The sequence below is a fragment of the Oncorhynchus clarkii genome, chromosome 17, assembly GCF_045791955.1.
Source record: "Oncorhynchus clarkii lewisi isolate Uvic-CL-2024 chromosome 17, UVic_Ocla_1.0, whole genome shotgun sequence".
NCBI classification, from domain to species: Eukaryota; Metazoa; Chordata; class Actinopteri; order Salmoniformes; family Salmonidae; genus Oncorhynchus; species Oncorhynchus clarkii.
Genome location: NC_092163.1, coordinates 72,837,645 through 72,981,823, shown reverse-complemented (window position 1 = coordinate 72,981,823; position 144,179 = coordinate 72,837,645). Strand labels below are relative to the sequence as shown.

At 43.3% G+C, this 144,179-nt stretch overlaps 5 protein-coding genes across 9 annotated transcripts; 3 read left to right on the top strand and 2 right to left on the bottom strand.

Annotated features, from left to right (window-relative positions):
* The first annotated feature begins 10,731 nt into the window (after positions 1–10,731).
* LOC139371393 (protein ILRUN-like) lies at positions 10,732–19,793 on the top strand. The gene is made up of 5 exons (XM_071111780.1): positions 10,732–11,040; positions 11,729–11,883; positions 12,037–12,234; positions 14,349–14,656; positions 17,354–19,793. The coding sequence occupies exons 1-5, from the start codon at positions 10,883–10,885 to the stop codon at positions 17,387–17,389; spliced, it is 855 nt and encodes a 284-aa protein (XP_070967881.1). The 5' UTR covers positions 10,732–10,882; the 3' UTR covers positions 17,390–19,793.
* Positions 19,794–42,117: 22,324 nt separating this feature from the next.
* On the top strand, positions 42,118–63,550 carry LOC139369921 (SAM pointed domain-containing Ets transcription factor-like). The gene is made up of 6 exons (XM_071109204.1): positions 42,118–42,333; positions 54,900–55,365; positions 60,885–61,082; positions 62,550–62,597; positions 62,804–62,938; positions 63,136–63,550. Exons 2-6 carry the CDS (start codon positions 54,912–54,914, stop codon positions 63,312–63,314), a joined length of 1,014 nt encoding a protein of 337 aa, XP_070965305.1. The 5' UTR covers positions 42,118–42,333; positions 54,900–54,911; the 3' UTR covers positions 63,315–63,550.
* A 10,849-nt stretch (positions 63,551–74,399) lies between these two features.
* On the bottom strand, positions 74,400–120,023 carry LOC139371392 (protein kinase C and casein kinase substrate in neurons protein 1-like). 5 transcript variants are annotated; one of them, XM_071111778.1, is made up of 12 exons: positions 119,877–120,023; positions 116,538–116,611; positions 89,952–90,081; positions 88,300–88,456; positions 83,221–83,456; positions 82,903–83,058; positions 80,249–80,424; positions 80,027–80,147; positions 79,698–79,864; positions 78,338–78,588; positions 77,912–77,971; positions 76,317–77,486 (listed from the first exon to the last, which is right to left on the bottom strand). In XM_071111778.1, the coding sequence occupies exons 3-11, from the start codon at positions 90,009–90,011 to the stop codon at positions 77,958–77,960; spliced, it is 1,338 nt and encodes a 445-aa protein (XP_070967879.1). In that variant the 5' UTR covers positions 90,012–90,081; positions 116,538–116,611; positions 119,877–120,023; the 3' UTR covers positions 76,317–77,486; positions 77,912–77,957. The 5 variants fall into 5 exon arrangements, with proteins under 5 accessions (XP_070967876.1, XP_070967880.1, XP_070967877.1 ...); XM_071111775.1 differs by lacking the exon at positions 77,912–77,971 and having other exon boundaries at positions 74,400–77,486; XM_071111779.1 differs by lacking the exons at positions 116,538–116,611; positions 119,877–120,023 and adding an exon at positions 101,285–101,393 and having other exon boundaries at positions 74,400–77,486.
* A 1,217-nt stretch (positions 120,024–121,240) lies between these two features.
* On the top strand, positions 121,241–124,527 carry LOC139371391 (small ribosomal subunit protein eS10-like). The gene is made up of 6 exons (XM_071111774.1): positions 121,241–121,302; positions 121,990–122,139; positions 122,531–122,705; positions 123,168–123,254; positions 123,832–123,887; positions 124,440–124,527. The coding sequence occupies exons 2-6, from the start codon at positions 121,990–121,992 to the stop codon at positions 124,485–124,487; spliced, it is 516 nt and encodes a 171-aa protein (XP_070967875.1). The 5' UTR covers positions 121,241–121,302; the 3' UTR covers positions 124,488–124,527.
* Positions 124,528–124,760: 233 nt separating this feature from the next.
* On the bottom strand, positions 124,761–141,460 carry LOC139371390 (diphosphoinositol polyphosphate phosphohydrolase 1-like). The gene is made up of 5 exons (XM_071111772.1): positions 140,977–141,460; positions 139,485–139,595; positions 129,254–129,298; positions 129,065–129,149; positions 124,761–128,943 (listed from the first exon to the last, which is right to left on the bottom strand). The coding sequence occupies exons 1-5, from the start codon at positions 141,073–141,075 to the stop codon at positions 128,747–128,749; spliced, it is 537 nt and encodes a 178-aa protein (XP_070967873.1). The 5' UTR covers positions 141,076–141,460; the 3' UTR covers positions 124,761–128,746.
* Positions 141,461–144,179: the final 2,719 nt, after the last annotated feature.

Genomic DNA, 144,179 nt, shown 5'->3' with positions numbered 1-144,179 from the left:
AAATGATTGAAGACCAACATACATGTTCAAGTCTACTAATGTTATTTATTGAAAAAAATAAAAGTCTGTGGGTCTAAAAAAAAGCCCATTTTACATTGGAATAACAAAACCCAAGGGATAAGAGGTGTTTGCATGTGCCAACCTTGAATAGATGTCACTAATCCACTGCAAGAGGATGTTTTTCCTCGCTGCGGAGGTAGGAATGTTGTACAGCCTTCTGTGACGCGCAGAAGTAACATGCTTACTAGGGAGAACTAACAGCAAAGAAATTGAGTTTCATTCTAGGTCGACCCATGGAATTTCTTGAAGTACCTTTAGACCAGTGCCTTTGTAATTTGGAACATGGCCATAAGAAATGCGTAAGGGTGCATGTATCAGTTTTACATTTAAGATACTGAGGAGAGGAGAAAAGGTTAAAAGCATGTCTGTGATTTGGAGATATATGCAATGTGTGTATTATTCATAATTGGATTGCTCTAATGCGATTACAGATAGATATTGTTTTTGCATATCTCCAAATGTCCTCCCACATCTCCTCAACAATAGTAACAGACAGTTCATTCTCCCACACTCGCTTGACCCCCTGTGTGTCTACAGTAGAAAAGGACCTTAAAGTGTCATAAAATAAACTTACAGACATTTTGCGTTGTGAAGAAAACAAGCATTCTGTCAATGACATACATCAGGGTTGTCAACCAATTGTTGGTTGAAAACGTGTCTGACTTGTAGAAAGCGGGAAAAGTCCTGCTTTGGGAGCCGATATTTCTCAACCATCTGCTCAAATGACATTAGAATCTTGTCAGCATATAAATAATTTAGTCTGCCTATGCCTTTATTAATCCAAAGGTTAAAGCCAACATCCACCGATTTTGGTACAAAATCTGTGCTTATATATATATTTTTTATTTTATTTTAAAGAGAGTACTTTAAAAACATTTTTTTAATGGGATTATGGCTCCCTCTAATGTTCCACTTACATAAACACAGTCTGTAATCTGTCATTGCACCAATTAATATAGTCAAAGTGAGATGCAGTGCCTTAGGCCGCTGCACCACTCGGGAGCCCTACAGGGGTGGTGGTTTTGGTCGAGTTCTTAGTAGTTCTGCCGGGCATGTTGTCAGAAACTTTTGACACAAACAAGCTTTGTCAACCATAAACTAAAACAACAGCTATCATGCTTGTAAACAAATTATAGTGTTCAAAAACAATATCAATAGATTGCTTTTTATAAATAATGTTTTGTTGTTGCATTTAACTGCTGAAATTGTTATCAAGGGTCATTTATTTAGTAGTGATCAGAGTTCAGCATGTAAGAGAAGTCAGAGCTCAGGGATCCCACTAGTAATTATGAGCTGGAGGGGCGTTTCATGCCCAGTCTCATGCTCATTTTTACAATAGTAGGAGATGTTATGAACGCTGCAAAAGCTCAGTCCCCAGTATAGGGCCGACATTATGGGCGGACCTTAGGGGGCCTGGCCCTCCGTACCGTACCTCCTTGCCCATCCAAATAAAACATTTAAATATTGATAATTTATTTGACCGAGACGCAAGCCGAAATAATGACGCATCAATCCTAGATTTAAGCATCTGAACGAGAAAAACAGTGCCCCTCTGTCTCAGTATGTGTAGCCCATTAATCTGATGCTGTCTGGCCAAAAAGAGTAAGGCATGTCATACACTTTTTTTGCCAGACAGCATCAGATACATGGGCCACACATAGTAAGACAGAGGGACGCTGTTTCGCTCGCTTGATTACTTTCTCCAGTGAAATTGTTTCAGCCACTTACAAATTCAAGGAAAGTTGGCGGGTGCACAGTGCACTGTTCGGATGCTGGAATTATTTTGGATGAACGTGCGAAGTTAACCTACTTTTTGAAGATGTTTTTTTGACAAGCCGATAAAAACATAACGAACTAGGGAACCAGTGAACGGACTCGGCGGGATCTTCCCCGATTGGAAGGCATCCGCTGAGGAGGAAAACACAAGGCAACATGTTAACTTATTGTAGCGACCCAACACCTAAACAAACAACACCTAGGGATAAGGTGTTGGGTTGACAGTGGCAGGAACCTGATTTGAGTCCCGGTCGGGGCTACCACTGAGGCCATCGGAGAGGCGTTTGTTAATGTGAAGGTCTTGGCATAAAGAAGCATGAGGACTCAAAGGAAGGAGGTAGTGTCGCGACCTTAAAAGAGGTTGGGCTCTCTGCGCTTGATGATTAGTGCGTAAGGGCTAAGGTGTTGGGCTGACAGTTGCTGGACTGGAGTTCAAATCCTGGTCAGGGCTACCCCTGAATTCTCTACATTATTCACACTATATTATTATTATGGGTGTGTGGGGCTTGTGAATGTTTTGTATCTGCACAAGCTGTTGCTTATAAACAAAACAATTCTTCAGGAAATGGGTGTGGCTTCACATTGTTTCCAGATTTGAAGAAAATGGCGGAAAATATGCAGTCAAAGTCAAAACAAGAGCAGATACCAATTCATTTTGTTAGCTACGCTGTCCTTACGAACCACATAGCGTATCATTACTGGTATGTTGTTAGTTAGCTACCTAACGTTAGTTGGCTACTTATACATCAAACTTGACAGTACATTAAATATAGGCTAACTAACTACCCAATGTTTATTGACTTGATTATTCCCGTCATTCTTAGCTTAGCTAAATAGTATAGTCATTGTGCGTTCTATCTACTCTGATTTCAGAGCACTTTCACTGCAGAATAATGAATTTACCAGCGCTCAACACCTGTTGAATATGGCCGGTGTCAGTAAACCTCTAATCAAATTGTTGCCAGCAGCACAGTTGCAGTCACCAATGCTCTGGGTAACATGAAAACTGCCTAACCAGCTCTGCTAGGGCGAGTAAAATGGTCAGAGTGGTCTCATTTGTGTCTGTAAGTAGCTAGCAAGCTAGCCAATGTTAGCTTGGGTGCTTGACTGCCGTTGTAAGGTCAGAATGCTCAAACCAACCCTACTCCTAGGCCTGAGCGTCCAGTGTGCACTCCGAGAGTGAAACGCTCTGAATTTACAAATGGACAATCTGACAATGTTCTGAATCTACGAGCGCACTCTGGCACTCCAGATTGAATTTAAGAAGTGCCTTGGTCCTCCTTTGTTTTTGATGACCAATTCACCACTTTTACCAAAGAGCATCTTCTGTCAACCAAAATGTACTATTGTGTACCTTAGTAGCGCTTCCCTTCCTCCTCTTTCTAACACACCCAAATGTCTAACTAGTAATTTGTTATGCTAACTAGCTAGCAAGAGGTTGCATAGCAACAGCATCAACTTCCGGTAGACAGCTGAAGAGCTAGTATGCTCAACTGAAAGCATACTGTTTGTTTATATTAAATAAAATTAACTAATTGTATATAGTATGTAGTATATACTCATTAAGTATGTTGTATACAGTATGTTAGTACGGGTATTCGAACATAGCTCAGGAATAGGCTTTTGTAGGCTACAGTCCAAGCTCTGTCTTCCAATGGTGCGACTGCTGTCGGCATCCAAAGAATAAATAAATAAATAAAGAATTGGCGGTACGAATGACAGCAGTGTTGTAGTCTACGGCACTACGGATATAACTTATTATTGATATCTACATAGCGCATTGATGTGAATCACACTGCTGCTCTCTCATTTAGTTATTTGCGCCTTACGGATTGTGGTTGTTGTGGATGGCTGTTCACAAATCTGTATTTGAACCCAATAATGGTTGAATTCAAGAAGTTTAAGCTGCCTATCAATCATTGTTTTTCAAACCAGTGGACAGCCAGTAAAAAATGGGTTCTGGCAACAGCTGCATAGTGCGGATCCCAGCCTATCGAATAAAAGTGGGGGTTTTATTGCTCAATCTAATTCATGCTGATTAAATAAATAAATCCATAGGCCTAATGGACACGTGCTCAAACTGGAAACACTTTTGATAGACTTACAGAGGCAATCTGTAGTTGTCCCTGTTTGGACTTTTAAATTATATTTATTAATGTAAAGATATCATTTAATTGTATAAAATGTAATAGAAAGCGATGGGTTAGAAGAAGCCTACGTAAAAAAACAAAGTAATATGTAACATACATATATGCCAAGCTATGTTAACTTTAACATTGATTTATCCTGCAATAATGTTGTTCAATTGGTAACATACATTTTTGTCTTCTTCTAATGCCTTTTAAAGGGAACGTAATCTAAAATAAACTAAATGTAATCGGATTAAGTTACTGAGTTTGGGTAATCCAAAAGTTACATTACTGATAACAATTTTGGACAGGTAACTAGTAACGGATTACATTTAAAAAGTAACCTATCCAACCCTGCCTGTTTTATCGATGAGGCTCTGTGCCTTCTCCTCCATCCATTTCTGGTAGTAGTCTTTCACATTCTCTTTATGTTTTCATGAGCTGCAGTGGGTCTTTCTCACCGATGTTGGACCCCAGGTTGACCTTGGCAATGGAGGAAAAGGGATTACCTTGACTATTTCAATGACGATCAAAGAGCACAACCAAGGCTAGACAGAGGGGTGGTTATAGTCAAGAGCAACCCACTGAAGGATTTTAATGAAATTCATTTCTGTAACCGTTTCGGTATGTACAAAGAAAATGTAGTTGACATTTGTTTGCTTGAGCCAAGGCTTTAATCTGACTCTCTTCTGGGAAGATCCATCACTCCTACCATTCAAGTACTGATCACCTTTTTTTGGCATCTGGAACCTTCCATTGTGAAACAGGAGATTTGTGTGGTGTAAGTGAACAGACTGTATGCAGAATACTCCACAAAGTCTGCAATGCTATATGTGAACTGAAATACAATTACATAAAGGTCCCTGATGCTGCTGCCCAAGCCACCTATAAGGTTCTATGAATACGGGAATGCCATATTCCCATCAACTGTACCGCTACAGCAGATGCTGAGGAGTACAGGAATCTTAAAAACTGGTTCTCAATAAATGTACAAAGTGTGTACACTCCCAGTGTGCAATTCTCCAACATTGAGGCAAGTTGTAAAGGTACAACTCACGACACAAGGATTTTCCAAAACTTCTCTTTGTATGCTCAGCTTGAAGGAGGACAACATAGGGGAATCCTACTTGGTGACAGTGGGTATGCACAGACCAACTTCTTGCTCACCCGCTATCTTCATGCAATAGGACCTGAGCAACAATGGTACAACCAAGCTCATATCCGCACCAGAGGTGTAGTGGAGTGCATGTTTGGTGTATGGAGGAGTCGTTTCCAGGGTCTCAGAAACACATTGCGCTTTCAACAAAGAAATTGCTGAATTGTCACGATTGCAACAGCAGTGTGTCTCAATGACCTCAAACAGCATGGCTGCCCAGATCCTTGCATTGAAGATGAGGATGACCCAGATGATCCCATGGTTGAGGCAGACAATGACAGAAATTGACTAGCCCGCTGAGATGCTTTGGCTATGCAGCACTTCTCACAACAAAGATAGCTCAAACAATAGCCCTGGATTGGTAACAAAACATGCCATTGAATTTCATGGGCGCAAACTAAAGTATTTAAAAGAAGAGCATGATATGAAGATGCACATCCTTCATGTTGAATTGTCTATGTTGGAGGAGGAGAGAAACATGAAGCAGCAGCAGTACCAATGTTCTTCTCGAACCAGCACCAGATCGGGGTCCCGATAATTCACAAATGGAATGTCATTGCGACAGCTGTTGATAGACGTAGCTGGTAAATTCTCTCTGGCTATCTACCTAGATTTCAGAGCAATCTTGCCTGAGTGTGCCCGAGCACAGAATAACTTACGAACGCTCAGCACCCGTTGAATATGGCCGGTGTCAGTTAACGTTGGCAAAAAATAATAAATTGTTGCCAGCAGCACAGTTTCAGTCACCAATGCCCTGGATAACATAAAAACAGCCTAACCAGATCTGCTAGGGCGAATAAAATGGTCAGAGTGAGCTGTTCTCTCATTTGTGTCTGGAAGTAGCTAGCATGTTAGCTTGAGTGCTTGGCTGCTGTTGTTAGGACAGAATGCTCAGATCAACCCTTAAACAGATGGGTGGGGCTAAAGCTTAAGAGGATGCGAACGATGCTGAATGTGTGTAGACAAAGAAGAGCTCTCCAGTAGGTCTACCAAAACATTCAAAGGCCATTTTCTCAAAAGTGAGCTTACCAGTTTATCAACTTTCAAAGCAGAATGACTTTCTCATTGTTCCTCAACTGTAGTGATATACTATTTTCTAGCTTTAAATCTCTACTTTTATCCAATGTAAAAAAACACAATGTTGCTACATAAGATCGAATCGATCCGGTCAGTCACATACAAGGCATTTATGTCTGTGTTATGAATGACCAAAGGTGTCTAAATCAAATCAAATCAAATCAAATTTTATTTGTCACATACACATGGTTAGCAGATGTTAATGCGAGTGTAGCGAAATGCTTGTGCTTCTAGTTCCGACAATGCAGTAATAACAAGTAATCTAACTAACAATTCCAAAACTACTGTCTTGTACACAGTGTAAGGGGATAAAGAATATGTACATAAGGATATATGAATGAGTGATGGTACAGAGCAGCATAGGCAAGATACAGTAGATGGTATCGGGTACAGTATGTACAAATGAGATGAGTATGTAAACAAAGTGGCATAGTATAGTATAAAGTGGCTAGTGATACATGTATTACATAAGGATACCGTCGATGATATAGAGTACAGTATATACGTATGCATATGAGATGAATAATGTAGGGTAAGTAACATTTATATAAGGTAGCATTGTTTAAAGTGGCTAGTGATATATTTACATCATTTCCCATCAATTCCCATTATTAAAGTGGCTGGAGTTGAGTCAGTGTCAGTGTGTTGGCAGCAGCCACTCAGTGTTAGTGGTGGCTGTTTAACAGTCTGATGGCCTTGAGATAGAAGCTGTTTTTCAGTCTCTCGGTCCCAGCTTTGATGCACCTGTACTGACCTCGCCTTCTGGATGATAGCGGGGTGAACAGGCAGTGGCTCGGGTGGTTGATGTCCTTGATGATCTTTATGGCCTTCCTGTGACATCGGGTGGTGTAGGTGTCCTGGAGGGCAGGTAGTTTGCCCCCGGTGATGCGTTGTGCAGACCTCACTACCCTCTGGAGAGCCTTACGGTTGAGGGCGGTGCAGTTGCCATACCAGGCGGTGATACAGCCCGCCAGGATGCTCTCGATTGTGCATCTGTAGAAGTTTGTGAGTGCTTTTGGTGACAAGCCGAATTTCTTCAGCCTCCTGAGGTTGAAGAGGCGCTGCTGCGCCTTCTTCACGATGCTGTCTGTGTGAGTGGACCAATTCAGTTTGTCTGTGATGTGTATGCCGAGGAACTTAAAACTTGCTACCCTCTCCACTACTGTTCCATCGATGTGGATAGGGGGGTGTTCCCTCTGCTGTTTCCTGAAGTCCACAATCATCTCCTTAGTTTTGTTGACGTTGAGTGTGAGGTTGTTTTCCTGACACCACACTCCGAGGGCCCTCACCTCCTCCCTGTAGGCCGTCTCATCGTTGTTGGTAATCAAGCCTACCACTGTTGTGTCGTCCGCAAACTTGATGATTGAGTTGGAGGCGTGCGTGGCCACGCAGTCGTGGGTGAACAGGGAGTACAGGAGAGGGCTCAGAACGCAACCTTGTGGGGCCCCAGTGTTGAGGATCAGCGGGGAGGAGATGTTGTTGCCTACCCTCACCACCTGGGGGCGGCCCGTCAGGAAGTCCAGTACCCAGTTGCACAGGGCGGGGTCGAGACCCAGGGTCTCGAGCTTGATGACGAGCTTGGAGGGTACTATGGTGTTGAATGCCGAGCTGTAGTCGATGAACAGCATTCTCACATAGGTATTCCTCTTGTCCAGATGGGTTAGGGCAGTGTGCAGTGTGGTTGAGATTGCATCGTCTGTGGACCTATTTGGGCGGTAAGCAAATTGGAGTGGGTCTAGGGTGTCAGGTAGGGTGGAGGTGATATGGTCCTTGACTAGTCTCTCAAAGCACTTCATGATGACGGATGTGAGTGCTACGGGGCGGTAGTCATTTAGCTCAGTTACCTTAGCTTTCTTGGGAACAGGAACAATGGTGGCCCTCTTGAAGCATGTGGGAACAGCAGACTGGTATAGGGATTGATTGAATATGTCCGTAAACACACCGGCCAGCTGGTCTGCGCATGCTCTGAGGGCGCGGCTGGGGATGCCATCTGGGCCTGCAGCCTTGCGAGGGTTAACACGTTTAAATGTCTTACTCACCTCGGCTGCAGTGAAGGAGAGACCGCATGTTTTCGTTGCAGGCCGTGTCAGTGGCACTGTATTGTCCTCAAAGCGGGCAAAAAAGTTATTTAGTCTGCCTGGGAGCAAGACATCCTGGTCCGTGACTGGGCTGGGTTTCTTCCTGTAGTCCGTGATTGACTGTAGACCCTGCCACATGCCTCTTGTGTCTGAGCCGTTGAATTGAGATTCTACTTTGTCTCTGTACTGGCGCTTAGCTTGTTTGATAGCCTTGCGGAGGGAATAGCTGCACTGTTTGTATTCGGTCATGTTACCAGACACCTTGCCCTGATTAAAAGCAGTGGTTCGCGCTTTCAGTTTCACACGAATGCTGCCATCAATCCACGGTTTCTGGTTAGGGAATGTTTTAATCGTTGCTATGGGAACGACATCTTCAACGCACGTTCTAATGAACTCGCACACCGAATCAGCGTATTCGTCAATGTTGTTATCTGACGCAATACGAAACATCTCCCAGTCCACGTGATGGAAGCAGTCTTGGAGTGTGGAGTCAGCTTGGTCGGACCAGCGTTGGACAGACCTCAGCGTGGGAGCCTCTTGTTTTAGTTTCTGTCTGTAGGCAGGGATCAACAAAATGGAGTCGTGGTCAGCTTTTCCGAAAGGGGGGCGGGGCAGGGCCTTATATGCGTCGCGGAAGTTAGAGTAACAATGGTCCAAGGTCTTTCCTCCCCTGGTTGCGCAATCGATATGCTGATAAAATTTGGGGAGTCTTGTTTTCAGATTAGCCTTGTTAAAATCCCCAGCTACAATGAATGCAGCCTCCGGATAAATTGTTTCCAGTTTGCAGAGAGTTAAATAAAGTTCGTTCAGAGCCATCGATGTGTCTGCTTGGGGGGGGATATATACGGCTGTGATTATAATCGAAGAGAATTCTCTTGGTAGATAATGCGGTCTACATTTGATTGTGAGGAATTCTAAATCAGGTGAACAGAAGGATTTGAGTTCCTGTATGTTTCTTTCATCGCACCATGTCACGTTAGTCATAAGGCATACGCCCCCGCCCCTCTTTTTACCAGAAAGATGTTTTTTCCTGTCTGCGCGATGCGTGGAGAAACCTGTTGGCTGCACCGCTTCGGATAGCGTCTCTCCAGTAAGCCACGTTTCCGTGAAGCAAAGAACGTTACAGTCTCTGATGTCCCTCTGGAATGCTACCCTTGCTCGGATTTCATCAACCTTGTTGTCAAGAGACTGGACATTGGCAAGAAGAATGCTAGGGAGTGGTGCGCGCTGTGCCCGTCTCCGGAGTCTGACCAGAAGACCGCCTCGTTTCCCTCTCTTTCGGAGTCGTTTTTTTGGGTCGCTGCATAGGATCCACTCCGTTGTCCTGTTTGTAAGGCAGAACACAGGATCCGCGTCGCGAAAAACATATTCTTGGTCGTACTGATGGTGAGTTGATGCTGATCTTATATTCAGTAGTTCTTCTCGACTGTATGTAATGAAACCTAAGATGACCTGGGGTACTAATGTAAGAAATAACACGTAAAAAAACAAAAAACTGCATAGTTTCCTAGGAACGCGAAGCGAGGCGGCCATCTCTGTCGGCGCCGGAAGTATCTGACTTCATACTAAATACAGCGTCATATGATACAAGGCATTTATGTATGCGTTATAAATTACCAAAGGGGTATAACTTTAAATTAAATACAGAGTCATGCGATATGGACTAAGTATTACAGGATACTACATAAAGTGTGAATAAATAGGTTATTAACGTTCTGCGGATTTATGAAGGTTCTCTCATGACCTACAGGTTACTGTAGGGTATGAGGTATTTAAATAGGTTGATGGACCTCCAAAGTTTGTGTGTGTGTGTGTCAAAACCTGAAAATGAAAGGCTGGCGAGTCATGTGTAAGGTACGTATCACCCGTAAGGTTGCTTGCATAGCTTTTTTTGTATCTGTGGGATACAGAAAAGCAGGTTAACCAAGTTACTGAAATCCAAATATATAGCTGTGCATTGGACCAGAGCTAACAATACTGAAAAATATATATAAACGCAACATGTAAAGTGTTTCATGAGCTGAAATAAAAGATCCCAGAGGAGGAGTATTTCTGTCTGAAATAAATCCCTTTTGTGGTGAAAAACTGACTTGGTTTGGCTCCCAAGTGGCTGGGGCTAAGCCCTCCCATGGCTGTGCCACTGCCCAGTCATGTGAAATCCATAAATTACGGCCTAATGAATTTATTTCAATTGACTGATTTCATTCTATGAACTGTAACTCAGTCAAATCTTTGAAATGGTTGCATGTTGCGTTTATATTTTGTTTAGTAACTACAAAAAGACGGATGAATAGCATTAATTGAATGACCTAATCTGTTTTATCATTAACGAAAGAAAAGCCAATGAAAATAATAATTCGAATAGCAACAGATGACGTAAACAAAAGTCCACACATAGAGATCCTATTAAATTAATTATTTTAATTTCTAATTCTAGTCCATACACCGTGACGAAAGGTGACGTTCGATTGCACCGACGTCCAACGTTGTCCCTCCCGCAGCCATGCGTATTACGCTTGTTGTTGTTGAACTGGTTGTTATGACTGGACAAGGCCTCGGACTAAATTAGGAGAGAACCCCTCGTCGCTGCCACGGGAGACCTGCCAATGGAGGGCATGGACATAGACCTGGACCCGGAGTTCGTTCAGAAATTCAACTGCATGGGCACCACTGACAAGGACGTCCTCATCTCAGAGTTCCAAAGACTGCTGGGGTTCCAGGTCAACCCGGCAGGATGCGCTTTCTTCCTTGACATGAGCAACTGGTGAGTTCGGGGATGTGGGGCCTAGCTTGTATAGTAGCTAGCTAGGTACATTTTGAGTAGTCCCCGAGGCTCTCTTTTTCTCTTGCATGTATAGCTTCTTGTGTCGATATTTTGCACGGACTGTCATTGCTGCTAAGACATAGCTATGTGAAACTGTAGCTAACGCCAGATAGTTAGTCACTGGTCATCTGTTACAAATTAAGTCTAGCTACCTTTTGCTAAAAACAAAAGGACGTATTGCAACATAAATATTCACCATAACTAACCTGACCAGATTTGTTAATTGTGTAACGTTAGCTAGCTAACACTAGTTGTAAGCGTTTGAACTAGTTGTGGTCTAGATATACCGCTAATGTTAAAGCTTGCGCCAAGAGGCTCTAGGCGTACATTTTATATCACCTAACAAGTGTTTGTGATATGATGACGTAATTTAATCGGTAGTGAGCTAATCTAGGCTAGTGATCAAGACTTTATCACTGAACAAAATAAAACAATCCTGATAAATGACCTCGACTCATTCTTGCAAGGGAAAATCATTATCAGCAAGATATACTTTTACATTTTTTTCCTTCTTTTAAATGTTCTTGTTGTGAAGTAGTTTCAGGAACTGGATCAGGTTTGAATACTTGCTAATTAAACATGGCATTGACTCACCCACTCTTCTAAATGCCTTTTGCCATTAAAATAGGAATCTACAGGCAGCCATCGGTGCCTATTATGATGTTGAGAGTCCCAGCATCAACACACCATCCATGTCCTTTGTGGAGGATGTGACGATTGGTGAGGGAGAGTCTGTTCCCCCCGACACACCATTCACAAAGACCTGGAGGATACAGAACACAGGTGTGGTTACCTTTCAGACATCTACATCATATCGCCATACCTATGATTCGTCAATGTAATGTCACACAAGAAGAAAAACCTTCACTGCAATGTAAGACCCGGAAACCACTGGCCTGTAAACGTGTGTAATCTCTTTGTCTGTCTCTTTCACAGGTGCAGATTCCTGGCCACCTGGGGTATGTCTGAAGTACATTGGAGGGGACCAGTTTGGCCACGTCAACATAGTGATGGTGCGCTGTCTGGAACCCCAGGAGATCTCAGACGTCAGTGTGCAGATGCGTAGCCCCGCAGCGCCCGGCATGTACCAGGGCCAATGGAGGATGTGCACACCCACAGGGCTGTTTTACGGAGGTAGGTCTTTGGGTGCAGGCACACTGTTTTGTGGACAACATGTTTTATAAGTGTGTAACCAAGTCTAGAAATTATCCACACATGTTAACCTTTGCATGTTTGTGGCAGGTTAGCGTTTATCGACATGGATCTTGTTCTGGAGGCAGCTCTGCTGAGTGGTCAGTAGCTGGCACTGCCACAAAGTCATAAAATCTGATTTTATCCCTAACCTAAACCACACTGCTAACCATAATGCCTAACCTTTTAATTAAGACCAAAAAGCTCATTGTTTGTTTTCATGAATTTTTACAATATAGCCAATTTTGACTTTGCTGCTGGCCCATCTAGCAGAAACCGCTCAGTTCTGCCTAAAGGGCAAGACTCATGACATTAAACGTCAACCTGCATGTTTGTGTGCTGACTACAGGTCTTCACGGTTTCAACAGACCTGAAATTCTGAGATCCGACACAGGACCGTAGCGGGTCTGGGTCCTAAATTCAGACTTTTGTCTCAGATATTGGTCAGGTCTGATATAATTGCCACGTGTCTTGGGTATGTGCAATTAAAATGCCTTTACTGACTGGACCCAATTGGACCTGTCCTAATTTTGTGTTTGTGTGATGAGAACTGCGAGCTTGTTATCTGTGTCAGCTAATTGCAACTCAATAATACGTACAGCTTTTGTCCAGCTGAAACTGGTTCCGGCTGCTACCCTCACACACATATATATATATATATATATATATATATATGAGAGAAAATAAATAAATAAATAAAATAAAATAACAACCTTGGCCTAGGCTACAGTTGATTGCTAAGAGTCCTTCATTGATGTGAAAGAGTAGAGTGAAAAGAAGCCGACAAGGGGAATGTCCCCAGGGACAAGTTTTAATATTGTAGTGGACAAAGATAAGAAAGCTGGCGTGGCCAAATGGACTGTGTGCATCTCGCTATTTAGGTTTGATGCATTTTGTATTTATCAATTGTTTAGTCATTATTGTTATTGTAGGCCTATTTAATCATCTTAATCAGTTCTTTAAATAACCTATGCAAAAAGTGTTTTGTTTCATTTTGTTGATACATTTTTGTTGGCTAAATTAAATTCTAACCGTCTTTAATTTTGTCCTCCCTATTTAGTTCAAGGTTTAAAGTAGGCATGTTGTAAAATAAATAGCATTAGCGTATTGATGTCATTCGCTGGATTGTCCTACGGTAGACAATCGACTTTTGTTGGTCATTAATTTCATCCATTTATATAATAACCTGTTCGTATTTCCCCTATAAACAATGACTTGACTTACTTTTGATATTACCCTATTAAAGTTAAGCAACTTTTGTGAAGGTTTTGTGGCGTATGGCTATTATTAGGCTTACTGCAGGCATATGAAGGCAGTGCACTCCGGCATTCCAACTGACTTCGACAGTTGAATTTGAGGTGAGGAAGAAGGTTTTAGGCCAACCAGACTTACTCCTTTAATCTAACAATATAATTTAGGCCTGTATGCATGCAATTCCCTGATGCATTTATCGCTCAAATCTCCGACAGCTGAACTGTGACATAGACAAATATTTTTTTATGAAAGTAAAAACTAATAAAGTAATAAATAGATTCTAATGTTTTGAATATGCTGCACATCGAAACACAACAAAATATTTTTTTAAGAATGTGCCTGTGGATCATTTGGCCAATATGGCTTGTTTATTGATGGCGCTGGCAGCGCCCAGTTGGAGGTTTCTTTCTCTCTCTTTCTACTCTCGGATCTGAACCAGCACGGGTCTGTTTTCCACTGTCCTTTTCGGAACGGGACTGACTGTCCTCTGGTCTATTCGGAACATGTCTCAGTGAGGAAAAAAATAAATATATATATATATATATATTGGGTCGGGTGGGAAAGCCACGGATCCATTTCGGACCCATGAAACATTTTTAGTGTGAAGTACTTTTTCAAGACATTGAGTAGTCAATCAATGTCTTGAAATTGGTCAACTTGACCAAAATGTAAAGTAAACTTTTTTCTAATTGACTACTGAGCATTTTGGGTGTTTAACTCCTATCACTACCACCAGTGCTGTCTCCTGGACAGAACAAGTCACCCTTAATGCCTGGTGTGTGTCACTTTCTCTGTCCACACAGACGTCATCTGGGTGATCCTCAGCGTGGAGGTGGGTGGTCTTTTGGGCGTGACACAGCAGCTTTCCTGCTTCGAGACAGAGTTCAACACCCAGCCGCACCGCAACGTAGAGGGAGACTTCAACCCTTTTGCCTCGCCACAGAAGAGCAAACACGACGCCGGAGACGACAACAACTTCAAAGAGCCTGGAGGAGCCTGGGAGGGCAGGCAGGACGCCATCCAGCAAGATGAAAACGGACTGTCTCACAATGCTGTAAATAGAGCATCGAATGGGCTACAAAACAATCTGTCAGTAGTGACTTACAGTCAGGTATGTATGAATGAATGAATGAATGAACCAAGGTTAGCTTGCCTCGAAACAAGCTGATGTCCACTCCTCACTGTTTTTTGCTTAACATTGTGGGAGCACAAGTTCAATTTCTGTGCCACATTTGGATGTGTGTAAAAAGTGCTCTATTCATGGCTGGCTTTGAAACGTCCGATTCAAAATAAAACATGTTGTTGTCACAAAAGAGTACCGTGTTCAGTTCACAACCATATACTGGTGCAATTGCCCTCAGGTTTTCCAGATGATGCCACTACTGTACCTTTACAGTATGTGTGGAAAAATCACAATAGATCTCTGCTCTGAATTGTGGCACAGATAAATTGTTTTCCATCAGTATTGTTAATCAGTAATCTATGAAAAGCATTGTTGTGATTTCGACACAATGTTATACATTTTTCCAGTGTTTACTGCACCCTCACCTGGCTCAAAAGTAAGCCTACCTGTCACCTTAGTGACCAGACACAACAGACAGACCTTCTAAAAATTCCGCCATTCTCCTATGCACCCCTGCTCTAAAGGTCAACTGGGTTTCCCAGACCCATATTAAGCCTAATCCTGGACTAAAAAGCATTCTTAACTGATATTCGCCATTGAAAGCACCTTGTAGTCCTAATCTGTTTCTGAGAAACTGGTCCTACGTGTCAGTTGGTGGTTTTCACTGAGCAATAACATCCACCATCTGCCCAGTTTATTCCCCTTTTATTAATTTACCTGTTTATGCGATAATAACCCTTTGTCAGTTCACAACCATATACTGGTGCAATAGCCCTCAGAGCTGTGTGTGCCTGCTCTAAATCACCTCCTACTTCTGTCAGAGCAATCCATTTTATTCCAGCATTGTTAACTTACTGCCACTCTTGGCTGGGTAAACTAGTCTGTTCAGAAACACTTGCTTCTGTTGCTCATTCACAGATTTTATTGAGCCAGTAATAGACTGAGTTACTTTCTTACATACGGCTGAGCTTATCTTTCTGAGAAATACAGCTGTGCTGTATGTAGGGGCCTGCCCTGTTCAGAATGGCCCAGCATCGTCCGGGTTAGGGGAGGGTTTGGCCGGCTGGATTGTCCTTGTCCCATCTCGCTCTAGCGACTCCTTGTGGCGGGCCGGGTGCATGCAAGCTGACTCCGGTCGCCAGCTGTACAGTGTTTCCTCCGACAAATTGGTGCGGCTGGCTTCAGTGTTAAGCGGGCAGTGTGTCAAGAAGAAGTGTGGCTTGGCAGGGTCGTGTTTCGGGGGGCGCATGGCTCTCGACCTTCGCCTCTGCCGAGTCCGTACAGGTGTTGCAGTGATGGGACAAGACTGTAACTACAAGTTGGATATCACGAAATTGGGGAGAAAGGGGATGATCAATGGAAACAGGATGTACCTGAGCTCAATTTCAAGTCTCATAGCAAAGGGTCTGAATACTTATGCAAATAAGTATTTTTATAAAGTTGCAAAAATATCTTAACCTGTTTTCGCTTCGTCATTATTGTGTGTAGATTGAGGACATTTTTTAGAATCCATTTTAGAATAAGGCTGTAACGTAACAAAATGGGGGGAAAGTGAAGGACTCTGAATACTTTGCGAATGCACTGTATATAGTCTAGTGAGTGTGCGTAGGGTCAGTGAAGATATGTTGGGCACCCTTAATGGACTATTTAGCTGTCTTATGGCTTGGGGGTAGAAGCGGGCTCGGAGCCTGTTGGCCATGTCTCCGATATTGATTGCCGGACGGTAGCAGAGTGAACAGCCTTGCTTGGGTGGGTGGAGTCTTTTGCCATTTTTTTCAGGCCTTCCTCTGACACTGCCTGATATAGAGGTCCTGGATGGCAGGGAGCTCGGCCCCCAGTGAAGTACTGCGCTGTCCGCACCACCCTCCAGCGCTTTGCGGTCAAGCTGTGATGCAGCCAGTCAAGGTGCTCTCGATGGTGCAGCTGTCAAACTTTTGGAGGATCCGAGGGCCCATACCAAATATTTTCTGCCTCCTGAGGGGGAATAGGCGCTACCGTGCCCTCTTCACAATTGTGCAGGTGTGTGTGGACCTTGTTAGGTCCTTAGTGATGTGGACACCAAGGAACTTGAAGCTCTTGACCTGCTCCACAACAGCCCTGTGGATGGGGACGTGCTCTCCCGTCTTTTAACTATAGTCCACAAAGCTCCTTGGTCGTACTGGCGTTGAGGGAGAGGTTGTTGTCCTGGCACCACACTGCTAAGTCGCTGATCTCCTTCCTGTAGGCTGACTCATCTCCATCAGTCCCAGGGTCCCTAGCTTGGTGATGAGCCTGGAGGGGACTATGGTGTTGAACGCTGACCTGAAGTCTGAGTTATTTCCCCTCTTATCCAGGTGGGAGAGGGCAATGTGAAGTACAATTGAGATAACGTCATCTGTGGATCTGTTGAAGCAGTATGAGAATTGGAGTGGATCTATGGTGTCTGAGATGATGGTGTTGATGTCTGTCATGACCAGCCTTTCAAAGTACTTCATAATTACAGATGTGAATGCTACAGGGCGATCACTGAACTTCTATCATGCAAATCAAACTAATAATAAAAATATATATATTTGCCACATGCTTCGTAAACAACAAGTATAGACTAACAGTGAAATACTTCCCAACAATGCAGAGAGAAAAATAACAGAAAGATTATAACTCGTAGAATACATTGTGTTGACTGTGTTCTGTCTCTCCCCTCAGGGTGTTCATGGACCCTATCCGTTAGGCCAGAGTTAGACAGATGGAGACCCAGGCCAGGTGGTGCTGAACAGACCTGGGCATGCTGATGCTGACCTGCGGCAGGGGCACTGGAGAGGGGAGGGACACATATTTCATACAGACTCTAGACAACTCTCTCCCTTGGGCCCTACCCCATTCCACCAAAACACAAGCTACAGTGAGAACAAGGAGGCACCTATCCCAGTGAACACCCTACCAGCATCATCAGCACCCCCCCCAAGATCAGCATGAGTGAATGCTACATAAAGAGTGCTATAAATCCTAAATTCTACTACATACATGTTTTGTTATTATTTTGTAGCTGTCAACACACCTCATTAGTGTAGGGTAGGCACTGCTGGTTGAGCTTAGCAAAAGGATGGATGTGTGTGTGAGCTTGAGCAAATGAAATGTGTGAGAAAAAGCCATCTAAAACTATTTTGCCTGTTGAGCTATTATTGTAGGATTTGAATCCTTGTCTGTGTTTTCTGAATTGTGCATGTGTATAGTTTCCTTTTGGATGTTACTGAACACAGTGGTGGATACAACTTGGGTAAAGAAGTTGTGGTGACCTATGTATGTAGGCCAGGTAGGTTATGTAGGTTATGTATCTAAATAGATTAAACAAAATAATACTAATAAAAAATATATAATTCTCCACAGGTGTTTCAGAAATTAGGATACAGGCCTGTGAATGAGTTGCCCCGTAAACAAGCCTTTGCTGTACTGTACTTACGACACATATGTGGTAAAGCTTGTTCTTTAGAGCCAGCAGATGGTGCTATTAACTAAACAACCAAACCAAATGGTCTCTGACACATCACGCCAGACATTGAAAAATAGACTTCCCTTTCCCATCATAGGGAGAGGTATTTACATTCTGGGTTTGTGACTGCTCAAGCCATTGACAATATCAGCACCGTTTGTTTTGTTTCTGCAGTTTGCACGATGTCACTTCAGATGTTTACAAGTGGTGATTTGATTTAGTTTCTGTATGCTGTCTGGATCTAGATATTATTGTCTGTTGTAATAGTATATATTCTCCGTGTTTTAATTTTCTTCCACATTTAACAACGTTGAGTCCCGTTTTGATTGTCAAATTAAGTCGAGTGGGTACATACGCTCAAAAGGACAGGTTCAACCCTGGGATTCATTCATTCCTCTGCGTCAGAGTGGAATGCTCTATTACGAGATGTAGTCATATTAATTATTGTTTACAATTACATGGTATCAACCAAGTTAACATCATGTTATGCAATTTGTTTCCCATTTGGAATGTTATTTTAATTTATTTTATTTACCTTCACGTTCTTCAAGCAATCAAGATTTCTCTGCTTCCAATGTTTCACAATTTCCACAAGGTTATGAGTAAATGAAAAACAAGGAAATTGATGACAATTGTTATTCATAGACTAAAGATCTTGTAGATGCTCATACAAGAGGCTTATCTTTCTTTCTTCTGATGAAAAGTCCCTGTTTTCTTGTGGCTGTTGTGCTTTCACACCAGCCTTTCATATTTATGTATTTGTCAAGGGCATTATGTTAGTCCTCTGTGTTCACTGTTCTGCATTTTACTCTGAAACCAGAGAGTGTTTAATTCTTAGCTTTATTCCGTTTTTTTATTTTGGTGGGAGGGTGCAGTTTTAAGCAAGATGGCATGGAGAGTGGCGCGTTTGCATAGTCTTATGATAGAACATTCATGAGAAGAGAAAATGTCAAATTAAAGCCTTTTTCCTATATGTATAAATGAACATTTGTACGATTAAATTAACACTGAAACAGAAAATGTGGCACCAGGTTTATTTTTTGACTCAGTTTTGACTTATGTAACACACTGTTTGAAACATTGGTTAGCAGGTGACGGGAATGATTCCTTGGAATCGGCCCCGTTTGGCAAGGAGACAACAGCACAGTTGTATGTTCTCTTTTGACAGGATTTAAAAAATAAAAAAAATTACTAGTTAAGAACAAATTCTTATTTTCAATGATGGCCTAGGAACAGTGGGTTAACTGCCTTGTTCAGGGGCAGAACGACAGATTTTTTTACTTTGTCAGCTCAGGGATATTGATCTTGCAACCTTTCGGTTACTAGTCCAACACTCTAACCACTAGGATGAGGCTGCAGTTCCCAAATGACAGAACAATGAGGTATTGGGTCCCCGAGAAAAACATTACTGTGGCAATACAAACAACTGCAAGTCTATTGGTGAGAAGTAAGCAGTAGTGGTGACAGAGGGGTTGCTTCCCACATTTATGGTGTGGCCGTTGGTTTATGGGACAGGTATGATGTTTCCTCACAGTGGGCTCTTCTATCCAGGGTTCAGTGTAGGCCATCTCACTTCTTCATCTTACTGTACACTGACTTAAGTGGGGTTATCACAATGACTAAAGTTCAGACATGCTCAAAAGCAATAAAAAAAAATGGAATGGAAAAAGTCCCACAGCATCCCCCAAATGAACACGTTTACCTTTCGTGAACCTTCACTTGCACTTTTGTACTACTCGCACTGACTTTGCTGTTAGCTGCACCTTAAATCACATTGTATGTCATGAAGAGCGGAAAATAAACGATATACAGTGCATACACATGTAAAAAAAATATAAATAAATTACAGTTGGACAATGGTAGAAAAATTGACATTCATTAAACAACCCATAACTTTTGTGGCAGACTGACAATATGAACATAATGATGTTAAATGTAAATGTATAGTGCCTGAAAAGGAGAAACAACTTGTTTATTCTGAAACAACCCCACTTAATGTTGGAGAAGAGAATACATTGGATTTTTTAGGGACTAAAGTCTGTAGCCTGAAAGGACCAGACTTGAGTGTGTAGGGGGGAGGGGCTACTGGAAAGGGGAGAAATCAATGTCCTCATTGAGATAGGTGGTGCGTTTGAGCGTATGGATTCAGTATGTCAGTGCTGTAAAGTACTTAAGTAAAAATACTTTAAAGTACAACTTAAGTAGTTTTTTGGGAGTATCTGTAATTTACTATTTAAATGTTGGACAATGTTTACCACACTACATTCCAAAAGAAAAGTATGTACTTTTTACTCCATACATTATTCCTGACACCCATAAGTACTCGTTGCATTTTTAATGCTCATCAGGACAGGAAAATGGTCCAATTCACACACTTATCAAGATAACATCCCTGGTCATGCCTACTGCCTCTGATCTGGTGGACTCACTAAACACACATGCTTAGTTTCTAAACAATGTATGAATGTTAGAGGTGTGCCCCTAGCTCTCTGTAAAAATAAATTAAAATGGTGCAACCTGTTTTACTTAATATAAGGAATTTAAAATTATTACATTTACTTTTGATATATTGATATATTTATAACCAAATACTTTCAGACTGGGTGTAATTTACTGGGTGACTTTTACTTGAGTCATTTTCTATTAAGGTACAGTTGAAGTCGGAAGTCGGAACATACACCTTATAGGCTGACCACACCGCTCACCTCGCGTGCGAGAGCATTGCAAAATACATTTAGAAATCTATGTAATTCAATTATTGCACCCACACTGCTCGCGCGCATCAACGAGCATCTCCGTTGCCAAGGGCTAAAATAGAACTCCTTTCTAGATCACGCTGCAAGTCCTGCCTCTCCTATCTCCTCATTGGTTTATAGAAGCAGGTACCCACGTGCCATCTCCTCATTGGTTTTACCCACGTGGGTGATTGAAAGACGAACTGTGTTGTCGGTCGGTGTAGTAATATTATGAACGTTTAAATGCCAATCACCATATAAGTTCAAAGATGAAAAAACCTGGAATGAGGAAAGATGATTAGAAACAATTCGGTTGAGGGTTTTATGTGTGTATTAATTGGCGGAGTAGAGGACCTTGTGGATTTCAGGTAAAGTAACAACTCAATGTTTATATCCCAGGACAAATTGGCTAGCAACAGCAAGTTAACTAAATGGGACAAATTAGCTAGCAAGTGGTAGCTAACTAGCTAAATTGCCATAAATGTGTAATTCTTTTCGACCTGTTCCCAAATTAATGTAGTTGTTTCAGAGCTTGCTTTGATATGTTAACCTGCGTGTCGTGATCGCATTTGGTGTAGGAGGACAAAATACATTTATGCACGATGGCGCACGCGTGCAGCCAGTTTGGGTTCGGTGTTAGCCAAATACATTTAACTCAGTTTTTTACAATTCCTGACATTTAGTCCTAGTAAGAATTCCCTGTCTTAGGTCAGTTAGGATCACCACTTTATTTTAAGAATGTGAAATGTCAGAATAATAATGGAGAGAATTATTTATTTCAGCTTTTATTTCTTTCATCACATTCCCAGTGGTTCAGAAGTTTACACACACTCAATTAGTTTTTGGTAGCATTGCCTTTAAATTGTTTAACTTGGGTCAAATATTTTGGGTAGCCTTCCACAAGCTACCCACAATAAGTTGGGTGAATTTTGGCCCATTCCTCCTGACAGAGCTGGTGTAACTGAGTCAGGTTTGAAGGCCTCCTTGCTCATACACACTTTTTCAGTTCTGCCCACAAATATTCTATGGGATTGAGGTCAGGGCTTTGTGATGGCCACTCCAATACCTTGACTTTGTTGTCCTTAAGCCATTTTGCCACACCTTTGGAAGTATGCTTGGGGTCATTGTCCATTTGGAAGACCCATTTGCGACCAAGCTTTAACTTCCTGACTGATGTCTTGAGATGTTGCTTCAATATATCCACATAATGTTCCTCCCTCATGCTGTCATCTATTTTGTGAAGTGCACCAGTCCCTCCTGTAGCAAAGCACCCCTACTACATGCTGCTGCCATCCCCGTACTTCACGGTTGGGATGGTGTTCTTCGGCTTGCAAGCCTCCCCCTTTTTCCTCCAAACATAACGATGGTCATTATGGCCAAACAGTTCTGTTTTTGTTTCAACAGACCAGAGGGCATTTCTCCAAAAAGTGCGATCTTTGTCCCCATGTGAAGTTGCAAACCGTAGTCTGGCTTTTTTATGGCGGTTTTGGAGCAGTGTCTTCTTCCTTGCCGCTGTGCAGCCTTTCAGGTTATGTCGATATAGGACTCGTTTTACTGTGGATATAGATACTTTTGTACCTGTTTCCTCCAGCATCTTCACAAGGTCCTTTGCTGTTGTTCTGGGATTGATTTGCACTTTTCGCACCAAAGTACGTTCATCTCTAGGAGACAGAACATGTCTCCTTCCTGAGCGGTATGACGGCTGTGTGGTCCCATGGTGTTTATACTTGCGTACTATTGTTTGTACAGATGAACGTGGTACCTTCAGGTGTTTGGAAATTGCTCCCAAGGATGAACCAGACTTGTGGAGGTCTACAAAAAAATGGTGTCATGCAAAGAGGCACTGAGTTTGAAGGTAGGCCTTGAAATACATCCACAGGTACACCTCCAATTGACTCAAATGATGTCAATTAGCCTATCAGAAGCATCTAAAGCCATGACATCATTTTCTGGACTTTTCCATGTTGTTTAAAGGCACAGTCAACTTAGTGTATGTAAAATTCTGACCCACTGGAATTGTGAAACAGTGAATTACAAGTTAAATAATCTGTCTGTAAACAATTGTTGTAAAAATGACTTGTGTCATGCACAAAGTAGATATCCTAACCGACATTGGTTGAAAAACAAGTTTTAATGACTCCAACCTAAGTGTTTGTAAACTTCCGACATCAACTGTGTCTTTACTTTTACTGAAGTATGACAATTGGGTACTTTTTCCACCACTGCAGTATGTCTCCCTTAGCTTGAGGCGCTTGTCTGTCACCAGCCCATCTGAACAAATAACCTCAGGAATTCCAATGTTTGGCTTCCAGGTAGTGTTTAGCATTGGGATAATTACCTGTGCGTGTGGCATAGCTGTGTTTTTCTTTTAGCTCAATAGCAAGTTCCCATAATAGTTCTTACAAAAGTTATTGAGACAGTTAATGTTGTTATGGTGATAGGTAACGTCTTCTTTGGAATTCTGATGCACACGGATTCAACCACCTAAAAGGCTAGTTTTGACCAAGGCAGATTGAGGTCGAAAAAACTTAAAGAAGAATAAACTATATTACTAAACTGCATGTGTAACAGCTAGTTTAATAAACTAAACTGTACAACTACAGTGGCAAGAAAAAGTATGTGAACCCTTTGGAAATACCTGGATTTCTGCATAAATTGGTCATGACATTTGATCTGATCTTCATCTAGGTCACAACAATAGACAAACACAGTCTGCTTAAACCAATAACACAAACAATTATACGTATTCATGTCTTTATTGAACACACCGTGTAAACATTCATAGTGCAGGGTGGAAAAAGTATGTGAACCCTTGGATTTAATAACTGTTTGACCCTCCTTTTGCAGCAATAACCTCGACCAAACATTTTCTGTAGTTGGGGATCAGACCTGCACAGCTGTCAGGAGGAATTTTGGATCACTTCTCTTTACAAAACTGTTTCAGTTCAGCAATATTCTTGGGATGCTTGGTGTGAACTGCTCTATTGAGGTAATGCCACAGCATCTCAATTGGGTTGATGTCAGGACTCTGACTGGGCCACTCTAGAAGGCGTATTTTCTTCTGTTGAAGCCATTCTGTTGTTAATTTACTTTGTTTTGGGTTGTTATCCTGTTGCATCACCCAACTTCTTTTGAGCTTCAGTTGTCGGACAGATAGCCTAACATTCTCCTGCTAAATACCTTGATAAACTTTGGAATTCATTTTTACGTCGATGATAGCAAAGCAGCACCAAACCATGATGCTTCCTCCACCATACTTTACAGTTGGGATGAGGTTTTGATGGTGTGCTGTGCCTTTTTTTTCTCCACACATAGTGTTGTGTGTTCCTTCCAAACAACTAAACAACTAACTAGGGTTTTTCTTTATTTTTAGTATTTTCTACCTTGTACATAGATAACACAAATGGAATCTTGTAGTAACCAAAAAAGTGTTAAACAAATCAAAATATATTTTATATTTGAGATTCTTCAAATATCCAACCTTTGCCTTGATGACAGCGTTGCACACTCTTGCCATTCTCTCAACCAGCTTCACCTGGAATGCTTTTCCAACAGTCTTGAAGGAGTTCCCACATATGCTGAGCACTTATTGGCTGCTTTTCCTTCACTCTGTAGTCCGACTCATCCCAAACCATCTCAACTTGTTTGAGGCCGGGGGATTGTGTAGGCCAGGTCATCTGATGCATTACTCCATCACTTTCCATCTTGGTAAAATAGCCCTTACACAGCCTGGAGGTGTGTTGGGTCGTTGTCCTGTTGAAAAACAAATGATAGTCCCACTACGCCCAAACCAGATATGATGGTGTATCACAGCAGAATGCTTCGGTAGCGATGCTGGTTAAGTGTGCTTTGAATTCGAAATAAATCACAGACATTGTCACCAGCAAAGCACCCCCACACCACAACACCTCCTCCTCCATGCTTTACGGTGGGAAATACACAATCAGAGATAAGATCATCCGTTCACCCAGTCTCACAAAGACGCCGCGGTTGGAACCAAAATTCTCCAATTTGGACTCCAGACCAAAGGACACATTTCCACCGGTTAATGTCCACTGCTCGTATTTCTTGGACCAAGCAAGTATGTTCTTCTTATTTGTGTCCTTTAGTCGTGGTTTCCTTGCAGCAATTCGACCATGAAGGCCTGATTCAAACATTCTCTTCTAAACAGTTAATGTTGAGATGTGTCTGTTACTTGAACTCTGTGAAGCATTTATTTGGGCTGCAATCTGAGATGCAGTTTAACTCTAATGAACTTATCCTCTGCAGCAGAGGCAACTCTGGGTCTTCCATTCCTGTGGCGGTCCTCATGAGACCCAGTTTCATCATACAGCTTGATGGTTTTTGCGACTGCACTTGAAAAAACTTAACAAGTTCTTGAAATGTTCCGTATTGACTGACCTTCATGTCTTAAAGTAATGATGGACTGTCGTTTATTTTTGCTATTTGACCTCTTCTTGCCACAATATGGACTTGGTCTTTTACCAAATAGGGCTATCTTCTGTATACCACCCCTACCTTGTCACAACACAAATGATTGTAAAAAATAAAGAAAAACCCTTGAATGAGTAGTTGTCCAAACTTTTGACTGGTACTGTATATATACTAAGTTATTAAACATTAGCATCACCTTCCTAATATTGAGTTTCAGTTTGTCATTATGGGGTATTGTGTGTAGGTGGGTGTGAAATAATATTTTTAAAATCAATTTTTTGAATTCAGACACTAACAACAAAATGTGGATTAAGTCAAGGGGTATGAACACTTTCTGAGGACACTTAACATAACACAAACCTTACTGTATACAAAAACATTGGAATGGTCTCTGACTATATGATGGACAGGTACCATGATGGTTTTTGAATAAAATAATATGTGTGTATGGTGATTATTTGAGTGGGACTGTGCAGACATGGTGTCAACAGAACAAATGAAGACAAATATTGACTTTGACTCTCTGCAGTACATTGGCAACTTGAATAAGGAAGACATGGCAAACCGCTGCTTATCATATCTGGGATCTGCAAGTGCATTTAAATCAACCCAATTATTATATATGAAGGAAAACACATTGCCTGGTTATGACGGAATGGACAAATGGCCACCACGGCTGCCAGAGGGCGTTTTTGCGATGGCTCCATCTCTTTATTTCACGACAATATTTTTTTTAAAATGAGGTGAAAGTTTGGATCCATCTCTGAAAATGTTCATTGCCCCAAACTGTATAAATGTTTTATTCTTTTATGAAAAAGTTAACATTATTTTCACCTATCTTGCTTGACTTTCTTGACATAAAGGACCGATTCACCCATTTTGAATGTTATATTGTTTTCATGCATCTCTGAGCGATGTTCTATCAATTCCCAGGGGTAATTTTATGTTTTATGTGTATCTGAGCTGTAGTCCGGCACAGTGGTTGCATCATAATACCCATAAATCCTAGCGGTACATTTTAAATGTACATTTTAGTAAATGAGCAGATGCTCTTATTCAGAGTGACTTACACGAGCCATTGGGGTTAAGTGCCTTACTCAAGTGCACATCAGATTCTTCACATAGTTGGCCTGGGGATTCAAACTAGCGACCTTTCGGTTACTGGACAAATGCTCTAAATCCCAGTAATGGTTCCAATAGTTTTTTCATCATTAACTATTGTGTCTGGGATTTTAGAACTACTTCAGGTAAGGTCTGTATTTTGTGTAGGCTTACCCTGGCATTATGTTTTGATAACCGCGTAATTCTCTTTTGGACAAGGTGAGTTTTATCAATTTACTCCCCCAAAATGTAAATGCTAATTAGCAACAGAGAAGACCTCGGCAAGACTACAAATTCCTTCAGGAAGCTCATGCACGTAATTTCTGTCCGACACTTTCAGCTACCTTTCACCAGTTTGATCAGAGACCTTCTGTGCCCAATCCAGGAACTTCTTATGTCCCCTTTCTCGGTCTTAGCTAGCTACTTACCACACTTTACCTAGCTAGTTAGCAGAGCAGTAGATCAAAAATAGTGACATGTATAATTGTTTGTACTGCATGTTGACTTGTGTCCATTTTAGATCTTATGGCATTTTTCAAGTATGAGCACTAAAAGGGGAGAAGACCACTAGAAGTCTGGCCATGTAGAGAAGTGCAGCTATAGTGAGGGGCAATTTACCGGTTTGGTCAGGGCCAGCATGAGGGATGAAGTTTATCCTGTCTACGTCAATGTAGCTATTAAGTTAAATTTGAAAATCTTAGCAATACAACATGTTCTATACTGCCACCAACATTCTACAAGGAAAGAGCCATTTAATCATTAACCAGATTAGCCCGATTACGTTTTAAGGTATGACCCAGGTGCAGACAGTGTTGAAGGAACGAAAGTGTATTCATTAAACAGGAGCAGGCAAACAACGGGTCAAGGCAGGCAGGGGTCGGTAATCCAGAGAGGGTGTAAGGCACCGGAACAGCAGGCGGACTCAGGTCAGGCAGGGGTCGGTAATCCAGAGAGGGTGTAAGGCAGCGGAACAGCAGGCGGACTCAGGTCAGGCAGGGGTCGGTAATCCAGAGAGGGTGTAAGGCACCGGAACAGCAGGCGGACTCAGGTCAGGCAGGGGTCGGTAATCCAGAGAGGGTGTAAGGCAGCGGAACAGCAGGCGGACTCAGGTCAGGCAGGGGTCGGTAATCCAGAGAGGGTGTAAGGCAGCGGAACAGCAGGCGGACTCAGGTCAGGCAGGGGTCGGTAATCCAGAGAGGGTGTAAGGCACCGGAACAGCAGGCGGACTCAGGTCAGGCAGGGGTAGGTAATCCAGAGAGGGTGTAAGGCACCGGAACAGCAGGCGGACTCAGGTCAGGCAGGGGTCGGTAATCCAGAGAGGGTGTAAGGCACCGGAACAGCAGGCGGACTCAGGTCAGGCAGGGGTCGGTAATCCAGAGAGGGTGTAAGGCAGCGGAACAGCAGGCGGACTCAGGTCAGGCAGGGGTCGGTAATCCAGAGAGGGTGTAAGGCACCGGAACAGCAGGCGGACTCAGGTCAGGCAGGGGTCGGTAATCCAGAGAGGGTGTAAGGCACCGGAACAGCAGGTGGACTCAGGTCAGGCAGGGGTCGGTAATCCAGAGAGGGTGTAAGGCACCGGAACAGCAGGCGGACTCAGGTCAGGCAGGGGTCGGTAATCCAGAGAGGGTGTAAGGCACCGGAACAGCAGGCGGACTCAGGTCAGGCAGGGGTCGGTAATCCAGTGTAGAGGCAAAAGTACAGGACGGCAGGCAGGTTCAGGGCAGGTAGGAAAGGTCCAAACCAGGAAACTAGAAAACAGGGACTATGGCAAGGACAGGAGCGAGGGAAACCACTAGTAGGTTTGAACGAACAAAACAAATTCGCACAGACAGAAAACACAGGTATAAGTACCCATGGGATAATGGGAAGATGGTCGACACCTGGAGGGAGGTGGAGACAAGCACAAGGACAGGTGAAACAGATCAGGGAGTGACATCCCCGGATACCAGACTTCGATGAGTGATAACTCAGTTCAAGAATGTTGATGAGAATAAATTTAAAAATCAATTGACATTCAGAATTGACTTTGTTTTGACATCCAGCCTGTATTGTAGTTTCATGACCAGAGACAAATCTTCAAAGGCACAGTATTTATTTATCCAGAGTGGTACATGCATTCACAGTTTTGATTTGTAGGATTCTTCCAACTATACGATTGATATGTAAAGTGATAAAATCTCCAATTATCAATTACAGGTTTATGGAAAAACTGCACTTGTCCTCATGTGAAAATCACAGTTTATTAAATATTCTACAGTTGTAATGTCATCAATCAAATAAAAATGTATTTATATAGCACATTTCTTACAACAAATATATTTCAAGGTGTTCACAGTCATGCATTGGAAGACATGGGCAATTGTCAAAGACCCCAGCCACCCCAGTCATAGACTGCTCTCTCTACTACCTCACGGCAAGCGATACCGGAGTCCCAGGTCTAGGATCAAAAGGCTTCTCAACAGCTTTTACCCCCAAGCCACAAGACTCCTGAACAGGTAATCAAATGGCTACCTGGAATATTTGCATTGTGGCTCCCCCCAACCCCTCTTTTTACGCTGCTGCTACTCTCTGTTTATCATATATGCATAGTCACTTTAACTATACATTCATGTACATACTACCTCAATTAGCCCGACTAACCGGTGCCCTCAGATTGGCTACCCAGACTATCTTTATTGTGTCCCACCACCCACCACCCCCTCTTTTACACTACTGCTACTCTCTGTTTATCATATATGCATAGTCACTTCAACCATACCTACATGTACATACTACCTCAATTAGCCCGACTAACTGGTGCCTGTATATAGCCTTGCTACTGTTATAGCCTCACTACTATAAATAGCCTCGCTACTGTCATTTTTCACTGTCTTTTTACTGTTGTTTCTTATTTCTTTCTTATCTATTGTTCACAATTGGTTGGTTAGGGCCTGTAAGTAAGTACTTCACTGTAAACTTTGATTTGATTTAACCTCCTTCCTCTTGGCAGATCTCTATAGGTGACCAGGGGATTCTCTCTACCACATGTGAATGCCTCCGTGGAGCTAGCCATGCATGCAGCCATGCAGCCTATTTTGGCGGTTCATAATATCGTCCGTACTGATGTGGAATGCGAGTGGAGGAAGCCAGCCATGGCCCAACCAGTTGCAGTCAGTGGGGGATCTGTACCTGGCCGAAGACTTGAACCCTCTGTCCCAAGAGCCCACAGAGGACGATCTTCAGTGGCTAAGGTACCGTCTCTGCGGCAGGTTCAGTGGAATGGCATGGCTCCTTGAACCTGAGCCAGAACAACCGCTACCCTCCCTGTCATCCCAGTCTGTACCAGACATTGTTAAAAAAACAGGGGCACCTGGGGCATGCAGGCATCCTGGCTGGCATGGCGCTGTCGGTGGTGGAGCAGGGGGCTATATGGCAGGCAACAGTTGAACAGCACACCAACCCTGACTGGCACACCATGAGGAGAGGGAGGTTGACAGCCAGCAATTGTGGAGCAATGAACAGGAACAAATGCGTTACTCTGTCGCTGCGAATAGTCGCTGGATGGGGTGTTGTCTGTAAAGTGGGGGACAGAGGATGAAGAAGATGGCATCAAGGCATTCAAATGGCTACAGGGATGGATGTGCAGGAGTCAGGGCTTTTTGTCACAAGGTTCTGGTTAACAATCCACTCAACAACAGTGCAGAGGTAAGAGCCCAACAAACAAGGGTTGGGTCTCAGCCTTTATAGGAAAATACACCCTCTGTCTACGTGGCAGTTTAGCAGGTGTGTGAGATCATGGTGGGAACATAGCACACAAACAACTGATAATGCCAGTTTTGTCATTGTTTCTCATCATTCACCATTATTCCTTACATTTTCTTGTCTGCCCTTCTCTGCTTCTCTTTCCCACTTCCTAAAATCATCCCCAGTCTATTCTACTTGCCTTTCTTGGTTTATCTCTCAAAGTCCTGTAACCTCTTTGTACATTCTGCTAACAAAACTTTGCTTAATGTGCCTTTCAAGAGAAAGTTTGGTACCTGTTCAGGAATGTCCCTACCCCACTTATCCACCATTACCTTACCAGTCCAGTCAGCAGGTTCAGGGTACAGGGTTCTCCCCTTCTGCTCTTGGCTCCCATTGTAAAACACCATCTATACACACACACACACACACACACAGACAAACAAAAGCAAAACAAACAGTATTTAGTTAGGGACGTCTTCCTTTCTTAAAATGAATTATGGGTTAATGCAAAAATAAATGGATCATGAGTTAATTCAAAAGGGGGCATTTCTTTTCCATCAACATATGTTTTAATTTCATTATGTAGTTTAGAATTCTGTACCCATACAGTATTTCCCCCTATACAAAATGTTGTGCGCAGTGCACACTGACACGTTCGCCAGCTGTACTGTATTTCCTCCGACACATTGGTGCAGCTGGCTTCCGGGTTAAGTGGGAAATGTGTCAAAAAGCTGTATTGCTTGGTTGGGATGTGTTTCGGAGGACGCACAAAAACTCAAACGTTGCCTCTCCCGAGTCCGTACAGGAGTTGCAGTGATGAGACAAGATTGTAACTACCAATTGGATACCATGAAAATGGGCAAAAACATTTATTTTTTTTTACAAAAAAAAAAATTGTTGTGGAAATTCTAATCAAAGGGAAGAGAAACTGCAGATTCTTCAGAAAAACTACTTTTTATTTTAAGATTTGCACATTTGGAGCTGGTTAACAATCCACTCAACAACAGTGCTGAGTTAATAACCTTTTAATAAGGATCCAATTTTCACCTAAAATTACACACCCAAATCTAACTGCCTGTAGCTCAAGACCTGAAGCAAGGATATGCATATTCTTGATACCATTTGAAAGGAAACACAGAAGTTTGTGGAAATGTTAAATTCATGTAGAAGAATATAACACATTAGATCTGGTAAAAGATAATACATAGAAAAAACGTGATTTTTAATATTTTTTTTGTACCATCATCTATGAAATGCAAGACAAATGCCATTATGTATTATGCCAGCACAGGCGCAATTTAGATTTTGGCCACTAGATGGCAGCAGTGTCTTTGCTATGTTTTAGACTGGTCCAATGAATCATTTAATTTCTGTTAAAACTTTCATATCAAGACTGCCCAAATGTGCCTAATTGGTTTATTAATAAATGTTCTAGTTCTCCTTAAACAATATTATTTCACTGTAATAGCTCATGTAAATTAGACAGTGCAGTTAGATTGACAAGAATTTAAGCTTTCTGCCAATATAAGATATGTCTATGTCCCGGGAAATGTTCTTGATACTTACAACCTCATGCTAATCACATTGGCCTACGTTTGCTCAACCGTCCCGCGGGGGACCCACCGATCCTGTAGAGGTTTTTAAGAGCCTAACAAAAAGGAGTTTTGTCTCAGCCTTTATAGAAAAATACAACCTCTGTCTACATGGCAGTTTAGCAGGTGTGTGAGATCTTGGTGGGAACATAGCGCACAAACAAGTGATCACGTCAGTTTTGTTACTTCTTTTTGCTGATAGAATTGTCGCTGTTGCTTAAGCTAGTCTCTGTTCTCTTCATATCTCCACACAGCTGTGCCCTTGAAAGATATACAAAAAGAACAGGATGGACCAAAAACTGTGTTGTCATTCTCAGAGGCTCTTTGTCTTTGGCCGCGTGACCAAGTTGCTCAGAAACAAGAGGGGAAAAAACACTGGCTTCTTCTTACATGAGAGAAACAGACAGTGGAAATGTACAGGTTAAGGCTCATACAACGCATGTGCAAAACAAAGTTTGTAATTTTGCCACCATACTCTTATTGCTCCTCCTGTCAGTACCTCTTTTCAGGGAAGACAATACACACACACACACACACACACACACACACGCGCGCAAGGCTCCCAGAATAGGTTATATTACATAAAAGTTTTACTCAAAAAGCAATTCACATTGCATTTTTATCTTGGGCACAGTGGGAATATATATCTGTGATGTTTAAATGATGCCTTACCCCCAGAGTGAGAGAGTACATCACTTCCAGCAGATCACGTAGCTGAGGGTGGCGTTGATCGTGCACTGCCTGAAGGATTCACTCCTGTTGTCCTTGAAAACAAAAAGACATTTGATCAGCAGTGGGTCTTTTTCAATGCGGTATCATAATCTTTATCAGGACAGAAAACTCATAGTTTATAATAACACAAATACACCTTGGACAATGTGACAACTGGTCCCTCAACTCCCAATCCTCATGACTCGCTATTTGTTCTTGTTTCCCAATCAACAGTCTGGATCTTCCTCTTCTGCCATGGTGGATGAGCTACCTTTTCTGGTAAGTATAGGGCCCTTTCTCTTTCCCACCGGAAAATGGCAGCTACAGACCCAAGTGTTGGCACTGGGCTTCCGGTCCATCTGAAAGACAAAAATAAAAAGGTTACTAGCTAGCTCGGTTGATTACTAAAATGGTAACATCTACACTACCGTTCAAATGTTTGGGGTCACTTAGAAATGTTCTTGTTTTTTAAAAAAAGCACATTTTATATCTATTAAAATGTTAATGTTGTAAGTTACTTTTGTAGCCGGAAACAGCAGATTTTTTATGGAATATCTACATAGGTGTAGAGAGGCCCATCATCACCAAACATCACTCCTGTGTTCCAATGGCACGTTGTGTTAGCTAATCCAAGTTTAAAGTTTTAAAAAGCTAAATGATCATTAGAAAACCCTTTTTCAATTATGTTAGCATAGCTGAAAACTGTTGTTCTGATTAAAGAAGCAATAAAACTGTCCTTCTTTAGACTAGTTGAGTATCTGGAGCATCAGCCTTTGTGGGTTTGATTACAGGCTCAAAATGGCCACAAACAAAAACCTTTCTTCTGAAACTCGTCAGTCTATTCTTGTTCTGAGAAATTAAGGCTATTCCATGCGAGAAATTGCCAAGAAAATGAAGATATTGTACAACGCTGTGTACTACTCCCTTCACAGAACAGCGCAAACTGGCTCTAACCAGAATAGAAAGAGGAGTGGGAGGCCCCGGTGCACAACTGAGCAAGACGACAAGTACATTAGAGTGTCTAGTTTGAGAAACAGACACCTCACAAGTGGTCAACAGGCAGCTTCATTAAATAGTACCCGCAAAACACCAGTCTCAATGTCAACAGTGAAGAGGCGACTCCAGGATGCTGGACTTCTTGGCAGATTCCTCTCTCCAGTGTCTGTGTTCTTTAGCCCATCGTAATCTTTTCTTTTTATTGGCCAGTCTGAGATATGGCTTTTTCTTTGCAACTATAAGGCTCTACCTCAGTGTTCGACCTCACTAATGCTCTTGTGGCTGAATGGAAGCAGGTCTCCACAGAAATGTTCCAAAATCTAGTGAAAACTGTTATAGCAGCAAAGGGGAGACCAACTTCATATTAATGCCCATGATTTTGGAATGAAATGTTCGACGAGCAGGTGTCCACATACTTTTGTTCATGTAGTGTAGCATTGCGATAAAGCCGCTCCCACTACACTGGAAATTAATTGGAAAACAACTTTAAGATTGCAATAATGTCTATCATACATTATCATCAATACATACACATGTCCAGTGGCGATTTTAGCATGTAAATCTTGGTGGGGCAAAACATTTAATAATGTGGGATGGATGCCAGCAAAGCCACTACACTACACTACACCACACTAAACAATACATTAATTGTACTCTAACGGTGACAAACGGTGCCCACAGACTGTTAGCACCTACATAAAGCTGTCCCAACACCTTACCACCGCTACACATGGCTATCAGCGGAGCCTTGTCTGGCAGCGAAACAGTTTTTCATCCTCATTTACTGCCTGTTAAAAAACATAGCTTTTATGGCTGACTTGCTTAAACAGATGTGGTTTCTACTGACAAATGAGGTGTACAAACTATTGCATACGAGGACGACAAGCAGATAAGAGGTAATCCGTAATTTCGATTAAGATATTAATGAGCGAGCTAAGACGGATGTAGTCAACATAACTATTTCTTCAGCAGGGGGCATATCAACAGATAATGAAAGCTCTTACATTATTTGAAGATTACATTTCTCTAAAATAGGTTATAGGCTACATGTGCACCACCAAGTCAGAATATTTGGTGAAATTAAGAGGTGAAAATATACCAAATTATTAGGGTCACCTTGTTGTGCTGTGCTCACTTGAACAGGAAGGTGGCGGGGAGTTCCTTTTTGGGCGAAATTTGTCATCAAATTCTGTCATTCTCTGAATTTATGGTGCTTTCAGTGATATTCATGTAGAAAGAGGCCCGAGTTCCCGATTTACAATTCCGAGTTGGATGACTGTACAAAACGTATTTTGCCAGTTGGAGCTTGTTTTTTCTGAGTTCCCAGTTGTCTTGAACTCACTGAAGTCAGACTTCTCAGTTCCGAGTTAAGTTGTTTTGAGCACGGCATAAATCATGCTTCATTGACAGCATAGCCAATGTTGAATTTTTATCATTTTCAACTATTTTAAACTTTCTGGGACCACACAGGCACTCCATTGAATAGCAGGCTAATGAATGCTTTGCGGTGCTTGCAGTTAGAAAATGATTAATTCCAAACCACTCCATGGTCTGATATTGACTTTGGTATTATTGTGTGTAGCTAGCTTTGATTTGCTAGCTAGCTGGCCAGGCAGCCGGTAGAAAGAGCATTGCGAGTTTAGTAGTCAACTTGAACTGCAACAGGTTTCCATAACGATTTGACGTTGCTACCAACCTTATTATAATTAAACATTTGTTCACATAAAAACACAAGATAAAAACTGCTGATGCACAACCACATTTCTAAATTGCACCTATTCTACTATTCTAACTTGCAACAGTAAGTTGAGACCCCAAATGAGTTCCTAAATGATTTATTTATAGATTGTTTAATTGATCTGAGGGCCTTCAAAAGGAAGGCCGCCAGTTGCCTTTTGGTCATTCCATTTTGCTTCCTCTCTGTACAGAAACCTGAAAACAAGATTTCATAAGAACATATTTTGTTGGAGTGTTTTGCACCATTATGCCTAGTTGACAACCACATCAATTAAATATTGATTACCTTGATTATTTGGTAGGGTTTTATCCCTAGCACAGATTGTTGAAATGTAATTAACCCCAACAATGTATTTACCATGAAGATTCCCCAAATTACGTTTTCATTATTGTCAACACAGTTTAATTTGCAAATGTGTCGCATCACATTTAGTCAAAGTAATTTGAGGACATAATCCCCATTCATTGCTACTCTATCTACTGATCTGTATATTAATTTGATCAGGCAGTTAAAGATTGTCACTGCCTACGAACATAAAATAAGTCAAGAACCCAGAACAGTTAATCAACCCATAACTGAATACATCATTCATGCCAGAAACACCTGCTCCAACCCTGAAAGTCACTGAGGAAGGTTGCAGTGGGGTTAATAACACCAAGGTACACAATTGACAGTTGCCTGGCCCAAACGCCTGCTCAAGATCACGTCTATTACAATAGCTGCAATTGTTTAGACACAGTTGTAAATTTGAACTGTGACATGATTATTTAACTCTCTCAAATCCTATCTCAACCATGTGAATGTTATTCTAAAGCAATGTTTTCTAAAGGTTAAAAGAGCGAAGTATTTCTTCCCACATCTCAAGTAACTGCCATGCAAATTTCTTCAGACAGATGGGATGTCGGCAAAGGCAAAAACAAACAGAAGAGAGTGAGAAGAAGGAGCTCTGTGCCGTTGAGCTCAACTGAGATGATTCATTTTTACGCCATTTGACTCATTGTGGTAATGCTGAATGAATGCGGATAGAATTATTTTCCAATTAAAAGTGTCGCTCCATTGCAAGATATGTCTTCAATTTTGCAGACAAATTCAGTCTGGATGTATAGTATTACAATACCAGCCTTTCACACAATATGAAATGCTTCATAATGCAGTAGGCTACAAAAAACGTTCCCAACACACACACACACACACACACACACACACACACACACACACACACACACACACACACACACACACACACACACACACACACACACACACACACACACACACACACACACACACACACACACACACACACACTCTCAATCTTGGAACTATTATAACAGTCCGTCTGTCATGGTTCATGTGATTATTGCAGGTGTAAAAGAGCAGGGCTAGTGTGGGTGTGTCTGTTTAACAGTACAAACACACACCAGGCTGTCTCTCTAAAGGCCCCATGCTAGCAGCACTCCCTCTCCCTATCTCACAATTACTCTATTCACACACTGCATGCGTAATGATATCTAACTTACGCTCTTGGTAATAGAAAAGTAAAATAGAAGAATGGCACTCTTAGGGATTAAAAGACACAGTTGATTAGAGGTAAATCATTAGATGTGTTCTATTGAGCCACTGATCACCTGTGTTGGTGTACAGAAAGAGAATGGATACAAGCTTCAAACTCCTTTCTCATAAGTACTTTCACACATGAAACCTAATAATGTTATTTTATCCTATTATCATTTAAACTCAACTCCTCCATAGCTAAGAGAGCAGCATCGAGGTCCGGTCATCCTGATAGCAATTAAATAATGTTTTACAGTGCAAGTACAAAGTAATTAATGGGGGAAAGAAATTAAACTACTGTCATATAGGGGGAGCATGCATCTTTTATTGCTAAAAAGCGAGTACTTCTACATTACGTTCTTTAGATTCTAATTGACGGGACATTAAGGCCACATGCTTTTTTCTTATCAGGTCATAAAGCTTCTTGTAGTAGGAGTGCGGATCTAGGAGCAATGTGTGTGTCCTTGTAATCTTGATCCTTATGATCTAAAAGACGAAACTGATCCTAGATCAGCAACAGCCCTAATCAGCACTCCTACTCTGAGAAGCTTTATGAATACGGCTCCAGGTCCCATGAAAGGAAGAAAATCATATTTGGTACCGTTACACACTAGTGTGTAATGTGCGTGCTTAGTCCCCTCTGTAGTCTCTGTTCACCCACAACTGCATGGCCAAGCACGATTCCCAACACCATCATTCAGTTTGCCAACAAAACAACAGTGGTAGGTCTTATCACCGACAACGATGAGACATCACCGACAATGATGAGACAGCCATTAGAAAGGATTAGAAAGCAAATTACGGACTCCTCTTTAAATCTGCGTATTCCTCCAAAGCTCAGGTGTCCTGAGTCTGCACAACTCTGCCAGGACCTAGGATCAAGGGAGACACTCAAGTGTTTTAGTACTATAACTCTTGACACAATGATGAAAATAATCATGGCCTCTAAACCTTCAAGCTGCATACTGGACCCTATTCCAACTAAACTACTGAAAGAGCTGCTTCCTGTGCTTGGCCCTCCTATGTTGAACATAATAAACAGCTCTCTATCCTCTGGATGTGTACCAAACTCACTAAAAGTGGCAGTAATAAAGACTCTTGAAAAAGCCAAACCTTGACCCAGAAAATATTTTAAAAATATCAGCCTATATCGAATCTCCCATTCCTCTCAAAACTTTTTGAAAAAGCTTTTTGCAACTCACTGCCTTCCTGAAGACAAACAATGTATACGAAACGCTTCAGTCTGGTTTTAGACCCCATCATAGCACTGAGACTGCACTTGTGTTGGTGGTAAGGACCTTTTAATGGCGTCAGACAGAGGCTCTGCATCTGTCCTCGTGCTCCTAGACCTTAGTGCCTCTTTTGATACCATCAATCACCACATTCTTTTGGAGAGATTGGAAACCCAAATTGGTCTACACGGACAAGTTCTGGTTTAGATCTTATTTGTCGGAAAGATATCAGTTTGTCTCTGTGGATGGTTTGTCCTGACAAATCAACTGTACATTTTGGTGTTCCTCAAGGTTCTGTTTTAGGACCACTATTGGTTTCACTATATACAGTGGGGAGAACAAGTATTTGATACACTGCCGATTTTGCAGGTTTTCCTACAAAGCATGTAGACGTCTGTATTTTTTATCACACCTCAACTGTGAGAGACGGAAAATCCAGAAAATCACATTGTATGATTTTTAAGTAATTAATTTGCATTTTATTGCATGACATAAGTATTTATGTCACATAAGTGTACCTATGATAAAAATTATAGACCTCTACATGCTTTGTAAGTAGGAAAACCTGCAAAATCGGCAGTGTATCAGATACTTGTTCTCCCCACTGTATTTTACCTCTTGGTGATGTCATTCGAAAACATAATGTTAACTTTCCCTGCTATGCGGATGACACACAGCTGTACATGTCGATGAAACATGGTGAAGCCCAAAATTGCCCTAGCTGGAAGCCTGTGTTTCAGACATAAGGAAGTGGATGGCTGCAAATGTTTTACTTTTAAACTCGGACCAAACAGAGATGCTTGTCCCAAGAAACAAAGAGATCTTCTGTTGAATCTGACAACTAATCTTTATGGTTGTACAGTCGTCTCAAATAAAACTGTGAAGGACCTCGGCATTACTCTGGACCCTGATCTCTCTTTTGACAAACGTATCAAGACTGTTTCAAGGACAGCTTTTTCCATTTACGTAACATTGCAAAAATCAGAAACTTTCTGTCCAAAAATGATGCAGAAAAATTCATGCATGCTTTTGTTACTTCTAGGCTAGACTACTGCAATGCTCTACTCTCCGGCTACCCGGGTAAAACACTAAATAAACTTCAGTTAGTGCTAAACACGGCAGCTAGAATCTTGACTAGAACTAAAAAATTTGATCATATTCCCCCAGTGCTTGCCTCTCTACACTGGCTTCCTGTTAAGGCAAGGGCTGATTTCAAGGTTTTACTGCTAACCTACAAAGAATTACATGGGCTTGCTCCTACCTATCTTTCTGATTCGGTCCTGCCGTACATACCTACACGTACGCTACAGTCACAAGATGCAGGCCTAGAATTTCTAAGCAAACAGCTGGAGGCAGGGCTTTCTCCTATAGAGCTCAATTTTTATGGTCTGCCTACCCATGTGAAAGATGCAGACTCGGTCTCAACCTTTAAGTCTTTATTGAAGACTCATCTCTTCAGTAGGTCCTATGATTGAGTGTAGTCTGGCCCAGGAGTGTGAAGGTGAACGGAAAGGCACTGGAGCAATGAACTGCCCTTGCTGTCTCTGCCTGGCCGGTTCCCGTCTCTCTCCACTGAGATTCTCTGCCTCTAACCCTATTACAGGGGCTGACTCACTGGCTTACTGGTGCTCTTCCATGCCATCCATAGGAGGGGTGCGTCACTTGAGTGGGTTGAGTCACTGACCTGATTTTCCTGTCTGGGTTTGCGCCCCCCCTTGGGTTGTGCCGTGGCGGCGATCTTTGTGGGCTATTCTCTGCCTTGTCTCAGGATGGTAAGTTGGTGGTTGAAAATATCCCTCTAGTGGTGTGGGGGCTGTGGTTTGGCAAAGTGGGTGGGGTTATATCCTGCCTGTTTGCCCCTGTCCGTGGGTATTGTCGGATGGGGCCACAGTGTCTCCAGACCCCTCCTGTCTTAGCATCCAGTATTTATGCTGCAGTAGTTTATGTGTCAGGGGGCTAGGGTCAGTTTGTTAAATCTGGAATATTTATCCTGTCTTATCCGGTGTCCTGTGTGAATTTAAGTATTCTCTCTCTAATTCTTTCTTTCTCTCTCTCGGAGGACCTAAACCCTAGGACCGTGCCTCAGGACTACCTGGCCTGATGACTCCTTGCGGCTATGGAACCTTGACCTGTTCACCGGACGTGCTACCTGTCTCAGACCTGCTGTTTTCCACTCTCTAGAGACAGCAGGAGCGGTAGAGATACTCTGAATGATCGGCTAATAAAGGTCAACTGACATTTTCTCCTGAGGTGCTGACCTGTTGCACCCTCAACAACCACTGTGATTATTATTATTTGACCATGCTGGTCATCTATGAACATTTGAACATCTTGGCCATGTTTTGTTATAATCTCCACCCGGCACAGCCAGAAGAGGACTGGCCACCCCTCATAGCCTGGTTCCTCTCTAGGTTTCTTCCTAGGTTCTGGCCTTTCTAGGGAGTTTTTCCTAGCCAACGTGCTTCTACACCTGCATTGCCTGCCATTTGGGGTTTTAGGCTGGGTTTCTGTACAGCACTTTGAGATATCCGCTGATGTCAGTAGGGCTTTATAAATACATTTTATTTTATTTGATTTAGGGATGAAGTCAGAGACCTGGCAGTGTGGGTTCAGGACACAACCTCTCCCTCAATGTGAGCAAGACAAAAGAGCTGATCGTGGACTACAGGAACAGGAGGGGCAAGCACTCCCCGATTCACATTGATGAGGCTGTAGTGGAGCGTGTCGAGAGCTTCAAGTTCCTTGGTGTCCACATCACTAACCAACCATCATGGTGCAAACACAACAAGACAGTCGTGATGAGGGTACCTAGTGTTTAGAGTGATGGGCCAGTAACCGAAAGGTTGCTACATCGAATCCCTTAGCTGACAAGGTAAAAATCTGTCCTTCTGCCCCTGAACAAGGCAGTTAACCCACTATTCCTAGGCTGTCATTGTAAATTAGAATTTGTTCTTAACCGACTTGCCTAGTTAAATAAATATTTAAAAAAAGAGGGCATGACAATGTCTATTACCCCTCTCAGGAGACTGAAAAGATTTGGCATCGGTTCTCAGATCCTCAAAAAGGTCTACACTTTTACCATTGAGAGCATCACCGCATGGCATAGCAACTGCTCGGCAAGGCGCTACAGAGGGTAATGCGTATGGCCCAGTACATCACTGGGGCCAAGCTTCCTGCCACACCTCTATACCAGGCGGTGTCAGAGGAAGGACCTAAAAATTGTCAAGGACTCCAGCCATCATAGACTGCTTTCTCTGCTACCACATGGCAAGCGGTACCGGAGCACCATGTCTAGGACCAAAAGGCTCCTTAACAGCTTCTACCCCTAAGTTATAAAACTACTAAACGGTACCACTATCCCCTGTATATAGCCTTGTTATTGTTATTTTACTGTGGTACTTTTTTTAGCAAATATGTTCTTACTTTAAAAATAATTCTGCATTGTTGGTTTAATGGCTTGTTAGTAAGCATTTCATGGTAAGGTCTACAGCTGCAGTATTCAGCACATGTGACAAATCAAATGTTATTTGATTTAACCGTTGTTAAGGTGCTGCCTAACTACATTCAAGTAAAGAAGACAACTAGATTTTTTAAATGTCAAAATAACTGTCTTTTCAAGTACAATTTACAAAGCAACCTACTGTCTATTTCCCAATGATTTTTCAGTTTACCTTTGCAGAATCTACCAGATTAAATGAGAAGTTGTCATGGACACTCAGACCCCCATTTACTTTGAACTAAGCTCAGACGCTGTTGTACTAACAGAGTTCTGAAGGGGCTTAGGCATTATTTTGGGAGGAGTGGGCTGGGGTGGCAACAAGGCCCTCTGACAGGGGTCAGCTCACACACACACACACACACACACACACACACACACACACACACTGTGTGCATAGGTAACAAGGCTGCCCTAGTATAAATATGACCTGCAGCCAATGGAACTGAAATTCCTTCACACGCTCTTGCTCTCCCTCTGTCACACCCACAGTAGGTATAGTGTCACCAATAGCGTAAGTTAGCCTTGGTGAGCTTTTAGGCTGCACCTTTCAAGTCTTTTGAGTGATCTAGTAGAGTCTAGGAGACAGCCTCAGCCCTCAGGTCCCAATGCAGATGATTCTTCATCAGTCTTCTGGGTGACATAGAGGCCTGCCTGCCTGCCCTACCTGGTACCTGCTTGCCTTCCTGCCTGGTGCCTCTCCTGGCCCATCAGAAAACACCAGACACCTGCAGGCTAACAGAAGAGGAGTCTGGGCTAACTGGACCAGACGTCATCATCACCACTAGTCTACATTACATCTGTTGCTGTCCTGTCCTGTCTACACTCAGCAATAGTCTCATCCTTGCCAGAGACCACCCAGAGACCAGCACACCTTGGCCCAGGTAAGGAGTTGGACAGGAAGTCGGCATTCTGTGGGGTCTGTGTGTAAGAAAAAAGAAACAGAACTGGCTCCAGGGTTCTTATGGCTGATTTATCAGGTGCTGTTCACTCTGTGTTGGTCTTATTTTATGTTTTCGGAAAGAAAATGACTTTGCAGTTACCGTGCCTTCAGAAAGTATTCACACTCCTTTACTTTTTTCCACATTTGTTGTGTTACAGCCTGAATTTAAAATGGATAAAAAAATAATTTTATTTTGTCACTGGTCTAAATACAATACCCCCTACAATAAGGTCAAAGTGGATTTATGTCCAATTTTTTTTTAAATTTAAATGAAAAGCTGAAATGTCTTGAGTCAATAAGACTTCAACCCATTTGTTATGGCAAGCCTAAATAAGTTCAGTAGTAAACATTTTCTGAACAAGTCACATAATAAGATACATGGACTCACTCTGTGTGAAATAGTGGTGTTTAACATGATTTTGAATGACTACCTCATCTCTGTACCCCACACATACGATTGTCTGTAAGTGAAATCAAACACAGATTCAACCACAAAAACCAGGGAGGTTTTCAAATTTCCTGCACCTATTGGTTATTGGGTCAAATACAATAAAGCAGACATTAAATATCCCTTTGAGCATGGTGAAGTTATTAATTGCACTTTTGATGGTGTATCAATACACCCAGTCACTACAAAGATAGGGGCGTCCTTCACATTTTCTTTGTCACATGTGCCGAATACAACAGGTATACCTTACCGTGAAATACTTATAAGCCCTTAACCAACAATGGAGTTTTAAGAAAACTAAATGTAAAAAAAAAAAAAATCACTAAATGAACTAAAGTAATAAATAAAAGAGCAACAATAAAATAATAACGAGGCTATGTACAGGGAGTACCGGCACCGAGTCAATGTGCGGGGGTACAGGTTAGTCGAGGTAATGTGTACATGTAGGTAAGGGTAAAATGACTATGCATAGATAACAGATAATAAACAATCAGTAGCAGCGTAAAAAAAATGCAAATAGTCCGGGTAGCCTTTTGATTAGCTGTTCAGCAGCCTTATGGCTTGGGGGTAGAAGCTGTTAAGAAGCCTTTTGATTAGCTGTTCAGCAGCCTTATGGCTTGGGGGTAGAAGCTGTTAAGAAGCCTTTTGGACCTAGAGTTGGAGCTCCGGTACTGCTTGCCGTGCGGTAGCAGAGAGAACAGTCTATGACTAGGGTGGCTGTAGTCTTTGGCAATTTTTAGGGCCTTCCTCTGACACCACCTGGTAAAGAGGTCCTGGATGGCAGGAAGCTTGGCCCTAGTGATGTACTGGGCCGTACGCATTACCCTCTGTAGTGCCTTGGGGTCGGTGGCTGAACAGTTGCCATACCAAGCTGTGATGCAACCAGTCAGGATGCTCTCAATGGTGCAGCTGTAAAACATTTTGAGGATCTGAGGACCCATGCCAAATCTTTTCAGTCTCCTGAGGGGGAATAGGCGTTGTTGTGCCCTCTTCACAACTTTCGTGGTGTGTTTTTGCACCATGATAGTTTGTTGGTGATGTGGACACCAAGGAACTTGAAACTCTCAACCTGCTCCACTACAGCCCCGTCGATGAGAATGGGGCCATGCTCGGCCCTCCTTTTCCTGTAGTACACGATCATCTCCTTTATCTTGATCATGTTGAAGGGGAGGTTGTTGTCCTGGAACCACACTTCAAGGTGACTGTCCTATAGGCTGTCCCGCTGTTGTTGGTGAACAGGCAAACTTAATGATGGTGTTGTAGTCGTGCTTGACCAAGCAGTCTTGGGTGAATGGGGAGTATAGGAGGGGACTAAGCACGCACCCCAAAGGGGCCCCCGAGTTGAGGATTAGTGTAGCAGATGTGTTGTTGTCTACCCTTACCACTTGGGGACAGCCCGTCAGGAAGTCCAGGATCCAGTTGTAGAGGGAGGTGTATAGTCCCAGGGTCCTTAGCTTAGTGATGAGCTTTGAGGGCACTATGGTGTTGAATGCTGAGCTGTAGTCAATGAACAGCATTCTCACATAGGTGTTTATTTTGCCCAGGTGGGAAAGTGCAGTGTTGCGTGCAATAGAGATTGCGTGATCTGTGGATCTGTTGGGGCGGTATGCAAATTGGAGTGGGTCTAGGGTTTCTGGGATGATGGTGTTGTTGTGAGCCAAGACCAGCCTTTCAAAACTTAAGGAAGGAAATTGCTCAGGGATTTCACCATGAGGCTTAAACAGTTACAGAGTTTAATGGCTGTGATAGGACATAACTGAGGATCGATTAACAACATTTTAGTTACTCCACAATACTAACCTAACTGACAGAGTGAAAAGAAGGAAGCCTGTACAGAAAAAAAACTATTCTGTAATACTGCAAAAAATGTTGCGAAGCAATTAACATTTTGTCCTGAATACAAAGTGTTATGTTTGGGCCAAATCCAATGCAACACATTACTGAGTACCACTCTCCATATTTTCAAGCATTTTCGAGGAATTCTTGGTTCTGTCTGCTTTCCAACAGACACTGGGAGATGAATTCCCCTTTCAGCAGGACAATAACCTAAAACACAAGGCCAAAAACACTGGAGTTGCTTACTAAGACGACATTGAATGTCCCTGAGTGGCCAGGTTTGACTTAAATCTACTTTAAAATCTATGGCAAGACCTGAAAATGGTTGTCTAGCAATGATCAACAACCAATTTGACAGAGCTTTAAGAATTTTGAGAAGAATAATGGGCAAATTTCAGCCGTTGAAAGCTCTTATACACTTACCCAGAAAAACTCACAGCTGTAATCACTGCCAAAGGTGCTTCTAAAACGTATTTTTTTAAAAATCCTCTTAAATCATGTTTTCACTTTGTTATTAGGGGGTATTGTGTGTAGAATATATTTTGAAGTCAGGCTGTAGCACAATAAAATGTGGAATAAGTCAAGGGGTATGAACACTTTATGAAGGCAAAGGTCTTATGGGGTAAAGGTCTATGGGGTCATGTTTTATGAAGGCACTGTGTCTTATGGGGTAAAGGTCTATGGGGTCATGTTTTATGAAGGCACTGTGTCTTATGGGGTAAAGGTCTATGGGGTCATGTTTTATGAAGGCACTGTGTCTTATGGGGTAAAGGTCTATGGGGTCATGTTTTATGAAGGCACTGTGTCTTATGGGGTAAAGGTCTATGGGGTCATGTTTTATGAAGGCACTGTGTCTTATGGGGTAAAGGTCTATGGGGTCATGTTTTATGAAGGCACTGTGTCTTATGGGGTAAAGGTCTATGGGGTCATGTTTTATGAAGGCACTGTGTCTTATGGGGTAAAGGTCTATGGGGTCATGTTTTATGAAGGCACTGTGTCTTATGGGGTAAAGGTCTATGGGGTCATGTTTTATGAAGGCACTGTGTCTTATGGGGTAAAGGTCTATGGGGTCATGTTTTATGAAGGCACTGTGTCTTATGGGGTAAAGGTCTATGGGGTCATGTTTTATGAAGGCACTGTGTCTTATGGGGTAAAGGTCTATGGGGTCATGTTTTATGAAGGCACTGTGTCTTATGGGGTAAAGGTCTATGGGGTCATGTTTTATGAAGGCACTGTGTCTTATGGGGTAAAGGTCTATGGGGTCATGTTTTATGAAGGCACTGTGTCTTATGGGGTAAAGGTCTATGGGGTCATGTTTTATGAAGGCACTGTGTCTTATGGGGTAAAGGTCTATGGGGTCATGTTTTATGAAGGCACTGTGTCTTATGGGGTAAAGGTCTATGGGGTCATGTTTTATGAAGGCACTGTGTCTTATGTAAAGGTCTATGGGGTCATGTTTTATGAAGGCACTGTGTCTTATGGGGTAAAGGCACTGTGTCTTATGGGGTAAAGGTCTATGGGGTCATGTTTTATGAAGGCACTGTGTCTTATGGGGTAAAGGTCTATGGGGTTATGTTTTATGAAGGCACTGTGTTTATGGGGTAAAGGCACTGTGTCTTATGGGGTAAAGGTCTATGGGGTCATGTTTTATGAAGGCACTGTGTCTTATGGGGTAAAGGCACTGTGTGTGTCTTATGGGGTAAAGGTCTATGGGGTTATGTTTTATGAAGGCACTGTGTCTTATGGGGTAAAGGTCTATGGGGTCATGTTTTATGAAGGCACTGTGTCTTATGGGGTAAAGGTCTATGGGGTCATGTTTTATGAAGGCACTGTGTCTTATGGGGTAAAGGTCTATGGGGTTATGTTTTATGAAGGCACTGTGTCTTATGGGGTAAAGGTCTATGGGGTCATGTTTTATGAAGGCACTGTGTCTTATGGGGTAAAGGTCTATGGGGTCATGTTTTATGAAGGCACTGTGTCTTATGGGGTAAAGGTCTATGGGGTCATGTTTTATGAAGAGAGATCAAGCACCATCAGGCAAGCTACTCCAAAAATATAGTTTGCCATGCTACCAATTACTTCACACTGGAAGAAGTTTAGCTACACTAAAACCACCCTTAAGAAAAATATATTTGACTAAAGTTACTTTGACAAAGAAAACTGACCAAAAATATGAACTCAACATGTAAAGTGTCGGTCCCATGTTTCATGAGCTGAAATAGAAGATCCCAGAAATGTTCCATACGGTATACACAGAAAGCATGTTTCTCAAAAATGTTGTGAACAAATGTGTTCACATCACTGATGTCAACGTTGTGAACAGAGTGCACCATGGTGGCGGGGAGTTATGCTATGGGCAGGCATAAGCTAGGGACAACGAACACAATTGCATTTTATCGATGACCATTTGAATGAACAGAGATGCCGTGACGAGATCCTCAGGCCCATTGTCATGCCATTCATCCGCCACCATCACCTCATGTTTCAGCATGATAATGCACGGCCACATATCGGAAGGATCTGTACACAATTCCTGGAAGCTGAAAATGGCCCAGTTCTTCCATGGCCTGCATACTCACCAGACATGTCACCCACTGAGCACGTTTGGGATCCTTTGCATCTTTGCACAGCCATTGAAGAGGAGTGGGACAACATTCCACAGGCCACAATCAACAGCCTGATCAACTCCATGAGAAGGAGATGTGTCGCGCTGCATGAGGCAAATGGTGGTCACACCAGATACTGACTGGTTTTCAATTCCATGTCCCTACTTAAAAAAATAATTGCTATCTGTGACCAACAGATGCTTATCTGGGGCCTAATGAATGTATTTCAGTTGACTGATTTCTTTATATGAACTGTAACTCAGTAAAATCTTTGAAATTATTGAAATTATTGCATGTTGCAGTATAGGTCACTACATCCAAAATACTTAATAAATACTTATTATATGTTAATCTGAATAATCTGAAATATTCTAATTTCCTGAGTCATACCACACAATTTGGTATTTTAGTTTATTGAATTGTATTCAACATTAAGATACTACAGAATCTGTGCTATTGCATCCATCTGTGCATTTTGGATGTTTGTCAATCAATATAGTAATCTCCATTCAATCACAAATGTGGCCACAAACCGATTTATCTGGCATATTATACAAAGTATCTTTCCAATAGGAGATACTGGAGGATCCCAACAGTAATACAAATTAGACCAGAAAATTATAGGCACCTGATGGTTTTAGGTTGTACAGAAAAGTAGCTGTTTTGGTTTGGCTGCTACCCAACCCATAACACCAAAGCACATGAATATGTCTCAAAATAAATAACAAAGTGCATTTCGCCCACATCATTTTCAGAGATAGAAAGGGTGCGGGTGCTCAAGAGCTCTCCACACTCAAAACATCCAATTCAGAGTAATAAATCAGCAATGAAATATTTAGAAAATATAAAAAAGTAACTGTAGCCATCCCTCTCTGAAGATCCTGGCCTGGTGCCATTGCAGGTGGAAATGGTCCTGTCACAAGAATTGCAAAATAGCGTGACACAGAAAGAAACCATTCACTCTAGTTCATACCAATCCCTTCTAAGCAAGGAAATAAAAACCAACATCCCTCATTCAAATCCAGTCATGTAGATTCAATTCCACTATTGTTCATTGATTGATTTATACCAGAGGGCATTGTTACCCTGGAAAGGGTAAGGGGATACTGGGCTTCCATAACATGTCTGGATATGTAGGGATATGTCACAATTAATATATTAGAGATACTTTACATGGTGATGAAATGCTTCTTGATTCTTGCTTACCTTTCTGGGGTCTTTCCAGGTGTCCATAAAGACAGAGAGGAATAACTCAAGAGACTTCATTGGAAAGTAGTCAATAGGAAATATGTCCAGAAGTGTGTCCCAGGGACATGCTTTCTCATGCTTCACATGCAAATATACAGTATATGTGAATGCTCCTGGGTGATACAGTCATCATGGTTGATTAATATTAATTAGACAGTGAGTCAAGAAGTTATGAAGCAGCTTTTTTTCAGCTTTTACTGTTTTCTGCAATTACAGTATGTTTCTGTGTTATTGGTCATGCCCCAAAATATTTATGTCCACAAAAAAATGTCTAGACTAATTATTATTATTATTATTATTATTATTTTCACCCTTATTTAACCAGGTAGGCAAGTTGAGAACAAGTTCTTATTTACAACTGCGACCTGGCCAAGATAAAGAAAAGCAGTTCGACACAAACGACAACACAGAGTTACACATGGAGTAAAACAAACATACAATCAATAATACAGTAGAAAAAGTCTATATACATTGTGTGCAGGTAATCAAATGGCTACCCGGACTATTTGCATTGTGTGCCCCCCAACCCCTCTTTTCAGGCTGCTACTCTCTGTTTATCATATATGCTTAGTCACTTTAACTATACATTCATGTACATACTACTGCAATTGGGCCGACCAACCAGTGCTCCCGCACATTGGCTAACCGGGCTATCTGCATTGTGTCCCGCCACCCACCAACCCCTCTTTTACGCTGCTGCTACTCTGTGTTCATCAAATATTCATAGTCACTTTAACCATATCTACATGTACATACTACCTCAATCAGCCTGACTAACCGGTGTCTTTATGTAGCCTCGCTACTTTTATAGCCTCGCTACTGTATACAGCCTGTCTTTTTACTGTTGTTTTATTTCTTTACCTACCTATTGTTCACCTAATGCATTTTTTTGTACTATTGGCTAGAGCCTGTAAGTAAGCATTTCACTGTAAGGTCTACTACACCTGTTGTATTTGGTGGACGTGTCAAATAAACTTTGATTTGATTTGCAAATGAGGTAGGATAAGGGAGGTAAAGGCAATAAATAGGCCATGGTGGCTAAGTAATTACAATATAGCAATTAAACACTGGAATGGTAGATGTGCAGAAGATGAATGTCAAGTAGAGATACTGTGGTGCAAAGGAGCAAAATAAATAAATACAGTATGGGGATGAGGTAGTTGGATGGGCAATTTACAGATGAGCTATGTACAGGTGCAGTGTGAGCTGATCTGTGAGCTGCTCTGACAGCTGGTGCTTAAGGCTAGTGAGGGAGATATGAGTCTCCAGCTTCAGTGATTTTTGCAGTTCGTTCCAGTCATTGGCAGCAGAGAACTGGAAGGAAAGGCGGCCAAAGGAAGATTTGGCTTTGGGGGTGACCTGCTGGAGCATGTGCTACGGGTGGGTGCTGCTATGGTGACCAGTGAGCTGAGATAAGGCGGGGCTTTACCTAGCAGAGACTTGTAGATGACCTGGAGCCAGTGGGTTTGGCGGCGAGTATGAAGCGAGGGCCAGCCAACGAGAGGGTACAGGTCGCAGTGGTGGGTAGTATATGGGGCTTTGGTGACAAAACGGATGGCACTGTGATAGACTGCATCCAATTTGTTGAGTACAGTGTTGGAGGCTATTTGGTAAATTACATCGCCAAAGTCGAGGATCGGTAGGATTGTCAGTTTTACGAGGGTATGTTTGGCAGCATGAGTGAAGGATGCTTTGTTTGCGAAATAGGAAGCCAATTCTATATTTAATTTTGGATTGGAGATGCTTAATGTGTGTCTGGAAGGAGAGTTTACAGTCTAACCAGACCCCTAGGTATTTGTAGTTGTCCACATATTCTAAGTCAGAACCATTCAGAGTAGTGATGCTGGACTGGCGGGCAGGTGCGGGCAGCGATCGGTTGATTAGCATGCATTTAGTTTTACTTGCATGTAAGAGCAGTTGGAGGCCATGGAAGGAGTGGTGTACGGCATTGAAGCCCGTCTGGAGGTTAGTTAACACAATGTCCAAAGAAGGGCCAGAGGTATACAGATATTTTACTCATTCCAAGACTTCCCCATTTGAAGTTTAATAGTGTGAGGTATATGCCCTCAGATGGGAAGAGAGCTAGGGGACAGAACATGATTGTGTCATTGTTATAAAGATTTCAATTGTTACTGAATGACTGATCTTAATAATGACACATTGATCTATTATGAACTCTCACCACGAATATTTAAAATTAGTTCCATTCATTGTACTTTTCTCTGCACACATATTGTATTTTTTTTTATGTGTTTTCAATATCTCTTCATTATTGACACAAGCTTCTTGGGTCTTTACTTTTTGAACAGACCTCATATAAAACACCTGGTTATCAGTGTGTTAAAGATTTCCTCTGATCTCAATTGGAGTTCCTGGTTAAATAAAGGTTAAATAAAACATTATGACATGGTGTAAGGAGAGTCAAATGGCTGTATTAGGTTATATTTCTCTCAGAAAAGACTATTTCCTGGGAACAGCAGACTTTGCTGGGTATATGTAGCTTCCCAGCATTCTCTTGTTGCGGTAGGAGCCTGCCGTAGAGCGCAATCATTATCTTTTCTTTTCTTTCGTCTCGGACCTGTTCTTTCATTCGTCCGTTCCAAGTTTCCCGTGAGAAACAATGACAACGAATCCCTGTGGCTCCAGATTTCTCTTTAAACCGTACACATTTACACACACAGCAAACATGCCTGACTGTATATACTTCTTTAACCCCAAAATCAAACAGGGGAGCCCTTTGGAGGAGCACAGGGAGAGGACTTAACAAGGGAAATGTGGTGACTGTTGCATTTCCCTATATCTAGTACTTATGCCAACTTTTGTCTCAAAGAATAATTTTAAACCAGACACAACAGTCTTGTAAAAGACCAAGCAGTCAGGGTATTTGACTCCTGTTCCTGAGAAAGTCACTAGTCACTAGCATCCTAACATTGAAATTGAAAGAAAGTTTTGCCTTAATGAGCTTCTCATAGGGATAGGACCCAAAACAATAAGTGTTACTTAACCTGACCACCCATCCTACATACTTCATGTCTCCATAGAGGACCTGTCATAGTAAAGCTGGTTAGGAACCACAGAGACTCTAGCTGAACATCAAGCTGAGATGCAAAGTAAGCCAAGAAAGAAAAGAAAGAGGAATGAATTTAGTTACCAGGGAGGATGGCTGCCTTCACGGCTATAGTCCCTCTGACTGTGTGTCTAAGGCCTGCCCTGAATGGTTACCAGGGATGATGGCTGCCTTCACGGCTATAATGTCCCTGCCCTGAATGGTTACCAGGGATGATGGCTGCCTTCACGGATAATGTCCCTCTGACTGTGTGTCTAAGGCCTGCCCTGATTGGTTACCAGGGATGATGGCTGCCTCCACGGATATAGTCCCTCTGACTGTGTGTCTAAGGCCTGCACTGGATGGTTACCAGGGATGATGGCTGCCTTCACATCTATAGTCCTTCTGACTGTGTGTCTGACCTGTCCAGCAAATGGAGCAGATCCTAATTCTCCTGAAATGAATATCACCGTCTTGACCAAACTCATTTAGAGATCAGGCAGGCCCTTAATCCTTCCCCTGGGGAGCATGTTTGCGCCTCTTTCTCCCATCCCCTCTCCGTTTGGAAAAAGCTAACATGGCTACATTTGCCAGGCTAATGGGCTTAGCGCAAGCTGTTACAGAGGAGAGTGGACACACAGCAGGCTAGCCGGGACACTGCCTGGCGCTTTTTTAATCTGACCCCTGATGAAGGGAAAACTCAGTGGGTTATCCCTAGACCCTTAGCGGGACATTGGGAGATAAAAGGAGGAATGGGGGAGGGGGTAGACTGGGGGTTGGAGACACAGAGAATAGAGAAATAGAGAGAGAAAGAGGAGAGAGTAAACTATTTTGGGGAGGATAACTTCATTTCCTTTAGGGTGGTTAAAGCTCTGGGACTGATACAAAGTTGTTGTAGGTCGGTCAAGTGTGTTCCTGCAAGGATTATTGGGTAAAGCTAAACAAGCCCTTTTCCCACCCCAGGGAATATTCTATGACAAGTTTCTTCGTTTCTTTGATAAAACAACAATATAACAAGTGGAAAAATGGATCAACTTAAATCTATTGTCCTTATTGATGGCTTCGGTGGCTGTTGCTGGGTGTGGCACGGTAGTGTTATAGCGGTTTTATTAATACCTTGGCTCACAGTCTCTTTGGACAAACAAAACATGTCACTCTTTGAGCATGTGCTATGTGAGAGCAAGCATCTTTTAACATAATAGCACAACTACTGATAACCCTGTCTGTATGACACCTATGCTCCTTCCCTTCTACAACCTGTGGCAGCAGGTAGCCAGGTACACTTAACCATAGTGAGGTCATCCTGTGATTACACTGGCATCCTCTTGATGTTGACTTAGGATGGAAATTTAAAGCTAGTAGAAATGCACCTGTGAAGAAAATGTTCCAAAGGTTTTTCCTGTTCAGGTCACGTGTTGAGAAATACCTCTGGGACATTTTACATGAGGCAGGGAAAACTACTGAAACCAACATGTAGGTAAACAGAGTGAATTGACACAAGGGTGCTCTGGAGTCACACCTGCCCCGCAGTCCATCTGGAGGACTCACACCCACAATCCCCTGAAGGACTCACACCTACAATCCCCTGGAGGACTCACACCCACAATCCCCTGGAGGACTCACACCCACAATCCCCTGGAGGACTCACACCCACAATCCCCTGGAGGACTCACACCCTCAATCCCCTTGAGGACTCACACCTAAAATCCCCTGAAGGACTGACACCCACAATCCCCTGGAGGACTCACACCTACAATCCCCTGGAGGACTCACACCCACAATCCCCTGGAGGACTCATACCCACAATCCCCTGGAGGACTCACACCCACAATCCCCTGGAGGACTAACACCCGCAATCCCCTTGAGGGCTAACACCCACAATCCCCTTGAGGACTCACACCCACAATCCCCTGGAGGACTCACACCCAAAATCCCCTGGAGGACTAACACCCGCAATCCCCTGGAGGGCTAACACCCACAATCCCTTGGAGGACTCACACCTACAATCCCCTGGAGGACTCACACCCACAATCCCCTGGAGGACTCACACCTACAATCCTCTTGAGGACTCACACCCACAATCCCCTGGAGGACTCACACCCACAATCCCCTGGAGGACTCACACCCACAATCCCCTGGAGGACTAACACCCGCAATCCCCTTGAGGGCTAACACCCACAATCCCCTGGAGGACTCACACCTACAATCCCCTGGAGGACTCACACCCACAATCCCCTGGAGGACTCACACCCACAATCCCCTTGAGGACTCACACCCACAATCCCCTGGAGGACTGACACCCACAATCCCCTGGAGGACTCATACCCACAATCCCCTGGAGGACTAACACCCACAATCCCCTTGAGGGCTAACACCCACAATCCCCTTGAGGACTCACACTCACAATCCCCTGGAGGACTCACACCCACAATCCCCTGGAGGACTAACACCCGCAATCCCCTTAAGGGCTAACACCCACAATCCCCTGGAGGACTCACACCTACAATCCCCTGGAGGACTCACACCCACAATCCCCTGGAGGACTCACACCCACAATCCCCTTGAGGACTCACACCCACAATCCCCTGGAGGACTCACACCCACAATCCCCTGGAGGACTCACACCCACAATCCCCTGGAGGACTCACACCCACAATCCCCTGGAGGACTCACACCCACAATCCCCTGGAGGACTCACACCCACAGTCCCTCTGATGGACTTTCTTACAGTTTTGTAACTGATGCATGTTTAGCAGCCGGAGCTTTGGGCACGGATAGTTTCTCGAAGGTACTGTGATTTTGATTTACTGCAGGAGTAACACCTACTGCATAAAATTATATGTTCATAATACCTTGTTTTGGAATTTCAATCATTTCAATAATTCCAAAACGTTATTACAATTTGGCTATCAGGAAGCTCGTTTAGGTCACTGGCAACATCTTCTTTACATAGTTTTCAGTGAAAGAGTCTTTTATGTTTTCCTGTCCGACATTGAACTGATTTGAATATGAAATAAGAGAGCTAGTGCGTGCTATTGCTCATTCCCACTTAAATAAAGAAACACTTGTTTACTTTCGGTCAACAAGTAGGCTATGTGAAAGTGTCAGAGAATTATCCGCATAGCACTCAGCTGAAATGGTGTTGCAGGATCAAACACCATTTGATGACAAACCGTTGTTATTCATTATTTCATTATCAAACTTTACGAATGTGGCCAATCACCTACAGTATATAAACATATCAAATATGAAATACTGATGGACTACTTTGACCTTTGACCTATAAATATGAATGACTATTGTAAACTATATTTCCATTCCAGGAGGCAGCAGCCATGTCGAGTCCGGGGGAGAGTCTATCATCAGAGGGCAGCAGCTCATTGTTACCGCCCTGCCTAGGTCTGTCCGAGAGAAACATGGGACACAGGGCCGGGGCTGCCTGGGAGATGGAGGACACCAAGCCCTGCATGGAGGCTCTGGAGCATTGTGGGTTTCCAGGCCTCTACCTGTCCTGCTTCGACATGCTCTTTACCGAGGACTCCACCTGGCTGGTGAAGGTGTCCGAGGCCTCCCCGGGTCTGGCCTGCGCCGTGCCTGTCCCTGTACCCAGGACGGCGCACGGAGAGGAGCCAGAGCAGTGCCCCGTCATCGACAGCCAGGCCCTGGGGCTCTCCCCGGGGCTAGAGGGCCAGGAGGAGGAGCGATCCCTGGAGCAGGTCCAGAGCATGGTGGTCGGAGAGGTTCTGAAGGACATCGAGACGGCCTGCAAGCTGCTCAACATCACCCCAGGTAGGTACTGGTACTGTAGTAAGCTGCCACTCTCATTCTAGAAATATTATTATTAGAGTTTATGGATATTTCTGTTTGAAGCTATGTTCTGTGGTGGATACTCATTCCATGTCCAATGTACAATTAATTGATGGTTGTTACTAAAGGTCGACCGATTAATCGGAATGGCTGATTAGTTAGGGCCGATTTCAAGTTTTCATAACAATCGGAAATCGGTAATTTTGGACGCCGATTTTACCGATTTTTTTATTTCTGTATTATTATTATTTATTTTTTACACCTTTATTTAATCTGTATTTAACTCGGCAAGTCAGCTAAGAACACATTCTTATTTTCAATGACGGACTAGGAATGGTGGGTTAACTGCCTTGTTCAGGGGCAGAACGACAGATTTTTACCTTGTCAGCTCAGGGATTCAATCTTGCAACCTTACGGTTAACTAGTCCAACGCTCTAACCACCTGCCTCACGAGGAGCCCGTCTGTTACAGGAATGCAGTAAGAAGCCAAGGTAAGTTGCTAGCTAACATTAAACATAATCAATCATAATCACTAGTTATAACTACACATGGGTGATGATATTACTAGTTTATCTAGAGTGTCCTGCGTTGCATATAATCAATGCAGTGTGCATTCGTGAAAAAGGACTGTCGTTGCTCCAACGTGTACCTAACCATAAACACCAATGCCTTTCTGAAAATCAATACACAGAAGTATATATTTTTAAACCTGCATATTTAGCTAAAAGAAATCCAGGTTATCAGGCAATATAACCAGGTGACATTGTGTCACTTCTCTTGCGTTCATTGCACGCAGAGTCAGGGTATATGCAACAGTTTGGGTCGCCTGGCTCATTGCGAACTAATTTGCCAGAATTTTACGTAATGATGACATAACATTGAAGGTTGTGCAATGTAACAGGAATATTTAGACTGATGGATGCCACCCGTTAGATAAAATACGGAACGATTCCGTATTTCACTGGAAGAATAAACGTTTTGTTTTCGAGATTAAAGTTTCCGGGTTTGACCATATTAATGACCTAAGGCTCGTATTTCTGTGTGTTATTATATTATAATTAAGTCTATGATTTGATAGAGCAGTCTGACTGAGCGATGGTAGGCACCAGCAGGCTATTAAGCACTCATTCAAACAGATGTAACGGTGTTCGTAAGGCTGGTGATTACGTTCTTTATTAATCTGTGTGTTATTATCCTGTGACAACACACACACAGTGACAGGAACAATCACCCACAAACAAACAGTGAAACCCAGGCTTAAGTCTATGATTTGCCTCTGATAGAGCAGTCTGACAAACATAGAGCGCCCTGACCATACTAAATAAATACAAAAAACAAAGGAAATAGGCACCAGCAGGTGCGGACTAAAACCTTGACCTATAGGGGAGGGTCTGGGTGGGCGTCTGTCCGCGGTGGCGGCTCTGGCGCGGGACGCGGACCCCACTCATTCAAACAGCCCACCCCTCTCAATGACCCCACTGGACAGAGGGGTTGCTTGGGACAGAGGGGCAGCTGCTCGGGACAGAGGGGCAGCTGCTCGGGACAGAGGGGCAGCTGCTCGGGACAGAGGGGCAGCTGCTCGGGACAGAGGAACAGCTGCTCGGGACAGAGGGGCGGCAGCTGCTCGGGATGCTCGGGACACTTTTGTGCACTGGCGGCACTGGCGGCCCCTGGTTGACTGGCGGCACTGGCGGCCCCTGGCTGACTGGCGGCACTGGCGGCCCCTGGTTGACTGGCGGCACTGGCGGCCCCTGGCTGACTGGCGGCACTGGCGGCCCCTGGCTGACGGGCGGCACTGGCGGCCCCTGGCTGACTGGCGGCACTGGCGGCCCCTGGCTGACTGGCGGCACTGGCGGCCCCTGGTTGACTGGCGGCACTGGCGGCCCCTGGCTGACTGGCGGCACTGGCGGCCCCTGGTTGACTGGCGGCACTGGCGGCCCCTGGCTGACTGGCGGCACTGGCGGCCCCTGGCTGACGGGCGGCACTGGCGGCCCCTGGCTGACTGGCACTGGCGGCCCCTGCTCTGGCGGCACTGGCGGCCCCTGGCTGACGGGCGGCACTGGCGGCCCCTGGCTGACGGGCGGCACTGTGGCGGCTCCTGGCTGACGGGCGGCATTTCCTGGCATGGCGGCGCTGGGCAGACGGGCGGCACTGGCGGCGCTGGGCAGACGGGCGGCACTTGGGCAGACGGGCGGCACTGGCGGCGCTGGGCAGACGGGCGGCACTGGCGGCGCTGGGCAGACGGGCGGCACTGGCGGCGCTGGGTAGACGGGCGGCACTGGCGGCGCTGGGCAGACGGACGGCTCAGATGGCGCTGGGCAGACGGGCGGCGCTGGCGGCGCTGGGCTGAGTAGCTAGCGCTGGAGAGGAGGAAGGCTCAATGCGTGGTGCTCCCGAGCTCACGGTCGCCCTGCCATGCGGCGTGGTGGAATAGGCTGGTGTAACAATGCACAGGGAGTCTGCCCAGGTCTCCTACCTGGCGTAATACAGCATGCCTTTGTGCCTGCTTCGCCAAGCATGGTTGTGGTGGGTGATTCTGTAACGGTGTTCGTCTATAGGAGGAGAAGAAGCGGACCAAAGCGCAGCGTGGTGATTACTCATGTTCTTTAATTAATGGAAACTGAACGATACATGAAATAACTTAACTCTACAAAACAACAAACGGAACGTGAAAACCTATACAGCCTATCCTGTGACTAGCCCCAAAACATAGAAAAACAAACATACGCCCTGACCATACTAAATAAATACAAAAAACAAAGGAAATAGAGGTCAGAACGTGACACAGCACTTTTGTGCATTTTGCTAGCAGCTCTGCTGTTTATGACTTAGCTGGTGTAACAATGTGATGTGAAATGGCTAGCTAGTTAGCGGGGTGCGCGCTAATAGCGTTTCAAATGTCACTCGCTCTGAGACTTGGAGTAGTTGTTCCCCTTGCTCTGCATGGGTAACGCTGCTTCGAGGGTGGCTGTTGTCTTTGTGTTCCTGCTTAGAGCCCAGGTAGGAGCGAGGAGAGGTACGGAAGCTATACTGTTACACTGGCAATACTAAAGTGCCTATAAGAACATCCAAAGGTATATGAGATACAAATGGTATAGAGAGACATAGTCCTATATAATCCCTTAATAACTACAACCTAAAACTTCTTACCTGGGAATATTGAAGACTCATGTTAAAAGGAACCACCAGCTTTCATATGTTCTGAGCAAGGAACTTAAATGTTAGCTTTCTTACATGGCACATATTGCACTTTTACTTTCTTCTCCAACACTTTGTTTTTGCATTATTTAAACCAAATGTAATATGTTTCATTATATATTTGAGGCTAAATTGATTTTATTGATGTATTATATTAAGTTAATATAAGTGTTCATTCAGTATTGTTGTAATTGTCATTATTACAAATACATTTTAAAAATTGGCCGATTAATCGGGAATCGGCTTTTTTTTGGTCCTCCAATAATCGGTATCGGTATCGGCTTTGAAAAATCATAATCGGTCGACCTCTAGTAGTTACATCAGCATTCTGTGCATTTCATATTTGATGTGGGCTACAAACCATAGTCCATGCACTTTCTCCTAATTGTTATTCTATGGCTGCCATCGCTGTATGATCCTGTCTCCTTTTCAAGAGCATTAAAGGAAGGTCGACTGACTGAAAGCTCAGCCATAATTAAAGAAATCAAATGACAAATCGAATCAAACTTTATTTGTCACATGCTCCAAATACAACAGGTGAAATGCTTACTTACTACAAGCCCTTTTAACGAACAATGCAGTTCAAGAAATAGAGTTAAGAAAATATTTACTAAATAAACTAAAGTAAAAAAAAAATATTAAATGAAAAGTTACACAAGAAAATATCAACAACGAGGCATAAGAGACCGTAGCAGCAACATTATGTACAAAATAAGTTACAAACAATGCGACATAACTAACAAAATAGCATATAATGTGCATCTGACTTGAAGTGTGCAGAGACCTTTTCCGGTTTCTCCAGTTTTGCCTTTTGCCTCCAGCACCTTCACTAATCAGCTGTGGGTGTGCGGTAGATTCAGCACCTTCACTAATCAGCTGTGGGTGTGCGGTAGATTCAGCACCTTCACTAATCAGCTGTGGGTGTGCGGTAGATTCAGCACCTTCACTAATCAGCTGTGGGTGTGCGGTAGATTCAGCACCTTCACTAATCAGCTGTGGGTGTGCGGTAGATTCAGCACCTTCACTAATCAGCTGTGGGTGTGCGGTAGATTCAGCACCTTCACTAATCAGCTGTGGGTGTGCGGTAGATTCAGCACCTTCACTAATCAGCTGTGGGTGTGCGGTAGATTCAGCACCTTCACTAATCAGCTGTGGGTGTGCGGTAGATTCAGCACCTTCACTAATCAGCTGTGGGTGTGCGGTAGATTCAGCACCTTCACTAATCAGCTGTGGGTGTGCGGTAGATTCTTCTTATTATCTAATAGCATTAAGAACACCATGGCCGATCATTCTAGCGTATTCATGCATTACTGTCCAGGTATTGACAGAGGTATTGATGTATTGATTCAGAGCAGACAAGTCTCCCTGAGACAAAAGATACTCCTGCTGCTAGATGATAATGGCTGGATGACAGCTCGATGAAGAATGATATCTCTCTGACGCAAGTCATGTTTGTCTGCTCCAGGATCTGTATAATCCCAACCTTTGCATGCATTTAACACATACCCAACAGGACTTTATGGGAATGACGTTGTTGCTCGCCTGCCAGCCGTGTACACAGTACTTGGGTGAGGTCTGTTCAACTGGCAAAGCAAACAGCAGGTTGAAGGAATACAGTACTGTGTGTGTACTGTAAGATGACTTCAGTCAGTCACACCCTGACATTTCAGAGTCCCTCGTCCTGCTGCTGCTGCTGTTGTATCGAAAATGTGGTGTCATGGTGCGTTTCAACTGATGAAAACGATTGTAGAATACACAACAGAACAGTACAGGACCTTATGCAAACCACCATTCTCCCCAGCTCATGCCTGTGATTAGAGTTTACCCAGAGTGAACCTCACAGAGAAAATACTAGTAAAATAAACTGCTTGAGATGAAGACAGTGATAGGCCTCTGACTGATAGCATTTGTGTTTGTATACGTCTGCATACATACATAGATACATATAGGGAGGGATCTATTCAGGGTAGTTAAAGAGGGTTACCAAAACAACGATGAACACAGTAGAGATGCTAGATGTGTGTGTGGTCCCTATACCACAGTGTCACTTGATCTTTGATCTCACACACACACACACACACACACACACACACACACACACACACACGCACACGCACACGCACACATTTTTTTTTAACCCTGAAAAGATCCTTCCCTATTGAAGGTCAACAGACATGCAGTTGACAGTTATCGTAAATGTTACTGCTAGTTAATAGTACCGCTAGCTAATAGTTTCTATAGATGTATAAGGGACTAACTCCCCCAAAAGTTATATTTTTATTGTTTTTATCTGTTATCCCCAGACCCCATGGAGTGGAGCTCGGGGAACGTTCAGAAGTGGTTGCTGTGGACAGAGCATCTGTACAGACTGCCTCAGGCTGGAAAGACCTTCCAGGAGCAGACTGGGAAAGACCTGTGTGCCATGAGTGAAGAGGACTTCAGGCAGAGGGTCCCTCAGTGTGGAGACACTCTGCACGCCCACCTGGACATCTGGAAGTCAGGTGTGTTATAATAACTGTATGACTGGTGTGGACAGTCAGGTATGCTATAATACACGCAACATGTAAAGTGTTGGTCCCATATTTCATGAGGGAAGCTTACCTGCGTACTCGTCGTCCTCACCAGGGTCTTGACCTGACTGCAGTTCATGGAGCAACCGACTTGAATGGGAAAATGCTCACCTTCGATGGCCGCTTGCACGCTGGAGAAGTGTGTACCAGGCAGATTGCAGACATTGTGTATGGCGTTGTGTGGGCGAGCAGTTTGCTGTCAACATTGCGAATAGAGTGCCCCGTGGTGGTGGTGGGGTTATGGTATGGCATATGGCTGCCCATTATATTAATGCTAATTTGAATGCACAGAGATACTGTTACGAGATCCTGAGGCCATTTTCATCCACCCCCATCACCTCATGTTTCAACATGATAATGCACAGCCCCATGTCGCAAGGATCTGTACGCAATTCCTGGAAGCTAAAAATGTTCCAGTTCTTCCACGGCCTGCATACTCACCAGACATGTCACACATTTAGCATGTTTGGGATGTTCTGGATCGATATGTACGACAGCGTGTTCTAATTTACGCCAACATTCCACAGGCCACAATCAACAGCCTTATCAACTCTATGCGAAGGAAATGTGTAGCACTGTATAACGCAAATGGTGTGGTTTTCTGATCCACACCCCTATTTTTTAAAGTGTATCTGTGACCAACAGATGCATATCTGTATTCCCAGTCCATAGAATAGGGCCTAATTAATTCATTTTGATTTACCTATTTCCTTACATGAACTGGAACTCAGTAAAATCTTTGACATTGTTCCATGTTGCGTTTATATTTTTTCCTCTGTGTAGCTGTATGACTGTCATAGACATTCAACTGTATTATAATATTGTAGCTGTATGACTGGCGTAAACATTCAGCTGTGTTATAATACTGTGGCTGTATGACTAGCGTAGACAGTCAGCTGTGTTATAATACTGTGGCTGTATGACTAGCGCAGACAGTCAGCTGTGTTATAATACAGTGGCTGTATGACTGGTGTAGACAGTCAGCTGTGTTATAATACAGTGGCTGTATGACTAGCGCAGACATTCAACTGTATTATAATATTGTAGCTGTATGACTGGCGTAGATATTCAGCTGTGTTATAATACTGTGGCTGTATGACTAGCGCAGACAGTCAGCTGTGTTATAATACAGTGGCTGTATGACTGGCGTAGACATTCAGCTGTGTTATAATACTGTAGCTGTATGACTGGTGCAGACAGTCAGCTGTGTTATAATACTGTAGCTGTATGACTGGTGCAGACAGTCAGCTGTGTTATAATACTGTAGCTGTATGACTAGCGTAGACAGTGTGCACATATTGTGCTACTGTTTTCTATAGTGAAGCTTGTATTATTCTGTTCAAACAATGCAACAATTAATCTCTCTCTTTTCGTATCCCCTTCTTTCTCTCCGCACAGCTGCCTGGATGAAAGAGAGGTGTTCAGTTGGAGACAGCAAAATCACAGGTAGATTTAGCCTATTAGCTTTGTTAGGACAGAAAGTGACATGAATCTCGTTTCTCCAGGACCAGAGTGTTGTTGGCCCTTGGGAAGGAGTAGTGGCAGTTGTGTTCATAGCTCCTAGGTAGAAGAGCAGAGGGTCATGTATAGTGCAGTCTTGTTGGCAAATATGTGTGTGTGTGTGTGTGCTCATCCCTCCCCCCTCTGTGCAGGCGGAGAAGAGCTGTGGTTGGAGGCAGACTTGTCGTGCTCAGGCCAGCCCATCCACCTGTGGCAGTTCCTCAGAGAGCTGCTCCTCAAGCCCCACAACTACGGACGCTGCATCCGCTGGCTCAACAAGGAGAAAGGTGAGCCAGGCAGGCTGTGTGACCGCCAAGAACTGGGATGGGATAAGTTCAGAAGTATTTTCAACTCTGCAATAATCCATCCTTTTCTCTCTTCTAATGTTTATTATAATTGACTAATTTCATCAAAAAGACAGAAAATGACAATTGAATGGAGTGACAATGTATTCCATATCTAATCCCACTCTGCTGTATGCCAGGTATTTTCAAAATCGAGGACTCTGCTCATGTGGCAAGACTCTGGGGACGGAGGAAGAACCGACCAGCGATGAACTATGACAAGCTGAGCCGCTCCATACGGCAGTATTACAAGAAGGGCATAATCCGTAAGCCTGACGTCTCCCAGAGACTGGTCTACCAGTTTGTCCACCCAGTATAAGGGGAAGGAGGAGGACAAAGGCCTACAAAGAAAGGACCACACGATCACACCTTGGTCTTGAACATTACACAACCAAGCTGAAAAGGGGTAAAACACATGCACTGGCCAATCCCTGTCAGTACACATACCCTTTGCCAGTACGGAAGTGTCAGCTGCCAAAGCTGGCAAATGAAGATTTTATTTTTTTAACGCAGAGAAGAAATTTGAGACAAAAATGTTAAGTGATCTTTCTGGACTGCCCCCCCCCCCCCCCCTGACATTTGAACTGCCTTTTTAATCTGCATGATCTGCCTGTCCTTGTTTTCCTATTGTGTAATTTAACCAATAATCAGTATCTTAAAACAACACTGTAGAATGAAGAACAGTTTGTTGTTTGTTAATTTATCAGATCTGGTCCCCGTCCTTCGTCTGGGAATTTATTTAGAAGTTTTGCTTCAGTAGCATTTAGTTCTGGCTGTTATCCAGAGGAACAAACAGCTCCCTCTTTTTTTACTCATCACATGGCACACTTCGGAATTCTCCCGAAAGGCATTTACAATAGAGAATTAGAGCAGTTCACTGAACCTGAATGGGAGTGCATCAACAACTCCTTGACAGCAAACTCATACAGCCACCACAGTCATCCGACCCTCTCCTATATGCATGCTCCATTAACTTACAGTGGCAAGAAAAAGTATGTGAACCCTTTGGAATTACCTGGATTTCTGAATAAATTGGTCATAAAATTTGACAAACATAGTCTACACACAAACAACAAACAATTATACGTTTTCATGTCTTTATTGAACACAACATGTACACATTCACATTGAGGGTGTAAAAAGTATGTGAACCCTTGCATTTAATAACTGGTTGACCCTCCTTTGGCAGCAATAAACTCAACCAAATATTTTCTGTAGTTGCGGATCAGACCTGCACAACGGTCAGGAGATATGTTGGACCATTCCTCTTTACAAAACTGTTTCAGTTCAACAATATTCTTAAGATGTCTGGTGTGAACCGTTCTCGAGGTCATGCCACAGCATTTTAAATCGGGATGAGGTCAGGACTCTGACTGGGCCACTCCAGGCGCATTTTCTTCTGTTGAAGCCATTCTGTTGTTGATTTACTTCTGTGTTTTGGGTCGTTGTCCTGTTGCATCACCCAACTTCTGTTGAGCTTCAATTGGCGGACAGATAGCCTTACATTCCCCGGTAAAATGTCTTGATAAACTTGGGAATTCATTTTTCCGTAGATGATAGCAAGCTGTCCAGGCCCTGAGCCCCAAACCATGATGCTCCCTCCACCATACTTTACAGTTGGGATGAGACTTTGATGTTGGTGTGCTGTGCCTTTTTTTCTCCACATATAGTGTTGTGTGTTCCTTCCTTCCAAACAACTCAACTTTAGTTTAATCTGTCCACAGAATATTTTGCCAGTAGCGCTGTGGAACATCCAGGTGCTCTTTTGCGAACTTCAGACGTGCAGCAATGGTTTTTTTTGGACAGCAGTGGCTTCTTCCGTGGTGTCTTCCCATGAACACCATTATTGCTTAGTGTTTAACGTATGGTAAACTCGTCAACAGAGATGTTAGCATGTTCCAGAGATTTCTGTAAGTCTTTATCTGACACTCTAGGATTCTTCTTAACCACATTGAGCATTCTGCACTGTGCTCTTGCAGTCATCTTTGCAGAACGGCCATTGCTAGGGAGAGTAGCAACAGTGCTGAACTTTCTACATTTATAGACAATTTGTCTTACTGTGGACGGATGAACATCAAGGCTTTTAGAGATACTTTTGTAACCCTTTCCAGCTTAATGCAAATCAACAATTCTTAATCTTAGGAGATCTTCTGAGATCTCTTTTGTTCGAGGAATGGTTCACATCAGGCAATGCTTGTGAGTGTTTTTATAGGGCAAGGCAGCTCTAACCAACATCTCCAATCTTGTCTCATTGGACTCCAGGTTAGCTGACTCTTGACTCCAATTAGCTTTTGGAAAAGTCATTAGCCTAGGGGTTCACATACTTATTCCAACCTACACTGGGAATGTTTTAATTATGTATTCAATATAGACAAGAAAAAACAAACACACTGTGTTTGTCTATTGTTGTGACTAAGATGAAGATCAGATCAAATTTTCTGACTAATTTATGCAGAAATCCAGGTAAATCCAGGTAATTCCAAAGCGTTCACATACTTTTTCTTGCCACTGTATCTGGCCGGTACAGTCTGATGTATCATTGCAGTGTAACTCACAAAGCCGTTGGATGTTCACACTGCTTTAGGAAACACCTACAGTAGAAAACACCACACCACTGGGAATTACCATATTACAGTTGAAGTCGGAAGTCTACATACACCTTAACCTTAACCAAATACATTTAAACTCAGTTTTTCACAATTCCTGACATTTAATCCTAGAAGAAATTCCCTGTTTTAGCTCAGTTAGGATCACCAATTTATTTTAAGAACGTGAAATGTCAAAATAATAGTAGCGAGAACAATTTATTTCAGCTTTTTTTTCTTTCATCACATTCCCAGTGGGTCAGAAGTTTACATACACTCAATTAGTTTTTGGTAGCATTACCTAAAAATTTATTAACTTGGGTCAAACAAGCTTCCCAGAATAAGTTGGGTGAATTTTGGCCCATTCCTCCTGACAGAGCTGGTGTAGGCCTCCTTGCTCGCACATACCTTTTCAGTTCTGCCCACAAATGTTCTATGGGATTGAGGTCAAGGCGTTGGCCACTCCAATACCTTGACTTTTTTGTTGTTGTCTTTAAGCCATTTTGCCACACCTTGGAGTCATTGTCCATTTGGAAGACCCATTTGCCACCAAGATTTTTATATATATATATATTTATATATATATACACAGTTGAAGTTGGAAGTTTACATACACTCATATACACTTGAAGTCGGACGTTTACATACACTTAGGTTGGAGTCATTAAAACTCGTTTTTCAACCACCATAAATTTCTTGTTAACAAATTATAGTTTTGGCAAGTCGGTTAGGACATCTACTTTGTGCATGACACAAGTAATTTTTCCAACAATTGTTTACAGACGGATTATTTCACTTGTAATTCACTGTATCACAATTCCAGTGGGTCAGAAGTTTGCATACACTAAGTTGACTGTGCCTTTAAACAGCTGGGAAAATTCCAGAAAATTATGTCATGGCTTTAGAAGCTTCTGATAGGCTAATTGACATCATTTGAGTCAATTGGAGGTATACCTGTGGATGTATTTCTAGGCCTACCTTCAAACTTAGTGCCTCATGGGAAAATCAAAAGAAATCAGCCAAGACCTCAGAAAAAAATGTGTAGACCTCCACAAGTCTGGTTCATCCTTGGGAGCAATTTCCAAACACCTGAAGGTACCACTTTAATCTGTACAAACAATAGTACGCAAGTATTAACACCATGGGACCACACAGCCATCATACCGCTCAGGAAGTAGAAGCTTTCTGTCTCCTAGAGATGAATGTACTTTGGTACGAAAAGTGCAAATCAATCCCAGAACAACAGCAAAGGACCTTGTGAAGATGCTGGAGGAAACAGGTACAAAAGTATCTATATCCACAGTAAAATGAGTCCTATATCGACATAACCTGAAAGGCTGCCCAGCAAGGAAGAAGCCACTGTTCCAAAACCGCCATAAAAAGCTGGGTTAGAGGAAGGGGAGTCAAATAGATGGGATAAGAATTCCGGTGATTGGGTTTGGAGAGTGAGCTGGAAAGTGGGCTGCATTCCGGGGATCTAAGTGTTTGGGAGTGTGAATTGGAAGCAGATGTTACAATAGTAAATAAAGGCTACATCTCAAAAAGTTTAAACTGTCAAGAGGAGTAAAACAAGGTTGTCCACTATCGACATGTCTATTTATTATTGCCATTGAAATGTTAGTTCTTAACATTTGATCCAATAATAATATTATGGGATTAAACATCTGTGGCTTAAAAACAAAGGTGTCATTGTACGCTGATGATTCATGTTTTCTTTAAAAAACACTATTAGAATACCTTCACAGCCTCATAGCCTCATAGAGGATCTAGATGCTTTTGCTAACCTTTCTGGATTAAAACCAAATTTTGATATTACGTATTGGATCACTAAAAAATTTAACTTTTACATTACCGTGTAGTTTTCCAATGAAATGGTCTGACAGGGATGTGGACATACTCGGTATACAAATCCCGAAAGAACTAAATGATCTCACTCCAATAAATGTTTATAGAAAGTTAGCAAAAATAGATAAGATCTTGCTACCATGGAAAGGAAAATACCTGCCTACTTGTGGAAAAATCACCCTGATTAACTCTTTAGTCATATCACAGTTTACCTATTTGCTTAAGGTTTTGCCTACACCTAGTGACCTTCTTTTTAAATTATACGAACAAAAAATATTCACATTTATTTGGAATGGCAAGCCAGACATAATTAAAGGGCCTATTTATATAACGAATATGAATTCGGATGGCAGAAATTATTAAATATTAAAGCATTAGAGCCTCTCACTAAAGGCATTAGTCATACAAAAGTTACACTTACATCCGAAATTGTTCTGTAGTAAATTGGTAAGAATGTCTCACCCCATGCCCTTTCCCCTTTATTCAGATTACAACTGCTCACTTTCGGTTATTATATAACGAAATAATCTCCCAAAGTACGTTATTTTTTAAACAAGCCTTGTTAAATTGGTTGCAATTTCAGTTTAATCCACCTGAAAAGACAGAACAATTAATACAACAAATATTGTGGTTAAACTCAAATATACTAAATTAAAAACGTATTTTTCATTAAAAAAATGTTTAAAAGGTATAATTGTTGTAAATGACATCATAACTAGGACTGGTGGAGTTATGTCAGACATGAAGCTAACACAGACACATGGAAATGTCTGCTCTACCCAAAATTACAACCAACTAATTGCAGCATTACCACAAAAATGGAAGAGGCAAGTAGAATGAGAATGGGGAAAAAGTAAGGAACTTGTCTGTTGGCCCTGCATTAAAACTTTATTCTAGAGCTGGCTGAATATGTGTTGACGTACAACTATTTCAGGTTTGATGATGAATACTACCTCCAAATGAATGGAACATCGATGGGCTCCACATTCGCTCCAAGCTATGCTAACCTTTATGTGGGTCTTTTTGGAGAACTCTTTGTTAATAATGAAAACGAAAATCCATTTTTGAATAAAGTCCTGAAGTGGTATCGATATATTGACGACATGTTTTGCATATGGGAAGGAACTTAAAAAGAGCTGTCAGACTTTATGACACTACTGAATGACATTGACCCCAATCTCAAATTCACTATTGAATGTGACACGCAACGTGTTCATTACCTCGGTATGTGGATTGAGAAATCAAAAGGAACCCTGTTAACAACTCTGTATAGAAAATAAACAGAAATACTCTATTAAAGGGGGACAGCTTCCATCCTGAGCCATTAAAAAGAGGACTTCCAAGAAGCCAGTTTTTCAGACTGCGCCGTATATGCCACTCCACAGAGGATTTTCTAGAAGATGCGCACTAGGTTTTTAAGAAGAGGCTATTGGCCACAATTTGTGGATGAAGCTCTTAATTTGGCATTGGGAAAAACACGAGATGAACTGCTACAAAAAAAGACCCGCTAAAGCTAAAGGACACTCCGTAATGTTCACAACCACATATACTTTGAACTCGCGAAAAGTGGGAAATGCGGTCAAGAAACACTGGCAAATTTTATCATCGGACCCAGTTTTCCTGGCTGAATTTCAAAATCCACCACTTATTGTGTATAAGAGAGGTCGCAATTTAGGTGATAAATTGGTTCATGCCAACTGCCAGTCACAAAAGACAATCAGCCAGGCTCTTTCACGCCCTCTACCAAATGGTAGCTATAAATGCAGAGGATGCGCACACTGCAACAATATGGTGAAGTGTGAATATTTCTGCCACCCACATACAGGAAAACGGTTCCAAATAACTGAAATTATTACGTGTTCCACCACCCATGTTATTAACATTATTAAATGTCCATGTGGGCTGTGCTATGTAGGTAAAACCTCTCGTTCTCTCAAACAGAGAATCAGTGAACATAAAAGTTAAATCAGGACATATGACAGGGATTATCCAGTCACAGTACATTTTAATGACATAAAGCATGACATTTCTTAATTTTAGATTTTATGGTATAGAGAAAGTTAAGATATCAGACATGGGGAGGTGATATCAAATAATACTCTGAGTAAAAGATAATGTTTTGGGATTTTCACCCTCCAGACATTATTTCCTAAAGGTCTTAATGATGAAATTTCCATGTATGTTATGTTGTGAATTTGAACATGAATTATGCTCCTATTTAAGATCACTCTGATGTTTTTCGTACGATGTACCCAATGATTAATGAGAACTTGCTTGGTAGGTCTATGTCCTCATTGTGGTTTTACAGACGTGTTTAATACGTCTTATTTACACACTTTATTGTAATATTTATGAAATGTATGTTGTTATATTTGGTAGCACTTATTTGTTTTTCCTTCGCCTCAACCCCTTTCGATGAGTGGAACGGATGTGGGTGGGGCTAGGTCTACATAAGGGTGCAACATTTTGTTTAATCACAAAAGCTCTGACGAAGGCTGTGAGGCCGATACGTAAGCTTATTAAAGATCAGTGATTCTATCCAGAGCAGTGTGCGTTTTCCTTTTTCCTTCATCTTGTTCAACTGTAATTATGTACCTTCAATAAGATTGCTCAGATGTACAAGTGCTTTTTACATTTTGGCCCTGCATTAATAAAGACCATAAATGGTTAAAGAAAATTGTGATTAATAAAAACATATACCAATTTCATTTAAATTGACAGCTGTGCCATATAAATTGCAAAATAGTTGTGAAGAAATTATCGATGTACCTATTCCATGGCACATGGTTTATGAACTGTCAAGCAAAACAACGCCGGATTCAAAACTTCACATTTTTTTATTTTAAATTCTTGCAACCAAGCAGATAGCAACACTGGGCGATTTGAAAAGTCATAGTCAATCAATCAATAATATAATAATTATTTGAGCAATTTTTTTAATCTTTAATTTACAAGCTATGACAATAGAAATGTTCAGTACTTTTGTGAAGTTTCACAGCACAGGTAAAAAATACATGGCAAAGAGAAATCCAAAATGGATGGTGTTAAGAAATAGATGGGAGGGGTTGAATGGAGCTGAAGGGTGGGACTAATAACAACAAGATAACCAATGTAAAATATACGGGGCCTGTAAAATGTATATACTGTAGGTTCAGACATTTTGTGAAATAGCACAGTTACAAATAGAAATCAGAAATAGAGGAAGGACTAAAAACAAACAAAATATAACTATTGTAAAATAGATTGTGCCTGTAAAATGTGTATATGTATAAACTGAAGGTAGAAGCCTAAATATTATTGTTTATTAGTTTACTCCAATTGGGGGAGGGATGGTATGGTTTGCAGGGAATAATAAAGGTATATTCTAAAAAAAGTATGTGTGTATGTATATAAACTCAGCAAAAAAAGAAACGCCCCTTTTTCAGGTCTTACTAATACTTATTTTCCACCATAATTTACAAATAAATTCATAAAAAATCCTACAATGTTATTTTCTGGATTTTTTTTTCTCGTTTTGTCTGTCATAGTTGAAGTGTACCTATGATAAATTACAGGCCTCTCTCATCTTTTTAAGTGGGAGAACTTGCACAATTGGTGGCTGACTAAATACTTTTTTGCCCCACTGTATGTGTACAGACCTATACCTATCCTACCCTGCCTTTCTAAGGTCTTCGAAAGCCAAGTCAACAAACAGATTACCGACCAATTCAAATCCCACAGCACCTTCTCTGCTATGCAATCTGGTTTCAGAGCTGGTCATGGGTGCACCTCAGCCACGCTCCAGGTCCTAAACGATATCTTAACCACCATCGATAAGAAACAATACTGTGCAGCCGTATTCATTGACCTGGCCAAGGCTTTCAACTCGGTCAGTCACCACATCCTCATCGGCAGACTCGATAGCCTTGGTTTCTCATAAGATTGCCTCGTCTGGTTCACCAACTACTTCTCTGATAGAGTTCCATGTGTCAATTGGGAGGGCCTGTTTTCCGGGCCTCTGGCAGTCTCTTGGGGGTGCCACAGGGTTCAATTCTTGGACCGACTCTCTTCTCTGTATACATCAATGATGTCGCTCTTGCTGCTCCTTCTTTGGGCACTGTGTTAACAACCCTCCAGACGAGCTTCAATGCCATACAACTCTCCTTCCTTGGCCTCCAACTGCTCTTAAATACAAGTAAAACTAAATGCATGCTCTTCAACCGATTGCTGCCTGAACCTGCCCGCCCGTCCAGCATCACTACTCTGGACAGTTCTGACTTAGAATATGTGGACAACTACAAATACCTAGGTGTCTGGTTAGACTGTAAACTTCCAGACTCACATCAAACATCTCCAATCGAAAGTTAAATCTAGAATTGGCTTCCTATTTCACAACAAAGAATCCTTCACTCATGCTGCCAAACATACCCTCTTAAAACTTCGGCGATGTAATTCACAAAATAGCCTCCAATACCCTACTCAATAAATTGGATGCAGTCTATCACAGTGCCATCCGTTTTGTCACCAAAGCCCAATATACTTGTAACAGTTGTCTGACGAGGAGGAGTAGTATGAAGGATCGGAGGACCAATGCGCAGCATGGTAAGTGTTCATGATATTTATTATAACTCAGAACACTAAAGAACAAAACAATAAAGCGACAACGAACGAAACGAAACAGTCCTGTATGGTGAATACACAAAACACAGAACAGAAAATAATCACCCACAACTCAAAGGTGAAACCAGGCTACCTAAGTATGGTTCTCAATCAGGGACAACGATTTACAGCTGCCTCTGATTGAGAACCATACCAGGCCAAACACAGAAATCCCAAATTATAGAAAAAAGAACATAGACTGCCCACCCCAACTCACGCCCTGACCATACTAAAAAAAAGACAAAACAAAGGAACTAAGGTCAGAACGTGGCAATACTACCCACCACTGCGACCTGTACCCTCTCGTTGGCTGGCCCTCGCTTCATACTCATCGCCAAACCCACTGGCTCCAGGACATCTACAATACCCTGCTAGGTAAAGTCCCCCCTTATCTCAGCTCGCTGGTCACCATAGCAGCACCCACCTGTAGCACGCGCTCAAGCAGGTACAGTGCCTTGCGAAAGTATTCGGCCCCCTTGAACTTTGCGACCTTTTGCCACATTTCAGGCTTCAAACATAAAGATATACAACTGTATTTTTTTGTGAAGAATCAACAACAAGTGGGACACAATCATGAAGTGGAACGACATTTATTGGATATTTCAAACTTTTTTAACAAATCAAAAAGAGGTCGCAAAGTTCAAGGGGGCCGAATACTTTCGCAAGGCACTGTATATCCATGTAATTCTATGATTTCCAAATTTGTGGCTATTGATGATATCTTCATTTTCTGTGAAAAAGAAGGTGAGAATCTCTCACTTGTTCTTTGAATGTAAATTTGTCTCAGAATTTTTGGAAAACCTTGCAAAGTACTTATTTACTATTATGAACACTGTCTATATTATTGACATTAAAGATATAATATGTTACTATTGCAATGATAACAAAACCACTGAAATTATTGTTAATTTTTTGTATTCTTGTTGCCAAATACTTTATACACAAACACATTTTTTATACGATCTTATTAAAACATTAACCCTAGTGAATAACTACAAGAATAACATCTTCATGAATCATTATAATAAGATCTTTTCAGAGTGAATATAATTGCACTTAAATTGTTTATTTTTTGTATTATTTTATTGATATTTTTTGTATGTTTGAGTATTGTTAAAATGTATTTGGCTGTGTTTGGTTTGTTACACATGTTTGATGTAAGCTGATTTTTGTATTATGAATTATTATTTTTTTATTTAAAAAATATAAAAAAAATAAAAAAACATAACAGTGGCCGCACTCCCTCTCATGCTCTTGGTCCTCATCTTTGTAAGTCACCTTGATTTGGCACCTGTGCGTTTTATCCGTAAAAAAAAAAAAAGAAAACATTTAGCGAATTCCATGACAGTAGCTAAAGCAAGGGACTATTAGCAGCACACTAGTAGACTACAAATGCATGCTGGAGCGGCATGCCCTGAGCTCGTGGAGTGAGTGCTACTGGAGCAAAATTGGAGCTGGCGAGAAGGCCAACGCTCCAGCCTTTGGGAATCTTGCTCCAAATTCCAATCAAATTGAACAAGCTCCGGTTCCAGGTCCGCACGACTCACATACTCTGGTAGGAGCTGAAGTTTACTGATGACCTCTAGTGGCGAGCTGGGGAACACTTTACTTACAGCCTGCAGGTATAGCAATGATTAGACTTGTCATAAGACGTTATAAAGGCTCATATATGCTAATGATAAGCTGTAGCGTGCTATATCTCCAGGCTTTATGTAAAGTGATTTAACGTCGGTGCCATATTAAATGGGGTCCTCCACATAGTCTAGAGCCCTCAAACTCAACTCTGGACCTTGCATTTTTTTCATTGCCCCCCTAGGGACTGATTTAGACCTGGGATACCAGGTGTGTGCATTTAATTATCAGGTAGAACAGAAAACCAGCAGGCTCCGGACCTAGTAGGGTAGGCATTGAATACCCAGGGTCTAGCATATACATAAATGGACACTACACTCTTAGAAAATAAATTGCTATCTAGAACAAAAAATGGTTCTTCGACTGTCCCCATCGAATAACCCTTTGAAGAAACTTAGGTAGAATGTTTTGGGTTTCCATGTAGAACCCTTTCCAAAACAGTTCTAACTGGAACCCAAAAGGGTTCTACATGGAACCAAAAAGGGTTCACCTATGGGGACAACCGCATAACCCTTTTTTCTAAGAGTGTACGTTACATGTCCACAGAGTGCATGTTTTTGGAGCATCGTACCAGGGTGCAGATTTACTTTATTGTTTTACGTTATCCTCTTGGATCCAGCACCGGGGAAACATATTTTTATGGATGTATACCTCCCCTCTATCCACAGAATGCATGTACCTATCATCATCACAATAGTCATATCAATGTTTTGATGATACATTTTATTTTGTTGTATGCAGATGAACAGGCACTACAGTTTGTAGAGTAAATAGCTATTATTCTAAACAGACAGACTTCTAGAACACTAGGGCTTTCCCACATGTCCAACCACTGGTTCCCCTACATACAGTACGCAAAACGAGGTAAAACGCAAGGTAAATGCATCGTTAAATATGCATGCTCTCTTTCTCTCCCTGTTAGAGTGTGTGTTGTGAGTAAGAGTGGTGGCTCAGGTAAAGCATTTACGGAGTTAGCTAGGCTTGTGTTTCAGAGCTTGCGCTGCCACAACACTCATTATGAGAGCTGATGGTTAAAGTGTTTTATCCCACAATCGGATGTGTACAGTCCCAAAATGTCCCCCCACAGCCATATATCCCAGATATCCAGAATAAACTTCTAGCAGCAGAAAATGCAGTGTCCTCATCAATATTTCAGTGGAGGCTCCGCTTTCTGCCCTTTTCTGCAGTGCACTTTGTACTGTAGTTTTTTGTCCCCATGTCAGTAAGAGTACACACCTCTTGTGTTGAGAGAGCAGTCAGAGTATTATAGCCTTCACTACCTCCCAGGGTTGCTAAGGAAACGAACACAACAGCTGTGTCATATAACAGTCACACGTATAATCTCTGCTGAAGATTCTGTTGGATTCACCAGCTCAAAATACAAGGATTGAGATTTAACAGGATTTTATGCTGCATAGATTCCAATTCTCCCAATTATTTGGAGATGTTAAAAAACATTGAATATACTGATTTGTCTAAATTTTGCCAGTTAAGAGACCAAAATCATTGGCATCAGTTTTCATAAGATTACGTTTAGGATTCAACAGACAGGATAAAAACATAAACAAAGTTAGGTCAATTTGTACAGTAAGCTCACAGCAGAATTCAATGCTTATTTATGGTGATCGAGCATGCAATGACTGTTAGATCAGAGATAGCAAGGTGGAGACTGAGCCGGGACACAGTAAAGGTGACTTTTCATTCAGAAAAAAGACAGGACATAGAAGTCGTATAATAAACTGAAGCCATGGCAACAAAAACAGTTATGGTTACAGTGTTGAGCCAGAGGAGACAGGATCTAGTATCTCCCATGAGGAAGTGGGGCTCTCGTTGGGTTGTTACTGTAAATGTGATCATCCATACAGCAAATTCCCAGAATTAGCTCATATTCCCACATTTCTTTGGCTCCTTTAATTTGGTCAGGGAAAGTCCATTTCTGATGACAAGCCTATTCCCGTTTCACCATTGATGGAGTAGGGTGGTGTTGGATCAATTTTGTATTTGTGCTGAACCTTTGTGGAGGTCGACGTAGGCTAATTAATGTTTGAACCCTGACCCTTTGAAAAAGCCACTGTTGTAAACATGTAACCAGAAAAAAGCAAGGGGGTGTTGTTCACATGCTCTCACACCTAAACCCAACACATGGTCAGAGGTACTAGAAGTGATGAGTCCAGAAAGCAGTGGGGTCAAGAAATTACACAGGAAATTACAGGCACATGAGGGACATGGTCAGAGGTACTACAAGTACACTCAATGCTGCCTTGGGGAAGGTATGTATTCTATACCAGTGTTTCTCATTCCCAGGATCCATGGTCCGACGGGAACCGGTCCCTGGGACATTGCTGAGTGGTCCATCAGGTGGTTATCTGACTGACACTGTCACGACTCCTACCGAAGGTGGCTCTACTACCTGTTCACCGGTCTACTAGCTGCCGCCGATCCCTTTTCCCTTTTCTGTTGGTTTTGTCTTATTGGTTTCACCTGTTTCTTGTTTAGGTTTTTAGTTGGGCTATTTAAGCTGGTCAGGACCGCCTGCTCTTTGTGTGGGCTTATTTTTCCACTGTGTTTATGTGTGGTAGTGTGTTTCGTTTTGGATTTTTCTCCAGACTAGTTAGGTCCTGTTTTTGGGCCAATCGTGGATGTGCGCCCGGTATTTGGCGCGTACGATTTTCACTGTGCCTAAATAAAAGCACTATTCTGTACCTTCTGCCTCCTGCGCCTGACTCCGCACCCACTACGCCTGAGTACGTCACAGACACTGATTTCATCTGATCTTGAGAGCAGGTTTTCAACATAAACAGGCATCCAAGCTTACCAGTCCCTGGTACAACGGTGTGTAGAGAAACACTGTTGTATACCGTTACACTGAACAAGGCTCAACAGTGTAGTACTGCTCTGCTCCGCTCGACAGTGATTTGTCAAGGATCAGCTAAATGTCATTATTGTGATCCAGTAGGACATGCTGCTGCTGTTGCTCAGGGGGACTTCAGGGGGAAAACACCAAACACTGCATAACACTCAACACAGGAGCAACTCACATAGAAAAGATAGAAAAAGAGTGAGAATCTGTTGTACTGTACAGCATATTTAAAACCTTACATGGAATGACAGATGCAAAAAAAACTAAAACAGGACTGTACAGTTTCGCATAGCATCCAGGTTGCAAAAAAAATCTGCTAATATTTACAATGCACAGTGCATAGCTTATTCTGGCTATGCAGGCACCATTGACTATACCGTATCACTAGTGTTACGAGGGAACATACTTCCATACTGCCAGGTACATTTCATCACAACCACAGCACAACATTGGAATAGAACACGGCGGAATATTTTCCTGCGCTCGTAGGACTTGTGGTGTTGTTGGTACACACATACTGCCATGGTTTGACTGTGGTAACAATCCCAGTGTTGTAGCTGATATGTGTTGGTTATGTTGGTGCTGTGTTTCTCTGAAGTGGGTCCTAGGGGAGTGTTTAAATAAAGACTGCTCAGTTAGTGTGTTGGTTGGTCAGGCAGAGAGGGGGAACAGGGAAGCGTTGCTTTGAAGTCTCTGGCAATGTGCAGTATGATTGGACGGTTCAGTCTGGGTGACCCAAGCAACTAGATGGGCTCTACGTAATTAGCAGGATATAAGCCCAACAAAATGGGCTCTACGTAATTAGCAGGATATAAACCCAACTAGATGGGCTCTACGTAATTAGCAGGATATAAACCCAACTTGCCACTGTCCAACAGGCCTTTACACCAGCCCTGCTCATCCTCGTCTTCTAGTTTAGTTAGCTCGTCTCCTGTGAGAAAGGACGGAGCGAGAGATGGAGAGGGAGAGATGGAGCAAGAGAGAGAGGGAGAGCAAGATGGAGAGAGGGAGAGCGAGGTGGAGAGAGAGAGAGAGAGAGGGAGAGTTGGAGAGCGAGGGAGAGAGCGAGGGAGAGAGAGAGAGGGAGAGAGAGCGAGAGGGAGAGAGAGAGCGAGAGATGGAGAGAGGGAGAGGGAGTGAAAGATGGAGATGGAGAGAGAGCGAGAGAGAGGAAGGGAAGGAGAGAGAGAGACATCAGATTGACATACAATTTTGATTGATTTTTGATTATCAACAAACATGAATTCAATTTGAATTCAATTTGAAATCAACCAAACCTTGAAACTCTGTTGTAGATTTTTGGTTGAAATCTGGGTTATATTTGAGGTGTGTGTGTTAACTCTTTGCAAACTGTACCTCAAACTGATGCCAGTTCATATGCATGCCAGGGCCGTGGATGTTGCTATTGTTTGTTTTCTTTTTGGGATGAAAAAGGTAATGAGACAAAAAAACTGATTTTTATGTTTGGAAACCTTTTATCCTACTGCGGGTTAGTTAGATGATTGGTTTTAAATCATATATATCAAAACAAATATAATTGAAAAGTCCAGTGCACAATGTAGTGTCTTTCTTGTGGTACCCAATCAACAGATTTCGTTTCTAAAAGGTTCACAAGTAGTAGTAGTAGTTGTAGTCGTAGTAGTAGCAGCAGTAGTAGCAGCAGTATTAGTAACGTTATTGTCCCAAATGGGAAATAGATTTTTTGACATAACATTTTCAAAAGATACATGACAAACAGAATCACAACCAAATAGAGTTGTTAGTTCTTGTTGGGATGCTCACCTGCTTTAAAGGTGAGTTCATCCTGTTCCTGCCCGTCGTAGTCGTACAGCGCCCTCACCCGCACGCCCTTCGCTGACTCATCCTCAAAGGGGTTGGCTCCACCCCCATTGGTGTCTGAGCCTGAGTTTGGCGCGGCCTGCTCATCGTCTGACCACTCTGCTGACTGGTCCTGGGAGGAGTAGGCCTGGTCCTGGGAGGAGTAGGCCTGGTCCTGGGAGGAGTAGGCCTGGTTCTTATCAGAGCTGCTCACACTGTGGAGGAGGAGACGTTTCAACATCCTAGACCATCATCATCATTGTTCGGTTGCAGAAAAGTTTCACCACAAGCTTCCTCCAGTAACTAGGATCACTATTCATCAACATGGTCATCATGTGACCAGCACAGAGGAGAAAGGGCTGAGTGAATTGGAGACCCAAACTGGATGTTTCACTTTTATGAGCTGATCTCTTTATTCATGTCAACCCAGCACGAGAAAACATGCCCCGCCCCCATTTCTCTTTTCTGCTATAATCACATAATAATACTAAAACAACTGGGTGACATCATCTTCTGGCCACTAAACAGCACTTGTGGAGATATTACCAAACACAACTGTGACATTTCACAATAGGTTATTGGAAAGGGAAAGGAGATACCTTTTTAGTTGAACAACTGAATGCACTCAACCGAAATATTCGGCATTTAACCCCATCAGAGAGGTGCGGGGGGCTGCCCTAATCGACATCGTATTGATACTGTAGTTTGCAATAACATTGCATGCTTTGTATTTCTGAGCGCTTAACTTTATATCAACATTAATCATTGCTGCCACCTCCTGGACATTAGATTAGATAAATGTTCTAGCCCCCAATACAAGAGGAAATAGTCTTGAGCAAACAACTGATATCATCTGTATGAAAACAGATATAACATCTCATACACATAATTAATATATTGCCTATTGCACCTATGGGCTATTCTGGCTCGGACAAGGCATATTTACAATTTAACCCCTTACACATTACACATCGGACAAGGCATATTTACAATTTAACCCCTTACACATTACACATCGGACAAGGCTTACTTACTTACTATTGCACAATGCCTATTACACCCCTGACATCATAAAATTAGATACATTCTGCTGTTAGTATTGATAAAACATGAAAATGGTCTCTGTGATGACACTCACAGTGACTCTACATGTTAGAAAGGCATGTTTGTTCTACTACAGAAGGTAACCGTGGTGGTGGAGAGACCAACCTGCCCCTGTCTGTGAGACCAACCTGCCCCTGTCTGTGAGACCAACCTGCCCCTGTCTGTGAGACCAACCTGCCCCTGTCTGTGAGACCAACCTGCCCCTGTCTGTGAGACCAACCTGCCCCTGTCTCCAGCCGGTGCTGCCACATGGTTCGGTGCTGCCACATGGTTCGGTGCTGCTACATGGTTGGGTGCTGCTGTCACGCTAGTCAGCATTATACCGTCTGCCCCTTTCTTCGACTTCTCTCGTTTGCTGATCATGTGAGTGAGCTCTGGATTGTACTCCTGGGAAGGAAGGAAGGTGGGGAGCAAGCCAGTTACAAGTCAATTCCTAGTTTTTCCCCTTCAGTCAATGGAGGAAGTGAATTGAAATGAATTCCATGAGTTGAAAACGATAAATTAAAACACACGCATTGTTAGGCTAACTGGGAAGAAGTGGTTGTGTACCTCAAACTGGGGCCAGTTCATATGCATACCAGGGCCGTGGTTGTTGCTGAACCACTTCAGGTCATCTTGTGCACTGGCAGAGGTGATGGTGTGTTCCAGGTCTCTGTACACTGTGGCGTAACTGAAGACGGATAGAGAGAAGTTACATCTCTATTCTGACACATTCATCTTGACTCAGTGTATCATAATGGTGGTGCCCAGGTGGTGTGAGTATGGACCTACCTTTGGTTCTCGGTGAGGTTGAGGTGTCGTTTGATGTCCAACAGCACCTCCCTGAGGAAGCTCAGTCTCTTCTCCTCAAACTGCTGACACGTGTCAAACACTGTCTCCATGTTCTCCATGTACTGGGGCGTACACTTCCTCAGCTCATCCAGAGTCTTCTCATACTTCTCCTTAGCCTGCATGGTGAAGATCAGACAGAGAGTATGTTAATAACATGTTAGGGATAAACAACCACACAGGCTGTACAGTTGAGAGCTGAGGGTCCGAGGACCCCAACAAAGCGGGTTATGTGTTTTAATGTTTCAGAGCCCTTTCAGAATGTGTTTTGGTGTTTCAGAGCCCTTTCAGAATGTGTTTTAATGTTTCAGAGCCCTTTCAGAATGTGTTTTAGTGTTTCAGAGCCCTTTCAGAATGTGTTTTGGTGTTTCAGAGCCCTTTCAGAATGTGTTTTAGTGTTTCAGAGCCCTTTCAGAATGTGTTTTAATGTTTCAGAGCCTTTTCAGAATGTGTTTTAATGTTTCAGAGCCCTTTCAGAATGTGTTTTAGTGTTTCAGAGCCCTTTCAGAATGTGTTTTAGTGTTTCAGAGCCCTTTCAGAATGTGTTTTAATGTTTCAGAGCCCTTTCAGAATGTGTTTTGGTGTTTCAGAGCCCTTTCAGAATGTGTTTTAATGTTTCAGAGCCCTTTCAGAATGTGTTTTAGTGTTTCAGAGCCCTTTCAGAATGTGTTTTAGTGTTTCAGAGCCCTTTCAGAATGTGTTTTAGTGTTTCAGAGCCCTTTCAGAATGTGTTTTAGTGTTTCAGAGCCCTTTCAGAATGTGTTTTAGTGTTTCAGAGCCCTTTCAGAATGTGTTTTAGTGTTTCAGAGCCCTTTCAGAATGTGTTTTAATGTTTCAGAGCCCTTTCAGAATGTGTTTTAGTGTTTCAGAGCCCTTTCAGAATGTGTTTTAATGTTTCAGAGCCCTTTCAGAATGTGTTTTGGTGTTTCAGAGCCCTTTCAGAATGTGTTTTAATGTCAACATTTTACACCTTAAAACCTGTTGCGACTCTAAGGGCAGTATTTTCACTTTTGAAAAAAAAGTTTTAAACGGGATATTTTGTCAGGACAAGATGCTAGAATATGCATATAATTGATAGCTTAGGATAGAAAACACTCTAACGTTTCCAAAACTGTAAAGATATTGTCTGTGAGTATAACAGAACTGATGTTGCAGGCGAAAGCCTGAGAAAAATCCAATCCGGAAGTGCCCCATATTTTGAAAGCGCTGCGTTCCAATGAGTCCCTATTGAGCTGTGAATGGGCTATCAACCAGCTTACACTTTCTACGTATTCCCCAAGGTGTCTCGCATTGTGACGTAGTTTTACGCATTTATGTTGAAGAATAGCCAGAATAGCCATCTCCCAGAGAGATTCTCGCGTAAAATACAGAGGTAGCCAATCGGTCCTACTGAAAAACGAATTGTCCCGACGGATATATTATCAAATAGATATTTGAAAAACACCTTGAGGATTGATTATAAACAACGTTTCCCATGTTTCTGTCGATATTATGGAGCTAATTTGGAATATTTTTCTCTGTTTTTCGTGACTGCAATTTCCGGGCGATTTTTCAGCCAAAGGTGAAGAACAAACTGAGCTATTTCGCCTACAAAAATAATATTTTTGGAAAAAATAAACATTGGCTATCTAACTGGGAGTCTGGGCTCAGCAGAGTAAAGTCCACTTTACCAGTGGTTCCCAAACTGTGGGGCGTTCCCTCTGCGTCGGCATGGAGGGGCGCCCCCCCCCCCCCCACACTTATGTCAGTCATCAATCATTGCATACCTTAGAGAGCTATTTACAACTTGTCAGAAATGTCCAGCTCAATTAGCCCATGTCAGCTAACGTTTTTTAGCTAAGTTTTTTTGCCCATCGATTTTGTTTGAGTCACTCAAATATCACATGTATACACATGAGTCATGGCCAAATGTTTCGTTTTGCAGGAAATAAGCCAACAAGAGGGCTGTGAACAGTTTGTGCCATGAATAGTGCTTGTGCCCATAGAAATAGGTGTGGCACGCTCACACAGGTGGCGGAAAGGGATGTTCCCCAATGCTGGAAGGGGGGCCTGAGTGTAAGAGTTTGGGAATCCCTTCACTATACTAGTGAATAGATAATCACTGGGCCAAGATCTTTAACTGGTCAGGACGCATGGTCAAGAAAAACTCCTGGAACTAGTAATGGCAATAGGATGAGAGGCCTCCCTATCATGAAGAGACGGAGGAAGAGGAGGGTGAGCAGTGGAGGGTCTGGGCGGTAGGGGCCTGGGGAGTAGGGGTCTGGGGAGTAGGGGCCTGGGCGTATGGGCCTGGGGAGTAGGGGCCTGGACAGTAGGGTCCTGGACAGTAGGGGCTGGGCGTATGGGCCTGGGGAGTAGGGGCCTGGGGAGTAGGGGCCTGGGCGTATGGGCCTGGGGAGTAGGGACCTGGGGAGTAGGGGCCTGGACAGTAGGGGCCTGGGCGTATGGGCCTGGGGAGTAGGGGCCTGGGGAGTAGGGGCCTGGGCGTGTGGGCATGGGGAGTAGGGGCCTGGGGAGTAGGGGCCTGGGCAGTAGGGGTCTGGATAGTAGGGGTCTGGGCAGTAGGGGTCAGGGGAGTAGGGGTCTGGGGAGCTCACCTTCTGAGAGTCCTGCTTGCACTTGTCCACCTTGTCCAGGAGCTTCTTCTGCTGGTCGGCTGTGACTGAGGTGTCTGCCTTGCTGTTGGCCTCTCTGCTGGATGCCACCTTCTCCTCCTTACACGCCAGGTGGTACGTCTTCTTGGCAGTCTCAAGCTGAGGAGAGAAGATATGGTATATTTTTGAAGGATATTTACACTTTTGGAGGTATCATTTCAATGCAAACTACTTCAAGGTTACAGCAGTGCATGTTCTGATTTGGTCCAGATCTCTACGGCAATGCTCAAGTGTACAGTAGTTCAGGTGGTTGCCCCTCACCTCCTTGAGCTTCTTGGCCCATGGTTTCTGGGCCTTCTTGAAGCCCTCCTCTGCCTCTTTGGTTTCCTTGAAGCCTCCCATCATCTGTTTGTGGTAGGAGTCCTTCTGCCAGTTCTTCACCTTCTCAAAGTCATTGTTGAGCAGTCCGTTCTTCACATCCTGGTGCAGCTCACTCACCTTCTCAGCCTCTGTCATCATTGCCACCCAGGCCCTCTCCACACTGCCGTACTGGGGCCCTGAGGGAGAGGGAGAAGAGGTAGGGTTAGAGGGAGAAGGAGAAGAGGGCCAGGGTTAGAGGGAGAAGGAGAAGAGGGTCAGGGTTAGAGGGAGACGGAGAAGAGGGTCAGAGTTAGAGGGAGAAGGAGAAGAGGGTCAGGGTTAGAGGGAGACGGAGAAGAGGGTCAGAGTTAGAGGGAGAAGGAGAAGAGGGTCAGGGTTAGAGGAAGAAGGAGAAGAGGTAGGGTTAGAGGGAGAAGAGGGTCAGGGTTAGAGGGAGAAGGAGAAGAGGGCCAGGGTTAGAGGGAGAGGGAGAAGAGGGTCAGGGTTAGACGGAGAAGAGGTAGGGTTAGAGGGAGAAGGAGAAGAGGGTCAGGGTTAGAGGGAGAAGGAGAAGAGGGCCAGGGTTAGAGGGAGAAGAGGGTCAGGGTTAGACGGAGAAGAGGTAGGGTTAGAGGGAGAAGGGGAAGAGGGTCAGGGTTAGAGGGAGAAGGAGAAGAGGGCCAGGGTTAGAGGGAGAGGGAGAAGAGGGTCAGGGTTAGACGGAGAAGAGGTAGGGTTAGAGGGAGAAGGAGAAGAGGGTCAGGATTAGAGGGAGAAGAGGTAGGGTTAGAGGGAGAGGGAGAAGAGGGTCAGGGTTAGAGGGAGAGGGAGAAGAGGGTCAGGGTTAGAGGGAGACGGAGAAGAGGGTCAGGGTTAGAGGGAGAAGAGGTAGGGTTAGAGGGAGAAGGGGTAGGGTTAGAGGGAGAGGGAGAAGAGGGTCAGGGTTAGAAGGAGAGGGAGAAGAGGGTCAGGGTTAGAGGGAGAGGGAGAAGAGGGTCAGGGTTAGAGGGAGAAGAGGTAGGGTTAGAGGGATAAGGGGTAGGGTTAGAGGGAGAGGGAGAAGAGGTAGGGTTAGAGGGAGAGGGAGAAGAGGGTCAGGGTTAGAAGGAGAGGGAGAAGAGGGTCAGGGTTAGAGGGAGAGGGAGAAGAGGGTCAGGGTTAGACGGAGAAGAGGTAGGGTTAGAGGGAGAAGGAGAAGAGGGTCAGGATTAGAGGGAGAAGAGGCAGGGTTAGAGGGAGAGGGAGAAGAGGGTCAGGGTTAGAGGGAGAGGGAGAAGAGGGTCAGGGTTAGAGGGAGAGGGAGAAGAGGGTCAGGGTTAGAGGGAGAGGGAGAAGAGGGTCAGGGTTGGAGGGAGAGGGAGAAGAGGGTCAGGATTAGAGGGAGAAGAGGTAGGGTTAGAGGGAGAAGGAGAAGAGGGTCAGGATTAGAGGGAGAAGAGGTAGGGTTAGAGCAGGGGTGTCAAAGTCAAATGGACGGAGGGCCAAATAAAAAAATCAGCTACAAGACGAGGGCCGGACTGTTCGAATGTTCATTGAAAAATTTTTAAATGACGCATATAGTCTAGTGAACCTAATTGAACCTACTGAAAACCTAACAAATATATTACAATATGATCAGATAAATAAAGCAATATTTTCTTATGGCTCTGTCAGTAATCTTTAATTTTCAACAGACACAAAAGACAAATTTCCTTTATATAAATATCCCCATAACATGAACATTAAATGAAAGAAACCGGTATTCAAGGCACCATCAGTAGACTATATTTTCTATTTTAGCAAAAGTGGGCTAAATTTACTTCAAAGAAAAAACAATAATAGCAATTTTCTATCATCCACTCAACTGAAATATTTTTAAAATATAATTGGATTGAAATACAAAAAAATAAAGTGCAAAAATCTATTAATCAAAAACAACACTTTGTTTAAGGAGAAGTAACATGCAGTGAAAACAAATATTAAATTTTAACTTTTAAACTTGAACTGAGTAAAAACTCTAAATATGTGATTGCACAGTAATGTTCACTTGTTTGAGGTTGAGGGTGATACTTGGTGGTGTCCCATCTTTTCCACAAGTTCATCAATGTTCGGGGTAAGGCTCTGAGCTGAAGAAATCCTCAGAATTGAGTGGAGGTGTTCAGCAGTAAGTCGACTTCTGTGTGATGTTTTGTTCAGGTTCATCAAAGAAAACAGTTGTTCACACAGGTATGTGCTGCCAAACATAGACAACGTTTGAGCAGCCTGGATGCGCAGCTGGGGCATTGTGCCGGGGAGGAAACGGGCAAACTCCGCAGCACCCACTGCCGCATATTTTTCCCTCAGTGCATCATTGCATTGGAGGTCAATCAACTCCATTTGGAGGTTTGGTGGTGAGCTTTCCACGTCAACAGCAAATGGGTTACCGAGCAGTTCCAACCTGCTTTTTTGTGCTTCAAAGTCAGCAAATCGGCGTCGAAAGTCAGTGGTAAGCATACCTATTTTATCAGCCAACTGTGTGCTCGGGAACGCACTGGTAGAGAGCTTCTCTTTCATGGTCTGGCAGCTGGGAAAGTGGCTCAAATTTTCTTTCCGCATCTGCGTCTCCCACAGAGTCAGTTTGGTTTTAAATGCCTTCACTGTACTGTACATATCAGAGATGACACGATCCCGACCCTGCAGCTGCAAGTTTATTGCATTCAGATGACTCGTAATGTCACACAGAAAAGCCATTTCACACAGAAACATTTCGTCTCGGAGTTGTGTTGTGTCTTTCCCTTTGCTGTCCAAGAATAGACAAATCTCCTCACGAAGCTCGAAACATCTTTGAAGCACCTTTCCCTGGCTTAGCCATCGCACCTCTGTGTGATAAGGCAAATCACCATGCTCCGTTTCTAACTCCGTCAGAAATGCCTTGAACTGGCGGTGATTCAAACCTTTGGCTCTGATAAAGTTAACTGTGCGCGTGATGATGCTCATTACATGCTCCATTTTCAAGGCTTTACCGCACAACGCTTCCTGGTGTATGATACAATGATAAGCTGTCAGCTCACCTGTCGCGTTTTCCTCTTGCATCTTTTCCCGTATCTTCGCCACCAGTCCGCTCCTGTGTCCACACATCGCAGGTGCTCCGTCGGTTGTCAAACCCACGAGTTTTTCCCAAGGCAGCTCCATCTCATTTACACATCTTGACACCTCTTCATACAAATCATGCCCCGTAGTTGTGCCATGCATAGGACGTAAAGCCAAAAACTCCTCTGTCACGCTTAGGCTGGAGTCCACTCCGCGGATGAAAATTGACAACTGGGCAATGTCAGAAATGTCGGTGCTCTCATCCACAGCCAAGGAATATGCAATAAAATCTTTTCCCTTTTTCACAAGCTGCTCTTTTAGATTGATGGACAACTGGTCTACTCTCTCGGCAATGGTGTTTCTGCTCAGACTCACATTTAAAAAGAGTTGCCTTTTTTCTGGGCAAACTTCGTCACAAACTTTAATCATGCAGTTTTTGATGAAATCCCCCTCCGTAAATGGCCGGGCTGATTTAGCGATCTCTTCTGCCAAAATAAAACTGGCCTTGACAGCAGCCTGGCCTTGTGATTTGGCTTTTTTGAACAGAGCCTGTCGAGATTTGAGGCCTCGTTTTAATTCCTCTGCCTTTTGTAGCCTTTGTTCCATGTCCATATTCTTGTTTTTGTCCGCGTGTTTCGTTTCATAATGTCGTCTCAGATTATACTCTTTCAGTACCGCCACACTTTCTCCACACAGAAGACACACAGGTTTTCCAGCTACCTTCGTGAACATATACTCCGACTCCCACCTTGTTTGAAACCCCCGGTTCTCAGTATCCACCTTCCGTTTTGCCATTTTTGATGGGTATCTGAAAGTTAATTTTACTGTGATGCTGACGACTGCTGTGCCAATAAATATTGAAATGAAGCAGCCTACTGCTCGGTGCGTCACCTTTGCATTGTGGGAAATGTAGTATTGGTGCGTGTAAAAGATCTGCGGGCTGCCGGCTTGCTGCGGGCCGGTTCTAGATCATCCCAGGGGCCGTAAAAAACCTTCTTGCGGGCCGGATGTGGCCCGCGGGCCTTGACTCTGACATATGTGGGTTAGAGGAAGAAGGAGAAGAGGGTCAGGGTTAGAGGGAGAGGGAGAAGAGGGTCAGGGTTAGAGGGAGAAGAGGGTCAGGGTTAGAGGGAGAGGGAGAAGAGGGTCAGGGTTAGAGGGAGAGGGAGAAGAGGGTCAGGGTTAGAGGGAGAAGGAGAAGAGGGTCAGGGTTAGAGGGAGAGGGAGAAGAGGGTCAGGGTTAGAGGGAGAGGGAGAAGAGGGTCAGGGTTAGAGGGAGAGGGAGAAGAGGGTCAGGGTTAGAGGGAGAAGGAGAAGAGGGTCAGGGTTAGAGGGAGAAGGAGAAGAGGGTCAGGGTTAGAGGGAGAGGGAGAAGAGGGTCAGGGTTAGAGGGAGAAGGAGAAGAGGGTCAGGGTTAGAGGGAGAGGGAGAAGAGGGTCAGGGTTAGAGGGAGAGGGAGAAGAGGGTCAGGGTTAGAGGAAGAAGGAGAAGAGGTAGGGTTAGAGGGAGAAGGAGAAGAGGGTCAGGGTTAGAGGGAGAAGGAGAAGAGGGTCAGGGTTAGAGGGAGAGGGAGAAGAGGGTCAGGGTTAGAGGGAGAGGGAGAAGAGGGTCAGGGTTAGAGGGAGAAGGAGAAGAGGGTCAGGGTTAGAGGGAGAGGGAGAAGAGGGTCAGGGTTAGAGGGAGAGGGAGAAGAGGGTCAGGGTTAGAGGGAGAGGGAGAAGAGGGTCAGGGTTAGAGGGAGAAGGAGAAGAGGGTCCGGGTTAGAGGGAGAGGGAGAAGAGGGTCAGGGTTAGAGGGAGGTCCATTAGTATTTTGAGAAACAGATGGTATTACTCTGACTCAATGAATATCCTGCACATTGCATTCGCTGTACTCCCATGACAAAACTAGAAGTAGTTTATTATTTTTTAAAAGCATGCTCCTACAGATGGCAATACAACTCTTCCAATCCACTGTAAGCTGCTGGGTGTGTCTCCCCTTCTCCCCTCGTACCTTTATCCACCAGCTGTCTCCATCTCTTAGACCAGTCGGTCAGCTGCTGGCTGTAGGCCTTCTCGATTTTGGCACGCTCTTGTATACAGTTCATCAGGTCATTGCAGAGCCGGTGGCCATCATCAATCCGCTTCACAGCACGCTTATAGTTTCCCACCTTTCATAGGTACCAGAATGAGAGGCATTTCAATTACATTCAAAACATTCCACCTTAAGAATGTGGCGTTCCACGAACAGTGGTGTCAGTGTCTCCCTACTGAGTGATCATTGTCGCGCCACCTTAAGAACGGTATTGTCAGTGTCTCCCTACTGAGTGATCATTGTCGCGCCACCTTAAGAACGGTATTGTCAGTGTCTCCCTACTGAGTGATCATTGTCGTGCCACCTTAAGAACGGTATTGTCAGTGTCTCCCTACTGAGTGATCATTGTCGCGCCACCTTAAGAACGGTATTGTCAGTGTCTCCCTACTGAGTGATCATTGTCGCGCCACCTTAAGAACGGTATTGTCAGTGTCTCCCTACTGAGTGATCATTGTCGTGCCACCTTAAGAACGGTATTGTCAGTGTCTCCCTACTGAGTGATCATTGTCGCGCCACCTTAAGAACGGTATTGTCAGTGTCTCCCTACTGAGTGATCATTGTCGTGCCACCTTAAGAACGGTATTGTCAGTGTCTCTCTACTGAGTGATCATTGTCGCGCCACCTTAAGAACGGTATTGTCAGTGTCTCCCTACTGAGTGATCATTGTCGCGCCACCTTAAGAACGGTATTGTCAGTGTCTCCCTACTGAGTGATCATTGTCGCGCCACCTTAAGAACGGTATTGTCAGTGTCTCCCTACTGAGTGATCATTGTCGCGCCACCTTAAGAACGGTATTGTCAGTGTCTCCCTACTGAGTGATCATTGTCGTGTCACCTTAAGAACGGTATTGTCAGTGTCTCCCTACTGAGTGATCATTGTCGCGCCACCTTAAGAACGGTATTGTCAGTGTCTCCCTGAGTGATACAGTGAGGAGCAATAAAATACATGAAAACAAGAGACATAGACAGAAAAGGACACAGCTAGACATGGACACTGACACAAAGGACACAGCTAGACATGGACACTGACACAAAGGACACAGCTAGACATGGACACTGACACAAAGGACACAGCTAGACATGGACACTGACACAAAGGACACAGCTAGACATGGACACTGACACAAAGGACACAGCTAGACATGGACACTGACACAAAGGACACAGCTAGACATGGACATACATGAAAACAAGAGACATAGACAGAAAAGGACACAGCTAGACATGGACACTGACACAAAGGACACAGCTAGACATGGACACTGACACAAAGGACACAGCTGACAAGGGGAAAAGACAACAAGGAACACAGCTACTCTATATCTAACAGAAAGCCTTCCTAAAGGGTTTAGGCCATTTTTAAAGGAGCCCAGAGTCTGAGGTTCCTTCATCAGTAGCCCTAGTCAGCGGCCTGTCACACTGCCAGCTCTGCTGCAAAGCCAAAAGAGGGTGACGCAGTGCCAGCAAAGTGTGGACACCTGGAGTTTTTGGTTCAAATCCCAGTTCCGCTGAAAGGGATGCATGTTTGACTACATATTAATTTATCTCCAAACAGGTGTGGTCTGTTCTCACCTCCCAGAAGCTGTCTGTGCCATCCTCCTGGCTGGCCGACTCGTCATAGGCGCCCGACATGATCCTAGATTTGGCAGAGAGGACGTGAGGAGGTTTTGGGAGTCTGCAGCAGAGTCTTGGTCTTCAGGCACTGAGGGAAGGAGAAAGAGGATCATTAATAATAGCAATACAATGTGGTCAGCTGCATTCATCCAAACTACAACAAATACAGCGAAAGGCCATTTCAGAGATTTGCTGTGGGAATTGAAAACGAACTATTAAAGTTGTCCTTCTTTATACATGTAAACATTAGATCCCTTTAATTCATAATGCCATCTAATAACATTCAGCCCAAACAGATGTGAAACAACTGATGACTGAAGAGCAACAGAAGCTACAGCCCTCCCTCCATTATGTTCTGGTACAACAGTCCTCCCTCTGTTCTGTTCTGGTACAACAGTCCTCCCTCCATTCTGTTCTGGTACAACAGTCCTCCCTCCATTCTGTTCTGGTACAACAGTCCTCCCTCCATTCTGTTCTGGTACAACAGTCCTCCCTCCATTCTGTTCTGGTACAACAGTCCTCCCTCTGTTCTGTTGGTACAACAACTCCCTCCATTCTGTTCTGTACAACAGTCCTCCCTCCATTCTGTTCTGGTACAACAGTCCTCCCTCTGTTCTGGTACAACAGTCCTCCCTCCATTCTGTTCTGGTACAACAGTCCTCCCTCTGTTCTGGTCCTGGTACAACAGTCCTCCCTCTGTTCTGGTACAACAGTCCTCCCTCTGTTCTGGTACAACAGTCCTCCCTCTGTTCTGGTCCTGGTACAACAGTCCTCCCTCCGTTCTGTTCTGGTACAACAGTCCTCCCTCCATTCTGTTCTGGTACAACAGTCCTCCCTCCATTCTGTTCTGGTACAACAGTCCTCCCTCTGTTCTGTTCCTGGTACAACAGTCCTCCCTCTGTTCTGGTACAACAGTCCTCCCTCTGTTCTGGTCCTGGTACAACAGTCCTCCCTCTGTTCTGGTCCTGGTACAACAGTCCTCCCTCCGTTCTGTTCCTGGTACAACAGTCCTCCCTCTGTTCTGTTCCTGGTACAACAGTCCTCCCTCTGTTCTGGTACAACAGTCCTCCCTCTGTTCTGTTCCTGGTACAACAGTCCTCCCTCCGTTCTGTTCCTGGTACAACAGTCCTCCCTCGGTTCTGTTCCTGGTACAACAGTCCTCCCTCGGTTCTGTTCCTGGTACAACAGTCCTCCCTCCGTTCTGTTCCTGGTACAACAGTCCTCCCTCCGTTCTGTTCCTGGTAAAACACCCCTCCCTCCATTCTGGTAAAACAGCCCTCCCTCTGTTCTGGTACAGCATCCCTCCCTCCGTTCTGGTACAACAGCCCTCCCTCTGTTCTGGTACTGGTACAGCATCCCTCCCTCCGTTCTGGTACAACAGCCCTCCCTCTGTTCTGGTACTGGTACAGCAACCCTCCCTCCATTCTGGTACTGGTACAGGAACCATCCCTCCGTTCTGGTACTGGTACCCCATTTCTTGTTTTATTATCTTTCTATATTTGTTCAGTTTTTCTCTCTGCATTGTTGGAAAGGGACCGTAAGCAAGGATTTCACTGTTGTTTACACAGCATGTGACCAATATGTCATTAAAAAACACCTCAGACTCCATGAGGAATGATTTGTCCCAGAACAAAATAACAGTCTATCCATGCTCAAACGTTAGTATTTCTAATATTAACCCAGCGCTGAGTAGAAAGGGTAACAGCGCTGAGTAGAAAGGGTAACATGCTAGTATGGAGAATGGTTTCCACTAACAGTGTTGTGGAGTCCTTAATCAAGGCAAATATCATATTCTGTAATGCCTATGGCAGTAGAGCCTACAACTTCCAGATTGTACTCCAAGAGAGTGACCGGATGTCTCTTTCACATACGATACAGCAACCCCTCATCAGCCATGCAATCACCTTGATGGCAGTCTGCTACCAACAATAACAATGTATTTTAATTTGTTAAAATGTAACCTTTTATTTAACTAGGCAAGTCAGTTAAGAACAAATACTTATTTACAATGACAACCTACCCCGGCCAAATCCGAACGATGCTGGGCCAATTGTGCACCGCCCAATGGGACTCCCAATCACAGCCGGATGTGATACAGCCTGGATTTGAACCAGGGACTGCCGTGACACCTCTTGCACTGAGATGCAGTGCCTTAGACCGCTGCGCCCCTTCTGAGCCCAATAACAATAACACATCTTCACCAAACCAAGGATGTCGCATTTACAGCAACGACCTGTAACTATTCCCCAGGTCGTTGCTGTAAATGAGAATGTGTTCTCAGTCAACTTACATGGTAAAATAAGGGCAAAATTAAAACACAAATATTTTAAGCCACTCCCGAGGACGAAGGCCCAGTGACGCTGCCTCGGAGAGACAATAGAGGGCTCTGCTTTAGAGTGGGGGTGGGGGGTGGGGGCACTGCATGGGTATTTGGGTCACCTCAGCCGTCCTAAACTAATGGCTGGGAAAATACTTTTGACAATTGGGAGAAGGAGAGAGGGAAAACGAGAGAGAGAAAGAGAGCGATACAGACTTCAAAATGCAGTTTCTCCCCAGACAAAACGTGAGCAGAACGGCTTTGGTTAAAACACAAAAAGGGCTTCGGCTGCATGGGGAATGTGTGAGAGCTGGGTGTGCACCACAGTTGCATGGGGAATGTGTGAGAGCTGGGTGTGCACCACAGTTGCATGGGGAATGTGTGAGAGCTGGGTGTGCACCACAGTTGCATGGGGAATGTGTGAGAGCTGGGTGTGCACCACAGTTGCATGGGGAATGTGTGAGAGCTGGGTGTGCACCACAGTTGCATGGGGAATGTGTGAGAGCTGGGTGTGCACCACAGTTGCATGGGGAATGTGTGAGAGCTGGGTGTGCACCACAGTTGCATGGGGAATGTGTGAGAGCTGGGTGTGCACCACAGTTGCATGGGGAATGTGTGAGAGCTGGGTGTGCACCACAGTTGCATGGGGAATGTGTGAGAGCTGGGTGTGCACCACAGTTGCATGGGGAATGTGTGAGAGCTGGGTGTGCACCACAGTTGCATGGGGAATGTGTGAGAGCTGGGTGTGCACCACAGTTGCATGGGGAATGTGTGAGAGCTGGGTGTGCACCACAGTTGCATGGGGAATGTGTGAGAGCTGGGTGTGCACCACAGTTGCATGGGGAATGTGTGAGAGCTGGGTGTGCACCACAGTTGCATGGGGAATGTGTGAGAGCTGGGTGTGCACCACAGTTGCATGGGGAATGTGTGAGAGCTGGGTGTGCACCACAGTTGCATGGGGAATGTGTGAGAGCTGGGTGTGCACCACAGTTGCATGGGGAATGTGTGAGAGCTGGGTGTGCACCACAGTTGCATGGGGAATGTGTGAGAGCTGGGTGTGCACCACAGTTGCATGGGGAATGTGTGAGAGCTGGGTGTGCACCACAGTTGCATGGGGAATGTGTGAGAGCTGGGTGTGCACCACAGTTGCATGGGGAATGTGTGAGAGCTGGGTGTGCACCACAGTTGCATGGGGAATGTGTGAGAGCTGGGTGTGCACCACAGTTGCATGGGGAATGTGTGAGAGCTGGGTGTGCACCACAGTTGCATGGGGAATGTGTGAGAGCTGGGTGTGTACCACAGTTGGTTAATCCATCCAGAGGAGGCTTTTGTTCTAGTGTAGGACAGTCCTGTCTGGGAACAAGGCTAGATGGTAGTGTATACACACAAACACCACCTCACGCCTCCTCACCCGTTACTATCTTTCTGGCAGACAGCATATTTCTAAATTCTTCCTGTCCTAAACCATTGTAATATGTACAGAAATCAATACTTGAAATTGATCACAATTCTAATGTATTAAGGCCTACTAGTCTTTTACACAAAATAACACTTCTAGTCAGTCCAGTTAAACATCTAGTCAGTCCAGTTAAACATCTAGTCAGTCCAGTTAAACTCTAACACACCTAAGGTAAAGCAGTAACAAACCATTCTTGCTGTCTCATCAACATCACCATGGAAAGGAACATGAAGTACCCTTTTTGTCCTCTACATACCCCAGCAACACTATGAAGAAGATCACAACACACATATTTCATTAGGGCTCTCCATCTCCACACACATAACCAAATATACACACACACACACACACACACACACTCACACACACACGCACCTCAACTGCAATAACCAGACAGTGAGAAACCACTCTAGGCTATAGCCAAGACAAAGGACCGCAAATGAATGCACCCAAAAAGAGGAGGGACGCAGGCAGACTACCTCCGTCCTTTCCGTCCTAACAACAAAAGCCTTACCCCCAGTCCTCCATTAGCAGAGTGAGACACGACGGCTAGCTACAGATACAGCTCCAGCTCTGAGGCACGTGGGCTCCACTCCTCTCTCTCCTCTCACTCTTCTCTCCTCCCACCCCTTTGTTTTTGTTCAGCTCAGAGCCCCGTTTTCTCAGACAGCTGAGCTCTCGCATCATCACATCATACACCGTCAACAAACATAGAACACTGTCTTATCCAAGAGCACAGACACTTCTGGCCAGGCAACGTGTTGAGTGAAAGCGTGTGTGTGTGTGTGTGTGTGTGTGTGTGTGTGTGTGTGTGTGTGTGTGTGTGTGTGTGTGTGTGTGTGTGTTTCTCAATGGCTGAGTGATAATCCTCTGGTGTTTTGCTTGAATGGTTCAGTCAAGGAGGAAGAGAAAAGAGACTCTCAGAGGGAGACGGGGGAGGAGGAACGAGGGATGAGGAGAAGGGTGGGGGTAGGAGAAACGAGGGATGAGAGGAAGGGTGGGGGGGACGAGGGATGAGGAGAAGGGTAGGGGGAGGAGGAACGAGGGATGAGGAGAAGGGTGGGGGGAGGAGAAATGAGGGATGAGTGGAAGGGTGGGGGGGACGAGGGATGAGGAGAAGGGTGGGGGGAGGAGGAACGAGGGATGAGGAGAAGGGTGGGGGGAGGAGGAACGAGGGATGAGGAGAAGGGTGGGGGGAGGAGAAACGAGGGATGAGTGGAAGGGTGGGGGGGACGAGGGATGAGGAGAAGGGTGTGGGGGTGATGAGGGGGTGTACTAACCATGGCATCATGAGGGCACAGGATTGCATTGATTGATAGGACTAGAGACGATGAGGGTTAAAGGAGAGACATGGAGGTGGGGAAATATAGTGTGAAGAGCCTCTGATGTGTAGCTAGGGAAGAGAGTGAGACACAGTGAGGAGGAAACAGAGAAGCAGACAGAAATGGAGAATACAGGAGTAGAAGGTAGAGGTGATTGAAGATGGAGGGAGAGAGTAAATTGTACAGGTGTGACTTTTACAACAGATGCCTGCCTAAATTGAGACCCAGTCACTGGCCACTTTAATAAATGGATCACTAGTCACTTTAAACAATGCTTCTTATTACATATCTTACATCACTCACATCATATGTATATACTGTATTTTATACCATCTATTGCACCTTTCCTATGCCGCTCGGCCATCGCTCATCCATATATTTATATGTACATATTTTCATTCACCCCTTTTAGATTTCTGTGTATTAGATAGTTGTTGGGGAATTGTTAGATTACATTACTGCACTGTCGGAACTAGAAGCACAATCATTTAGCTACACTCACATTAACATCTGCTAACTATGTGTATGTGACTAATAACATTTTATTTTATTTGAGGTAATAGAGGGAAAAGGCATGTATTATTATAATTATTATTATTATTACACAAGAGGTTGACTCCACTTCAAGAGAAAAATAGAGTGTATTATCAATCTCATCTAATATTCAAAGGCGGATTTGCGAGTTGCCATGCAGACAGAAAGCCAATAATAAAACCCTGATTTGAATATTCATGAAGCCAAGAGAGCAACTCGGTGCTATGATGAGACAGTCATACGTGAGGGTGATCAGCAGCCAGGAAAATCTGGCAGCACATTCCAGAACAAAGGGTAACATGACGATGCTTTTACAACAGCTGATAGACCTGTGTAATATCATGCCATTCCTGTGAATGTAACCAGTAGTGCTTTCCTGTGTAGACCGAGTTGCTAGAGAGGAGGGGATGAGATGAGAGGTGATTAAACGTCACTGGGTAGGGCGCTAGACAGAGTGATGCTGAGCAGGGCAGGACAGGGGAGGGAGTGGGGGAGGTGGGCAGTGGTAAAATAAGGGGGCCAAAGCTACAGCTCCCAGCTAGCCACAGTAAAATTCCACTGCAGTAAAGGACAGGTCCTCAATATCTCAGAACCCAAGGCAGCACCACAGCTATTCATCATAAACACTCAATGTGCTGCCTACACATCTCTCTGACTGCAGGCACTCGAGTACAGGTTGAGGAAATATTCAGGAAACAACCAAACTGCAAACTGATAACAATAACTTTACCTTAGGGCTTTTAAAGTCAAAATGTAGTCCTATTATCTTAAAAAAAGCTATTTTCAAAACAACTGAATGAATTCCTGTTATGTCCAGTTCAAAGGCGTATTTCACTGTACTGCTGACATTTACATAAAACACTCCCTCAATCTATGTGCTTTGGTAATTTCCCTTGAAGGTAACTGTGTAAGTCCCAATTCCACTGGCCATACCAACTAAATCCCAATTCCACTGGGCCATACCAACTAAGTCCCAATTCCACTGGGCCATACCAACTAAGTCCCAATTCCACTTGGCCATACCAACTAAGTCCCAATTCCACTGGGCCATTTTATTTATTTATTTGATTTATTTTACCTTTATTTAACCAGGTAGGCAAGTTGAGAACAAGTTCTCATTTACAATTGCGACCTGGCCAAGATAAAGCAAAGCAGTTCGACAGATACGACACAGAGTTACACATGGAGTAAAACAAACATACAGTCAATAATACAGTATAAACAAGTACAATGTGAGCAAATGAGGTGAGAAGGGAGGTAAAGGCAAAAAAGGCCATGGTGGCAAGGTAAATACAATATAGCAAGTAAAACACTGGAATGGTAGTTTTGCAATGGAAGAATGTGCAAAGTAGAAATAAAAATAATGGGGTGCAAAGGAGCAAAATAAATAAATAAATTAAATACAGTTGGGAAAGAGGTAGTTGTTTGGGCTAAATTATAGGTGGGCTATGTTCAGGTGCAGTAATCTGTGAGCTGCTCTGACAGTTGGTGCTTAAAGCTAGTGAGGGAGATAAGTGTTTCCAGTTTCAGAGATTTTTGTAGTTCGTTCCAGTCATTGGCAGCAGAGAACTGGAAAGAGAGGCGGCCAAAGAAAGAATTGGTTTTGGGGGTGACTAGAGAGATATACCTGCTGGAGCGTGTGCTACAGGTGGAAGATGCTATGGTGACCAGCGAGCTGAGATAAGGGGGGACTTTACCTAGCAGGGTCTTGTAGATGACATGGAGCCAGTGGGTTTGGCGACGAGTATGAAGCGAGGGCCAGCCAACGAGAGCGTACAGGTCGCAATGGTGGGTAGTATATGGGGCTTTGGTGACAAAACGGATTGCACTGTGATAGACTGCATCCAATTTGTTGAGTAGGGTATTGGAGGCTATTTTGTAAATGACATCGCCAAAGTCGAGGATTGGTAGGATGGTCAGTTTTACAAGGGTATGTTTGGCAGCATGAGTGAAGGATGCTTTGTTGCGAAATAGGAAGCCAATTCTAGATTTAACTTTGGATTGGAGATGTTTGATATGGGTCTGGAAGGAGAGTTTACAGTCTAACCAGACACCTAAGTATTTGTAGTTGTCCACGTATTCTAAGTCAGAGCCGTCCAGAGTAGTGATGTTGGACAGGCGGGTAGGTGCAGGTAGCGATCGGTTGAAGAGCATGCATTTAGTTTTACTTGTATTTAAGAGCAATTGGAGGCCACGGAAGGAGAGTTGTATGGCATTGAAGCTTGCCTGGAGGGTTGTTAACACAGTGTCCAAAGAAGGGCCGGAAGTATACAGAATGGTGTCGTCTGCGTAGAGGTGGATCAGAGACTCACCAGCAGCAAGAGCGACCTCATTGATGTATACAGAGAAGAGAGTCGGTCCAAGAATTTAACCCTGTGGCACCCCCATAGAGACTGCCAGAGGTCCGGACAACAGACCCTCCGATTTGACACACTGAACTCTATCAGAGAAGTAGTTGGTGAACCAGGCGAGGCAATCATTTGAGAAACCAAGGCTGTTGAGTCTGCCGATGAGGATGTGGTGATTGACAGAGTCGAAAGCCTTGGCCAGATCAATGAATACGGCTGCACAGTAATGTTTCTTATCGATGGCGGTTAAGATATCGTTTAGGACCTTGAGCGTGGCTGAGGTGCACCCATGACCAGCTCTGAAACCAGATTGCATAGCAGAGAAGGTATGGTGAGATTCGAAATGGTCGGTAATCTGTTTGTTGACTTGGCTTTCGAAGACCTTAGAAAGGCATGGTAGGATAGATATAGGTCTGTAGCAGTTTGGGTCAAGAGTGTCCCCCCCTTTGAAGAGGGGGATGACCGCAGCTGCTTTCCAATCTTTGGGAATCTCAGACGACACGAAAGAGAGGTTGAACAGGCTAGTAATAGGGGTGGCAACAATTTCGGCAGATCATTTTAGAAAGAAAGGGTCCAGATTGTCTAGCCCGGCTGATTTGTAGGGGTCCAGATTTTGCAGCTCTTTCAGAACATCAGCTGAATGGATTTGGGAGAAGGAGAAATGGGGAAGGCTTGGGCGAGTTGCTGTTGGGGGTGCAGTGCTGTTGACAGGGGTAGGAGTAGCCAGGTGGAAAGCATGGCCAGCCGTAGAAAAATGCTTATTGAAATTCTCAATTATGGTGGATTTATCAGTGGTGACAGTGTTTCCTATCTTCAGTGCAGTGGGCAGCTGGGAGGAGGTGTTCTTATTCTCCATGGACTTTACAGTGTCCCAGAACTTTTTTGAGTTAGTGTTGCAAGAAGCAAATTTCTGCTTGAAAAAGCTAGCCTTGGCTTTTCTAACTGCCTGTGTATAATGGTTTCTAGCTTCCCTGAACAGCTGCATATCACGGGGGCTGTCCGATGCTAATGCAGAACGCCATAGGATGTTTTTGTGTTGGTTAAGGGCAGTCAGGTCTGGGGAGAACCAAGGGCTATATCTGTTCCTGGTTCTAAATTTCTTGAATGGGGCATGTTTATTTAAGATGGTTAGGAAGGCATTTTTAAAAAATATCCAGGCATCCTCTACTGACGGGATGAGGTCAATATCCTTCCAGGATACCCCGGCCAGGTCGATTAGAAAAGCCATACCAAATACACAACATTTATTCGAAATGGAAACCTACGAAAATATAGGCCTATTTGAATTTTTAAATCCTCCAGGTAACTTAAGCCAACTGTTAACCTACAGAGTACGAAACATGAATGCAAACATGCTTTCTGCGGTCAGGCTACTAAGGTACCTTGACAAATGATGACATGATGTCTGTGGTTGTACAGTAAATCTAACATGTCCTGGTTTGATTAGATATGAATCATTTGTCATTGTTACCCTGAGACTGCCTTGTGTCTGAATGGTGGCGTAAGCTACAAGAGTATGTCAGAGCAGGCAGGCTCAACACTGATTCACATTCATTAGGCCAGGGGTTTGTGCATTGTATTCCACTTTAAAACAGGTGTAGACTGACCAACCGTCCTTCTGAAGCACTACTGTGAATGGCCGTAAGATGTCATCTGTTGAAATGGCTGTCGTCCATTCTTGACACATTGGACTAGTTCATATACTGTAGCTTTATAACAACGTATAACGTAACATTAATAGTGATACACTCCAAGGTCATGAAGAAACGGAAAGGCATCATACTATCGAAAGTTTCTCCCCTGGCTAAGAAATGAGAGAGAGAAGTTAAATCATTCACTTATTCATTCATGTCACTCTGTAAACCAAACAGAAAGACAACAGACAGAAAACACCACTGTGCTAGCTTTGTCAATACCTGATGTCTTCATCTACATCCGGAGCAGTATACAGTACTCCAATAACAAAGCATCTGGGTGAAAGGCTTCTAAAACAGTGTTCAGCGAAGCGGCACTGCCAGGGAAGACATGAAATATCGTTACAGCGACAGCAACAAGAGGTTTTCAGTCTGACAGAGGAGGTAAGGAAGCTATTTCAAATAGGCCTACCTAACGCACCCAATGGGAGTGGAGACCTAGTAGATCTCCGAAAATGCCCTCACCTAAAGATAACAGACACGCACATACACGCATGAACACGCACGCACACACACTTTCCTCACTGTCTCTGTGTTCCTCCAGTACCCAACTGTTGCTGCCCCTGATACGCCAAAAATCCCACTACACTAGGATCTAGGATCTAGGATCTAGGATCTGACGTTGGTTATATGCAGCACTCGTTTTATTCAGGAGAGACGCTGCATCCTGATGATCTCATCCTGCTCTACATACAGAGACAGTAGACATCATCAATTATTCAGTCGTACTGTGTAAACAGATAGGAGCAATGACCAACTCTACACACCTAGAGGCCTCCGCCAGGGTCCCACAGCTCCAACTCATCCCATATCATTTACCATACAGTACAGACACACTGCCAGTCTCAATCAGGAGTGCTGTCATCTTATCAACTATCACTACCTTAGCATTGTATGCAAATCTAATTTATAAAAGTTAAGATATACAATGAATTGCAGTATTTGGCTTGATTAGAATTGATTTTACAGGCCTTTTCAAATAATTTCTGATATTCTAAGCCAGCAAATATGCTTGCAGATCGCCCTACACAAAATAATAGGTTTTACGCACAGACCAATAGAATGGTATAGTCTGTCACTGTGAGTCAACCAATAGAATGGCATAGTCTGTCACTGTGAGTCAACCAATAGAATGGTATAGTCTGTCACTGTGAGTCAACCAATAGAATGGCATAGTCTGTCACTGTGAGTCAACCAATAGAATGGCATAGTCTGTCACTGTGAGTCAACCAATAGAATGGCATAGTCTGTCACTGTGAGTCAACCAATAGAATGGTATAGTCTGTCACTGTGAGTCAACCAATAGAATGGCATAGTCTGTCACTGTGAGTCAACCAATAGAATGGCATAGTCTGTCACTGTGAGTCAACCAATAGAATGGCATAGTCTGTCACTGTGAGTCAACCAATAGAATGGCATAGTCTGTCACTATGAGCCAGCTGAGTATATGAGTTAGTCAAAAAAAATGTAAAAGGGTTCTGTTCTTCGGCTGTCCCCGATAGGTGAACACTTTATGGTTTCAATCCAGGTATAACCTTTCACACAAATAACCCTTTTAGGTTCTAGATACCAAGTTGTTTTTCTGAGTGTAGTCTTTAGTTCCATTGTTCCACTCACCTTTCTATGCAACGTCTTCCAGTCAGAAGGCTGTAGAGACAGTAGGGACTGTAGAGACATCCAAGAAGACAACAAAACTCCTGTTGCATTTTCCACCCACTCTTTAAACCCTGATCAATAACCAACCACTTCATCTATAACCTCATCTTACATCGGACTCCTCCTTGTGACACACACAGCCTCTCCCTCTCTCTGTACTTTAACACCAGGCCCAAGCAGAAACAGATCAGACACTAACTAACCAGACAACACCTTCCTACAACAAAACACAGCCATTAAAATGCCCTGGCTCACTCGGGTCTCTCCCAACAATGACAGGATACCCTAACCCGTCCCTCCCTGGGAAACTCCCTGGGAAACTATGCTGATGCTCTGCCCAGCCCACTTCACTCCCCAGCTGAACACAGCTGAAGGGAGCTGCAGTGGCCTCACCAGCAATGTCCAATTGATAAAAAAAAGTTAAATTGATAAGAGCAAAGCATGAGTCACTCTAAAGGTGACCTCACAGTTGACTGACAGCGAAGGAGACAGCAAACAGAGCTGCTCCCTACAGATTCCTCCTTGGGACGGGAGTGCTTGGCCAACTCCCCAAAACAAAAGATTGGCACTGGAAGCAACACAGGGCAAAATAAATAATGAGACAGAGAGAGGGGGGGGGGGGGGGGGTAGAGAGAGAGAGAGATAGACAGAGAGAGAGTGAGAGATTAGACCCAACCAAATCATGAGAAAACAAAGAGATAATTACTTGACACATTGGAAAGAATTAACAAAAAAACTGAGCAAACTAGAATGCTATTTGGCCCTACACAGAGAGTACACAGCGGCAGAATACCTGACCACTGTGACTGACCCAAAATTAAGGAAAGCTTTGACTATGTACAGACTCAGTGAGCATAGCCTTGCTATTGAGAAAGGCCGCCGTAGGCAGACATGGCTCTCAAGAGAAGACAGGCTATGTGCTCACTGCCCACAAAATGAGGTGGAAACTGAGCTGTACTTCCTAACCTCCTGCCCAATGTATGACCATATTAGAGAGACATATTTCCCTCAGATTACACAGATCAAAGAATTCGAAAACAAATCCAATTTTGATAAACTCCCATATCTACTGGGTGAAATTCCACAGTGTGCCATCACAGCAGCAAGATTTGTGACCTGTTGCCACGAGAAAAGGGCAACCAGTGAAGAACAAACACCATTATAAATATAACCCATATTTATGCTTATTTATTTTATCTTGTGTCCTTTAACCATTTGTACATTGTTAAAACACTGTATATATATAATATGACATTTGTAATGTCTTTATTGTTTTGAAACTTCTGTATGTGTAATGTTTACTGTTAATTTTGATTGTTTATTTCACTTTATATATTCACTTTATATATTATCTACCTCACTTGCTTTGGCAATGTTAACACATGTTTCCCATGCCAATAAAGCCCTTGAATTGAATTGAATTGAGAGAGTGAGAAAGAAGGAGAGGGAGACAGAGACAGACAGAGCAAGAGAGAGTGAGAGTGACAGAGAGAGGGGAGAGAGAGAGAGAGAGAGAGAGAGAGACCAGCCCCCGGTGTCATGAAAGATCAGAGGGGCTCAATGAGACAATAATAACATGAGAGAAAAGCCTAGAGCATAACAAAGTGCAGTAAACATACACACTTCCCTATTGTGGTGACATCAAATTTACATCAATTATGACATCTATTTGCTTACCAAAACGTGTGTATCCAGGGTATCTGAGAACAACACCCTCTACCACCCACACATTCAGGAGGTTTTGTACAGAACAGCTGAAGTTAAATAACTTTAACCTTTTCTGGAGAAAAAAACAACAATATTTTTTGTCAGATGGATTGGTCACTCAACTTGTTATCCAATGACCTGTTTGCAATGATCTTGTTTTAACCTTTTATTTAACTAGGCAGGTCAGTTTAATTAAGAACAAATTATTTTTTACAATGATGGCCTAGGAACAGCAGGTTAACTGCCTTGTTCAGGGGCAGAACGACATATTTTTACCTCGTCAGCTCAGGGATTCGATTTAGAAACCTTTTGGTTACTGGCTTTTTTTAATACATTTTTTATTTCACCTTTATTTAACCAGGTCGGCTAGTAGAGAACAAGTTCTCATTTACAACTGCAACCTGGCCAAGATAAAGCAAAGCAGTATGACACAGACAACAACAGAGAGGTACACATGAGGCCTCCCGGGTGGCGCCGTGGTTAAGGGCGCTGTACAGCACTGCAGCACCAGCTGTGCCACCAGAGACTCTGGGTTTGCGCCCAGGCTCTGTCGTAACTGGCCGCGACCGGGAGGTCCGTGGGGCGACGCACAATTGGCCTAGCGTCGTCCGGGTTAGGGAGGGTTTGACCGGTAGAGAAATCCTTGTCTCATCGCGCACCAGCGACTCCTGTGGCGGGCCGGGCGCAGTGCACGCTAACCAAGGTTGCCAGGTGCACGGTGTTTCCTCTGACACATTTGTGCGGCTGGCTTCTGGGTTGGATTGCGCTGTCTTAAGAAGCAGTGCGGTTTGTGTATGACACAGTAGAACAAAAATTAATATATAAAATGTCTATATACAGTGTGTGCAAAAGGCAAGTTGCAGTGGTGGGTGGTATAAGGTGATTTAGTAACAAAACGGATGGCACTGTGATAGACTGCATCCAGTTTGCTGAGTAGAGTATTGGAAGCTATTTTGTAGATGACATCGCCGAAGTCTCGGTAGGATAGTCAGTTTTACCAGAGCTTTGTTGCCGTAGGACGCATGTCCAGGGTGGTGATGCTAGTCGGGTGGGCGGGTGAAAACAATTGGATACCAGTGACCTATTGAACTCAAGCGGCTGCACAGTATTGTCTTGTACACAATAAACAAGTCAAGGTGACACGAGAAAAAAATCGGCTCGAATATATAAAATGTACCCTCCATACACGCGGAACTGTGTAGTTGGTGAACCGAGTCTGCCGATAAGAATATGGTACAAAGCCTTGGCCAGGTTGATGAAGACGGCTGCACAGGAGTTGTAGATAGGCAGGGCAGTATGTATATATAGGTCTGTAACAGTTTGGGTCGATGAGACAAGTCTAGTAGGTAGCTACTAAAACAATTGGATACCATGAAATTGGGGGTGGGCAGTCAGGTCTGGAGTGAAGGGGTAAAATTTTTTTGAACAAAAATATATATATATTTAATATCCTTCCAATAAAATATTTTATAAAGGTTTAAGAGGTACACAAGGAGTAAACTATAAACAAGCCAATAACACAATAAATGTTTGAACAAGTCAATGACACAGTAGAAAAAAATGAATATATAAAATGTAATACAGTGTGTGCAAAAGGCATGAGGAGGTAAGTGAAATTTATGAACAAAAAATAGGCCATAGGAGCGAATAAGGGGTGGTCGTTTGATCGCTTACCCATAGCGGATACAGGCAATGAGGCAGTGATTGAGATCCTGATTGAAAATAGCGGAGGTGTATTTGGAGGGCAAGTTGGTCAGGATAATGTCTATGAGGGTGCCCATGTTTACGGATTTAGGGTTTGGTGGGTTCAGATTTGTGTACGATTGAAGGCATTTAGCTTAGATTGTAGGACTGCCGGGGTGTTAACCATCTCCCAGTTTAGGTCACCTAACAGAACGAACTCTGAAGCTAGATGGGGGGCAATCAATTAACAAATGGTGTCCAGGGCACAGCTTTGAGCGGAGGGGGGTCCAGAAGGCTGATATTGCAATGATGTAGTTGGGTATGGAAATCTCAGAATTTTTGGTGGCCTTCCTAATCCAGGATTTAGACAGCAAGGTCATCAGGGTTGGCGGAGTGAGTGAGTAAAGCAAACTTAGGGAGGAGGCTTCTGATGTTGACATGCATGAAACCAAGGCTTTTTTGATCACAGAAGTCAACAAATGAGAGTGCCTGGGGACATGCAGGGCCTGTGAATAACAGAGGAGGAGTAGGATAAGGGTACGGCTAAAGGCTATCAAAACTGGTCGCCTAGAGTGTTGGGGACAAAAAATAAAAGGAGAAGATTTCTGGGCAAGCCATAATGTGCAGGCACTAAGAGTGATGATAAGAGAGGTTGTATCTCTGGACATGCTGGTTATAATGGGTGAGGTCACCGCATGTGTGGGAGGTGGGACAAAGGAGGTATCAGAGGTATGATGAGTGGAACTAGGAGCTCCATTGTAAACTAAAACAATGATAACTAACCTAAACAGCAGTATTCAAGGCATATTGGCATTTGAGAAAGACATACAGCGAGGCATAAAGTAATCACAGGTGTTGAGAAGACTATAGAGTTCAGGTGCATACTTGTCATTTCCGGTCACAACTTGCAGACTTGTTCACGTGCTGCTGTGCGTTTTGTTGCCAACCTTACTTTGCTACCTGACAACTTTACTGTTTTTACTTTTGAATTACGTTTATATTTTTAGTTTTTCCCTCACTCAACTTTTTCACTCCGGACGTTTTATCTGGACATGGTTCGCCAGGACCTTCACCAGCCGAAGCTAAGTAGTAACATTAACATGATACCTTCTAATTGCAGTCGCTGTAGTCATAATATACAGGAGAACATTTGCCTTTCGGCGAGGATAGCTGTGCTGCAAGCCCAGCTTCAGACGCAATTGTTAGGCAAGGGTAATTTCAGTGTAGGAAAGGATGAAACAGCGTCTGTGCCACCAGTAAGTACAGATAGTAACGTTAGTATGAATCCCCTCGCACGGTCCCCGCAGCCAGACAACTTTCTCATGGCTTCTGGAGGGAAATGCTGTAGGAATGCTCAACCGGTGACGCTCATTCAGCCGACAGAAACTTTCAACCGGTTCTCCCCATTAAGCAGCGAGTCGGAGTCAGAGGCCGAGCCTTCTCTGGTCTCTACTCCACCCGTTACGGGGTCTGAGACGCCGAAGGCTCCCACCATTAGCTCTGACAAATTGAAAACCCTAGTCATTGGCGACTCCATTACTCGCAGTATTGGACTTAAAACGAATCATCCAGCGATCATACACTGTTTACCGGGGGGCAGGGCTACCGACGTTAAGGCTAATCTGAAGATGGTGCTGGCTAAAGCAAAAACTGGCGAGTGTAGAGAGTATAGAGATATTGTTATCCACGACGGCACCAACGATGTTAGGATGAAACAGTCAGAGGTCACCAGCTTCAGGGTGTAAATCAGCTAGAAAGATGTGTCGGCATCGAGTAATTGTCTCTGGCCCCGTCCCAGTTAGGGGGAGTGATGAGCTCTACAGCAGAGTCTCACAACTCAATCGCTGGTTGAAAACTGTTTTCTGCACCTCCCAAAAGATAGAATTTGTAGATGATTGGCCCTCTTTCTGGGACTCACCCACAAACAGGACCAAGCCTGGCCTGTTGAGGAGTGACGGACTCCATCCTAGCTGGAGGGGTGCTCTCATCTTATCTACGAACATAAACAGGGCTCTATCACCCCTAGCTCCACAATGAAATAGGGTGCAGAACAGGCAGAAAGCCTGCCAGCTTAGTGGAGTCTGCCACTAGCACAGTCAAGTGTAATCAGCTCAGCTATCCCCATTGAGACCGTGTCTGTGCCTCGACCTAGGTTGGGCAAAACTAAACATGGCGGTGTTCGCTTTAGCAATCTCACTAGAATAAAGACCTCCTCCATTCCTGACATTATTGAAAGAGATTGTGATACCTCCCATCTCAAAATAGGCCTACTTAATGTTAGATCCCTCACTTCAAAGGCAGTTATAGTCAATGAACTAATCACTGATCATAATCTTGATGTGATTGGCCTGAAACATGGCTTAAGCCTGATGAATTTACTGTGTTAAATGAGGCCTCACCTCCTGGTTATACTAGTGACCATATCCCCCGTGTATCCCGCAAAGGCGGAAGTGTTGCTAACATTTACGATAGCAAATGTCAATTTACAACAAACAAAAAACGACGTTGTCGTCTTTTGAGCTTCTAGTCATGATATCTATGCAGCCTACCCAATCACTTTTTATAGCTACTGTTTACAGGCCTCCTGGGCCATAAACAGCATTCCCCACTGAGTTCCCTGAATTCCTATCGGACATTGTAGTCATAGCAGATAATATTCAAATTTTTGGTGACTTTAATATTCACGTGGAAAAGTCCACAGAACCACTCCAAAAGGCTTTCGGAGCCATCATCGACACAGTGGGTTTAGTCCAACATGTCTCTGGACGTACTCACTGCCACAGTCATACTCTGGATCTAGTTTTGTCCCGTGGAATAAATGTTGTGGATCTTAATGTTTTTCCTCATAACCCTGGACTATCGGACCACCATTTTATTACGTTTGCACATGCAACAAATAATCTGCTCAGACCCCAACCAAGGAGCATCAAAAGCCGTGCTATAAATTCTCAGACAACCCAAAGATTCCTTGATGCCCTTCCAGACTCCCTCTGCCTACCCAAGGACGTCAGAGGACAAAAATCAGTTAACCACCTAACTGAGGAACTCAATTTCACCTTGCACAATACCCTAGATGCAGTTGCACCCCTAAAAACTAAAAACATTTGTCATAAGAAACTAGCTCCCTGGTATACAGAAAATACCCAAACCTCTGAAGCAAGTTTCCAGAAAATTGGAACGGAAATGGCGCCACACCAAACTGGAAGTCTTCCGACTTGCTTGGAAAGACAATACCGTGCAGTATCGAAGAGCCCTCACTGCTGCTTGATCATCCTATTTTTCAAACTTAATTGAGGAAAAAAAGAACAATCCGAAATGTATTTTTGATAATGTCGCAAAGCTAACTAAAAAGCAGCATTCCCCAAGAGAGCTTTCACTTCAGCAGTAATACATTAATGAACGTCTTTGAGGAAAAGATCATGATCATTAGAAAGCAAATTACGGACTCCTCTTTAAATCTGCGTATTCCTCCAAAGCTCAGTTGTCCTGAGTCTGCACAACTCTGCCAGGACCTAGGATCAAGGGAGACACTCACGTGTTTTAGTACTATATCTCTTGACACAATGATGAAAATAATCATGGCCTCTAAAACTTCAAGCTGCATACTGGACCCTATTCCAACTAAACTACTGAAAGAGCTGCTTCCTGTGCTTGACCCTCCTATGTTGAACATAATAAACGGCTCTCTATCCTCTGGATGTGTACCAAGCTCACTAAAAGTGGCAGTAATAAAGACTCTCCTGAAAAAGCCAAACCTTGACCCAGAAAATATAAAAAACTATCTAAAATGTTTGAAAAAGCTGTTGCTCAGCAACTCACTGCCTTTCTGAAGACAAACAATGTATATGAAATGTGTCAGTCTGGTTTTAGACCCCATCATAGCACTGAGACTGCACTTGTGAAGGTGGTAAATGACCTTTTAATGGCGTCAGACCGAGGCTCTGCATCTGTCTTCGTGTTCCTAGACCTTAGTGCTGCTTTTGATACCATCGATCACCACATTCTTTTGGAGAGATTGGAATCCCAAATTGGTCTACACGGACAAGTTCTGGCCTGGTTTAGATCTTATCTGCCGGAAAGATATCCGTTTGTCTCTGTGAATGGTTTGTCCTCTGACAAATCAACTGTAAATTTCGGTGTTCCTCAAGGTTCCGTTTTAGGACCACTATTGTTTTCACTATATATTTTACCTCTTGGGGATGTCATTTGGAAACATAATGTTAACTTTCTAGTTAGTTTTTCATAGCCTGCTTCTACACCTGCATTGCTTGCTGTTTGGGGTTTTAGGCTGGGTTTCTGTACAGCACTTTGATATATCAGCTGATGTAAGAAGGGCTATATAAATACATTTGATTAGATTTTGATTTGATTGGGAGAGCTAGCTAAGACAACAACGGGTGAGACAACAACAGCTAATCAGCTAAAACAACAACAACAGGTAAAATGGCTATGACTGGGCAGAGAACATTGGTTAAATACACACAGAGCCTTAGTTCACGGCTGGGGCCGACAGATAGACAAAAAATAAACAGAATGGAGTACCGTGATTAATGGACAGAGTCCAGGGGCAGCAATCGATGGAACAGGGAAGTAGTCGCTACTACGCTAGCACGCGAGCGACACAGCGTTTAAAGTTAGTAGCCCGGGGCTAGTAGAAGCGTCTGCTCCGACGTCAGACGGAGGCTGGTTGAAGGCACAGCAGATGGAGTATTCGTGGCAGACCAGTCATGATGGTGCGGCGGGGCACCGTGTCGACAAAGGATCCAAGCCAGATGGCGAAAGAGGTATTGTAGTTGTAGTAATTTAGTTTGCTAGCCGAGATATGCGCCTGGCTCACGGCTAACTGGTGCTAGCTTCGGGGCAGCCACTATAGCCACTCGGTAGCAGCGGTGATCCGGTGCCAAGGTCCAGAGCTTACGGCAAGGATCCGGTGGAGTAGTGGCTTCTAGCTGTGTCTGGGTGGAGTCCGGGTGAACAACTGAGTAGGCCGGGAGGTGGGCCTCAGGGATAGCTTCGGTACTGGGTAACTCGGTGGGTGCTAGCTAGCTGTGAAAATCAAGAGTAATGGTCCAGGGATTATGGCAGGAATCCGGCGTTGTAGTGGAGAGACAGTCCGATACTGGTAGGCTGGAGAGTATTATCCAGGCTAAAAAAAAGGGCTGGTATCTGTGCAGAAGGTAAAGGCTGCTAGCAGTGGCTAACAATGACTAAATAGCTTTAGCTTTTTAATTAGCTGTTTCGCTTCTGATGGCTAGGTGGTTCTTGCTATAAGGTCTAAAAATTTAAAATAATAGCGGTTCCGTATCACATTGGTTATGGCAGGTTACCGGAAGGTATAAATTAATTAAAATGGAAAAGAGATTGAAAATAAAATTGATATATATACACAAAAAAAGATGAAAAATACAAAAGTACACGAGAGGACGAACAAAACACGTCTGCACTGCATCTTGGATGGTGTAGCACTAGGCTACCTGCCGCTCCACTGTAGTGGAGGAGCAGCTAGCTAATCAGGTAAGAGAAAAATTAAACAACATTGTTCACATTATCGGCAAATCATAAAGTGGGTGGTTCCATCCCAGAATGCTGATTGGCTGACAGCCGTGGTATATCAGACCATATACCATGGGTATGACAAAACATGTATTTTTACTGCTGTAATTACGTTGGTAACCATTTTAGAATAGCGATGAACACCTCGGGGTTTGCTGTATATGGCCAATATACCACGGTTAAGAGCTGTATCCTAAGGGCTTTGCGTCGTGCCTAAGAACAGCCCTTACCCATGGTATATTGGCCAATTACCACACCCCCTCGGGCCTTATTGCTTAAGTATAGGAGTCCTCTAAAGAACCTTGATTTTGCTAACAGTCTAAATTGTGTCATTTCGCCTATGTTGTATAAGTCTGTGAATATTTCTGACAGTATGTATTGATCTCTATTGTTACTTTTAGAATAACATAACAACAGTAATGCGCCTGGTCACTCGGAGCAATCTGTGTCCACCCTTGAGACAGACTCGAGACGGACAGTTTTAGAGGCTACAGGCAACTAGAATAGCTACGCACCTGAAGGAGATGGCACACCCTGTTGTCTAACCACCACCACCACCACACACACACAACACACACACACACACACACACACACACACACACACACACACACACACACACACACACACACACACACACACACACACACACAAACACGCAGACTGAACTTTGCCCCATCCTCCTAAAGACAGGTAAGGCCATCAATAATTAGCCAGCTGCCAGTGAGGGCACTCCCTTCCTGTCCGGCTGACACATTTGTAGGAAGTCTCAAGGAGAACATTTGTCATGGAGAGGAAAAGGACAGGAGAGAAAATGGTTAGGAGAAAAGACAGAGATAAGGGGGAGAGAGGGGAAGGAGGGAAAGAGTAAGGCAGGAAAGTAAGGAAGGTCAGAGAGAGAGAGGAGGGAAGGAGATATGGGGCCACGAGATAAAAAGAGGTAGGGCAGAGGGAGGCAAGAGAGAAGGGGCCAGAAGAGAGAGGGAGACAGGGAAGAAAGGGGGCCAGGAGAGAGAGGGGGCCAGGACAGAGAGGGAGGCAGGGGAGAGGGGGGGGGGGGGCAGGAGAGAAAGGGGGCCAGGAGAGAGATGAAGACAAGAGAGAGGGGGCCAGGAGAGAGAGGGGGCCAGGACAGAGAGGGGGCCAGGGGAGAGGGGGCCAGGAGAGAGAGGGGGGCAGGAGAGAGAAGGGGCCAGGAGAGAGATGAAGACAAGAGAGAGGGGGCCAGGAGAGAAAGGGAGGCAGGGGAGAGAGGGGGCCAGGAGAGAGAGGGAGGCAGGGGAGAGAGGGGGCCAGGAGAGAAAGGGGGCCAGGACAGAGAGGGAGGCAGGGGAGAGAGGGGGCCAGGAGAGAGAGGGGGCCAGGAGAGAAAGGGGGCCAGGAGAGAGATGAAGACAAGAGAGAGGGGGCCAGGAGGGAGAGGGAGGCAGGGGAGAGAGGGGGCCAGGAGAGAGAGGGAGGCAGGGGGGAGAGGGGGCCAGGAGAGAGAGGGAGGCATGGGAGAGAGGGGGTCAGGAGAGAGAGGGGGCTAGGAGATAGAGGGAGGCAGGGGAGAGAGGGGGCCAGGAGAGACAGGGAGGCGGGGGAGAGGGAGGCAAGAGAGAGATAAAGACAAGAAATAAGGGGCCAGGAGAGAGAGGGAGGCATGGGAGAGAGGGGGCCAGGAGAGAGAGGGGACCAGGAGAGAGAGGGAGGCAGGGGAGAGAGGGGGCCAGGAGAGAGAGGGAGGCAGGGGAGAGAGGGGGGCAGGGGAGAGAGGAGGCCAGTAGAGAGAGGGGGCCAGTAGAGAGAGGGGGCCAGGGGAGAGGGGGGGACAGGGGAGAGAGGGGGCCAGGAGAGAGAGGGAGGCAGGGGAGAGAGGGGGCCAGTAGAGAGAGGGGGCCAGTAGAGAGAGAGGGCCAGGGGAGAGGGGGGGACAGGGGAGAGAGGGGGCCAGGAGAGAGGGGGAGAGAGGGGGCCAGGAGAGAGGGGGAGGCAGGGGAGAGAGGGGGCCAGGAGAGAGGGGGCCAGGAGAGAGAGGGAGGCAGGGGAGAGAGGGGGCCAGGAGAGAGAGGGGGCCAGGAGAGACAGGGAGGCAGGGGAGAGGGAGGGAGATAAGGGGCAGGAAGGAAGGAAATAGGTAAAAAACATTATTTAGGTCAGAATCCTGGTGTGTGTGTGTAGAGACTGAGGAGCCTGAGGCGTTTAGTGTCTTTCTTTTGTCTTTATTCTCTATACATGCCTCCCCATCAGCTCGCATGTATCCGTGGCCAAATTCCTGACCATGGTGAGGTGCCTGGAGTAAAATATTTCTCTGTTTATGGCTTCTGTTTGACCCCCTGTTGACCTCCTGCAGGAACTGTACCCGTAGTGGATATAATAACGCCTTGGTGGACATAATAATGCCATGGTGGACATAATAACAACATGGTGGATATAATAACGCCATGGTGGATATAATAATGCCATGGTGGAAATAATAACAACATGGTGGATATAATAACGCCATGGTGGATATAATAATGCCATGGTGGAAATAATAACGCCATGGTGGATATAATAATGCCATGGTGGACATAATAACAACATGGTGGATATAATAACGCCATGGTGGATATAATAATGCCATGGTGGAAATAATAACGCCATGGTGGATATAATAACGCCATGGTGGATATAATAACGCCATGGTGGATATAATAACTCCATGGTGGATATAATAATGCCATGGTGGATATAATAATGCCACGTTGGAAAGAACAACCATGGTGGAAAGAACAACCATGGTGGACAGCATAACTCCATGGTGGATATAGTAACGCCATGGTGGATATAATAACGCCACGGTGGAAAGAACAACCATGGTGGAAAGAACAACCATGGTGGAAAGAACAACCATGGTGGACATCATAACTCCATGGTGGATATAGTAACGCCATGGTGGAAAGAACAACCATGGTGGAAAGAACAACCATGGTGGACATCATTACTCCATGGTGGACATAATAACTCCACTGTGGATATAGTAATGCCATGGTGGACATAATAACTCCATGGTGGACATAATAACTCCATGGTGGACATAATAACTCCATGGTGGACATAATAACTCCATGGTGGACATAATAACTCCATGGTGGACATAATAACGCCATGGTGGATATAATAACGCTGTAGTGGACATAATAATGTCATGGTGGACATCATAACGACGTAGTGGATAAATTAACTCCATGGTGGATATAATAACGCCATAGTGGATATAATAACTCCATGGTGGCCATAATAACTCCATGGTGGACATAATAACTCCATGGTGGACATAATAACTCCATGGTGGACATAATAACTCCATGGTGGACATAATAACGCCATGGTGGATATAATAACGCTGTAGTGGACATAATAATGTCATGGTGGACATCATAACGACGTGGGATAAATTAACTCCATGGTGGATATAATAACGCCATAGTGGATATAATAACTCCATGGTGGCCATAATAACTCCATGGTGGACATAATAACTCCATGGTGGACATAATAACTCCATAGTGGACATAATAACTCCATGGTGGATATAGTAACACCATGGTGGACATCATAACGCCATGGTGGATATAATAACACCATGGTGGATATAATAACACCATGGTGGACATCATAACGGTGGATATAATAACACCATGGTGGATATAATAACACCATGGTGGATATAATAACACCATGGTGGATATAATAACACCATGGTGGACATCATAACGGTGGATATAATAACGCCATGGTGGACATAATAACGGTGGATATAATAACACCATGGTGGATATAATAACGCCATGGTGGACATAATAACGGTGGATATAATAACACCATGGTGGATATAATAATGCCACAATGGATATTTTTTTGTTCTAAACAGTCCTAACAGTCTTAATTGACCACAAGAACACTTAATTTATTGATATAAAATGAGGCATAGGCTACTGACAACATTTGACTGCACTAATAACATTGTACAATGCTACCTTATATAATGTTACTTACCCTACATTATTCATCTCATATGCATACGTATATACTGTACTCTATATCATCGACTGCATCCTTATGTAATACATGTATCACTAGCCACTTTAACTATGCCACTTTGTTTACATACTCACCTCATGTATATACTGTTTACCATCTACGTATCTTGACTATGCTGCTCTGTACCATCACTCATTCATATATCCTTATGTACATATTCTTTATCCCCTTACACTGTGTATAAGACAGTAGTTTTGGAATTGTTAGTTAGATTACTTGTTGGTTATTACTGCATTGTCGGAACTAGAAGCACAAGCATTTCGCTACACTCGCATTAACATCTGCTAACCATGTGTATGTGACAAATAAAATTTGATTTGATTTGATTTGTACTCCAAAATAGCTAACATCTAAATGCAAGCGTTTAGCTATATACACCTTGGTGAGACCAATTATAAAGCCTCTGCAAGGTTAGACTACACATCCAATCAATAGCCTAGAGAGACCACAGAGGATTCCTGTCCTCCAAAAAGTCTCCATTCCAGTTAGCTTTTGATCAATAATGCTTCCCTGGCCCAGTAGTTTATAACCGGGGCAGGACATTCACTCAAGCCCAGGGCTCAGCCACCGGAGAGCCACAATAACACTCAGGAATGCTAAAGAGAGCTCTGCAGAGAGGCACCAATCGTTTCTGAACTTACAATGCCAAGTAGGCGACATGAGACACTCAAATGCACACTGCAGCTGCTCACTGCTGTGATTATCTACACAACAGAGAGGTTCTCTGATGGTGTTTTCATGAATGAGCTCTCGTGTCCTCGTAGTGAGAGGAAAAACTATTCAAGGATGCAGGTAAGCAAAGACCATCTACAATATCCGAGATGCTATCCGAGTCAATGCATAATTAAGACACAGATTAGAGCACATTAACACTGTAAAATTGTCAAACCCTCACAGTGACACTAGAGCAGGGATCATCAACTAGATTCAGTCACGGCTGATTTTTGTCTGAGCGGATGGTCGGCGGCCGAAACATATTAATAATAATTTGTACATTACAAATTGACCACAACTGAGCCGAAAAAGCATTAAAAATTGTGTCATACCTTGATTACATTGACACGATTACACATGTCCGTGTTTGTATTCGTGGGAATAATTGAGAACAGATTTCCTAAATTAAACTCATTTTTAGCTGATTTCCTGGTGATTTTTTTATAAAAAATAATAAAAATGTTATACTAAAAACTTTGGGGGCCAAAAAATATCACTGGTGGGCTAGGTTTTGGACCGCGGGCCACCTGTTGCCAACCCCTGGACTATAGGGTATGTCTGCCAGCTAGACGTGCTAACATGGGGTCAGAGGATTAAATGGTGCCTTGGAACAATCAAACAAGTTCTGCACCCAACGCTTTGACAACATAAAGCCATTTCCTCCCTCCACCGGCCCTTGCTGCCCTCTCCCATAGCTCTACAGCTCTCCATTGAGTGAACACTGTAAATCTGGACTATAGATGAACAGTTAAAACCTGCAGTCAACACCCACACGGGTTTCCATTACGTCTGAATCCCAAAAGGCACCCTATATCCATAGGGCTCATGTCAAAAGTAGTGCACTATATAGGGAATAGCGTTCCATTTGGGACACAGACTAGGTCACAGACAGTACTGGTGGATGGATAGACAGAGCCAAGTCCTTCTCCTAACAAGCTATTCTGTATGGGAGCAGTGGTTACATATATGAGATGCATGTGTGTTCACTGTCGGAAAGGTGATGACTCATGACTGAGACTCATAATGGAAGAATTGATTGCCTTAATCCATCAAGCAAAATTAAGAACAAAACAGAGGATTTCCAAATGTGTTTCAAACCAACCAGTTGGGACACATACAGTATCCATTTCTGCCAAGTCATACGCTGTAGAGGAATTCACCATCTGCTCGTCTCTCATAGGCTCTACAGGCAAACTGCTCAATTACCGCCCAGCATGGTGGTTGGGCTGGGTGCCTGGGCCTGCCTGGTCTGGGCCTGTGGAGAGCCCCTTCCCTGCCACCCTCGCCATCTCTCTACCAGATACTAATGATATGATACGCTCCTCCCCTTCCTTTGCCCCTATCCAATTGTGTTAGATCAGTGAATGACATTTTAAAGGTACAAAGTCTGCATCTATATATAGGGAGCACACTCAACCAGTAGAAAACAGGGAGTTTCTGCTTGTATGTTGAAATGTGAGCCTAATCAGAAATCAGTGAAAACTCTTACCTTCTCAACTGGGCCAATCAGGTTTCCATATATCCCCATGCAGGTTTGGATTGTGTTCCTTAAAATCCCCACCCCTAAAGAAGCACACAAGAAAGAGACAGTTATTACATCAGGAGTAGGATTATGGATGTCATAATAAAACAAAATGACAGACTACTACTACTACTACTACTACTACTACTACTACTACTACTACTACTACTACTACTACTACTACTACTACTACTACTACTACTACTACTACTACTACTACTACTACTACTACTACTACTACTACTACTACTACTACTACTACTACTACTACTACTACTACTACTACTACTACTACTACTACTACTACTACTACTACAAATAACGCATCTTCAGGCTACACAAGATGGGAATGGGTAAAACCAGTGATTTGGCAAAATGAAATGCAGTGTCATTTAGTGTAGGATTAAGATTGTGGAGAGCAGATGTGACAAGGAGGCTTGTATGTACAAATGACTGAGGCAAACAGTGAATGGATGTATCCATGGGGAATAGCCAACAGTCCTACAGTGGCAGATTCACATTCATTTGGAGAAGAAAAACAACTTATGATCTGGGCTAATTAATTACATTAGAAATGGTGCCACATCTGTCAGTCCTCCTTCAGCGGAGTCAGCTGAATTAGGGTGTCTAAATCAGACGTGTGTCCTGGGCCCCATTCATATTCATCACAATAATTAATCCAATTACACACTAACACAGACAGGGGCACACACACACACGCACAGACACATATGTGACACGAACACATAGATGCATGCACACGCACAGACACACATGCAAACACACTGAAGCATGCATGCATGTAGGCAAATACACACACACACACACACAGTACTAAAGTACTGTATGACCCTCTGCTCTTCTAGTTTCATTGTGCCCTTCACTTCAGAGTAAAAGCCTTATGTGGACCCATTGCGGCAGGCATCATAACAGACTTTGATAAAAACATAGATAAATGTGTTGGTTTATTCATCTCAAACAGCAGATGGCTTTCATGCAGCTCATTTATGCTCAGAACGCAAACACAGAGCATGGCGAGAGAATGAGAATGAGTTTTTCTGCTGGCCAAACAACAACTCTCAGTGCTGAAGACACATTTCTTGATCTGGAGGTAAACGTTGGCATGGAGTATCGCCAAGGCCAACCTTTGTGGAGATCAAAATAAATGTTCCAGGTGTGGGTTCGGCTGAAACAAAATGGACCTGCACATTGCTAGGCCTATACTCCCTAGTGCTTTTCTCCAATGAACGATTTCGGCTTGAAATGGGGCTTCGCCAGGACAGACAACGTGCTCTGAGGTTCAGTCAGGCCAGTGTCATTCAGCATGGTGATGGAGTTCAGGACCCTGGACAGTGCCCTGTTGAACAGCTCTCTCTCTCTCTCTCTCTCTCTCTCTCTCTCTCTCTCTCTCTCTCCTCTCTCTCTCTCTCTCTCTCTCTCTCTCTCTCTCTCTCTCTCTCTCTCTCTCTCTGCAGATGGAGGTCAGACAACTTCACTGAGAAACTCCACAGAATTGTTTATTTGGGGCAAGTCCCCCAAATTAAATGTGTCCATGACCACAAACACTCAGCTGTCTGAGAGGCTGCATCAAACATATACAATATATTTAATGTTATTATGTAGCAACCCTTTAGCTTTTGTAACCAGATACCATGTCTCACTGTACTGGTTACAGCATCCTCTCAGCTGACCCTCCATCACAGAATCTGAGCAGACCTGACTCACATTAGGACATTCTGCGTTCACACATGCAGCCCAATTCTGATATTTTGCATAATTATTGGTAAAATAGTTGATCTGATTGGTCAAAAGACCATTTGGTGGAAAAAGATCAGAACTGGGCTGCCTGTGTAAATACAGTCTAGAACCATCAGGAGTCAGGACCTGAAGAGAGGTCTTTATCTGAACCACTGCTAGGGCCCACTAGCTTAGTTGGTTCAACCAATTCTGCTCCTATTGGTGATTATCCCATATCTCTCAAGCTTACTCAAGGAAAGACATGCTCCTCTAATAGATTATGTTTAAAAGCCTGGATGGTGGATGGCATTGATATGAATATTGTACTAGATGTATAGATCATTTATCTGAGAGGTTGTTTAGGGTAGGTAACATTTCTATTTTCTGAGAACAAAAAAGTTTGGTAAAAATATTAAATATCTGCATACTGGCTATCCTTAGGCAAACACATTTTGAAGAGAAATAAGTGGGCAGAATTAATAGTTTTTTTGTTATTTAATAAAAATCGAAAATTTAGAAAGGGGGTGTTTTGCCCCACCATCGGGACAAAATTATCCCTGAAGTTTAGTGTGTTAAAATCTATATATGTTTCATTTTTTCCCTTTTTTTTTGTAATTGACTCTTAAAAGCTCAAGTCTAGGTATCTTACTGTAATTAAATAAATCAAATATCAAAGCCCAATGATGTAAGGTCCCTATTAATTTTCACGCTTCCTATCGAAATCATCCTAAAATATCTCAAAATTGATTTCAATGAAGTTCAATGAAGTTACTTATAGATGATTTGTTCACTGAAGTTAGTTATAGATACTGTAGATGATTTGGACATGATTTGAAAATGCTAATATGGGTACTATTGACTTGTATTGGATTGTCCTGGGGGCATTTTGCCCCAAACATACTAACTTTAAATATTATTATTTTATAAAAACTGTTGCCAATCACTCTGGCCAAATGGATTATTTTTATTTAGGCTCCCTTACTGGTATATATATAAAAAAGTTATAGATCTAACTATATTTGATTAAATATAGGCTTAAATCTTTTTCTAAATGACAAAATATTCGAGCAATGTACTTGAACATTGTTTTGTTGGAGTGACTCAAACAGTTGAGATGAGACTGCTTACATTTTTAGTTGCGCAAGAGAAGTGGTAGCCAGGGAAAGTGTCGATTGTTTTTGTTGTTGCGCGAAATAAAGTGGTTTCTGTGAGAATTACAGGCAGGGGATGTTCAACCCCAAACCATCCTATTATCCTCATTCAAAATGAATGAAAACAAATTAATCATATACATAGTTATTATGCGAAGCATGCTATAGGTGCGGTATAATGGCGTTATTTGACAGTCAAAAGGCTATAACAGCTATATGTTGTACAATTTTGGTTACTAAAGAATAAAACAACAAAAAAACTGCAGGTTGAAAAAGTATCGCTGCCGCGGGTAGCAGCGATACTGCTACGTAGCCTACCAGTCAAACGATACTGTTCTTAGCCTATTCTTCTTGCTCTTTCTAGTTCCTACTCAACCAAACTACAAATTGCGAATGCGCATATAAATGCATGACATACCAGAGAACGTAATGCGATGTGTCCGACTCCCCTGTTGGCCTAAATATACAAATGTTTCCGTTATAATAGCTAGAATAGTCGATAGACCCTGCTCAGTCAACTGACAGCAAAGGCTTGCCTTGTGTGTTGCACTTAAAGTGCGGGGGGCAAAGAGGCGACAGATGGGGGATGGTCCCAGGGCCGGCTCTGGCCTTTTGGGGCCCTAAGCAAGATTTGGTTTGCGCCCCCCCTCCCCTGAATTCTACACATTTTTCCATGATTTATGCCATGTTAATTATATCTGAGTGAGATTGACTAACAAAATCAATGGGGGCCAGGGTTGGTTTTCGGACATGATTACTAAAGTTTAGAAAGCTGGCTAGCCTAATTTACCAATCTGAAAAAGTATTAGCTGACATGGCTAATTGAGTGACCGTCATTGACTGACATAACATAAAAATAGCTGATACACAATGAAGTTTCGAACGTATACCTTCTTGACACCCCAACTTTTTTATAAATACCCTAGCGGACTGGGGCCCTGAGCGACTGCTTATGCCTGGAGCCGGCTCTGGATGTTCTCCCCCCCCTATCTGAGATATCTACTGCAGCCCTCATCCTCCACGTACAACACCCGTTCTGCCAGTCACATTCTGTTAAAGGTCCCCAAAGTACACACATCCCTGGGTCGCTCGTCTTTTCAGTTCGCTGCAGCTAGCAACTGGAACGAGCTGCAACAACAAACACTCAAAGTGGACAGTTTTATCTCAATCTCTTCATTCAAAAACTCAACTATGGACACTCTTACTGACAGTTGTGTCTGCTTTGCGTGATGTATTGTTGTCTCTACCTTCATGCCCTTTGTGCTGTTGTCTGTGCCCAATAATGTTTTTACTCTGTTTTGTGCTGCTACCATGTTGAACTGCTGCCATGTTGTGTTGCTACCATGCTGTGTTGTCATGTGTTGCTGCCTTGCTATGTTGTTGTCTTATGTCTTTCTTTATGTAGTGTTGTGGTGTCTTTTGCCTTTGTGAGGCCCTTTGCCTTTGGGTAGGCCGTCATTGTAAATAAGAATTTGTTCTTAACTTGCCTAGTTAAATAAAGATTAAATGAAGAAAAAAATGAAAAAACCTTGCGAGGATGATTGGAACAGGTTCAGATTGAAGTGGTGTAAACTCAGACAGTGTGCTGCAGAGATGTGTTCATTAATTAGACTATGTTATTAACAAAGGTGCATGGCTATTTTACCCATATGGTAATAATAGTAAATAGCAAAAATTAGAATGATAATAATTTAACAATACTGGTAATTCAGTTTATTTTACTACAGTTTTCCCGCCAGCTCAGTAGATGGCGTTAAAGCTGCTTAGGTCCAACGCCTGCGCATAAACGCTCTTGAACAAGTTCTGTCTTTCTTTCCGGCTCCGGTCCCCTAGCAAGTTGTAAGGTAAGTAAATTCCGGAAAAAAATATCGTAATAAATCTCCAACATCTTACATTGTAGGAAGCTGTTACGCTCAGTTTACATAGATGTGTATCTCGTTGTTATAAACATCCACACATTTCCCCCAAAATACTTGTATTACTCGAGAGGTAGGCTGATATACACAAGCTATTCGAGGTAACTACCCGGGCATGACTGCATTTTGGTCAACGCTAGATAGCTTTTTTTTGAAATGTTTTAACTAGGCAAGTCAGTTAAGAACAAATCCTTATCTACAATGACTGCTTATCGGGTTAACTGCCTCGTTCAGGGCGACAGATGTTTACATTTTCGGCTCGGGGATTCGATCCACCAACCTTTCGGTTACTCGACCATTAGGCTAACTTTTCTGACGCCCCCAAGCTAGCTACCACTTTGCCGGATGCAACAGATACACGTTTAAGTGTGGCGTTATCATTAGACTCTGTATAAGCCTTGTTTAAAAAAAATATATATATATATTATTAATTAAAGGTCTCTGTTACATCTGGGAAATGAGCCCATACCATAGTTGCCCGACGAAGCTGGTTAGCTACCGACTGGGGGAGATGACATAGGGCTCCCAATCTTGGTCAAACCGTGACCACCTTGTAGGCGAATGTAAGCCAGCCAGTACCGCGAACGCTTGTCTCATTGTCGTTTGTGTGAACAGATGCTGATGCCCAAGAAGAACCGTATTGCGATCTATGAGCTCCTCTTCAAAGAGGGCGTCATGGTGGCAAAGAAAGATGTGCATCTGCCTAAGCACCCCGAGCTTGCTGACAAGAACGTGCCCAATCTTCATGTGATGAAAGCAATGCTGGTAAGATAAACTATTGCTTCTACTTTGAGTTATCATCGTTTTATCATTTGAGACTGGGGTGCAGTTCTTGTGTCAAGTAGCATGATGTCCACAGGTATAAACTGTGTGTCTGGTTGCACTATTAGGCAACATTCCAAGTGTGTTTTGTAACCAGTTAAGGACTGCATTGTATCTGAAGTCAGATTTGTTGATGTGAAGACCTGAAGGTGAATTTTGTGAGTGGACTACACAAGGGTGACAGTGAAGAGATGATGCATATCTGATGTGGATTTGCAGACTTGTACTCAGTTGGTCTACATAAAGACATTTCCTAGCATGCCTTATCTGAGATTTTTGTGACTTTATTGTATCTCTGGCTAGAAAATGCATGTTTTGCATGTTTGTCTTTCAGTCCTTGAAGTCACTTGGGTATGTTAAGGAGCAATTTGCCTGGCGCCATTTTTACTGGTACCTCACCAATGAAGGTATCCAGTACCTGAGAGACTTCCTGCACCTTCCACCTGAGATTGTTCCTGCCACTCTGCGCCGCCAGATGCGTCCTGAGACCGCAAGGCCCAGGCCCAAGGGTACGTCCACTTGTATGCCTACCATTTTCACACTGCTGAGCTGTGTACTACACATCCATTGTAGTTGCTGGAACTGTGCTGAAAAGAAAGTTTCCAGGCCAGCACAGTAATGTGAATCTGGTGTTACTGTTCCTAGTAAGGCCCCTACTTCAATAACCTGGGCTGGAGCGTTCCAATCCTGGGGTTTGCAGTGTGCTGGCTTTAGTACCAGCTCAGTACTAACAACTGATTCAACTAATCGTGGTATTTTTAAATTTGGGCCGATTTAGTTCAATCATGTGGGTTAGAGCTGGGCTTGAACAGGTCTGCATACACTGGTCCTCAAGGACCGGACAGTGAGGACTATTGAATTTAGTGCTTTAAAGCCCTAGGTGGTGATTGGACCTCGACGTGATGATTCTTCCTGTGTTTTTGAGTGTCTTTAACCTTCCATTCAGCTGAGCGTTGTCGTTTCTTTTCCAGGTATGGAGGGAGAGCGGGGAGAGAGGCCCGCCCGCTTCAACCGTGATGGGGGTGACCGAGACAATTACAGGAGATCTGCTGCACCACGTATGTATAGTGTTACAGGATCCTGCTCATCCAAAAGTTAGCTTTCAGCCAACTGGCCATCTCATCTGCTGACTAGTGTGCTTTGTAGCTTAAAATACACTGATGCTAACCCTGCCTTGGTTTCCAGTAGTTGATCACATTTGTGATCAGTAATGACTTGTCTCAGCCTTTGTAACTATTGTGAAGGTTGATGTTGAATGGGTGAAAATGTTTGGCTTACAACCTATCAGAAATGACATGGTCATTCACATTTACTGATCATGAAAAGCATGCATTTACTTGCTGCGTAACTCTGATGATAGAGCTAACTGTGCACAATTGTTTTGCATGGAATAATCAGAAATGTTTAGTCCTGACTATCTTCAATAGGTGATATTCAAATCAAAAAGTTAACATTTATTTAACAATCCCTTAAACCGCATGTAGTTGTCAATAGTTTTAGTGGATATGAGGTCTCCTTGCCCCCAGCAGCCAACTCGAACTTGTGACGTTTTATTGAAAATAACCCATAACTTAAAACATTATTGGAGAAAGAATGTTTGGCCTACAAGCTGTTTTTTTTTTTCATTTTTTACAGCTGGTGGAGACAAGAAAGCAGAGGCGGGTGCTGGTTCAGCTACAGAGTTCCAATTCGTAAGTACTGTATAGCCTTATGGTATTGTAGTCTGAAGCAAGGGCGTATTCATTACGCACATTCTGTTCCAAAACATTTCCTAAATGGAAGCAAACAAAACGGGACCTACCTGATTTTGTCTAGTAGAAACTCTTGTTTTAACTGTTTGGACTAATGATTACACCCCAGGTGTTCTCATCTGTTCCTATGGAGCCACTCGGTATGCTGGTTACACTGACAAGTCTAAATATCAAATGATCAAAAAACGATTAAGTTTATTGGATAGCCGACCGTTGAAAGGTTTTGTACATCTGTTACTAGAATAGGAAATGTTCTTGTTTTGTTGGCATTTAAATTGAGACTCAACTATGACATTACCATGAGCAATTGTAATTGATCAGCTGGTTTGGAAAAACTGCATACCTTGTGTAGCCAGAAGCACTGGTCTAACACATTGAGTAAAGTTATTCGGGTAGACAAATTTGGGACATGAATTGGAAACATAACAGTATGATTTGTTTTCCTTACCAACTGTTGTGATGTGGAAGTTTACCCTTCTCTCTTGCTTTCAGAGGGGTGGATTTGGACGTGGCAGAGGACAGCAGCCTCCTCAGGAGTAAATTTCTATCCATTTCTTTACAATAAAACACACAAAACGCAGCTCTGTCCTTTTTCTTTGTCAGTGCTTTAGATACTGGCATTCTGGATTCATGTAGTATTTTTTCACAATATACATTGTGTGGAATGAGGAGCCTTAATTCACACACTACAGTAATTATACTAGCTAAGGTTATTCAAAGTGCAGTCTTTCAGTCAGGTGTTAATCAACAAGTATTAAAAGCAGAATAAGCAGCTAGACATGAAGGTTCATGAAGGCAAATTGAATCCAGATCTGAAATACTGGTGTTTTTATTTGTTGGCACATTTTTATATTACAATCTTCAGCCCACTGATTTATTCCACAGTCCAAAATGATGAGAAATCAAATTCCAGAGAAGTACACCTTTACTACAAATATGTAGGGAAACTAAAAGGCTGAGGTCATGTTGAGGGAAATGGAAACATATATTAGGTAGTCCAAATAGTTTTTTTACAATGAATCAATTTTTGCCTAGCGGGAGTATCACCCAAATTGCTGGACGGCCCAATTGAAAAAGGATCAAGCTGTTAACCACTATCCCAATGAAATGCTATGCCATGAACACTGTAGAACTGAACATTGAGGCAAAAACATTTTCACGTGGGTTGTTGCAGAATACTGCCTGGCCACTAGCTGGTGTTAATGGTTTCCCATTGGTCATGTGATTTCCAGTATCTCTTGTGTTGAAGGACCATGGCCTATGAGCCTTTTAGAAATGCATCCTTCCTACTTTCATTCATCCTCCAGGCTTTCACTGTGCTTTTCATGCATTGACAGCAGTGCCGTGTAGAGTCATCCCTTAGGAAGAGAAATGCATGTATAAATCCCTGTCCACTTCAACTTTCATTGCCCATTGCATTAAAATAAAAGTTAATTGTGATATGGAAAGGGGAAACCATACACTTGACTAAAGCCTAAAGTGTGTCGGAGAGCCTCTAGCTAGAAGACGTACATGCATACTAGCTAAAGCAGGACAACACATCTTGTCAGGAACACACTAAAATTGACAATGGTTAAAGAACAAGTAGTCATTCATTGGCTGTTACACGAATATCCATTTTTTTTATTTTTTTTTACAGCGCTTGCCTGCCCTCGTACCGATTTTTAGTAGAAGCCCTTTGTCAATCACACAGATTTTCCAGCTCTAAACTAATTGTTAGATTATTGAAAGAAAATGGTGGACTTTGAGGGAGGCTGACCACAGAATTGAAATACAGGCCTAAATGTATTCTGCTCTGGGTTTGACAGGTGATATTGGAAAGGATCCGGTCTTCACTAGACAGTTCCAAGACTTTGCCCCCACACATTTCGATGCAGCTCATTTAAAAAGCAATACATCTGGGTTCAAAGTCCCAGGCCTCTGTGAGAGGGATTCCTGTAGCATTCCTATTGATATGTCATCCACTCAATTTAGTTACACCCTTAAAGATATTTCACATCCATTGCCAATTCGAGAACAGGCCTACATCATTGAGTCTGGGATTGGGGAGAACATAGATAACGCTCCATTTGGAGAGCGAATGAAACAATTATGGGGCAAAAGAGATGACGGGGGAGATGTAGTGGCATGTAAGTATAAGCGTTGGTTGTCAGAGACTAGGATAATGTAATAACAGCGCAGTGCTGTATAGTAGACTAGTGGTTTGGAACAGTGCTCAGCTGAGAATCTACATTTCGGCCTAAATTAGATTAAGAGTTACCCGGCAATAGCCGACACCTGCATAGGTGCAATTGCGCTGGATCCGTCAAATCAGTGTGCAGCTGCTCTTGATCAGTCACAATGCCACACCCGTCCAATTTGCGTTAGAAGCTTAGAACAAGAGCCTACACTATTTAGAAATAATGCTCAAATTGAAAATCAGAAAACAAAATAAGGATTTATATCAGCCTAATTAATCGAGGTGTAAATTATCTCTCACATTCCAGTGTTCCAACTTGTAAACAAGGCTACATGGGGTTTCTCTTAATGTGACTCCGTGCAGCCAATGGCAGTGTCCGCTTTAGGTAAAATGCCAGGAGCTGCCAGTGGATTTGACAGCTCTAATGCAGTTCCACACCACCAAAAGAACCGCTATGAAGATGTCGGCTAAAGCGGATGTGATTGAGTCCTTTGTATGTTAACCGTTCAACTGTGATTAACTTCACTTTATTACCTCGGCCTCAGTTGCACATGGTCTTCATAGAACATCTGAGGCGGCATCTCAGCTGCTTATATAATTTGAGTTATTTTCAACCCCAGCCCTTGTGTATCAAAGTAACTCATCAACAAAACCTCCAAAACCAACATCACCGCCTGTTTGGGGATCGAGTCAACTCTACAGCCATGTTTTGAGCAACATATAGCACTCACACATGCGTCAGAGAAACTGTTTTTGTCATTTGTACACTCACCTTTGTTCTATACAGAAATAAACCATTTACAATACAACAGCTTACATGCTATCTACAGCGCCTCCAGTTTCACAGTATTAAGCCAGCTGCTCCATGCCACATCCAAGGCAAGTATCGCAGGTTGGCTAGAGAGACTTTTGCCAGACGTTTAAGAGAGAGCAAAAAACTATCCAAAAGCATTTTTACATGTTAAAAACAAGGTATCCAACTGTACAAGGCTTGTTTGTTCTGCATCTTGCCAAGACAGCATTTTAGATTCCATGACTTTGAATGTCAAGCAGGTAGGTATCATGTGTTTGTTCGGGGATGCAGATTCTATACTAAAAAAAATACCTTACTGAAAAGTCATCTAAAATACCCATCTAGCTGTCTGGTGTGATAAATAAATGCTATGAACAATGTAAACATCTGCTATAAACTGAGGTTAATGTGAGTCGGGAGAATCTGAAAATGTGATTAAGAGTTATGTGTTGGGTGAAGGTAAGTCAGTCCATGGATGGCACTGCAGTCAGTAGTCCTTTCACCCTCTGGAAAATAAATGGAGGAAGACTGCCGTCGTTCACATCATGCAATTCCAAATGATAAAAACGGATACATTTCGGTCGGTAGGGGATCTGCCAACTGTTTCAGTGTCTAGTGAACCACTATCAACAGACTAGGGGAACATTAAAATATATATAGACACTGGAGAAATACATTCTCTATAGGAGACTTTGTTCTACATCTTTAGTTGAGTAGACCTTTCTATAGTATATATTTTTTTGCCCAAAATGTAATATTGAAATGGCTGGCTAGCTTCCAGACTAAGGGAAAATGTACACTTGACAATCAGGTCATAAATCCATGTGGAAAAGGGCCTAGTCTTTCTGATGAAACCTGCAAAATATTAACACCAATAACCACAATCGAGCTAAATTAAGATAATTCAAAGACCTCGGTTACCACAGAAGACTACCCTGCTGCACAATCAGTGTCAGGTCACCCCAATGTGTAAGACAAAACATACCAGTGCTCACGCAAAACAAGTAACTTCCCACAATCTGTCCATTCAGATGACAGAGAACATTTTCTATTGAGCCCGACCGATATATCGGTTCACCGATATTGTCGGCAGATATTGGCCTTTTACCACTATCGAAAGAAAGTTCCACCGATATTCAATAAATAAGATGAAAAATGGGAATCTCATGCTGATCTGAACACTTGCCGCCATTCTCATGATGGGTCATTATCGCAATGTATGAAAACATTTGAAGCATAGTTATTGGACAACTGCTCTCTTGGGATGGTAATTTATGAGAATTCAGTGTGGTGAAAAAACGAGACTCACTTCCCGGCTGTAAAACTGTATATCGGCACATTTTACCCCCCCCCCCCCCCAAAGAAATCTGAATCGGACCCAAAAAAAACCAACGGTCGGGCTCGAATTTCCTATACTTAAGAGGGAAAACACTCTTCGCCACATTCATTCACAGAAAATAACCAAAAGACATAAAATACCACTGAAAGCCTTGAGCTTAAGCACTAAGTATACACTTTTACATCACAACAGTAAAAAGAAGTTCTTGCATTCAATAAACACCACGCTAAGGGCGCGTTAAGGTAGTAGAATGTGGGAGTGAGGGATGCTTCATGCAATTTTCAATACAATAATAAACAACAACAACAAAAAAAAGGGTCAGAAATTACATTTACAAAGTGTTTCAGAATCTTCAGCCAACACCTGTGAAGTCTGCGCCACAACTCTGGCACAAGAGTTGGCATTTGAGATAAAAATAAAAAAAAATAGAAGTAAGAGAGAGAGTGGTGGCGAGAGCTCCTGGGGATTGTGTCAGCGTTGTGTTTTAGTTATCTGATACCCGACACAGAGCTCTGGTTGATGTTGTAGGTGGGCGAGAGTTCTCCGCCTATCGTGGCCACCAGGGGCGTCCCGTTGCTGGTCAGGCAACCTTCCTTGAGAGGCTCGAAGTAGGTGGCCTGCACAGGCTTGTGACACTGCAACACTTGTATGGCATCGTCTATTTTAAACCAATCCCTTTTTCTCCCTGTTAAAAGGAACATGAACAGACACCATTTAAGTTAAGCACAAGTTAAGACAAACATGAGACAACTATAACCAGAATTCAAACAATCTAGTATAATCAGATTTAAATGAAAGCCACTCACCAATGTTGACAGAGTCCTCCCAATCTTGCAGGACCTCCGTTACGATAAGAATGTAGACGTAGGTTCTGTGCTTCCTCTCTCGGTTCTATAAGATATACATTAACTATATTTTAAAAATTCAGAACAAAGTCAATATTTCTCTCCACTCCCAAATCACCTAAAGCATGCCTAGGAAGGTCATAAACTCACCTCAAAAATTCCAACTAGGCGACCTAAAGTCCCCTTCACACCTGCCTGTTGAAAAAAAAAAAAAAAAACAAGGAAGCGAATCAACACACATCTAAGGAACTAATACATCATTGTTTCAATCTTAAGGGCCTGTGTCACTGCGGCAATTAATTAGTTGTGTGAAAGATGATTATTGAAAGGCATCTTCAGGACATATTGTAGCACAGGCTACACACAATTATCCTAATACATACATCAAAAACGGCACACACCAGTACATCAACGCACCTAAGTTCCCACCTTCACATTTTTTTTTTAACCAGGTAGGCCAGTTGAGAACAAATTATAATTTACAACTGCGACCTGGCCAAGATAAAGCAAAGGAGTGCAACACAAAGAACACAGAGTAACACATGGAATAAACAAACGTACAGTCAATAACAATAGAAAAGCGTATATTCAATGTGTGCAAATGAAGGAAGATTAAGAAGGTAGTGGCGAAATAATTACAATTCAGCAATTAAACACTGGAGTGATAGATGAGCAGAAAATGAACGTGCAAGTAGAGATACTGGGGTGCAAAGGAGCAAAATAAATAAACAACAATATGGGGATGAGGTAGTTGGGTGGGCTATTTACAGATGGGCTATGTACAGGTGCAAGCTGCTCTGACGGCTGATGCTTAAAGTTAGTGAGGGAGATATGACAGTGTTTTGAAGGCGTTTTGTACACGACTCCCGGAGACAGGGAGTACTGGGCCAGGTTTATATACTACTAGAGGATGCCAGCAGTATGCATCTTCTTCAGGTTCCAGTTTCAGCCTATTAATAAAACCTGGACCCCATAGGTAGTATACCCCAGTATTAATCCCACACTCTTCTTGCCTTCAACCAGATGAAAATGGGGAAGAACACCACTGGGCTGATTGGAGAATAGGCGGGGTTTGGATAGCCTAAGCCTAATTATTAAGATTAGACTTCAGTTCCTCTCAACCACCTCCTCTAATCAAAAATGGCCACCCTCCGCATCATAATGAGAACGTGAGTGAAGAACATGAGCATTAGAGCTGCATTCCAGTCTATTTGGACTCTGCTGGGTCAGGTCAGTTGAGGACGAGTGGACGTGGACACTGTAGACCCGCCCCCCCAAAATCACTACTACGATCCATAACCCTTGGCCTGTTCTTATGTCTTTCAGTCCTGTCCGGACTCCACACCAACCAGCATAAGAAGCTGGGTGGTTTGTCAAATAGCCATCAGAATTAGAATGAGGGTTATGACCTATTACAACGGAGTGCACTAAGAGGTTTAAACCAGCAGCAGCACTGGCGATTGGTTTGGAAGGCACTTGCCTATAGATTGGGAGGTATAACGTATACAGGGGGTATTTGTAAAAAAGCCACGGGATGTTTTTATCAATACCGTTAACTCTTTCTTTTAAAATGTTGAATACATTTCAATGTTCATAGCTACTTTAAGTAAATACCCACAGTCAACTTGCTCAATATGTTAGGGGATGAAGAACATTGCGTTCTTCATTTCAGCGGTCACATTATCATGAAGCTTTTAATAGTCACGTGTCACATGGTGTTTGTTTACAGGCACACTACGACGAGAGACCGGAGCCTTGAGTCACTCACTGTTGGGCAGCATGCGCCAAGCAATCTAATTATAGTATGGAATTCACAACTAAATGTTTGCCAGCTAGATATCTTATAACTATGTGCTAAATGCTCTGCAGTTGTGCCAATTTAGTAGCTAACGTTAGTTCGCTATCTAGCTTCTTTCAAAAATCAAGCATTCGTTTGGTAACAGAGAATCCCGTCCTGGATCAAGAGCCTTGCTGGCTAATATTATATTTGTACGTGCAGGAAACTGTGAATAGCATTTTTAAGTTACTTGTTTAGGTCAGAAACTCTAGAAAAAATATTTATAATATAATTGTTGGCATTTTACATGTACTTGTTAGCATTGATAACCTTCGGATTACAGAGCATCAGTGAGTGGGGTTTGAAAACAGCACTCCTTATCTTCAGTGTCGGTATTACGGAATATCCCGGTATGGCATAAAGTCGGTATGACAAAACATATTGCTCACCATATGTCTGCTGTAGAGGGACAAGAGAGAGCCATGAGAAAATGAGTTTTAAACAGCCATGGGAATAAAAGTTCGGAAAACAAATTGGCTCCGTATTTAGAAAGAAGATCGAGAACAAGCTATGACATATACTGGAGTTCTGGTGCAGGCACAGCAAATTAGCACAAAAACAATATCTTGATATGGAAATCTGTATTTTTTTAAATTCACTAGTGTTTATGGGCAGTGGTTGCTGTGGGATTGACTGAGCAAGGTGCTGTTGGCGACAGTAGGGCTGTGGATTTGATTCTAGCATGGTCCCCACATGCTATGATAACTATAAAAGCGTAGCCTATTTGATTGAGCCTGTTTTAATCTGTTTTTAATTGTATAATTAGCCTAGCCATAGTAATTATTGTGTTATCAAATTTTATTAGGTCACGTGCGCCGAATACAACAGTGGAATGCTTACTTACACGAGCCCCTAACCAACAATGCAGTTGAAAATAAATATGGATAAGAATAAGAGATGGATTGATCTACAGCAGTGGTTCACAAACTTTTTATAGTCCCGTACCCCTTCAAACACCAGCTGCGTACCCCCTCTAGCACCAGGGTCAGCGCACTCTCAAATGTTGTTTTTTGCAATCATTGTAAGCCTGCCACACACACACACACACACACACACACAATACATTTAAACATAAGAATGAGTGTGAGCTTGACACAACCTGGATCTTGGGAAGTGACACAGAGCTCTTATAGGAAAAGGGCACAAATAATACAATTATCAATCATTTAGCTCTTTACTTAGCCATCTTACATATAAAACCTTATTTGTTCATCAAAAATGGTGAATAACTCACCACAGGTTAATGAGAATAGTGTGCTTGAAAGGATACACATAACTCTGTATTGGAGAGAGTCTCAGTCTTTAATCCCTTTCCACACAGTCTGTGCCTCTATTTAGTTTTCATGCTAGTGAGGACCGAGAATCGACTCTCACATAGGTAAGTGGTAGGGCTGGGCGATATGGCCACAATCCCATATCCCGATATAGGTCATTTCATATCCCAATAACGATACAGATCGATATAGCGCATTCTGTAAATTCAATGAATAAATAGTTTATATAAAATGACCACATGTGAAGGCCTATTTTTTGAATTACATTTTGAATTATACTCAACAAATAGAAGGTACTTACTCATATTTGATTATTTCCCCCTTTTTTCTCCCCAGTTTCATGGTATCCAATTGCTAGTAGTTACAGTCTTGTCTCATCGCTGCAACTCCCGTACGGACTAGGGAGGCGAAGGTCGAGAGCCATGCGTCCTCCGAAACACAAGCCGCACTGCTTCTTGACAATGCACATCTAACCCGGAAGCCAGCCGCACCAATGTGTCGGAGGAAACACCGTACACCTGGTCAGCGTGCACTGCGCCTGGCCCGCCACAGGAGTCGCTAGTGCGCACTGAGACAAGGATATCCCTGCCGGCCAAACCCTCCCTAAACCAAAGGACCCGGGGACAATTGTGCGCCGTCCCATGGGCCTCCCGGTCGCGGCCGGCTGCGACAGAGCCTGGGCTCGAACCCAGAATATCTGGTGGCACAGCTAGCACTGCGATGCAGTGCCTTAGACCACTATTATTTCCCCTTTTATTTAGAACCTTTGTGCAAATTTTCAATTAAGCATGTAACAAAATATTAAATATTAATGTATAAAATCTAAAGGGGTAAATAGAAAACACTTCAACTATAGATGCAAACAAAATAAATATAGGCCTAAAAATAAATATTTATATTTTTGGGGGCTTGCCAGTTTTGCATGTTATTTTGGCATTAATACGTGTCACATATCAATTTGCATTTAGTACCTTGGGTTGAGTGTTAGCACCAACTCACGAAACCCCCGATTCTCGACCGTGTAAAACTGGGCCATTTCTTTGCAGATGTAATTTGTAACGGTTATCTCCTTCCATCTTCGCGATTCTTTGCCATATGGGGTGCCAAGGGCAAACGCCTCTTGCAACGTCAGTCGGGGGTTTGTTTTGAGCACTCGACTGTACTTTTTGGGTCTCATTCGTAGACTCTCTCCATACTCTTTCGCATGATTCTTGCATAGGTGGTAAAAGAGGTTAGTGGTGTTTGAGCCTGTTGTCGGGACCAGCCTGCGGCATATTGTGCAGAAGACAGTTTTCTGGTCTGTGTCAGACTTCTCATACACAAACCATATCCATGCGACCGAAGTAGCCCCTTTTAGGTACGAGCGCCGTGTCTCCCTGCCACGTTCACTCTCCTCCATGTTTGTTTGTGTTGAACATTTCCTTCCACATGGCACGTGTGGAAGGCAAAGCGTCGTCCAAAAGACAAAAAATATTGCCGTAAAGAGTGATTTGCGAAACAACGATATAAACAATAGCGCATAATATGAAACGATAGAAAAACATCTATCGTCACACGATACATATCGTCATGTCACCCAGCCCTAGTACGTGGTTGCAAAGGGCATCAGTGTCTTAACAGCGGGATTTGCCAAGGCAGGATACTCTGAGCGCAGCCCAATCCAGAAATATGTCAGGGGCTTCTGATTAAATAAAAAGTTCACAGAACCACTTGTTGCAATTTCAATGAGGCTCTCTTGTTCAGATATAGGTAAGTGGACTGGAGGCAGGGCATGACAGGGATAACGAATCCAGTTGTGTCATCAGTTTCGGGAAAGTACCTGCGTAATTGCGCACCCAACTCACTCAGGTGCTATATCACATTTGACATTGTCCATAAGCTTGAGTCCTTGTTAATGCAGACAGAGAAGAGCTCCAAATTCTTAAATCATATCCTTAATTTTGTCCCGCACATTGAATATAGTTGCGAAGAGTCCCTGTAATCCTAGATTCAGATCATTCAGGCGAGAAAAAACATCACCCAGATAGGCCAGTCGTGTGAGAAACTCATCATCATGCCAGCGGTCAGACAAGTGAAAATTATGGGCAGTAAAGAAAACTTTAAGCTCATCTCTCAATTTAAAAAATAACGTGTCAATACTTTGCCCCTTGATAACCAGCGCACTTCTGTATGTTGTAAAAGTGTTACATGGTCACTACCCATATCATTGAATAGTGCAGAAAATACATGTGAGTTCAGGGGCCTTGCTTTAACAAAGTTAACCATTTTCACTGTAGTGTCCAAAACGTCTTTCAAGCTGTCAGGCTTTCCCTTGGCAGCAAGAGCCTCTGGGTGGATGCTGCAGTGTACCCAAGTGGCGTCGGGAGCAACTGCTTGCACACGCATTACCACTCCACTAGGTCTCCCTGTCATGGCTTTTGCCCCATCAGTACAGATACCAACACATCTTGACCACCGGTAGGTCACCATATAAGACTCTTCTAGCCCATTCTTATTAATGGCACCTGTTGCTTTTATACATGTCTTACATCCTTACTACTCTAAAGTAGTCTTAATTCTCGCTCAAAAAACTCCTGTGGCTTATTTTTAAAATTGGCTTATTTTGTTTCTAAATGTCTGCGCAAGAGTCAAGGTTTCATCAAGTTGTGAGACAGTACTTTTGCACATATGACACACTGTGGCTGAGGAAAGGCACTACTCCCAATACAAGTGAACCCCAAATCAATGTAGTTCTCATAATATTTGCACCTCTTCGATGGTCCAACGTTCCTGTCTGTTGTTCGGTGCTTTCCCGGGTAAGGGTAGCTCTTCGGCTGCATCAAAATTCACAACTGTCAGTGTCCATGCTAGCTGGGCTAACAACAAATGTAGAATTACTGATGATAGCATTGGATGTGCTCGTGGAAGCAGAACAACTTGTGTCATCGACAGGCGTAGTACTGCTGGTAGTATTAGTACTACCAGTAGAGCTGGTATGTGTCTCTATGAACATGGGCCTTTTTTTAACCATTTATCAATTTTCGAGCAAATGGAATGAGCAGCAGCTACAGGAATTCCTGCGAGAGAGTAACAGTTAATGTGATTGGATGTTAATTATTTGACAAGGCTACTTGTATTTGACATTGTGTTGTTATTTCGCTCTACACCAGATGGTTTAATTATATTTTTGGGAAGTGAAACGAGGCTACTCAGGTGAGAAAAAAACCTCACCCAAATGTATAGCGCCGTTGGAAAATATAAACGGACTGTTTGAATTTTTAAACTTTATATAATTGTTTATTTCACAGTTGGGCTAGTTGAGAACAAGTTCTCATTTACAACTGCAACCTGGCCAAGATAAAGCAAAGCAGTGCGACACAACAACACAGAGTTACACATGGAATAAACATAGTCAATAATACAATAGAAAAAGTCTATATAGTGTGTCCAAATGAGGTAGGATAAGGGAGGTAAGGCCATAAATAGGCAATAGTGGCAAAATAATTCCAATATAGCAATTAAACACTGGAGTAAAAGATTTGCAGAAGATGAGTGTACAAGTAGAGATACTGGGGTGCAAAGGAGCAAAATAAATCAAATTAATAACAGTATGGGGATGAGGTAGTTGGATGGGCTATGCACAGGTGCAGTGATCTGTGAGCTCCTCTGACAGCTGGTGCTTAAAGCTAGTGAGGGAGATATGAGTCTCCAGCTTCAGTGATTTTTGCAGTTCGTTCCAGTCATTGGCAGCAGAGAACTGGAAGGAATGGCGGCCGAAGGAGGAATTGGCTTTGGGGGTGACCAGGAAAATATACCTGCTGGAGCGCGTGCTACAGGTGGGGTGGGTGCTGCTACGGGTGGGTGCTGCTATGGTGACCAGTGAGCTGAGATAAGTATTTGCTAGGTAAAGCTCTGCCTTATCAATGACCTGGAGCCAGTGGATTTGGCTCCATTCCACTATTGGTTAGAGCCTGAAAGTAAGCATTTCAGTGTTGTATTCGGCGTACATGACAAATAAAATTTGATTATGAATATGAAACGAGGGCCAGCCAACGAGAGCATACAGGTCGCAGTGGTGGGTAGTATATGGGGCTTTGGTGACAAAACAGATGGCACTATGATAGCCTCCAACACTCTGCTCAGCAAATTGGATGCAGGCTATTTTGTAAATGACATCGCCAAAGTCAAGGATCGGTAGGATAGTCAGTTTTATGAGGGTATGTTTGGCAGCATGAGTGAAGGATGCTTTGTTGCGAAACAGGAAGCCAATTCTATAATTAATTTGGGATTGGAGATGCTTAATGTGAGTCTGGAAGGATATTTTATTTTTTGTGAATACCTGCTCTACGGCAACTGAATTAGAAAGGACGACTGCATCTTTGTAGTGACTGGGTGTATTGATACACCATCCAAAGTGTAATTAATTAATAACTTCATCATACTCAGAGATATTCCATGTCTGCTTTTGTTTTAACCCATCTACCAATAGGTGCCTTTCTTAGCGAGGCATTGGAAAACCTCCCCGGTCTTTGTGGTTGAATCTGTGTTTAAAATTCACTGCTTGGCTGAGGGGCCTTACAGATAATTGTATTTGTTAGGTACAGAGATGAGGTAGTCGTTTAAAAAAACACATTAAACACTATTATCGCACACAGAGGGCAAGTATGTGATTTATTAAGCACATTTATATTCCTTAACTTATTTAGGCTTGCCATAACAAAGGGTTTGAAGACATTTCAGCTTTTCATTTAATTAAATCAGTCCAAAAATGTTTTTAAATACATTATTCCACTTTGACATTATAGGGTATTATGTGTAAGCAATTTAATCCATTCAGGGGTAACAACAACATTTGGAAAAAGTCAAGGTGTGTGAATACTTGCTGAAGGCACTGCAGGTATTGTGATATTGTATTTTGAGGTCCCTGGCAAATCTCAGCCCTAGTCAACACCTTAAGAGACTGTGCTACTGATGTGATGTCTACACACACAAAACACTGTGCCCGACGGAAAATCAATGGGCAAGCCAAGCCAGAGATGTCAGCTCAGCTGCTAGACTTATGTCTAACTTACTGAGCAGTGAGCAGCCAGGGTAGGAGAAGATATCAGCATCCTGCGAGGGATGACTGCTGTGAACCATAAGACTTTTAATCAAATGGCCACCCGGACTATTTACATTGCACCCCCCACCCCCCTCCCGGTTTTTACACTGCTGATACTCGCTGTTTATTATCTATGTTTAGTCACTTTATTCCTACTAACCAGTACCACCGCACATTGACTTGGTACCGGTACCCCCTGTATATAGCCTCGTTATTTTATTGTGTTACTTTTTCACTTAAAAAAAAAATACTTTAGTTTAATTAGTACATATTTTATTAACTCCATTTCTTGAACTGCATTGTTGGTTAAGGTCTTGTAAGTAAGCATTTCACTGCATGTATTCGGCGCATGTGAAAAATACAATTAGATTGGAGTACAGCGCTCAGTCTGCTCTTTATTCTCTATCTAATGACCCACTAAAGACTGTCTATCAGGTGGTGAAATCAAACACCCTGTCCCAGTCTGGCTGTTGGACAACTTTCTGAGATGCTACATCAAGTAGCCTAGGCCTAGCGCTGGAAAGTTTTTGCAGCACATTAGCCTAATTAATTAACCTACATGGCTTTAGAACAACAAATTCATATTTTTTCCCACTTCATCAGGTGGTGAATAATATAGCCAGCCTGCACAAAGATGTCAGAAAATGATTTGAAGAGTCAAAAATAAAATGTTATCATTCTGGATACCATTTTGCCAGGTTGCACATGAAAATAACAATAATGCATTCCCTGTATATTTTAGATGAAATAGCTTACTTTTTAAATCATAGGCTACCATCTCAGTAATCTTACTTGGCACTGGTATTTTTGTCTAGAGCCCTGCTGCTAATGTAAAGTAAATGTCCATTAAAACATTTTATTGTTATTGAGCAAAATAGTTACATTTATAGCAATATGACTTTGTCCATATCGCCCAGCTCTAGCACCTCCCCCAAAATAATTTTGCATAATTTCTCGCTATCTAAAAATGTTTTATCGGAATATGGATTTTTTTTCATATTGCCACTAAAACATCATGACATGGGATACCTCCCCATAGAATGAGTCTGCTGATTCTGATTCTAAAACCTAATTCTTAGTTGGAGAGGCCCTTCTTGGCAACAGAGAAACCCTCTTCATCCCCCCGGTGAAGAAAAGTCCCTGGGCTCAAATGTAAATATTCAATCGCCATGGTTCAATTACAGTGACTAGGCATCAACGTTGAAATACAGAATAGGCTACATTCTGCGATACATGTCAACACACGCAAATGTTAGCACATACCCATAGACTTCCAACCATTGTGCTAACACACACTAGTTAGCATTGGCTCACACAACTACCTCCTAACTTCCTTCATACTGGACAGACATAAAAAAAGGTAATCTGACTCTGGGGGGGGGGGGGGGGGGGGGGGGGGGGGGTAGAGGAAGGGCCTCCCGGAAGTATCCCTTTAAAGAGATTCTTTGGTACCTTTGTATACATTTTAGCCAGTAGTTCTGAAAGTAGCGCTAGGAGCCAAAAGTGGTCCCCAAAAGTTGCACACTACGTCACATATGTGCAGATAAGTACACCATGTTATTGCTCTCTCTCTCTGCTGTGTGAGCATCTTGCTAGCTGTCACTCAAATGGCGAGGAGCTGAAGCTTATTGGCAGGAACTTGAATTGCTAGGGGGTAGGTCCATGGGGGGGAAAATGGAACTGAACAGCTTCCAGTAAACAGGTGCTTTCAGAACTAGGAATTTCGTGATTATGCATGTATGAACTACACATTAACACATTTAGCCCGAAGCGGGAGGTAAAAATAAAAATACTAGTCGCCAAACTCCCTTTGGCACCAACATTCCTGTCTGCTTAGCTACTGTGGATGTAGCCTTTATATTCTCAGCACACATAAACAGAGTATGATCAAGAGTGTTGAAACTCAACGTAGAGCGATCTTTCAACAAGCTATATCAAGGTAAAAAGCCTACTCACATTGGCAAATCTCAACAACTTGTTGCCATTTATAATCAAGGGGTGTGGTTTGCAGGAAAAAAAAACACTGATTTTGTCTACCCCAAAAGCCACACCTAAAACAAAGAGAGCAACACCTCTAATATCCATAACAATTATGGAAGACACCTACAGGTTCCGTCAAATGTGGGTATACAGGGCGGGAATATAGTTTGAATGATTACAGTCAATGAAATGAGAGGGAAAGAAGCTAACCTCTTCACAGACTTCTCGTGCTGCAGCTACATTGGGCTCCTCTTCTGGCTCCATCCCTCCACCAGGGACGATCCACTTGTCAGGATGCCGACTACTACTCACCAACAGTACCTGCAGCAAGAGGATACAGCATTGAGCACCATCGATCAAATCCAGAGCTTCAGGTTTCAATGTAAACACAGTAGAGCGTGTTGTTGAGACAACTTCTCTACTGTGTTGATGAAAACGTCAGTCATATTAAAATGACACCTGACATGCACGTGTCAAAAGTAATTCCACAGAGGGCCAAGTGTATGCAAGTTTTTGCTCCTCCCTTGTACTTGATTGATGCATTAAGGGCACGAATTAGTAAGGAACTCCCCTCACCTGGTTGTTTAGGTCTTAATTGAATTAGGAAAAAAACTGCAGACACTAGGCCCTCCATGGAATGAGCTTGACACCCCTGGCCTAATGCATATAGTTATTATGCATGCATAATTTAGGCATAGCTCCCTCACATAAACAAGCAAGACACATTACTACCAATGGCGTGTGTAGAGCTATATACATCATTGATTACCACAGACAGTGATGACAGATGGTTTGGTGACACTGACTTGTCTTTAGCCAGGTTGGCACCCATAATATAGGCCATATGAGTGATGCAATGTGTTATTAGCTGACCTCCAGGTAAAACAACTAGTAGACTTATTCAAGTGATTTGTTAGCTAGATTGAAGGAATAACTGGGCAGGTAGCTAGTTTGATCACAAGCACGGTTAGGTCGTGGTAGTTCCAGTCAAGTTACCTGTTGCTAGTCCCATCCAAGCAAAGGAAGGCCCATAGCTAGCTATTTAGCTAACGGTAGCTATCCATCTAGCAAATGTTGCTAAATAACTAGTAGTTGGCGCTAGCTAAATTCATTTTAATGACGAATCGACAGTTGAGCCATTGACAATGTTACTAAACATTGATTGTCATAGTGTTTAATGTGATCATTATAACCAGAAATATACTAGCTAACGTTAGCTAGCATTAACAATATGTTAGCTAGATATCAAGAAGATACAGTGCTGACTAACGCACTGGTTATCATGTTACTCTAGCAGCTAACGTTAATTGGCTACGCGTTAGTTAGCCTAGCTGGCTAGGTAACCAACAATGTGGCAAGTAATTAGCTAGTAATATTTGTACTGTTTGGTTAGCCGCAACGAGTTAACTAGCTAGCTAGATATAATAAAATAGCCCACTCGTTGTAGTTACCAGCTACCAAGATAGCTGGCTAGTTAGTTAGCTCAACATTTGGCTAGCTATCAAAACGTTATCTAGCTAGACATCCCTGGGTGGTTGACCTGTACGCTGATTCAACAAAACAAACCAACACACCAAAACCAGTAGCTAACAGTTAGCTAAGTTGCATTCCTAATTAGCAAATTACAAACACTAGCTAGCTATAGCTATTTTGGTTTTCCTGAACTGCGGCCCACCCTATAGCCCTGCATCCTCGTCCTCACCTCCTCTTCACTTTCACTCCTAAAGCACAGACAGGCGGCCCGCTTCTTGTAGCCATCCCCATCGTATGTCCGGGTTTGATTAGACTTTAACTTCATCATTTCGGGCTACCAATGGACCAAAACTGTAAGTCAAACACTGGGAAAGCCGCTGTCTTCGATGCAACGTCCTCCTATGGGTAACCCCGGCGTTTTATTAAAATAAATAACTTATTCGCTTCATTTTCACAAGCATAGGCGCTTCTCCAGCACTGTCGCCATTATGAAGATAACTGCGTAATCAACGTAACATGGCACATTTGAACGAAATTGGCTTTAGGATATTACGTATCATATTTTGAGGAATACGGCATCGAATTACGAAAAAACTAAACTAAGTAGAGAATTTACGAAAATGACGCTGGTTTCGCGGAGGACGCAATTGCGGGCCGCAATTCAGGGCGTTCCTGCATGTGCGTCCGAGCAGAACCCACCCGATTGCTCGGACGCCTCCATGCGGTCGGGTAGGCTGTTTGGAGCGTTTATCCGACATAATTTTTTAAATAATAATAGTTATTATATCCCCCCCAGGACCTATATACCAGGTGGTGTCAGAGGAAGGCCCTAAAAATTGTCAATGACTTCAGCCACCCTAGTCATAGATTGTTCTCTCATAGATTGTTCTCTCTGCTACCGCAGTGCCACCGATACGGCTTGCTATCAAGGACTGTGGGTTCTCCTTCTCCATTGCCGACGTAAGTAGACATTTTAGTGTGTTAACCCTCGTCAGGCTACCGGCCCAGATGGTATCCCTAGCCGCTTCCTCAGAGCATGCGCAGACCAACTGGCTGGTGTGTTTACAGATATATTCAATCTCTCCCTGTCCCAGTCTGTTGTCTCCACATGCTTCAAGATGGCCACCATTGTCCCTGTACCTAAGAAAGCAAAGGTAATTTAACTAAATCACTATCACCCGTAGCACTCACCTCTGTCATCATGAAGTCCTTTGAGAGACTAGTCAAGGATCATATCAGCTCCACCTTACCTGCCACCCTAGACTCACTTCAATTTGCTTACCATCAGATCCACAGACGATGTAATCGCCACCACACAGCACACTGCCCTGTCTCATCTGGACAAGAGGGAAACCTATGTAAGAATGCTGTTCATTGACTATAGCTCAGCATTCAACACCATAGTACCCTCCATGCTCATCATCAAGCTCGAGGTCCTGGGACTGAACCCCGCCCTGAGCAACTGGGTCCTGGACTTCCTGACCGGTCACCCCAGGTGGTGAAGGTAGGAAACAACACCTCCTCTTCGCTGATCCTCAACACTGGGGCCCCACAAGGGTGAGTGCTCAGCCCCCTCCTGTACTCCCTGTTCACCCATGGCTGCGTGGCCAAGCATGCCTCCAACTAAATCATCAAGTTTGCAGACGACACAACAGTAGTAGGCTTGATTACCAACAACGATGAGACAGCCTACAGGGAGAAGGTGAGGGCTCAGGGAGTGTAGTGCCAGGAAAATAACCTCTCACTCAACGTCAACAAATGAAGGAGATGATCATGGACTTCAGTAAACAGCAGAGGGAGCACCCCCTTATCCACATCGATGGGACCGCAGTGGAGAAGGTGGAAATCTTCCTTGGCTTACACATCACTGATAAACTGAAATGGTCCACCCACACAGACAGTGAGGTGAAGAGGGCGCAACAGCGCCTCTTCAACCTCAGGAGGCTAAATAAATTTGGCTTAACACCTAAAACCCTCACAAACTTTTACAGATGCACAATTGGGAGCTTCCTGTCAGGCTGTATCACCGCCTGGTACAGCAACTGCACCGCTCACAACCACAAAGCTCTCCAGGGTGTGGTGCGGTCTGCCCAACGGATTACCGGGGGCAAACTTCCCGTCCCCTCCTGGACACCTACAGCACCCGATGCCATAGGAAGGCCAAAAAGATCACCAAGGACAACAACCACCCGAGCCACTGCCTGTTCCCCCTGCTATCATCCAGAAGGCGATGTCAGTACAGGTGCATCAGGGCCGAGAGACTGCTAAACAGCCATCACTAGCACATCAGAGGCTGCTGACTATAGACATAGATTAGGAATCACTGGCCACTTTTAGAAATTGATCACTTTAACAATGTTACCGTATCTAGCATTACTCATCTCATACAGTGCCTTGGGAAAGTATTCGGCCCCCTTGAACTTTGCGACCTTTTGCCACATTTCAGGCTTCAAACATAAAGATATAAAACTGTATTTTTTTGTGAAGAATCAACAACAAGTGGGACACAATCATGAAGTGGAACGACATTTATTGGATATTTCAAACTTTTTTAACAAATCAAAAACTGAAAAATTGGGCGTGCAAAATTATTCAGCCCCTTTACTTTCAGTGCAGCAAACTCTCTCCAGAAGTTCAGTGAGGATCTCCGAATGATCCAATGTTGACCTAAATGACTAATGATGATAAATACAATCCACCTGTGTGTAATCAAGTCTCCGTATAAATGCACCTGCACTGTGATAGTCTCAGAGGTCTGTCAAAAGCGCAGAGAGCATCATGAAGAACAAGGAACACACCAGGCAGGTCCGAGATACTGTTGTGAAGAAGTTTAAAGCCGGATTTGGATACAAAAATATTTCCCAAGCTTTAAACATCCCAAGGAGCACTGTGCAAGCGATAATATTGAAATGGAAGAAGTATCAGACCACTGCAAATCTACCAAGACCTGGCCGTCCCTCTAAACTTTCAGCTCATACAAGGAGAAGACTGATCAGAGATGCAGCCAAGAGGCCCATGATCACTCTGGATGAACTGCAGAGATCTACAGCTGAGGTGGGAGACTCTGTCCATAGGACAACAATCAGTCGTATATTGCACAAATCTGGCCTTTATGGAAGAGTGGCAAGAAGAAAGCCATTTCTTAAAGATATCCATAAAAGTGTTGTTTAAAGTTTGCCACAAGCCACCTGGGAGACACACCAAACATGTGGAAGAAGGTGCTCTGGTCAGATGAAACCAAAATTGAACTTTTTGGCAACAATGCAAAACGTTATGTTTGGCGTAAAAGCAACACAGCTGAACACACCATCCCCACTGTCAAACATGGTGGTGGCAGCATCATGGTTTGGGCCTGCTTTTCTTCAGCATGGACAGGGAAGATGGTTAAAATTGATGGGAAGATGGATGGAGCCAAATACAGGACCATTCTGG

Coding starts and splice junctions, on each gene's coding strand:
- LOC139371393 (XM_071111780.1), top strand. CDS start 10,883: ATGGAGGGCATGGACATAGACCTGGACCCGGAGTTCGTTCAGAAATTC. Junction 11,884..12,036: donor CTGGAGGATACAGAACACAG/GTGTGGTTACCT, acceptor TCTCTTTCACAG/GTGCAGATTCCTGGCCACCT. Junction 12,235..14,348: donor CACAGGGCTGTTTTACGGAG/GTAGGTCTTTGG, acceptor CTGTCCACACAG/ACGTCATCTGGGTGATCCTC.
- LOC139369921 (XM_071109204.1), top strand. CDS start 54,912: ATGTCGAGTCCGGGGGAGAGTCTATCATCAGAGGGCAGCAGCTCATTG. Junction 55,366..60,884: donor GCTGCTCAACATCACCCCAG/GTAGGTACTGGT, acceptor TGTTATCCCCAG/ACCCCATGGAGTGGAGCTCG. Junction 62,598..62,803: donor TGGAGACAGCAAAATCACAG/GTAGATTTAGCC, acceptor CCCTCTGTGCAG/GCGGAGAAGAGCTGTGGTTG.
- LOC139371392 (XM_071111775.1), bottom strand. CDS start 90,011: ATGTCGGGCGCCTATGACGAGTCGGCCAGCCAGGAGGATGGCACAGAC. Junction 83,059..83,220: donor GGGCCAAGAAGCTCAAGGAG/GTGAGGGGCAAC, acceptor TTCTCTCCTCAG/CTTGAGACTGCCAAGAAGAC. Junction 79,865..80,026: donor TGAACTGGCCCCAGTTTGAG/GTACACAACCAC, acceptor CTTCCTTCCCAG/GAGTACAATCCAGAGCTCAC.
- LOC139371391 (XM_071111774.1), top strand. CDS start 121,990: ATGCTGATGCCCAAGAAGAACCGTATTGCGATCTATGAGCTCCTCTTC. Junction 122,140..122,530: donor ATGTGATGAAAGCAATGCTG/GTAAGATAAACT, acceptor TTTGTCTTTCAG/TCCTTGAAGTCACTTGGGTA. Junction 123,255..123,831: donor CAGGAGATCTGCTGCACCAC/GTATGTATAGTG, acceptor CATTTTTTACAG/CTGGTGGAGACAAGAAAGCA.
- LOC139371390 (XM_071111772.1), bottom strand. CDS start 141,075: ATGATGAAGTTAAAGTCTAATCAAACCCGGACATACGATGGGGATGGC. Junction 129,299..139,484: donor CACGAGAAGTCTGTGAAGAG/GTTAGCTTCTTT, acceptor TTTTTTCAACAG/GCAGGTGTGAAGGGGACTTT. Junction 128,944..129,064: donor GGAGGACTCTGTCAACATTG/GTGAGTGGCTTT, acceptor TCCTTTTAACAG/GGAGAAAAAGGGATTGGTTT.